Consider the following 144,179-nt stretch of genomic DNA (forward strand, 5'->3'; position numbering starts at 1 on the left):
AAGACATGAACGCTGATGTCTTTCAAGAATGGTTCGAACAAATGATAGATCTTCTTCCTAAGAACTGTGTAATAGTAATGGATAATGCAAGTTATCACTCCAGACTTATAGAAGGACTGTCCACAACCAAGTGGTTAAAAAAAGACTTGCAGAATTGGCTGAGTTCAAAAAATATTACGTACCATCCCGGATCTATAAGAAAGCAACTTTATTCGTTGTGTGCCCTTCATAAAGAAAAATTTAAAAAATACGAAATTGATGAAATTGCCAAAAATCGTGGAATGACAGTACTTAGATCCCCACCATATCATTGTGAATTAAACCCGATTGAACTGGTATGGGCACAGATAAAGAGTGAAGTTTCAAGAAAAAATACCACTTTTAACATTCATGATGTTAAACAGTTGTTTTTGGAGGCCGTAAATAATGTAAAACCTGAAAACTGGGAAAAGGCAGTAAATCACACTATTAAAGAAGAGGAAAAAATTTGGAAGCTGGACAATATTACTGATAAAATGATCGAGCCAGTTATTATAAATCTTGGTTCTGAAAGTTCATCTTCTGAATCTGATTTGGATTTGTAACAAGTAGCTGTAAGTTTTATATTAATATTTTTATTCATCTATTTAACATACCTTAGACGGTTTTAAAAACTCTTTTTCTCTTTTGTAATTTTTAAAAATTAAAAAAAATGTGAATTTTTTAAAACCCTTTTTAATGTAGGCCAGTCAGTTCTAATATAGTGTGTGATAAAAGAGGTCACTTTTGTTTACATACACATAACACTTTATAACACTGAAATAATTCATTTATTTTTTACAATTATTCAAAGTAATTTTTCAATTAATCTTGAGCACGCCCATGAAGTGGTCGGAGGTACCAGTTAAAATTATGCTAATTACTCTCTCGTTCATAAAAATAAACTATAAGAGAAAAATCGAGCCAAAGCAGATTCTAGATATCCGAACTTTAAACTCAGCAGACGCAGGGAGTGAACACAAACTAGTACTAGCAAAAATAAGAATGAAAATAACATCAAAACATTTTCTACAGGAAATCACCGAGGAAAAATTCAATGTAGAATCACTGTGGAGCGACTCTACAAGCGACATGTACCAAAAGAGGCTAGCACAGAAGATACAGCTAAAACAAATAGACGACATCGACGCTATAAACGCGAGCTGGGAGAAAATTAAAAACAACAAGAAGCAGCAACACAAGCTCTAGGAAAACGCAAAGTCATACTGAACAAAAGAAACAACAATACATGATGGTTCAGAAAAAAAAAATAAAAGAGAAACGAGAGGCCTACACAAAGTACAAAACATTAAATACTCCACCTCAGGATTAGAAGATAGAAGAATAAGAAATGAAACAAAGCAGCTGGTAAGAAGAACAAAAAATGAACACTGGGGACAGTTTACAAAAAGGATGGAAAGCGACGTCTACGGTACACAAAAACAAATATGAAGATTCATAAAAACCCAACGGAAAGAAATGGCAGAATTAAAGGAATACAATAACATACCAGTAAACGAATGGGAAAGATACCTAACGGAACTGTTTAAAGGAAAGGAAAATAATAATCAACACAATAACGTGCCTGAATGAAGACACGAAATAGAAATCAGTTTTCAGGAAGTAGAAATATCCATAAATTCACTCAAACGTAGAAAGTCACCAGGACCAGACGGAACAACCAACGAGCTTCTAAAACTGTAGCGTTTTAAATTTGTTAATATTTAATATCTATATAATAATATAAATTCTGTTTTAAGTTTTGTAGTACACCCCTGAGTTGTTTATTTGCGTTTGTCTCTTATAAAGGAATTTTAAAACGATCAATATATTATGGCATTTTAAGTTGAGATTCTAAATATTAAGTTTTGTATTCAGTTGTTTCAAAATATAGATCTGTTTGTCTCAGTTATATTGTCAGGTAAAAAAAATTATTCCGGTTAAAACTAGGAATCGAGGACGTTAAAATAATCCGCGTTTGTTTATCTCGTAGTACAGACGTAATAAGCTGGGAATATTTCAAGGTTGTCGACGAGCAAGTCTCGAGGGTAGATTGCTTGTTTAGGTTCGTAGACCACAAAAACTAGCTGTGAGACGCAAGGGGAATTGATTTTGGTTGAATTTGTAAAATCTAACGCAAGAGGAGTCAAGCAAGAGATTTCAAACTAGAAAGATGTTTGGGTGATTCGGAATCAGGAGTTGATTCAATTTTCTTGGTGTGGATGTCTTAAGACCGGTTAATATGATAATACTCTTTGCATAATGGCAGTTTAGAACAGAGTAATCATCGTAAGATTTGTGCAGTACACCGAAACTGAAGAAATTTTGGAAAATGATTATATAGGATGTCCCACCAGCTTTGTTGTCGTTTGCCTGCTTGATCCAGACCCATTTACGTCAGATCATCGTTCCTGAAGTATAGAAATGGTTTCTTTTGTACCTGTGGAGAATTTGTCCGGTTAGTTTCAATCCCAGAGATGTAGCAAGTTTCTTTTTTTAGTGAAATAAGTGAAAATAAGGTAACATTCAATATATTAATTTTTTCCAAATTAGACAGACATTTTTTTGCTAAAAGTAATAATTGCTTTCATTAAAATTTAAAAGGATTTTGTAATAATTAATAAATTGTAAATTTTACGGTTTAACTTAGCTGTCATTTTAATTGTTTTTTTTTTAATTTAATGTTAACATATGACAGCTAGCTTTATGTTTGTCGATATTTATTTGTTTTGTTTGTTTAAAAAAAGGTTAATCTCTGTGCGGTAACATTTGTAAGTTTTTGTAGTATCTCCAACCCCTGGAATTTGTAAGCGGACACATGTAAGTTTTTTTTTTATTCTGTATTTTGCAACTATTTATATAGTATATTTTTGTGCAATCTGTATTTTTGATAACTGTTTGTTTGAGACAAAAATAAACGTTTGATTTGTTTCTCTGATCCATTGTTTGTATTTATTTTAGAAAATCTCCTAACCCTTTATATATTTTTTATTTTAGGGATATTTTTCCTAAATCCAGCAAGTTTAGGATTCTTCGAAGCGGCGTCCTTTCCTTTAAAATAGCTAGAAGCCCTTTCTTGTTGTCTTTATTTGCCCATTTGTCCAGAAGATTTATGTAAGTATCCCTTTATTTCATTTTTTTGTAGCTGCCCAAATCCGAACCCTTTTCGTTCACTTATCCACGACCCCAGCTCTCCAACAACCCCCTGAGTGCCGTTCGCACAAGTAACGATTGTTTTGCTTGCCCTATCTTCGCCCCCATAGTTTCTGTCCCCAATTTTATACCCTATGTTCTTACCCTGAGGTAGGCAAAATATCTTCGTTACAAAACACGGAGGAGAAAGTATAACCCTAGAGATGACAAAACTTATACAAAAACAACAATTGCACTACAAGATACCAGACGCATGGAGAAACAGCATAATGAGATCAATGTTCAAGAAAGGAGATAAAGAAGAATCCAACAATTAATTTTTGTATTAGACAAAGTAACATTAACTCGTATATTAAAAGTTCAATGAAATAGGAAATTTTTAATAAATTGTGATATATCACCTTTTAAATTTCACTAAATCACCTAAATGTCCAAAAATGGACATTTAGGTCCATTTTTGGACATTGCAGTATATCTAAACTGGATCAAAAATGCCTTTTTTTTTTCTATGTCCAGTTTTATATTGTCGTTGTTCCTTTCGTGCCTGTTTAAAAAACATCCTTTAACTGTTTTACTTTTCTATCGATCAGCAGATCGTTAAATAATTAATAGTAACGTCAGTTGAATACTACAAATATTTTCCGATCATTAACAGATGCAAGTGACAAGTGGCGCTTATCCTTTCAATAAATATCAACTACAATTATAGCGATATAGTCATTAAAGTTCATTTTGTATTCCATTGAAAAGATAATTGCATAAAAATGTGGTAATGTGTGTATTTTCCACAATAAAATGCTTTTGTGAATTTCAATTAGTAACTCTAACTAGTAGAGCCGTTTAATATATTTTTTTAATTGCTGTTTTATATTTATCTTTTGTAGTTTTTCATTTTTACCTACAGAGGCAGATACCTTTTTAAAAAATACACAGCAGGTTTTATTTAAACAGCAATCTAAAATAAACTATACTACGTTTGAAAATGATTGACAGTATACTCGACAGTTATAAACAAAACTTAATTTGACTATTTTTAATTATAATTATGTTTTTATTTATATTTTTTTTTTGATGAGAGGGAGAACCAGTCCCCAATACCTACGGAAACAGGACCATCTATGCTACTGGCAGAAATAAAAACAGCCATAATATCACTAAAAAAAGGGAGAGCTCCAGGACCAGACGAGTACAGTCTGAATGAATCTTTAAAAATACTTTGAAAAATCTTCAATAATATCTATGACACAGGCAATATTTTATAAGATTGGCTAGTTTCAGAAGTTATTACGTTACCAAAGAAACAGGGAGCGAAAAAGTGAGGAGAATATAGGATAGATATATAGGAGAATATAATACTCGTAAATCTAATGAGCCATACACTAAAACTTTTTCTTAAAATTAGAATACAAGACAAACAGTTTGGATTCATTAAAAGGAGAAAGTTAGAATATCTCGGACACATAGTGAGAAACGGCACTAAATTCAGATTACTGAAAATAATCCTTCAATCCTTCGTAGGACATTGTATTTTTTTTATATTCGATTAAAAATGCCAACATTTTTAAATAAAAAAAATGAACTTCCTACATGCTGATGGGTCTGAGTTATTTTAAATATTTTCGTTAAAAGCTTTAATTTGATAATATCTTTGTCTTTTAATATAAAGTCTTTGTCTTCAATTTGGTGCTTTCGAAATAATATAGACCTAATAGTTTACTTAAATTCTGAAGTAATGCCCGAAATAAGCGAAGTAGAAATAGAAAATGCAATTAAAGAATTGAAAAGAAATAAAGCACCGGGTAGTGATGGAATTCTGGCAGAAATGTTGAAAGAAGGAGGAGAAGAAGTCATCAGGTACCTAAAAATACTTTTTAATAAATGCCTATTTGAAGGAAACATACCAAGGGAATGGAATACTGCTAACACAATATTAATACACAAAAAAGGGGACAATACAGATCTGAAAAATTATCGTCCAATATCACTACTATCACAACTTTATAAAACATTCACAAAAATAATTACAAATAGATTGACAACAAAGTTCGATGTATATCAACCAGTAGAGCAAGCCGGATTTAGAATAGGGTTCAGTACATGTGACCATCTTCACACACTAAAGGTCCTAATAGAAAAAGTTAACGAATACAATTTACCAATCTGTTTAGCATTTATAGACTACGAGAAAGCTTTTGACAGCATAGAATTATGGGCTATTGAGGAAGCACTGGTCAACAGCAGAATATATTCTAGATATAGGATATTAATACATAATATATACCAACACGCTGAAATGGTAGTCACGATGGATAACGGAATGAAAACGAGGCCAATAAAAATCAACCGAGGAGTAAGACAGGGAGACACCATATCTCCAAAACTATTTATTGCCGCACTTGAAGACATCTTTAAATCACTAAATTGGGAAACGAAGGGACTGTCGATAAACGGAAAGTATTTAAACCATCTAAGATATGCAGATGACGTAGTACTAATAGCCGACAGCTGGAAAGAACTGAAGACGATGATCGATGAGCTTCATACGGAATCCATAAAAAAGGACTGAAAATAAATTTGAGTAAAACTAAGCTAATGTCGAATAAAGATGATCAACCGACGATAACCATCCAAGGAACAAAAGTGGAACATGTAGAAGAATACATATATCTGGGTCAGAATATCAAGGTAAACAAAGAAAACCAAACTACCGAAATAAGCAGACGAGTAAGAATGGGATGGGCCGCATTTGGAAAACTCTCATACATACTGAAAGACAAAAAATACCCCAAAACCTTCGAACCAAAGTATTCGATTCTTGTATCCTTCCCGTTCTCACTTACGGAGCTCAAACCTGGACATTCACAAAAAAGAACATGGACAAGATTCGAAAAACTCAGCGAGCCATGGAACGACAGATGCTTGGTATCTCACTAATAGATCGGCAAACGAACGAAGCAATCCGGAACAAAACAAAAATAAAGGACGCCGCGAAACAAGCAGCTAAATTAAAATGGAAATGGGCTGGACACAACGAACGTCTCGAAGATGGTAGATGGAACAAAGAAGTCGGAAACTGGCGACCGTACGATGCGAAGAGACCAAGAGGAAGACCTCAAATGCGCTGGAGCGACGATATCAAAAGAGTCGCAGGACCAATGTGGAAACGCCTAGCACACAACAGGGATGAATGGCGAGAAATGGGAGAGGCCTTTATTCGACAATTCGGATAGAAAAAGGGCTAAAAAAAAAAAAAAAATAGTTTACACTAATAACGTTGTAGATAAAAGCTTTTTGGGATAAACAATTTGAATTTTGCAATAACTATTAAGCGGACCTTCTTGAACATTTTACGGCTAAATATTTGTGATATCGTTTCCATTCTCAGGTAAAATTAAAGTATTTTCTGCATTTTTAGAAAAGTTATTAGTAATTTTCAAAAAGTCTACTTTTGAAGCTATTTTTGCAAGAAATTAACAAAAATATTTTACAAACTCTCATTTTAAGTATTTTCTATGCATTTTTAGTAAACTTGTTCCAATTTTCCATAATTTAGGGGTGTTCACCTCTAATATTTAAAATCAAATAGCGATCTTACATTACAAATTTATCAATAGCGGTTGTTAGATACCTATATCAAAGATAGTCACGAAAAGTCTCCTTATTTGCTGATTTCTCTGGTCTATTTTTGTCACTTTTCTTACGATTTGGCTTTCTGAATTTGTGGATTCTTGCTATTTTATCAATTTACGTACTTACCAATATAGAATTTCGGCACTTTTTCTACGAATGTGATGATTCTGTAACAAGAAAACTGAATTAGTGATCATTCTTCCTTATTTGTTATATTAAATATTTTTCATCTTTCCTCATATTATTATTTTTATAAAACTCTCAATCGAAAACTATAAAATATACTCAAAAATGATTAAAATAGTTACAGAACCTTGCAGGTATTTTAGTGTATTTTTGACCTTTGAGTGCCATTCAAAAGGTCTGTGTCACTAGTATACCTAACTATAGTTTATTTTTATGAACGAGAGAGTAATTAGCATAATTTTAACTGGTACCTCCGATCACTCCATGGGCGTGCTCAAGATTAATTGAAAAATTACTTTGAATAATTATTGTAAAAAATAAATGAATTATTTCAGTGTTATAAAGTGTTATGTGTATGTAAACAAAAGTGACCTCTTTTATCACACACTATATTAGAACTGACTGGCCTACATTAAAAAGGGTTTTAAAAAATTCACATTTTTTTTAATTTTTAAAAATTACAAAAGAGAAAAAGAGTTTTTAAAACCGTCTAAGGTATGTTAAATAGATGAATAAAAATATTAATATAAAACTTACAGCTACTTGTTACAAATCCAAATCAGATTCAGAAGATGAACTTTCAGAACCAAGATTTATAATAACTGGCTCGATCATTTTATCCGTAATATTGTCCAGCTTCCACATTTTTTCCTCTTCTTTAATAGTGTGATTTACTGCCTTTTCCCAATTTTCAGGTTTTACAGTATTTACGTCCTCCAAAAACAACTGTTTAACATCATGAATTTTAAAAGTGGTATTTTTTCTTGAAACTTCACTCTTTATCTGTGCCCATACCAGTTCAATCGGGTTTAATTCACAATGATATGGTGGGGATCTAAGTACTGTCATTCCACGATTTTTGGCAATTTCATCAATTTCGTATTTTTTAAATTTTTCTTTATGAAGGGCACACAACGAATAAAGTTCCTTTCTTATAGATCCGGGATGATACGTAATATTTTTTGAACTCAGCCAATTCTGCAAGTCTTTTTTTAACCACTTGGTTGTGGGCAGTCCTTCTATAAGTCTGGAGTGATAACTTGCATTATCCATTACTATTACACAGTTCTTAGGAAGAAGATCTATCATTTGAAACCATTCTTGAAAACCATTCTTGAAAGACATCAGCGTTCATGTCTTCATGGTAGTCACCGGTACGAGTTGATTCAAAAGTTAATAAACCACCTTCAACAAAACCGTCTGAACTGCCAATGTGTACTATTATCAGCCTGCGTCCCTTTCCTGATGGTGGGTTTAAACCAGTAGATAAGTTATTTACAAAAGCGTGTCTGTGACTTGTAACAGTTTCATCCTGCCAAAATTTATTTGGTGTATGACCCTCGTTGATCCATGTTTCATCAAGATAAAATATTTTTCTTTTTTGGTTTCTCATTTCCTTTATGGTTCTTAGAAAATGTCTTCTCCATATGACAATATTGCTTCTTTCTAATAAAATAGACTTTCTGGGATTCTTTTTCCAGCGGAAGCCTATTTCTTTTAAAAGTTTCCATAACGTACTTCGACTCATTTCTGGGTAATCCTTATCATCTCGAACTGAGACAAGAACTTTATCCAATGTTGGAAATTCTTGTCTAAAGAAGAATTCATGCACTTTCCGTCGAAGTCCTTCTTTAAAATGATATTCTATTTGAAATTTTGGTTTCCCTGGAGCATTACGTGGCATTTGAAAACTACCACATTTCTCTTCTTTAATAACTCTGTAAATCGTAGATTTCCCAACACCAAGTGTACTGCTAACTAACTCAACGGTCTCATCAACACTTTCACATAAACGTTTGTCTTTAAATGATTTAAAACAATTAAATATTAATGTTTTTTCATTAACTGTTAGAGGACCAATTTTTCGGCGTTTACACGGCACTTCCAAATTTTCCATAACACTAGTATACACAATAAACTGCACCTTGCAACTGAAGTACCTACTTTTAGTGAACTGTTAAGAATTTTGAATACGCCACTTGGACCTTCCTACAAAATGGAAAAACCCACTATCACATTTTCTGTGGAATAAGTTTAGAAGGTAATTATCTAGTCAATTACTAACTGTCGTAGATTCCTGGAATTAAAGAATTAAATGTTTGATTGTTGAAACCCTTACTTCGTGGAATGCACTCATTTCAGATAAAATAAAACGTTTTATTTTATCTAAAGAATTAAACTTTATTTTGCAAATAGGTAGGTACTATTAAACTTTTATTGGTTATATATAACCAATAAAATAAACATCTTACATTTCTTGCAAATTCATTAGTACCTGTTAACCTCCATCACTCCGACACTGGCAACCTTATTTAGGAATTAGTAACTATTGTATTCTATTCTGCTCCAACCTTTATACCTGGTGGTCATACTCAATTTAAAATTGTTTTCCTATATACTTCTGTAAACTTGTTGACAAATATCTGTTTTTCATTGAGTCACCCCTATCAACAGTTTAGCGATTTGCATACATAATTTATTGTTTTATTACTCTCTCATACATAAAAATACACTATAGACCAATTCTTGTCTAACTGGTAAAATTTTCTAGCAATTACTAGTGCGTACTTTTTATGACAATTGTTTATATTTGTCTATCAGTGTCTAACTATCCAACTAATAATTCAGTATCGGATTGTCAGAATCAGAAAAGAAATCAAAGACGCAATATTGATAGCCCAAGATGAAGATAGTCTGCAAAGACTAGTCCACAGATTTAACATAAAAGCAAAAAAATTTAATATGACAATCTCATTTCAGAAAACTCAATCAATTGTAGTTAGCAAAGAACGAACTAGATGTAAAATAAAAATTGACGGAATCTGTATTGAACAAATAATGGAAATAAAATTCCTGGGAATTACATTGTCTAGCTATGGAGACCTGGAAAAAGAAGTGAGAGATCAAGTATAAAAAGCAAATAGACTGGCACGATGCCTTAATAAAACTATATGGCGAAACAGACACATTGACACTGAGATGAAGTCAAGAATTTATAAAGCCAGTGTAAGACCAATAATGACATATGCCTCAGAAACAAGACCCGACAGAGCCCCAACGCAAAGGCTACTGGAAACGGAAGAGATGAGAGTACTGAGAAGAATTACAGGAAATACGCTGAGAGATCGAAAGAGAAGTGAAGACATTAGAAGTAAATGTAACGTACATTGTATAAATGAATGGACAGAAAATAGAAAAAAAGAATGAAGTAACCACATAAGTAGAATGGAGGAGACCCGTGTCATCAAAATAGCAAGAGATAAGTCACAAATCGACAATAGAAGTATTGCACGACCGCGCAAAAGATGAGGTGACAACCTTCCAATGAACAAGTAGAATTGCTTTTAAAAAGGAAGAAGAAGAAGAAGATTGTGTTGTGTGAAATTATACATTAGCTTAAAAAAATGGATCTCTTGTGTATTGTGCAGTACCATCATTGTTTTCAAGTCCTTTATTGTTAACTCTGTTAAATTCAACAGGTTTGTTAGTGACTCATTTTCTTAGTCCTAAACACTTGGATAAGGAAGTTTAAATATTGATTTACCTGTCACCACACAAATTGGCCTTTTATTTAACATTTTTACCGCTAACATCTGTTATAAACAATGCAGACGTACTTCCACATAAATGAGTTCCATATTTTATTTTTAAAAACTGAAAGTCTACTTGATTTAACACAAAACATTAATAACAACCAATCTACCTGCAACGTGTCGGTCGGACATTGCACTGGCTCTGTGGTTGTGTGCTTAAAAAATCAGCGAACATATAAATACCGTGTCGTTGGCAAACAATACTAAGGAAGTTAAAATTTTACGAGCTGCGGTCAAAGTTACGCAGTTTTTATTATCCTACCACCAAGTCCATGTTTCTGCTAAGCTTCTGCTGCTGCCCATAAAATTTCTGTGTTTATGTTTACATACCTGCGCTTCCTCGTTTTTAATAAATATATTACAAGATTTGTTACTGAAAGGGAGGAACATCATCTCTTTATCCACGGTTGGAGAGAAATATGTCTGTATGAACCAATTTGGGAGAAATTATGCGATAATGTATTATGATTAAATTGACAGCACCTACAGGGTGATCAAGGAAAAAATTCAAATTTGGGGTAAAAGAAATATTTAGAATAGACAAAATTTAGAATATTCAAGTGATTAAGAACGCCGAAAATGAACCTATTTGCGATTATAGCAGTGGTGAATGAAAGATTGTATGGGAACTCAACCCTTACACGATAGCGTATATGACAGCGTAAATGGCACGAATAATTATCTATATATATATATATATATATATATATATATATATATATATATATATATATATATATATATATATATATATTCGGTTTTTTTATAACGTCTTACGACGTTGTCCGACTCCCAAACGCCACTGTATTGTGTCTTGAGTTAGGTCTTCGTCCAGATTTCGAGCGCTAATCGCTTTCCTAACTCCCAGGTTCCAGCTCTGTGGTGGTCTTCCTCGTTTCCTCTTCTCTGGGGGTTGCCACATCATCGTTTTTTTAGGCAATCTTTCGTCCCCCATTCTGCTCACATGCCCATACCATATGAGCTGTTTTCTCTCAATATCCTCAACTATAGTGCCCTCTATACCCATTTGTTGTTTTATCACTTCATTCCGTATTCTGTCGGCTCTTGATATTCTCATCGATCTTCTGATGGCATCCATTTCTGTGGCTTCGACCTTTTTCTTATATTTTTCGGTTATTCTCCATGTCTCAGCTCCATAAAGTAGGCTAGTTTTAACCATTGTCTCATAGATGTTCCATTTTCTTTTCTTTGATATTTCTTTACTCCATAGAACTCCGTTCAAACATGCTATAGCTCTTCGTGCTTGTACAATTCGATGTTCTATTTCTCGTTCGTCTTTTCCACTACGGTCGAAGATGACGCCCAGGTATTTATATTCGTTGCATGGATTTATTTTTTGATTGTCATCGATATCGAGTTGTTCTGCTTCAGCTCCAATTGAGAGGTATTTTGTCTTTTCTAAATTGATATTTAATCCCCATTTCTGGTATTCTTCAATTAGTTTTCTAAGCATGTATTCCATGTCATCTTTGTCATTTGAGATCACCACCTGATCATCTGCAAACTGTAAAGTATATATGTAATCCTGATCGTTCAATTGTATACCCATTCCTTTGACTTTCCGTTTCCATTGTTTCAGAGCTGCAGAGATATAAATCTTAAATAGAGTCGGAGAGATACAACATCGAATATATACATCGATACAACAGATACGAATAATTATCTGAATTTAGAAATAAAGTAAAAAAGAGGTAAAAAAGACAATTATAAGTCAGAAATTATTAAGAACGCAAGGCTGTGTGGAGAAGAATATGAAAATTATAAAGAAAACCAAGAGGAGACTGTCGGTAAGTTTTAAGGTTAAGATAGTTTTAAAACGTAAAATTATTATATATTTTTTGTAGTTGTCGCTTAAAGTGCTTTGAAAAAGTTAATGCAGATGAGAAGGCTGAAATACCTGTCAAATTCAGAAGCATGCTTATCAAGAATGCACAAGATTCATACTTACAAGGGCTTATGGGAAAGTGTTAACTAAAAGCTTTCATGGCAATTCACACTGAATGCTAAGTCTGAAAATTTAATAGAACAGATTAAGATTCATATTGGGAGTTTTCCCACTAAGATTTCACATTACACAGGGAAAGAAAAGCATTACTTAGACAAAAAATTGAATGTATGACCAATTTTGTGCCAAATTTCCTGATAATAATAATTCAGTGAAGTATAAATTTGATTTAAAGATTTTCCGGGAACATTTTTCTCTACCTTTTGGACATCCACAGGTAGACATTTGCTGTGATGTGAACGGTTAGAAATAAAAATTAAGAGTCCATCTTTAAACAAGACAGCGAAGTTCCATAACGTGGCCATTCCTTTTTGTCGAACGATAGAAACTTTGCGACAATAAAAAGAGTCATAAAAAACTTTGGACCATATTTACTCCTAAAAAACTTTACATTTACTCAAAACTATACTCATTCTGAAATGACCGATTCAATTATTGTAGGTGAGCCACATCCAAACCACAGCGACAATACTCTCACTATAATCATCGACAATTTCGATTATATTTTGGTATAAAGGCCCGTTTTCACACTACGTCTTATGGTACGTTTTGTGGGCCATATAAAACGTACGACAAAATGTACGTTTTGTCCAGTGTATACACACACTACGTTTTTCCTTCCGTTTTCTACCTCATTTCTAATTCAGAGTCTTGAGTTGTATGAAGTTTGTTTAGTGTTTTTTTTTATTATGGAGGAAACACGGCTACTGTCTTTTATTTTTTCAACTATAAAGATACTACGACTGAGGAAAAAGGGCATGAAGAGGGAAAAGACAAGATGGTCAAGAGAGTGGGCTTCTAAAAAGAAGCCAGTATTCCCACGTCTCGTTACTAAAAGAGGCGATCCAGATGACTGGTGCGTTTAGTTGCGAATGGACACCTCAGCCTATTGTCAATTGCTAGAGTTGGTAACACCATACATATTGAAATAAGACACCTCATGAGAAAAGCCATTACACCCCAAAAGCAACTCTCAGATATCTTACAACAGGACGCAGCGTCAAGGACTTGGAGTTCACAATCATAATATCCAAACCAGCGTTAAGCTAAATAATTCCTGAAACCTGTAATGCAATCTACTTGGTTTTAAAACATAACTACTTAAAAACTTTTATACAATTCAATAAATTCCCCGAGAAAATCGTGGGTGCATTGCCGCAAATCTGACATTATTAGGCTTTTTTTGGGAAAAATGAAACGAACTGCAGTGGAACTAGTCGTCAAATAAGTCAAGATCGGACGACTTGTCTGAACATGTATTTTCACGTAACGTTTTATCCTATCAGTTCTCGCAAAACTATGCTTCTCCCATCATTTCTACGATCTGACCTTGGATTTCATTTCGATTCGACAAGACGTACGTTTTGCTGTTTACATGCCACGTTTTATTGTATAGGATTTGTCCTATCCAACAAAACGTACAATAAGACGTAGCGTGAAAACTGGCCTTAAGGTTAATATTTGGTATAAGGTTGAAAAAGTGTAGTGAGCAAGCAACACACTATACCGACAAAAATCTTTTAAGTTTTCTTTGTTAAGCGACGTAGTTATCGAACAGTCCTTGTTTAATTTATAAACAAACTCTTTAACAAAACCTCCCCGACTCACGTCGTTACATTCACCGCTCATTATTCAAAGGACAAAAAAGTTATTGTATCACTAACATTAATATTCACAAGCCCGCCCACCTCTTACAATATCATTACTTTTGCTGACATTTCTGTCCGATTCATTATCATTAATTTATCAGCTATTCGAAATCTCGTGGATACTTTTATTCCACAAGGACACAGATACTTAATCCACGGTGGCATATTGCTGTTGGTAATCTTAATAATGCGGATTTTTATCTGTAATTAGATCTCGTAAAATGGTTGTTACAGCAATTGAAACACGGCATTTCGTTCGATAAGTTGAACTTTTTATTAAGAGAAGGTAAATTGTTATTTAAAATTATAGTTTGCACAAGCATTGATTAGGATCTGATCGTTTATAACGAAAGTTATCTATAGTCTCTTTTTATCATCATAATAGTATTAAAATACGGACGAATAGGCTCCAAATATACGATATTAATAAAAAATAATATAAGTACCTACGAAAAGGCTAACATTAAACGTACTCAGATGGACAGAATGACGGTATTAGATTTTTGTTTTGATACAGTGCAGCAACAACCGTTGATACGTATTTCGACCTCCTTAAGTCTCTACAGAACGGTATAGTCACTGCTCTGGTGAAGTGAAGTCACTCTATATACCGTTCTGAAGAGACTTAAGGAGGTCGAAATACGTATCAACGGTTGTTGCTGCACTGTATCAAAACAAAAATCTAATACCGTCATTCTGTTTTGTTATTTACTTCGTTGGAAGTACGAGAAACTGAATTCACTACGAATTTTGACTAGGATGAACGGCTTGTGGAATGCAATTTTAGATTCCCTTGCCGAGTAATTCATCCAGCTGTTTGTTTCGCAAATTTTAGGAAACACAGTGGTTAAGATTTGAATTCGGTTTCGCTAAGTAGAAATCGTTTGATTTCTCTTTTGTACTCAGATGGCTTTGTCCTCCTGAGTTTCTTCTTTCTAATTCCTTGTTATCGAGGAGCGGGAGTGCTGGATTGTTCCCTGTTCGTGACAGCTATTTTTTTGATTGCTTTGTTGACATTTTCCATTTCCTGATATACCAAGTTAGGTCAACAGTGTTCCTTAATACTGTGTTCTAGAAATTCTAGATGATACAAAAATTATTAAATTTGGTACAACCATAGTACTGGCACCCATACATTCTTACTGATCAATTAAATCTGTAATTGTATTACTGTCTGTTGGTAAATAATTTGGTGCAGCCTGTTGATATTGCACCTTGTTGATATTTCTGTTGGCAGCTCTTTTCCTTTGGTTCTCGTCAATCTTGATTCCCATTGGGTATGTTTTACATTAAAATTCCCTCTTCTTCCCCTTCCTTCTTATATGTAGGCTTTGAATCCTGTTTCTTCTTCAATATTAGCCTCCTAAATTATTAAAATTATCGCACTATCTTTTTCTTGGTCTCCCAATACTTCTTCGTCCATTTGGTGACTTATCTCGTGCTATTCGTACTATCTCATCCTCTACCATTCTACTATGTGTTCGTTCCACTCCTGTTTCCGTTTTGTCACCCATCCATTTGCCTTTTATATTGCATGCTTTTCTCATGTTTTCGCTTCTCTCCCTATTCACAAACTTTTCCCTGATATTCGTCGAAGTATTTTCATCTCTGTTATTTCTAATAATCGTCTCGTTCTAATGTGTCAGGTCTTGTCTCCGCCATGTATTTTAATATAGGACTAATTGCTGCTTTATATTTTTGTTTGTGTGTCTTGTCTTAGGCGTTTGTTCTTCCAGATTGTGTCATTAAGAGATCCCGTCGCTTTACTTGCTTTTAAGCTTTGTTGTGCTTCTTCTTCAACATCTCCGTAACTAAGTATATCTATTCCCAGATATCTAAACCTTGCTTCCTGCTTTATTAATTTCCCATCAATTTCGATTTTACATCGTAGTGGGTATTTAGATGTTGTCATACTTGTTTTTTTCTGCTGATATTATCATATTGTATTTCTTGGCTGTTGTATTGAAGATACGTGTTAATCTTTGGAGCTAGTCTTCTGTCCCGGCGATTAATACGGCGTCGTCTGCATAACATAATATTTGAATTTCTTTTTCCCCATTCTGTAACCATGACCTTTACGTATTGCTTGTATTATTTCGTCCATTATTATATTAAAGAGAAGTGGGCTTAACGAGTCACCCTGTCTGACTCCGCTTTGCACTGGTATACACTATGTTAGTTTTCCATTTATCTTTGCCTGTATTCGATTATGGAAGTAGACGTTTGCTATGGTGTGTATAATATTGATTGGTATGTTTATTTTACACAGTAGGGGTAAGACGTCTTAGACTTGGATGCGATCAAAAGCCTTTGCCAGATCTATAAAACAGATATGCTGGTTTATTGTACTCGATGGCCTTTTCTGTGATTTGTCTTAGTACAAATACGGCGTCTACGCAGGATCTTCCGGATCTGAATCCTTGGTTGGTTAGGACTTTTGTGGTAAGTTTAAATGCAGCGTTCAGCAGATTTATAGCTCTATAATAGTTGGGGTCTTCTTTATCCCCTTTCTTGAACATTGGTATCATTAGGCTGTTTCTCCATGCGTCTGGTATCTTCCAGTGCAATATTAGTTATTGTATAAGTTTTGTCATCTCTAGGGTTATACTTTTTCCTCCGTGTTTTAGAAGCTCGTTGGTTATTCCTTCTGGTCTTGGTAACTTTCTATTTTTGAGTGAATTCCCTCTAATGATAATCTCTTTTCTAAGCTTTTCATGTACTACTCATCGACTTTCTAACTCAACACATTTATTGTTGGAAACAATACGAGAGATCAACAATTCCGTTATTGATCATAAGTCATTGAGATAACCAGCGGCGTCATTTACATGCAGGTAATGCAACCTTGTAAAATGTCTTTTTCAAAACTTTAAGGGTTAAAAAACTACCAAACTATTATTAGATTAGCGGGAATAAGAAATTTCTAAATAATTGAAACTATGTCATTTCTCTTACTTAACTTAATAAAAATGCATTTATTGTACCTTTTTTAAGAAGCTTTTCTTAATATGTTGTAGTTAGTGTCTTAGCCCACAGTGGTTTATGCACCACACCTATTTCTTTCAAAATTATGCATTTTCTTGGATTTAGCGACCAGACATCATCGTAGAAAATCCCATTCAGAATGACCGAATAACGACTTTATCGGCAGTGGCTTTTTCTTTCCTTCTTTCGAGCGTAGAGCAACTTCAAAATCCCGTAATATTGAATGTCTTTACTTTCTGATTTACATTACTAACTTTCAATGCTTTAGCAGTGGAAATGCTGAAACAATTCCCTATGCAGAAAACTCAAATATGATTGACAACTGTTCTTAACTGTCATTAATACTGCCTAAACTTTTAGAAATCACACTATTTGAATTTTTTGCTTGTTAATTTGTTAAACTTTATGGAATTTCAGTGTTCAGCGCTCTTTCCTGTTGCATTCATATCACAAATCAATCAAAATTTTTCCTAAGTATATAATTTATTCCCTGTAATAATAACAGAAACCCACAAGCTCTTTTGATTTTTAAACTTTAAACTTTAAACTTTAAACTTTAAACTTTAAACTTTACTTTAAACTTTAAACTGACCGATATCTTTATTCCACTCCAAACAGCAGGTGTTTTTTATCCAATAAAGATTAAAATAAATTCCGAGAGATAGACGATCTCTAAAGCAGCCACGAGCTCCGTGTGTGTTCTATTTAAGAGTTATCAGTCCAATCTCTAAATCGCCTAGTAGCTAGTGGTCTAAAACAATAATAATCTTTCATTTTCTGAATAGAACCGATGTCGAGATAACGAAAAGGCGCGAACGGGGATATTGTAATTGGCTTAAGAATAGAATACGTGCAGTTCGTGTCTAAATGGCTCAATGGGAGTTGATGAAACAATGCGCAATTACAACACGAATCGAAGAATTGTACCATTCAATCGAACTATTTGATTGCTTATCATTTTATATATATATATATATATATATATATATATATATATATATATATATATATATATATATATATATATATATAACTGTTTTGGATGGGTTGGAGTCAATAATGGGGCTATTGGTTAACTATTTTTTTATTCTCGAGCTTTCAATTGTGTTTACAATTATTATCAAGAGCTAAAAAAGACAAAATACTTACAAGGTTGAACTAAAAAGAAAAAACAATTTTTGTTAACTTACCAAATAAAAATTAGTTTGGTAAGTAAAAATCACTGCTTACATCTTCAAAATATTTAATAAAAAAATGTTTTAATCTAATAAATGTTTCTCTGTTTTTATTTTTGACAATTATATTGCCAAAAGTAAAATTTCGTTTAAACATTCTTTTTTGTTTAGTAACAAAAAGAAGAACATTTATTCACCGTTGACAGATGTCTGAAAGAATGTGACAGATATATGGAGAATTAAATATGACATTTTACAAGTTTTATATATAAATCATAAAGAAAGAATATCATTATAAATTTTGCTTAAATTTTGAATTTCAGATCTTTTGTTTAAACTATTATCATTTTTGCTAATACAAACCATTTCCAAAAAAGTCCTTTTAAATTTATTACTTTCACTACATAAAATTTTAATGTTATCAAAATCCATAATATGGTCTTTATCGATTACATGTTCTGCCAAAGCACAAGATGGTTTTTTAATTCTGCAATCACTTTTGTGAGAAATAATGCGATTTGAAAGATTTCTTCCGGTCTCACCAACATATTCAGCCTCACACTGAGTACAACTAATGCTGTATACTAAATTCGTTTTTTCAAATTTGTCTATAGGATATTTAGTTTTAGAATATAAAGATGAAATAGTTTTGATGTTCTTTGTTGCTATTTTTATATTGTCAATAACCTTTAGTGTTTGTATTAATTTAGGTGTTAATGATGGTATAAAAGGTAGTGAATGATAATAGATGTTTTGATTGTTAGATACAATGTTTTGGGATTGAGCAAAAAATGGTGTTAAATTATTTATATTACCAATATTAGAAAAAAGCATCCTATGTAGCATATCTGGAGGATAAGAGTTTTCAATTAGAATATTTTTTAATAATTGAAGATCTTCCTGTAGATAATCTGGATGAGAAAGTTTTAAAACACGTTCTTTTAATCCTGTTATAAGGTTCATTTTCATCTTATTTGGATGGTGAGAGTAATAGCTTATAAATCTATTACTACATATGGGTTTTCTGAACCATCTGGTTTTCAACATATTGTCTGTATTTCTTACAATTCTCATGTCAAGGAATGGTAGAGAATTATCTACCTCTTCCTCAACTGTAAATTGTATATGTTGATTATGACTGTTGAAAATGTTGACTGTTTCATGAATTTTGTGTTTAGGAAGTGCCAAAACTAAATCATCTACATATCTCTTAATAAAAGGAATGAAAAAAGTGCAATTACTGATACAATCACTGATAACATCATCCATGACATAGCTACTTAGAATGGGTGAAAGACTAGATCCCATAGGACTACCAAAAATTTGTTTATAAAATACACCATTAAATATAAAAATATTAGAATCAAAAACAAAGTTGATAAGTGTTTTGAAATGTAATAAGTCAATATTAGTGTGTTGTGAAATCTCATTCCAATGTTTTTCAACACTACTTATGATTAAATCTAAAGGCAAATTAGTAAAAAGAGATGTTACATCAAAACTAACTAAAACATAATTTTGTGGTAATTGGAAATTATTAATGAAAGAACTAAAATCAAATGAATCTTTAATGTAAAAATTGTTGTTAAAATTATAAGCATTAGTTAAGATGTCAGTGAGGAGCTGTGCTATTGGTCCATTAGGAGGGCATAAAGATGAAACAATTGGTCTCATAGATAAAGTTGGTTTATGTATTTTTGGCAGAGCATAAAACCGTGGAGCAATAGAATTATAAATTTTGAGCTCTTTTGCTTTTTTATTATCAATAAATTTCTTTATGTTTAATTTAGATACTAGACAATTTGCTTTTTGTTGCAAAGTACAAACAGGACTCCTTCTAAGTGTAGTGTAATACTTAGTATCATTTAAGAGTTCTCCAGTTTTTTGTAGATAATCCTCTTTGTACATTACAACAGTTACGTTACCTTTATCGCTTTTAACAATATAAATTTCAGGATGGTTTTTAAGAAAAAGTTTAGTTTGCATATAGTATTTATTTAAAAAATGATCTTTGATTTCTTTATGCAAAAAGTTTGTAATAACGTTTGTACATTTAGATCTAACAACATCCTTTTGACTATCATTAAGTGGTCTGATTATTGATTCAATATCAGAAAGTAAATTAGGAACTCTAATATCAGATTTGGAAGGACATAAAGAAAATTTAGGTCCTAATGCTAAAAATTTTTTAATTTCAAAAGGAAAATGAATAGATGTTAGATTTTTAAACCATTTTTCTTGAAATTTTATCTTATCAAAAGCTTCTATTTTTAATTTATTGAACTTATTAATTTGTATTTTTTTGATTTTATGAAATTCTGTGTTGTATTTAATTCTTTGTCTACGATTAAATTCATTAAATGTGTGGAAACTTAAGATATTGTAAGCCTTGGTACGTAACTCATGTAATTTTCTTTCAAAAAAGTTTATATCAGCAAAAGCGATTTTAATTTCTAAATTAATAATATAATAAGAAAGAAATATTATTAATACGAACTATATATATATATATATATATATATATATATATATATATATATATATATATATATATATATATATATATATCGAGAAAAAGAGTACTAATCCAATATAAATCAAGGATCACTCGAAGAATGGTGGATTTTTCGGTGAAAAGGTGGAGAATAAGACAAATAAGGTGGCTACTTCATCTATTTATTCAAACACGTTTCGCTCTCTAATCAGAGAGCATCATCAGTTCATCTCAAAAAGACATGTAGCAGCCAAAGGTATAAAATGTAAAAACATGAGACATTGAAACATTTAATTGTTAAGTTGTAGAAACAAGTTAAGACTAAGTACAGTTTACAATTTAACACAAACTTAGAACAGCAAAAGAGACATGTAGTCATTATACATGTAATTAAAAAAAAAGTATGTAAAAATTTAGTATTCGCCGAGAAACTAACAAGATCACCATATCAACCTTCCGAAGGTTCTTATAAATGAATATATAACAAAAAAAAAATAATTACGCAATTGTTACTTATAAATATTATAGGCCATGTGAGTCCTCGTTGATATCTCAGAAGCACAGGCCGAGTATGCTTTCTAGACCATCTGACCGGGCTCGAAATGTCCCCGTGTATTTTAAATGAGTTCTAGAAGCCGATGTTGAGCTATACAGCATTTCCTGCCGACCTAGCGCGTGAGTCTACGTCGGCATCACGCGGCCCGTAACAGTAGTTGGAAAAAGAGAGATCTTTTAGGTTGGTTAATAAGCAAAGAACTATAGGTAGAAGCAGGAATATTGAATAAATAGTTTTTACAGTTACGTAAATTAAAGTCACCAAAACTTAAGCAGTATGCTGTAGAAGAAGAAGAAAACGATCGTGGAGTTACGATTACCACTTTATCATTTCAAACTTAACACCATTGAACTAATCTGGGCTCAAATGAAGAGTTATATCTCGGGAAATGGTCCCCATATCATCATCATCATCAATGGCGCTACAACTCTTCGTGAGTCTTTGCCGCGTTTACTATTGCCTTCCATGTTTGTCGGTCCTGTGCCAGTAATTCCCATTGTCGCACTCCCATTTTCTCTAGATCTTCTTTGACTGCATCTTTCCACCTTTTTCTAGGACGCCCTACAGGCCTTTCCCAGAACACATTGTTTATAAGGCGATTGTCGTTACTGCGTATCACATGCCCTGCCCATCTGAGTCTATTGGCCTTTATGTATCTGACTAGATTTTCTGTTCCGAATAGAGACTCTAGCTCGTTATTGTATCTGCCCCTCCATTCGTTTTTCACACTGTCTCTGCAAGGGCCATATATCATTTGAAGAATTTTACGCTCCCACACCAACAATTTATTTATTTCTCTGTTTGTTAGCGTCCATGTTTCGCCTCCATACGCGACTGCTGGTCGTATTATGGTCTTATATATCCGGATTTTTGTACCTCGTGAAAGAAGTTTTGACTTCATTAGATGTTGTATTGCAAAGAAAGATCTGTTTCCTACCATTATTCTCGTTTCAACTTCTCGCCCTAATTTGTTGTCATTTGTGATTGTTGCTCCTAGATATTTAAATTCTTTAACCACTTCGAAGTTGTGATTATTTATAGTAATGTTTTGCCTTATTCGCCGTCGTTCTTGTTTTGAGACGACCGTGTATTTTGTTTTGTCTTCATTTATTTTTAGAGCGATGTTTAATGGAGCTTCTTCAAAGTTCGAGCAAATTACCTTAATTTCTAATATTGATTGTGCTACTGCGTCTACGTCATCGGCAAAGGCGAGTATGATTTTTGCTCCCCGAGCAGTTATGTCTGGTTTGAGTTTTGGAGATATTTTTCCCATATGAATGATCTTATTATTTTTATAAATTGTACAAAACTGATACAAGAGAGTATCGATATCTATAACTTTTCTACTTTGAACAGGCTTGTTTAAATACCGTTGTAATCTTCTGTCACAATAAAATTGTCCTGTCATACATTTCCAAATCAAGTATAATAAATCTAGTCATAAAAACGGATGTTTTCATATTTCCGTATACTAAAAATTCTTTTGTTATATATTTTGCCAAATTGTATATTTTATTTGACATATATATAACACGGATCATTGCTGGTATATCAATACACTCCATCATCACTCTTAAAATAAATATTCACTATCATATCATTTCAAACAATCGATATAAATGTTTTCATAAAGAATGATTGACAAGTTACTCTCTAATCCGTAACTCTGTACTTGAGCTAATCCAATATGCCGGTCGGGAACAACAGCCTGTGAGTTAATAAAGATTAGATGGAATAATAAGTATTCAATTCTAAGTAAAGCAGTGTAAACAAATTACCAGGAAATTGATTACCTTGGTTCACCTTTAAATCTACAAAATTATGTGTCAAAGAAAAACATTCATTGAAAAATTTAGTCCACTGGCGATAAAAAAAAACATAAAAGACTGCTAATGTTCAAAATTTAAAGTATTCTAGCTGAAACAGTAATAGCTATAACAAAAAATAAGACCTCCATAATTTTATGGCTTTTTTTTCGATAAAACTAACACACCAACAGACACATAAAAGATTTTATAGCTAATAATATCTGAAAAAGTTTTGTTGATGATTAGATTTATGCCCGCTCTGAATATTTCTATAGCTAATAGATGTTTACACACGCAACAGCAAGACACCAATCATTTTTAACTTCATAACAATGACAGCTTTGTTTCTTGTTTGTTATTTCAGCAGGACATTCATTAATCATTTGTAATTATTAGTCAACTGAAATACTGTATTGTTAAATGGTTTGTAAGGTAGCAAGGAATCAATCACCCAAACTTACTAGCAGCTTTTAACCTTGAATAAGCTTTACGACAATTTCTAATTTTCAATTTGTTCACATTTTTTTATCTTTCTTCCCTCTATATATTCGTTTTCCCTTGATTCGTTATTTCTCCGATTGATCTGTATTTTATTTTTCCTACTAACCTTTTACAACAGGTTACCTAGTAACCTGTGAACCTGAAATTCGAAGAATTCAACCAGTAAAAGCATCAATGACTCAACTAAACGGGATCTGGCGTGATCGTCACATTACTATCACAAACAAGAAGATGCTCGTTTCAACTCTGGTCGAATCTCATGGACTGCTCGCCGTACGAATATCTCGGTTCTAGATTAAAATAAACCCAATCAGCGCCTCTCTAGTGCTGTTAACTCTAAAATTCGAAAGTTCTTTGGTCATATCCATCGAAGTGATCACCAAATGGGGCGGTTGTTGGTCAAAGGAAGGCCTCAGAGTCAACGCCAACGAAGCAGATCTCCACAGCGATGGGCAGACATCACGAAGAGTTGCTAAATCTCAATGATAAATCAAAACACATCTGCCAATATTTTAACGACTATGATAATACCTCTTGATCCTCATCTTCTTGATACTCGCCATTTCACCAAAAACGAACTTATCTGCCATTAAGCAGATAAAACTTAAAAGGATCGTGGTTTTGATGATGTCCAACTGAAAAACTGAAATTTCTCACTCACTGTGGAAAATGTACTAGTATCGTGAGAATGATTTTGGACACGCATAACCATGCCAAAATCGTTGCAATCCTAAAACTGGGTAAGCCCAGCGACAGTCCTCAAGGTTATCACTTCACGGTTCTATAGAGTATGCTCGGAAAGCTGATCGAGACGAGCAGATACTGTCGCCAAATAGCTCAATTCCGGCTTTACGATTGGTCAAATTGTAACTATAATTATAATTACAATTGTAGCCAGAACCAGGCTTCTTGGCATTAGAGACCTTCTGGTAGATTTAGTTCCCAGAAACTCTGCTCTCTGCAGCGACAATATCAAATAAAATGCCGGAAAAGACCAGATTTGACCCATAAAAGCTGTACAGACCAAGTGTTACCACTAATAACCTTTTTCGACCGCAGGATGTAAAAAAAATTAAAACTTAGAACAAAAAAAGCAATTTTTTTCTTTTGAGATATTTACTTTTAATTAACTCTTTCTCTGCACAAGCCTGATAACGGTAGGGCATAACATTGTTTCTATGCTAAAGTAAACTTTTTGCGCTTTCGAGTGATACTCAGAAAACGAGTATCCTCGAGTGATACTGACAAACAACATACTGATACCAATGTTCCAGAAAGGAGATAAAGAAGACCCCAATAATTACAGAGGTATAAATCTACTAAACACCGCACTTAAGCTTACCCCAAAAGTCCTAACCAACAAAATCAATAAACTAACAACTTTATTAGATGAACAAAAGGATTCAAATACGGAAGATCCAGCGTAGACGCCGTATTTGTACTAAGATAAATCTCAGAAAAGCCATCGAGTACAATAAACGACGCCAAAAGTCGCGGCTGAAGGAGCCGAGCAGATTGTTTGACAGCCCATCCGCAAAAATCTTTCGTTCAGCAGGCTTCAATGCTTGAATTGTCTTAAAAGCTCAAAGTCATTTGGATCGCCAAACTTCGAAAGGGGGCGGAGCAATAAGAAGAAGAATTTCTATTATTGTTATTAAATTTTCACAGTCTCTCTATTGCTTTCCTTTTTACTCTATCAACAATTTTGCCTGAAATCCACAGAGAGAGCTACTTGACTAACAAACTAAACTAAACAAACTAAATCACAACTAATAAATCAAATTAGTTACAAACAGGTTCTATGTACCGTAGACAAAAAAAATTGCCAAGATCCTTGAATTATTCAAATGCAGACATGTATGTTCACATTATTACTCACACGGTGATGAAACCAAATCAATTATGTGCAAAATTAACAACTTTCAAGACACATCAGGACGCATTCGCGTGTTAGATAAACTAATTAATAATTACATCATCAAGATTGCGTGATTAGCATTAAAGAGATTAGATTGAATGTACATCATATGAAGATAAAATGGGATTTTTCAAACAGTACCACGATTATTGAATACAAATAGAAGCAATCGCCGTTTGTGCACCAGAAAAAAGATCACGCATTTCACAAAACAATAAAAAAATTATATATTTTGTTCATATTTATCAAAAATGTTAAATATTAGGTATAAATATATGATAGTTAGCAAACAAATTACAGACAAGATGGCGGTATTAAAGTAGGAGTAGCAGTAGAGCAATTTTGATGGTAATAATACGCAAGAACCTGAAATTTAATATCCAAGTAGTAATTTTTCGTATGAACATTTACTCTATTGTTGAACAATGATTGTTGACTTCTTTGTTTTTAAAGAAATAATTTTTCGTGTGGGAAATAACGTTCCCGATGGATTAATTTAACCGATTTTGTTGCAATTTTGATCAGCTTATCCATCGCTTCGGTTAAATCATAACTTACATCATTATTTTCCTACAACTATATACCTTGGAACACTGGGAATGCTTTTCTAATGAAATGGGACATGATTTTTATGGTCTGCAAAAGGAAATATGGCGCTTTATAAGAGGTCAAAGAACAGAGGTAAAGGAACTAATAGAACCAAAACACAAAGAAATGGATACGTGGATTGACTACCTAAAAAAACTCTATGCAGAAGAACATACGACGCTAGAACCGAAAACATCAGAAATTACCACAAAAATGAAGAACTTAATATAAATATAAAGGAAGTTCGTAAACTACTTGAAAGCTGAAGAACAGAAAAGCAGCAGGTAAAGACGGGATACCAAACGAATTACTGAAATATTGTGGAGCAGCAGTGACAGAACAATTAACAACATTAATTAATAAAATTATAAAACAATTAAATACCGGAAGAATGGAGAACGAGCGAACTAATTCTACTATTCAAAAAAGGAGATAAAAACAGCCAGAAAACTACAGAGGTATAAACTTGTTAAATACTACGCTAAAACTTAGTAGCCCTTACCAAAAAATCTGCTAAAAAATTAGAAACAACGCAAAGAGCAATGGAACGAATCATGCTTGGAATATCACTAAGAGACAAGATTAGAAACACCGAGATAAGAAGTAGAACGAAGATTAGGGATATTGTGGAAGAAATTGCAAAAATGAAATGGCGCTGGGCAGGTCACGTAGCCCGATATAATGACAACAGGTGGACACGGAGAATTCTAGAATGGAGAGCAAGGACGACAACAAGAAGCACGGGAAGACCTCAAAAAAGATGGGTAGATGACATAAGAACAGTGGCAGGCAAACAGTGGATTAGATGGGCGCAAGATAGAGAAAGATGGAAGCAGTTGGGAGAGACCTACATTCAGGAGTGGATGGAAAATGGTTGAGAAAGAAGAGAGAGAAGACGCTAAAACTTACAACTAGAATTTTACTAGTGCTTACTTACAAGTGCTAATAAATCAGAGGATAAGTTTAGCAGATGAACAACAGGGTTTTCGTAATGGAAGATCGTCTACAGATGCAATATTCGTTATAAAGCAAATTACTGAGAAATCACTAGAGTATCATAGACCAGCATTTCTGTGTCTTATTGACTCAAAGAAAGCATTTGACAGAGTAAGACTCAAAGATGTAATTCATTTTCTGTATAATAGAGAAGTTGCCCTAAATATTATAAAAACTATCGAAAACATCTACTAAAACAACAAAATGGAAGTCAGAATAGATGGACTTATAAAACTTACAAAACGCTTTACCACAAAAGGGAGGGGGTATTAAAAAGTCCATTTTTTTACGACGTACCTAGTTTATGAATGTTCCCATTTCAGGGTACAATGCAAGACTCGGCACATTAACCGATCTGCCCTGTGTTGAAGAAACCCTGCACAGAGTTAGACCTTTTGTATGCAAAAGGCACCGCCTGCGTTGCAGTCCATTTCAAAGACTACTTTGTAGACTACACTTTGTAAACTACAAACAAATCTAAAGTTAAAACAACATCATTTTTAAATTTACTACACCAAACGACCTAAAGTTATCTATATCCATATCTATATCCATTACGGAGGTTTCATTAAATGAAATTGAGGTTAATCGAACAATTTTACCAGATGCACTCTACAGAAAATAACCCTTTATGTTAAAATCGCCGTTGAACATCCATTATTAAGTACTGCCAGTAATTCACCTGCCGGTTTTCGGCCAGAACGAAATCTAAAACGCTACTTAATCGGAAGGTATTTTCTACAGTTTATATCAGAGGTTCCCAAAATGTTTGTTTCATAAAATTAAAGGGCGGATTGGTATTTATTAGTCTTTGACTAAATGGATTGTGTTATTGATGGAGTTATTTACATGTTGTATTTATAGTTTTGTATCACATATTTTGATGTCGATGGTCTATCTTTACAATTTTATCTTATATAACCGGTATTTTAGGCGGTACGCCCTTCCGGTAGGGATCTATGGAGGAGTATCACCGAGCCGCTAGCTCTTATCTCTTGCCGTACTGCTCCACCATAGGCCGATCAGACACCAGCATATTCTAGTCTAAGCCGCAGATTCATTTAGAATTTTAAACTGCTGTGTTAGCCTTTTTGTTTTCTGTACACCGAGCTGGGGATAGAACTCACATCCACTGAAACACTCGCAGTGAAGCGAATGAGAACCGGCCGCCCAGCCCGCTTGGCTATCTGACCGACTTTTATCTTAACAGTGATTATATTTACTGTATTATTAAAATACCTTTCACTGAGAAATCAATTTATCGGGGGGTAAAGGACAGTGGGTGAAATGACCCTCCGAAAAGAGGGCAGTTTGGCATTGGGTTAACTACTCAACCCTGTAAAAACCTTTTGTTATGAGAGCTACAAAGAAAGAAACCCGACTGTCTAACTTACGACGAACTCGCAAACGAAATAAGAAATGAATAAAGCCAAAGCAGATATCATTGCTTTACAGAAACTGAGGTGAACTAGCTCAGGCATCCTGGAAAAAAATAACTGCAATATTTACTACAGTGGACATCCTACTCGACACGAATTTGATACCGGATTTATTGTAAGCAGCAAGATCAAACATAGTGTAATCGATTTCAAAGCTATTGATAATAGGATATGTCAAATAAGACTTTTAGGAAGTTCGCTAATATTAGCATTATTAGCATCCATGCTTCAACGCAAGAATTAGAGGATGATGAAAAAGACATGATCTACGAGGCACTAGACCGAGAGTACGATGAGTGCCAAAAAAATGGCATCAAAATAATAGCAGGAGACTTTAATGCCAAAGTTGGAAGAGAGAATTTATTTTCTCCCACCATCGATAAAGAGAGCCTACAAGTAGACTCTAATGATAACGGTCTCAGAATCGATAACGATCTCAGAATCATAAACTTTGCAATGTCTAACAACATGGTAATAGGTGGGACACGATTTCCCCATAAAGATATATATAAGGGAACTTGAAAATCTCCTGATAATGAAACGATTAACCAAATATATCATATAATCATCGATGCAAGACACTGCTCTAACTTATTAGATGCTAGGTCTTTTAGATGAGCAAACATAGATAATGATCACTATTTAATTAAAGCACGATTTAAAGAGAGAATATCCAATTTAAAAAAGGAGATAGGGAGAAGGAGAGAAAAAATCGACATTAATAAACTAAAAGATCCCGAGATTGCAAATGTATACAGACAGCAAATAAAAGATCAAATAACGACAAATAACTTAGAAAAAGAAGAAGACATTAACCAACTATGGACAAATATACGAGACACTGTGTTACAGAAATCGGTTGAAATATTGGGCAAAACCAAGTCAGAAAAAAGAAATCATTGGTTTGATCATGAGTCCGAAATGGACACAAGTAGAAAGAAGGAAGCATATCAAAAAACCATCGACGCAGGTTGTACACGGAGAAAAAAAGAAGAGTATATACGTCTTAGAAGAGAGGAAAAACGTATCCATCTACGTAAGAAGATGGAATACGAACAGAACACTCTCAATGAGATACAATGTTTATTCGATAAAAATGAAAGGAGGAAATACTACAAATCCTTAAATAATAGCCGTCGAGAATTTAAACCACGATTAAAAATTTGTAAAGACACTAGCGGTGAAATTCTATATGATAAAAACTCAGTTCTTAACAGATGGGCACAGCATTTGAATATAACATGAACATCTAAATATAAACATAGGAGGGGTATTGAAGGAAAGTACAACATAGAAAATCAACAAAATCTACAACGTCAACTACACAGTGAACAAGAGAAGAAGTTTTAAATGCTATCCTAAAACTTAAAGACAATAAAGCCCCAGGAATCGATGAAATCTGTTCGGAAATGTATAAAAAAAAGGTGGTGATCAAGTTTTTGCAGCAATCCATAAACTAAAAGTACTTATATGGCAGAATGAATTGGTACCAGAAGAGTAGCTAAAGGGAATAATATGTCCGTTGCATAAAAAGGGTGATCAACTGTCTGAAAGAAAGCTTTCGAGAAAGTTAAACACAACATTCTCATGGAATGTCTAAAACAAAAAGGACTCGAGAAAAATGATATTAACATAGTGAAAAATCTCTATTGGAACTAGATAAAAAAAGAACTTTTATTAAGTTATTATACATAACACCCAACACCATTCAACCACCGTTTTTAGAACCGTCTTTTATATCTAAAACCCGAGTGAAAGTTCCTACCCACATTTTGAGAATCCCTGGCCGACATCAAAAATTAAAAGGCCATTTATTCGGAAGGCAGTACTTATAATATAAACACAATCCTAATTACACATCGCACTCAATCCGTATTATTTAATGATACGGTAATTTGAACCGGTAAATCGTTTTCAGTTTCTAACTGTTTGAAAACAACAATACGCATGTACACAGCGTGAAAAAAGCTAACGATCTCGATGTCCACAAATCGGAGGCACGTACTCGGTACTAATAGTACGCCGCGTCGGTACCGGTATCGGTCAGGTGAAGAATTGAGAGTGGCAAGTGTGGAATTTCTTTGAATGCTACAAGGAAGCGTGCAAAAGCTCACGTACAAGATAAAATATATAAATCGTGATAGTACCAAGGATAGTAGTCATATTTATTTTAAATGTAAAGCCTAATATAGGTAGTATATGATTTACAGAGCATTCTCACTCATTTAATGTTTTCTTCTTTATTTCAGGTTAAACATTTATTTTGTATTTGTTTATTTGTCACTGATGTAACAAATATTAAGTTCTTGCCTTTACATCTACATCTCGTAAGTCTTGCAATGTCTTTCACTCTTCCGAGAAATTTCATTTTGCTATCTTGGATTCTGAAGTTATCTCTTTGCGCCATTTCCCAACTTTCACACTCATATACCAGAGAAGGTGTATGTAGACATTATTTTATAAAGTTTTATCATTGTCTCATATATCAATGTTGTTATAATATTTTAGAAATTGTGTCGATTTTATCACAAGGAAATCTATCCAAATTCTTTTATAAACAAGTAAAAATACTTGGCTTCTAAACGAGGACAGAAAAACGAAGAAAATACATTAATAACTTACAGCAAAAATGTTGTGAACAAGCTTACCGTTATAAGACTGCTGGAAGGTTTTGATACATCCATGTAAGAGATCTAGAACAAAAAAGAAAAAAGTAAGAATTGTAGATAAGCAAAATTAAGTCAGATAATTCCATGATACAGTACACAGAATAAAGTATGTCATAAGTACCGCCCCCTAAATGCGCACAAACTTAGTACCGTTTAAAGCCCTTATTACTTTGGGAAGTAAGGACTCTACTGAATTTAACCATCGCATCGTGCAGCAGGTAGAACCTGAAATCTTTTTTGTCTCGTTAACAAACTTTACACATTGGTTCGATATAAATACGTTTATTAATAACTTTTTATAATATGCTAATAAATAGGTATGGTAGGACCGATGATGTACCCAAGTTGCAATATTTATTGACCTTATTTAATTCGCGCATTCCGGTTTTATAATCTATTATGTAGGTCATTGTTATATAAACATTTTCTGTGTAATCAATAGTATTTGAGGCTCTAATAAACAGCGTGTGTAGAAAAGTAAAATATATCCCTTACAATAATTACTATTTTAATGGGAATAAGCCACAATTGAAATAAGTTTATTGACGTTTCAGTTTCCAAACAAAAACAAAATTAGTTTAATTTATTAATGTTTGTATTTTCAGAACGATTTCCGAAGTGGAAATTGAAACGTCAATAAACTTATTTTAAACTTCAATTGTGGCTTATTCCCATTAAAACAGTAATTACTTTAAGATGCCACAAGAAAATAGCTTCAGAACAATATTAAAAAATCCCTTACAACTTGTGCTCAAGTGAGAACTATATTAGATGAGTGCCATAGGTAGTGATGGAGTAAAACTCTTGAGGTAATCGATAATGTATTTCAATACAGGGACGAAGAAAAAACTTCAGGGCAACTTTAAATTCCTATTAATAAGATCCCGAATCCAGATATATTCATAATGACCTTCATGGAACAATGATGACCAAACAGAAAAGATCAAATAACAGAACGAGAAAACACTGGGAAAAATGGGCGAGTTATACTAACTTCCTTTTCTTTCAGAACACAGACGCAGTGATAAAACAGAAGACGAGGACTACCCAAACGTATACCACAAATAAAAGATCCTCACACAAAATGTATCGGTACACAAGAAGATAATTAAACAAACCCCCAATCCATGGGATTGGGAAACCAAAAAACAATCAAAAAGACAGCAAGATATGGGCCAACTCAGAGGAAAATTGACGAGGAAATATCGGCGTAATTCCCATGGTTGGTTTTAAAGATTCCATAGGGAAGTTTCCATGCATAGTAAAAAAAAGTGAGGTCTCTCAATATTATATGTTTTTGTGCTGAACCATGTTAGTGACAGCATACAGACTTTTATATTTAATTTATATGACACATAATTTTTATCTGATACTTTATGCAAGTGATCATTCAAAAATGGTATGACCTATGAAAAGACGTCTTTATTACATTTGTAGACGATCAAAAAGATTCTGACAGTATAAAACATGGCATATTTAAGAAAATAGGACCTCATACAAAGGATCTGCAGATTAAAAAAAAGACTGTTAGGATTTGATTTCACATGATTTCAGTATAGTGCCTCTGTATATTCGGTTATATGTATTTAATCCTAACAGGACTCATCAGAGCGACTGTTACAGAAGCTCTGAACGGGAAAACAATATTTCCCGTCGGAAAGAAGCAACAATAAAATGGCTTCAGTATGGACGCTATAGCGGCATCTGATAATAAATCTAGAACGTAGAAATCCGAAGACGAAACCAATATCCAGATTTTTTAAATCTGTGCCTTCTAAGAATTGCAAGGCAAAACAGACTTTACTAATCTTACGTTAAAAAAAAAAGATATTGTCACTTTTAACAGTAATTTGCAGTAATTGAGTAGAAAATATTGCCTAATTTTGATGTTACAAATACAATGGCAACTTTTTTTTATTCATATTTAAAATATCTGCAACATCTTCGTACAAACGTCGATACTGGAACCATCCAAGTATAACTAGAAATTTATCTTATGAAGTTCTCCCGGTATAATGCTATAAAAACCCACACACATTCTTCCAAAATCTCCAGCTTTTAATTTAAGTAAATTCAGCCATTAAAATTCAGTATTTAGTAACTGAACATATCACACATCGTATTCAAAACTGTTTCTTTTTATGTTAACGTTCTCACAAATAAATCAAAAGCCGATTCGTATGGTGAAACCTACCGAAATTTTATAGACTAGAATAGAAAGCAGATTTTAGTACGTAACAGGTGTTTTAATGTGCTAGGTAGTTGCAGCTTTGAAGGGAAATCTCAATTATTGCCAAAAATATATTAGAAACCGAAGTAATGACAAAGTCGAAGATCCTCAAGTAAATGTAAAGACCACTAGAGTCGATGAAAGATGACAAAGAATTTAGAAAATAAGAGAGAAAAACAAATAAATATACAGCGAAGTTCTGAACACATCAAAGAAAAAGTTTGTTAATCATGGAAATGATTGTCATGTAACACTTTTGCGTACAAAATGGTAAAACAAATGAATAGAATAGAAAACAGATACAAAACAAAGCAAAGTTCATATGGAATGGACCTTGGAGAGGCGATAACAAGATCAGAGAATATAGAAATAATTACTAATAACGCAATTAAAGTTAAGTGTTTCTCGTGCAGAGCAGGATTCCTACTTTAACTCTTTAAGGCGTTGTACTAATGGTTTCTTTTTAAGAAGAATATTTTTAAAAATTGTGAAATGAAATAGAGAAATTAATAAGTTACCTGATAGAAGAAAACGGAAATTTTATTCAAGTTTATTTTTTTACGGGGTGGTAAATATTGCTACCAGTAGTCGTTTGAGCATTTACCACTGGTAAATATTTCTACCGTTACATCTACACACTAAAAGAAAAGTTGTAACAGATATATAGAAAAACATTTTTTGCATAATGCTACTTTTTTGGCTGTTTCTTATTTGAACTGCAGTTAGCACATCTACGGTAAGGCCCTTTGATTTTGTCCTTTGGGACCTTTAGAATTCCGACAGTTTGTTAAAAAAAATCGTTGTATTGATGGAAAATAATTATAAAGTTTGTAAAAAATTAGGTAAGATGTGTTGGCAACTTTGATAGATTGAAATATCTTTCAGAAATCAATAATAGTTACTGTTTATTATGGAAAAACGTTTTCACGCTGTATTTTACACCACTACACCTTTTATTATCCAATATTTCAAGGAATAAACTAAAAAAAATTAAAAAACTAGAATAAATTATTATAACAATACCAGTGGTAAAGTACCGTACACAAATGCTTACTGGTACCTGTCTATACCGCTTAACGACCTTTGAATTGATGCAGGCCTACGTGAGTCGTATGGTTTATGCTAGTATGTAGTACTTACAAGCTATACATTAGAAAAATAACCGTCAACAACAGTGGTAAATATAGCTACCACTGATACTTACAGGATTAAAGACTACACTTTCAGCCAGTGTGTTATTGCCGATCTACTAGTAGAAACGTAGTCACAAAATGTAATGTCACGAATTATTGTACTAAAAAAAAAAGTAAAAAAGAAAATGGTTGTTTTGTTTCTACATTATTTGACATAAAACTACAGACAAATAAAAGATTAATTTAACCAAATGTTTGGTACATTACTATTGAATTTCCGACGAAATTATTTTCATTTATCCAGTCTAGTTCCTGTCAAAAATTGATCTGATTGACGGACGTTGACTCTAGTAATAGAACATAATAAATATGAACATCCAGCTGGTATTTCGTGTAATTAAATTCATAATATTTCAATCTATTTATCTGAAGGAACGAGATAAGGCTTGTTTAAATATCAGTAGCTAAAGATGACAGATACGATTCAAAACCAGTGTTGAGCAAACATAAATATTAAATTGAATTTGACGTTGATTTATATCTTTAAGAAATATTGAACTGAAATAGAATGGAGAACGTACACATTGTAAGAGGTTTTGACTATCAATGTTTGTTTTTATTAAGAGTTAAATTTTTTTCTATAAAATTGTAAACTATTACATTTGTACATTAGATGTGCAAAACATAGATAGAATGAGAATATGCAATAAAAAATAAGGAATACAATGTAAGAGCAAGAGGTTAACAAAAAGAGGGAAGAAATATTTAAAAAGAATAAAAAACTATTCTGAACTTTAACAAGAACCAAGGGAGGAGACAAATTAGACCAAATAATTCTATTGATACAGAATCTAACGACAAGAATAACTAACATCAAATCATATAATTATTAAAACAGATAAAAGAAACTGACTATAATTGGTTTCAAATGAGTGTAGAGTAATAAATCATGAAGTGTCATAAAATTTGCCTGAATTTCGGTGTCGTCATGGGCGTAGGCAAATGGACGGATGTCAACTTCGTCGTCAAAAATTGATGTACCTCAAAATATCATATTTTGGATATTTTGTGATAACCAATTTTATTTAATTTTTCGATTAACTTATTCTTCAAACTCGTATTCCATTATATGGTCATTAAAGCTAATTACATTTTTATTTATAAAAACAAATTCACTTCCTTACTGAACGAATAAAAGCATTAGAAGAAACTGATAAGGGTATGACGCACCTCCTAATATTACTAAGAACTAAAATAAATCAACATGAAGACTAATAACGCGTAATGAGGTTTTACTTACACTTTCATTATAATCCCTCTTTTATTTTATTATTATCATTCGACATTCGACATTCGAGTTAGTAATTGTTACTACACCAATTAAACGTACAGTAATATTGTGATATAGAAATAGTGAAAAAGTTATAAAATGGCGACATTTACTCCAAAGAAAAGAGGTGTAAAAAATTCTCCGCTATCTGTTAGTGAAAAAGTTATAATTTTAAATGTATATGATTGCATAAAACACGATCACCCTAGTTTGTCTGTGCAAGAAAGTGTTGAGCGATGTGCCCGAATGACTGGAATTGGACAGTCCACGATTTTTAAATTATTGCGAGAAAGAAAGATATCAGGCCAGTTAAGTCCATGCAAGAGAAAATCAGGAAGACCAATAAAAATCTTAGGTGAAGACACCAAACGTGACATTCGAAGAAAAGTTCATTCGTTTTATTTTAAAAAGGAAATACCCACCCTTGACAAAATACTAATGGAGATAAGCCAAGATAACGATATTCCTTTGATATCCAGAAAACTTTTATGGAAAACTTTAAAAAGTATGAATTTTTCCTGGGAAAAGCACAATCGAAAGGCACTATTACTGGAAAGTGATGAAATCATTTGCTGGAGACGAAAATATTTGAGAACTATAAAACAGTACCGCAGAGAGCACAAGAAAATTTTTTATCTTGATGAGACGTGGATAAACGAAGGTTATATAGTCCAAAAAATGTGGCAAGATAAAAATGTAACAAGTGCTCGCCAAGCTTTCATAGAAGGCCATTCGACGGGTATTAAAGTGCCTTCGGGAAAAGGGAAGAGGCTTATAATTGCTCACATTGGAAGCGAAGAAGGATTTTTAAAAGAAGGTTTGTTAAGCTTTGAGTCGTGTCGTACGGGAGATTATCATGAGGACATGAATTCGGATGTCTTCGAAGACTACTTCGGGGAAATGTTAAAATTTCTTCCAGCTGATTCGGTCGTGGTTATGGATAATGCAAGCTACCATTCAAGGCGCATAGAGAAGGTACCAACTTCAGCTTGGAGAAAGCAAGAAATTATTAACTGGCTGTCAAATAAAGGTATTCAGTTTAAGACGAATTCAATAAAGAAGGAACTACTAGCCGTAGTAAAACAACATAAATCTCGCTTCATAAAATATGCCGTAGAAGATGTAGCAGAAAAGTATAAAGTAACTGTGCTACGCCTACCGCCATATCATTGCGAATTAAATCCCATAGAACTTATATGGGCACAAGTTAAAGGATATGTTGCAAGGCACAATACCACATTTAAAATGAAAGATGTCAAGGTATTGTTTGATCAAGCCATTATGGAAATCACATCAGAAAACTGGCAAAAAGCAATCCAGCATGTTTTAAAAGAGGAAGATAAAATGTGGGAACTGGACAACTTGGTCGATCAGGTGGTTGACCCTATAATTATAACACCAGGGGATGATGACAGTTCTTCGGATGAAGACTATAGTGATGTAGAATTGTAATAACGTATCCAGTAAAGTTTTTGTAGTTTTTGTGAATAAATTGATTTAAACTCCCCACAAGTGTTTCAATATGTAAAGTTCATTCGTGTGTGTTTGTGAGTATTTCCCGATTTCGGTTCGTATATATTTTATTGTTACATTTTATATTTTTTTAATAACACTGTTCTGTGTTATCAGATAGAAATAGTTTATTTATTAGGCAAATAATGTAAAGTACATTTCACGAGTGTGCAAATGTTTTAAATTAGGGATGAAAGCTGTGAGTTAAATATGGGAAAATGAAGATATACCGGGCGATTGGAAAGTGTCACTAATAGTACAAATATACAAAAAAGGAGATAGGAGAGAATGTAATAACTAGAAGATTGACGTTGCTATGTACTGTACATGTATAAAACTCTTGGAAAAAATAATAAACAAACATAGAAAAAGTCTTTGATGAAGTATCAAGACAGAAACTATGGAAAATTCTAAGAGAAAAAGAAATGGGCAACAAGGTACTAAGAATGATACAAAAAATATACAATGAGAATAACAATGCCGTAATTAGTAATAATATAACATCAGATACGTTTACAATAAATAAATCAATAATGAAGAGAAAATTAGGAAGAAAAAAAAGTTATATATATGCAAAATTATGGAAGTAAAAGACTCACAAAATGTACATGAAGAAACAACCACAAGATCCATAAAACACAGAAATAAATCACAAGCAAACTGACCTAGAAAGATAAAGAAACGCGAAAATGGTAAATAAGATATGTAACTACAAATGGGAACAGAATAAATAGGTATTTCCGGGAACTTATGCCTCACCAGAAATAAAAATAAATAAGGCAGATAAAACAAACATGTTACAGTAGGCTAATTGTTAATTTCCATTCTTCTTCTTCAAATGCCATCTCCGCGACGGAGGTCGGCAATCATCATAGCTATTCGGACTTTTGAGACGGCTGCTCTGAAAAGTTCATTTGATGTACATCCGTACCACTCTCAGGTTGCGCAGCCATGACATTCTACGCTTCTCTTTCCTTGGATCTTTCCCTGCATAATCAGTTGAAGCAAGGTGTATTTCTCTTCACGTGTAATATGTCCGAGATATTCCAATTTTCGTGTTTTAATTGTATGTATTTAACATTTCTATTTCTTTATTCATCCTTCTCAGAACTTCTTTATTTGTGACGTGTTCTGTCGACGATATTTACAGAATTCTTATATACACCCACAGCTAGAATGATTCCAGTTTTTTCATTGATGTCGCATTAAAGGTCCAAGATTCCATTCCATAAAACAAAGTTGAAAAAACATAGCACCTCCCAACCTAACTCTTAGTTCCAATTTTAAATCCCTTGTACATAGCACTCTTCTCATTTTGTTGAAATTTGCTCTAAGCCTTTTCTATTCTGATTTTGATCTCCTGAATGTAATCGTTTGTCGAGTTAATCATTGTTCCCAGATATGCATATTTGTCCACTTGTTCGACGTTGGTTCAGTTTATTAGAAGATTCTCGTTATTTCTTTGAGTTTTCGATATTCTCATAAATTTCATCTTCTTGAAGTTCATTGTTAGACCGTACTCTTTTCCATACTCCGCTATTCTGGTCACCAGTCTCTGAAGATCTTCAATATTTTCGGCTAAGATCACAGTGTCGTCCGCATATCTAATGTTGTTAATAGGAACTCATTTACCTTTATTCCAGCTGTTTCACCCTCAAGAGCTTTTTTCAGGATCTCTTCGGAGTAGGCATTAAAAAGAATTGGCGACAATACGCATCCCTGTCTCACTCCAGGTCTAATTTCAATTTCTTCTGACAGCTGTTCGCTAACACGTACTTTTGCTCGCTGTTTATAGTATAAATTTGATATGATCCTGAGGACGTTGTAGTCAATCTTCTTTGATTTCAGGACATTCATTAATTGTTCATGTCGTGCTTTATCGAATGCTTTATTATAGTCAATAAAACATGCGTATATATCTTGATTGACGTTCAGGCATCTTTGTATCGGTTGAAAACCAAATTGTGTATCATAAACGTCTATGTCGAGTTTGTGATATATTCGGTTATGGATGACTTTTAGTAGTAACTTTAGCACATAAAACATCAAGCAAATGGTGCGGTAATCGCTGCATTCTCTTGCGTTTTTCTTTTTGGGGAGACAAATAAAAATCGACGTTAACCACTCTTTGGGTAATACGCCTGAGCTATAAATTTGGTTCAAGAGTGTCACTAAAGCATCAATGTGCTTATCATCTAGAATGTTTAAGATTTCTATAAGAAACATGTCAGGTCAAGGGCTTTTCCCACTCTTCATTGTTTTTAATGTTTCTTGGGAGGGACAACGCTTAAAACATACTGATAAGCCCAAATATCTTGGAGTAGTACTAGACCGGTCACTAACGTATAAATTCCACTGTCAGAACACAAGACAAAAGGTTTCTACGAGAAACAACCTTCTCCGGAAACTTGTAGGGAGCAAGTGGGGTGCAAACCCCCAGGTCTTGAAGACAACAGCTGAGGCCTTATGTTTCTCAACAGGGGAATATGCTTGTCCCGTCTGGGGTAGATCTAGACACGCCCAACAAGTCACCACGGCGTTAAATGAAACATGCAGAATAATTACCGGTTGTATGAAGCCTACCCCCCTACCCCTACTGTACCGGGTAGCTGGATTCTCATCACCAGATGACCGTAGATGCGCCTCACAATATGTGGAGAAGTTCAGGCAAACTTTCGATGAAAGGCACCAATTATACGGGTTTGACGAACCACCAGGAATCAGCCGACTTAAATCAAGGAAAAGGTTTATGAGAAATGTCAGCGTCGAACCACCCGAACTGTTCCCCCTACATCCAGAACGACCTAATGGAATGAACCTGGACTGGAGAACCTGGCGGACACTGAATCGCATACGCACAGGTGTTGCCCCTGTAAAACAGAACCTGATTAAATGGGGCATCAAGACAGACAGCGACGCACTTTGTGAATGTGGGGAAATACAGAACGTGGAGCACCTGAGAGTATGCAGACTTTGCCCATCACAGTGCACCCTCGATGATTTATGGCTCGCAAATACAAAGGGTGTAGACGTAGCCCGATATTGGGCAGAAAAACTGTAGTCGGATCCAGACACGAAAAAGTAAAGTATTGTTTTTAATGAGTGTAATATATTTTTTTGTAATATATGGACCTATTTCTTCTACGTAAGTTATATGTGCTCCAGATCTCCTCTTTCATCATTGAACAGTTCGTCGATATATTCTGCTCATCTTTGTACTTTCTCGTCCGTCTGTGTTATAGTAGTCCCGTGTCTATCCAGAAGTGCACCAGTGGGATTTTGTTTTCTTAGTCCTGCCAGTTCTTTAACTTTCTTGTGTAGGTTAAACAGATCATATTTATTTTGAAAATCTTCGATCTCTTTGCATTTCTCTTCATTGTATTAATTTCCATAGATTCTAACAAGGATAGCTTAAGGCCTTTATTTTGAATGCGAAGAATTTGAAATTCGCCATTAAAAGAATGCTTATGATCTAGAAGGTGAAGTGCCTATGAAGAATCTGCTTTTCTATTATTAAAAGCTCTTTTATGTTCTATTATACGATTCCTCAAAGTTCTACCAGTTTGACCGATGTAAGTTTTTGGGCAGTCGCCACATTTAAGTTTGTATACACCACTGTGTAAGTGCTTTTTAAGCATATTTATCGTATTATTTGACCCCTAGTTCAAATATCCATTCTGTTTATAAAACAATACCCATTCTTCACGAACCAACCTTTATATTTTTTTAATTAATTGTGCAATTGCCCCTTTTCTTATTCAAACTTTCGTTCCGTGATAATAATAATAATTGCTTTATTTTTAGAACGGAGTTATTAAAAATGCTTCTATTCTAATGTAAATACTCGCGGAGTTCGTATATATGGGCGACGACGACATTCCTACATACATTTACATACGTTTTAACTACTGCAAAAGGCTTAGTTATTTGTCCAAGTGGGACAGGAGAGCGACGGTTGATTTGCGCGATAAGGAAATAGCTACCTGGATAAGTCAATATTTGGTAGTGGTAAGTTAAGAGAATTCCGATTCATAGAAGAATTCTTACTAAAAACAAGTTGTTTTGTTTATTATTAAATTGTTATGTTTAACAGTACAGTAAACATTTATGGCAGTTAGACATTGGCAATTACTTGATGGAAATCACTATTCAATATAGTCAGATTATTGTAAAACAAACATTCAAACTACATTCTTTTTATTTTCAAAAATAATAGTGATGAAACTTTGCCAAATATAAAAACAGATAGATTGTACAAAACCAGAATATGATGAATCGACCCCACATAGGGATAAAGAGAAAGATAACGACGATGTAGTGGAAGAGACCATACCATAAATATCAAAATAATAGGATCACTTTATTTTAAACATTTTTGCAGTCAAAATTATAACCACAAAATGAAATATTATCCTTATACTCTTTGACCAACACTACAATTTCTTCTAAAATGTTCCGTAAAAAAATATATTTCACCTTTTCACAGTTATCCCCTGCTGTACTTTATGGCACTTTGCGAGACACATAAGGCCACATTCTGTTACAAAAATTGCCTGCATTGTCATAAAAGTATACACCTCATTGTTGAGGGACTTTTGTGCCAGTTGGTTTAACAAAAGACCGAAACCTGTCCGATTACAAATAGAAAAATCAAGTCAAGTTTGCAGACTATTTGGCAGTAACAATATTTTCGTATGTCAGATGTTAGCAGAGGAGAAGTAAATCATTATATTTATTAATACTCAGAGGATGCAGTTACGAATTCCTTGAATTTAAAATTAGTTGTGATTTTGTTTATATTATATTCAATGTGACCGGTTCCAGTTTAAAATTTGCATCTGCTGATTGTAATGCTCAAGGTCGTAGATGTAGAAAAAGTACATAAAGAAATATAAATATGTAATTTCTTATGGTAGGTATATTCACACTCTAACTCTTGGGTCTATTTACAGTATGATTCGCTCTCGCACCCGTAAATATTCTTAACCCTTATCCGGACACTTATTTTTTTCTGACGTAGTAGGACAGAGTGTTTCCATCTGTTATGGAATACTATGCGTTTATTTCTTCTCCGGACTAACTCTTTGTTTTGGAATTAAACAGAATATATTGACATGTATAAATTTATTATACTAGAGGATGAAAACTACACTCTGCTTGTTATTTCTTAAAACTATGAATATATAAGTTCTGTTATCTACAATTATTTAACGATGTTTCTGGATGGATTTGAGTACAAGAGATTGGACTCAAATATTAATATTAAAATAGCAAATACGGATAGCTTATCGAACAAAGAAATAAGAGAAATAAATTATTATTATTCCATAGATACGAAGTATTAGGTGAATAAACTAGCGAAACTTATTTATTCTAAATAGGAAAATATTTATGAAGAGTATTGATTCTGATTTCTAACAGCAAATAATTATTAGTGATTATACATGAGAACTTTTCATAATTGTAAATAACATATACCAGGTGACTAAAAACTATATAGAAATACATAGATACTTTAATTATCTTACATGTGAGTAGGTAGGTACATTACACCTCCTTTTGTAAGAATGAAAATAATTGTAAAATGAATTTTCATTTAAATGGTATAAAACATTTGTATACATTATTATTTTATTTTAACACATTTAAATAGTTTCTTTTAGTCTCGATAGTCTTTCACTTCGTCTTATCGGTGTAGTCTCTGTGAAACTAGTCTCTTCACACTTTTTGGATTCACTATAATTATTGTCTTTATTATGTTTACAATCTATACTTAAATCTGTCTCATGTACATGTTTTCGTTTACTTTGACATATATTTAGTGTTAAACAATTTGTAATTTGTTGACAACTATGTGACGGATTTCTACGAAATCGTCGGTAAAAATATTTAATTATCCTGTATAAAATATAAAGTAACATACATTTTATCAAAAATAAGATTGCATAAGTGAAATAAGAACTATTTTTTATTGTGTCTGAAAAATTAATATTTGTTTCTGAGGTCATTTTCTCTAAATTATCTAGTTTATGGCTTGCTAAATTTAATGCATCTCGATCGAGATTATTTAATTGTAAGGGAACAAGGTGTAATTTGGATTCATTATTTATCTTAATATCATCACAACAGACTTCTGGAAGGGATAAATCTGGAATGATAGACTGAAAATTACTTTCTTTTGGATTTGAGACAGATATCAAAATAGTTGATCCGGTGTAAGTTTTGCAATTATTCGAAGTAGAAAAAATACCTGTGTTTGAAAGAACAATAGATATTGGCGTACTAGTCTGACAGCTTAAAGTTAAATCTGTTGGTTTGGGTAAAACATATATCCAAGAATTTGGTTTGTTTAATTTATGCCAAATTTCATATTCTGTTTGAATTATACGAGTATCGCAACTAGATGGTATGTTTGTTATTGAAGTTAACAATTCAGTTTCACAAATTGGATTAGTGTGTGTAAATCGGAAAGTATCAGGATTTTTGCAAATAAGTTTTTCTTCATCTAATGAATAACAGTCTTCTAATGTATCAATAGTAACATAAATGTTTCTATTTTCTGAAAGAACAAGATATTTGACAGATGGAAGAATAAAGGTAAGTCTCTTTAATGTTGGATGAATTATAGGAAGAGATATTAGTTTAAAAAGAGAATAAGGAGTATTACTAACCAAAGGTATACTAACCGTAATTAAAATCTTGTTATCAAAATATATATATTTAAGTAAAATGATATCGAAATATTTATGAGCATAATCGATAGTCAATGGAAATGGATAAGTCGATGTACTAGGTAAATGCGTTACCGTTTTAGATAATTCTTGAATTAGTTGCTCAGGTGTTATAACAGAAGGATGAAGGTTATTATTTCTTGCAAATAGAATAACGTTTATTAAAGTAGAATATTCTTGTTGTAATTCTGTTATAAAGAAAGTTAGTAAGGTAAAATGTTCTTCAATTTTTTGTTTTAAATCTAAATTAAAATATTTATTATTCATTTTATCTGTGTAATTGGTAATTGATTCAAAATTTTTATCAAAAATCACTTTGTTTCGGTCTAGATTTGTAATAGAGTTATTAAAATTTGCAATCGTGGCTTTTACTACATGAATTTGTTGTTTTAGTAAATCAAGAAGATGATTTTCGTTACTTTCAGCTTTGTTAATAGCATTATTGAAATTTTCAGCATCATCACTGTCTAAGGTACCGAATAAGGTCCTGAAAACAGATCCAATTGCATTAAATAGAGCGCGTTTTGGTCTAAAATGTTCATGCAGAATTATGTTTTTTAAAGTTTGTTCATCTTGAAAGAGTCTAGGTATGATTTGTCCTAAGAGTTTTAGTGAAGTATCGCATAATCGTAATTCAATAAGAACTGGTTTGTTTTGACACAGTCTTAATGTTTTTTGATAGGTGAGATCTACAAAATTTAATTTGTCTGTAAAAGGTTGTAAAGGAATATGACTTAATATGTTCCAATGAGTTTCAATAAATTGAACATTTTTTATGTGTTCGTAATAGATTCCAGGTGATTTGTTGATAGGAGTATTGGTATATTTCTTGTGAATTTGTTCACTATTTGTCAGCCATATTATTGCATACCTGAAACAAAAGCATGTTTCAATCTATTCATGTGAACTTTTATTGGTTTTTTATTTACTAAAATTGTGCAATTGACAGGAGAATTTATCTCTAGAATTTTATAAGGTCCATTATAATTTTGTGTAAGTTTTTTGGTTTGACCCTTCTTTGTTTGCTCATTTTGGAGATATACTAATTGTCCTTCTAAGAAAACGGTGTCATTAATCTTTTGGTCATAATATTTTTTACTGACTACTTTAGATTCTAATAGATTCGTTTTTGCTAACTCATGAGATTTTCTAAGCTTAAGTGTTAAATTATCTAAATAATCTTCATATGTATATTTGAGTTCTACTGGTCGTATTATACTGCTAGGTAGATTAGGTGTATATCCAAATATTAGTTCATATGGTGTGAATTTGGTTGAAGTATGATTAGTTGTATTATATGAAAACATAGCAAAATCTAGCCATTCGTCCCAATCGGATTGATCAGCTTTAATATAATGTTTAAGGTAGTCTGCTAAAGTAGCGTGACTCCTTTCTAATGCAGCATTTGATTCTGGATGATAAGCAGTACAATTTATATGTCTGATTTTAAAAAGCTTGGCGATTTGAGAAAATAATTTGGAAGTAAAATCTCGGCCTTGATCAGTAACTATTATATCGGGTTTTCCAAACTTGCAAATAAATCCACGAACCAGATTTTCAGCGATAGTCTTGGTTTCATGATTCGGAATTGCATAAGCTTGAGAAAATTTTGTTAAGTCATCTTGTAATGTTAATATGAACTTATTACCTGACTCGGTTAAAGGTAAAGGACCTACTATATCTAAAAATATTTTTTCTAATGGATTTGAGCTTGTTGTTGTTATCTCCATGGGCTTTACGAATTTTTTTCTAACGAGTTTATTTTTCTGACAAGATTCACAGGTTTTTATAAAGTTTTTAATATCATTTTTCATATTATTCCATTTGAAATGTTTTTTTATACGATTGTATGTCCGATGAAAACCAGAGTGTCCAGCCGTAGGACTAGTGTGATTCTCTTGTAATATTGTAGTTATTTCCTCAGGTTCAGGATTTGTTAGTATATCATGATAAATGATAATAGATATATCAGTTTTTCTAAAAATAAATCTAATCATAGATCTAATTTTTCCCCAACTTAATTTATCGTAGCTAAAAGTTATTCTGGGTAGGCAAATTTTTAATATTTTATCGTTTAATAACCAGTCTCTTAATTTTATTAGGGAATTAAATATATCTTCATAAGAGGTATTGTCCCAATAATTATTTTTTATAAATATGTAATAAAAGTTTTTATTTTGATCAGAAATATATATAATGTCATTTAGTCTTGGATTTTTGGCTTTCAATTTTTTTATATGACTGAATTGTTTATTTATTTGTTTCTGAACGATCTCATTAAAATTTAAATCTACGGAAACAAACAATGCTAAATTTTGTGAAAATGATGTAATCTTTTCATTTGTTTCTTTTATATTATCATTTGTTATTAATATAGTTTCGGATTTAGATAAGAACTGTGAATAAGTGTCATTATTTTCTTTACTCATTTTGTTTATTTGTAAGGTGATTGTTGCCGGGTTTTTGTTTTCTTCGCAAATATTTGTTTCAGATATGGTTAAAGGAGGACGACTTAAACAATCAGCATTTTGATTTAATTTACCTGGTTTATAAATAATTTCATAGCTATATTCTTCTAATGCTAATCTCCACCTAACGAGTCTTGATCCGGGATCTTTTACATTAAATAGCCATGTGAGTGGTTTATGATCCGTATAAATGAAAAATTTATTTCCGTACAAATATGGTCTAAAGTGTTTAACACTCCATACAATTGCAAGTAATTCTTTTTCTGTTGTGCTATAGTTTGATTCCGCTTTGTTCAAGGTACGACTAGCATAAGCAATAGGTAAATCATCTGGTACTTTACCTTGAGAAAGTATGGACCCTATTGCATAATTACTAGCATCCGTTGTTAAGACAAAGGGTTTGGTAAAATCTGGATACTGAAGTATTGGTTCTGAACAAAGTATTGATTTCAGGTTCTCAAATGACTGTTGTTGAATGCTTGTCCAATTAAATTCAACATTTTTCCTCAGCAGTTTTGTTAAAGGTTGTGTTAAAGCACTGAAATTTTTTATAAAGCGTCTATAATAACCAGTGAGACCCAAAAAGCTCTTAATATCTTTTTGTGTTCTGGGTATAGGAAAATCTGTAACAGCACATACCTTTTTTTCGTCCGGTTTGACACCAAATTCAGTTATTAAATGTCCTAAATACATTACTTCGCGACGAAAAAATTCGCACTTATCTGGTTGTATTTTTAAGTTGAATGTAGACAATTTTTCGAATACTTCTTTTAATCTTTTATTATGATTTTCTAATGTATCGGCATGAATGACTATATCGTCGAGATAGACAAAACATCTGTAATTTTGTATTCCTGAGAGGACAGTATTCATTAGCCTTTGAAAAATACTGGGAGCATTTTTTAATCCAAATGGCATTCGTGAATATTGATAATGTCCAGACGGAGTTGAGAAAGCAGTCTTTGGAGAATCCTCAGGATCCATTTTGATCTGGTGAAATCCTGATGTTAAATCTATTGTTGAAAAATATTTTGAATGACCCAATTGGTCTAATATATCGACTATATTCGGAAGTGGAAATGAATCTCCTATAGTAATATCATTTAGTCGTCGATAGTCTATAACAATTCGCCATTTCTTCTTTGCTGAAGCATCGGCCTTTTTTGGCACAACCCAAAGGGGCGAATTCCATGGCGAAGTTGATTCTTCGATAATACCTTGATCTAGCATACCTTTTATTTGAGTTTCGACTTCATGTTTGTGTACTTCAGGATACCTGTATGATTTAGTGCTAATAGGTACATTAGAATTTAAAGGAATTTTGCAAGTTATGGCATTTGTACTGGTAAGTTGATCTCCTTCCAGATAAAAGATATGATTGTACTCCTTGCAAATAGAAATTAAAGATGATTTTTCTTCACTATTTAAATGATCTGTTCTCAAGGCATTTTTTAATTTAGCAATTCTGTTAGAATTCGTATTATCTTTATAAGAAGACATTTTTCGTATATTTGCATTGTTTTGTAAATTTGGAATTTTTTCTATTGCTACTTGAATATCGTTTAATTCAACATCCGTTTCAGTAGTGTTTACGATTGAGGTTAAAAAGAAATCATTTTTTACTTTAACAACACTAGGACATAAAAATACACCTTTAAAGATTTCGCGTTCGGGACATAATCCTTCGCTTAATTCATTATTTATTACTTTAATTTGAACAATTGTTTCAGTTCTTGCGGATAGAATAGTTTTATTACTTCTTGAGTTAGAATTAGAGTTTTGATTTAGTATAAGATCGTCTGAACAGGATTTTTCTTCTGAACAGGATTTTGATTTATGATTTCGTGAAGAGTTACAAGTTTTACTTGTGCATATCTCAGTGGATTTTACACATTTTGGACTTGAATTTTCTTTGGATTTAGAGTTAGATTTAGATTGAATTGGATTGGATAGTAGTTCTTCACTACTTAAGGTTATTTGGATATCATTGGTTTCTAAATAAGAATGATCCTCTATGGATTTAGCATCATAAGGAAATATTTCATCGATATTAGAACTTGTCTCGATATTTTGATCTCTCAGAAATTCGTCATTGTCATTGTTTAATGGAGATTTTATATATTCGATTGAAATAGAACAATTTTTAAAGTTTAATTTATTTTCTTTATAATCAATTTGGCATTTATTTATTTCAAAAAAATCGCTACCTAATATACCGTCGAAATGAAGAGGAAAATCGTCTTCTACGACATAGAAAACATGAGTTTGGACAAAATCTTTTATCTTGAAATTTACGTTACAACTACATATAGTTTTATTTGGATTTAAGACATTTTTATCAATGCCTCGTAGAGTAATAGACTTAGAATAAATTTTTGGAATGTTTAGTATTTTTGAATATTTAATTAAAGAAATATCTGCGCCTGTATCGATTAGAAACTTGCAAGAGGATGGATTAGAATTATTTACTAAGGGTAAATCTACATAGGAAGTGACTGAGAAGTTGATGGTTGTGATACGGCCTGAACTGAACGAACTCCTCGAGAATCGACCGTTGGTTGTCGAGGATTCTGGAAGTTTAAAGAATTTGTTGGATTTTTGTTTTTATTGTTAAATTCGCGTTTTCTACATTCTTCTATAACGTGACCTGGTTTTTTGCAGTATCTGCAAAAACGTTGGGAAGTGTTGGTATTTTCTTTTCTTAAGTTTGGAGGAAAATCAGAATTGGAATTTGAATTTGAAGGTTTATAATTTTGATTTTGAGAATTTGACCTTTGAAGATTTGAATTAGGATATTTTGGGTTTTGAAAACTAGAATTTTGAAGATGTCTAACATTTCTATCTGAATTGTTTTTATATCGACAGTTATTTGAGGAATGGTTATTTCGTTTGCAAATATTACAGAATGGTCTGAAAATTTCTTGTCTTGATAACTGTTCTTGTTCTTCGGCAATTGCTATAGCAACAGCTCTTTCTAAGGAATCTGGATTTCGGGCTTTGATTAAAATAGAGAGGTCTTTGTTTAATCCTCTAATAAAGACATTTAGTGCTTGAGTTTTTAAGAGTTTAGTACATGCATTTCTTGCATCTGGAGATAAGTCTGGATCAAGTGTATTTATTAATTTTATATAGCAATTTTCAACTTTATTTGCAAATGACATTACATTTTCACTGGGCATCTGACGTAAGGAATGTAATTCCAATTGCCACTGACCTTCAGTTCGGCGTTCAGAATAAGCATCTAATAAGAAGTCTTTTAAATCTTTCCATTCGTCAAATGTTCTGTTTCTAGTTATGGCCCTAGCTTTATCGGTTAATTTAGTTTCTATAATGGCTAATAAGATGGGTTTGGATTGCGGATTTACTAAATTGTATGCTTTATCACAATTGTCTATGAATTCGTATAATTTTGATTTTGTACCATCAAATCGAATGAGAAGTTTTTCAGCTATTTCAATTGATACTGACATTTTATTTGAATTAGAAGTAGAAGAATTTGAAAGAGAATTTGAGTCGGGAGAAGGTATTTGTTCGTCAAATAAGTTACTTATATCAGGATATAAAGTAGACATACGTTTACAAGATTTTTAAAATATGAGACAGAATTTAAGATAGAATGTACTTACAAGTAGAATATTGTTGTTGGTCGCATAGTCTATTATTCCACGGGTTCACCTCTACTTCCGATGGAACTACAATTGGGTTATGACTGGAACTGGATTTCGAACTGGATGTACTGGACCCCAATGTAATTAGTTGTAGTGGCGATTTTTCCACACTGACAGTTTTTTTTGAATGATTCCTCGAAGGAAACAAGTCAATTCAAAAATTCCTCAGCTCTCCTTCTATCAGCAATCAGAGGAACTCTGCTACTAATATCCCACGTTCTGACACCAAATTTTGTTATGGAATACTATGCGTTTATTTCTTCTCCGGACTAACTCTTTGTTTTGGAATTAAACAGAATATATTGACATGTATAAATTTATTATACTAGAGGATGAAAACTACACTCTGCTTGTTATTTCTTAAAACTATGAATATATAAGTTCTGTTATCTACAATTATTTAACGATGTTTCTGGATGGATTTGAGTACAAGAGATTGGACTCAAATATTAATATTAAAATAGCAAATACGGATAGCTTATCGAACAAAGAAATAAGAGAAATAAATTATTATTATTCCATAGATACGAAGTATTAGGTGAATAAACTAGCGAAACTTATTTATTCTAAATAGGAAAATATTTATGAAGAGTATTGATTCTGATTTCTAACAGCAAATAATTATTAGTGATTATACATGAGAACTTTTCATAATTGTAAATAACATATACCAGGTGACTAAAAACTATATAGAAATACATAGATACTTTAATTATCTTACATGTGAGTAGGTAGGTACATTACACATCGGACACGCGGTAAACAATATTATGGTATTTCATGTTATAATTAATGAGCAGATACACTTTCGTCCGGAATATCCTAATGAGTTCAGTTTTACCTGAAGAAATAACACTTTCGTCCAAGTCAAATATTTTTGCATATACACTTTCGTCCAGGGGTCGAGCTCCTCGGGGATCAATCCCATAATTAAAAAAAAAATTGTCTGTAAAATTTATTATCTTAGATTAGTGAATTTCATTTACAACTTACAATATAAATAGCAAATAATAATAAACTTACTTAAAAACTAAAATAATGGGATGTATATTTAACATATTCCAGCCTGGTAATAGTTTTTTCATTAAAATTTTCTATTTTACTTTTCAAAAATTTCTCACGAGCTACAGTTGTGTTATTAGGTCTGTTACATTTATGACTCCTTTGAATTCTAATGTAGATCTCATTTTGATATTGATTGATAGCCTCTAAAAACACGAATATATTCGGATGGTATGTATTGTTACGTAAAAATATGAGTCATATTAAAAACCTGTAAACATGTTTATTCACTAATATGTTGTAGAGTCTACGAGACCCTTCGATCAGCTGGCAGAAATCTACCTGAAACGGAAGCTTCCAGAAACCGGTCGAAACGATGACCCGGATTTACTTCTAGTATAATCAGAGGGATTCACCTGAATTCTCGACTGGTTGTATTTTTATATACAATAATAACGGAGCTTTCATTGAAGGGAACAGTTAATTTTGAAGATTTGCGTTCGCGATTTAATTGTAACGTTCGTCAAATAAATTGTTGTACAGTGGTTTAATAAATTGATATAAATTATCGTGTGTTTTAATAAATTAAAATAAGAATAATAAATTATAATTAATAAAGTCGTAACAGTATTAAAGGATTTATGTAAATGTGAATGGAAAGATTAACATACATTGGTTGTTCTCGTAGTTTCTGATGATTTTGCAGCCCAGAGTATCGGTGGAAATGTTGAGTTTTCATCAACATATGTCTCAACTAAATAATCAACAAAAGCATTTAGTTCGACACTCTCGGGCATAATTTCGATCAGATCAAAAACTAAACAATCACCGACTTCTTAGCGATCTAGAAAAAGAAGACCAAAGCAATGACCAGTACTTCTAATGTTTTTCGTGAAACTGGGAGTAATTTTCTTCTTACATTATAAATACTTCGTTTCACTGATTCCAAATTCATAATAGTTAAATTGGTATTTTCTTCTTCACTTAAAACGAAAATGTAAAATTTTCCTGGGTTGAGTACTTATATCTTCTGCAGCTTTACACTGCTACTCTTACAAACTGTTATTGAATGAAGTTGGCCTCCAGACTTTGATGGGAATGATATAAGTTTTGTCTAGAAATTACTACATATCCCCAAGTGTGTAGAAGGCAGCGTTACAACCTTTGGTACATCTCTAGCGTGACTCCCCACTTTTTAACTTTTCGGCAAAATTGAATTTATAGTTATTCACGAATAAAAGAGAAGCCTCTCTTTTCGTTGCACTTTTTTTCACCACCATACGTTTGTCGAAATTCTCCATAACGTTTCAAGAATAAATGATTTTCATAACACAATTCAAGACTATAGAAATATAAACACTTTGAGAATATTTTCACAAATGAATAAACTCGAAGATTCGTACATATTTATATATTTAATATTAATTGCTTCTTCGAAAAGCATTACGAAAATTTACCTGACCCTTTAGACGAACTTGTATACCTAAAATTTTGGGGGCTTGGACGAAAATGCATACCTTCTTTTATGACACTCATTATTTTGGACGAAAGTGTAATCGCCGATAATTAATAAAATAGGTATCAATTCTTTTAAATTTTTATTTTTAGCTAATAAAGTAATAATTAGTGAGTGTTCGGTCTATAAAAAATTTAAAAAATGCAAATCTACAATAGATATGACAGACATTTTATTACTTTCTTAGGCAACTCATAAACTCACGTTTTACACTGATATGCTACGGCCAACGCTACAAATCTACTCTACTGGTTACAAATTAATATACCAATATCTCAGAGGTAAGTTTCTTTTCTTTGTACAGATAACAGTAATGAGTTAAAGCCAGCTAATTATTGCAAAATATTGCATTTTTTCAATAAGAGATTTCAATAAGACAATAAGAGATTTCAATTTAATATAGACTAAACAAGTTTTAAAGCTGAAATTTAGTTTTATTGCTATATCTCTATGTGTAAATCTCGTGTTCGTGATTGTCCAATCATCCTCGGTATCTGAGTGTCTCAATTACTTTTCCGATTACTTCCAGATATTCGTTTTTTCATGTAAATATTCTTAGTCTCCTAAGGTTTCTTAAACAATGGACAGGTACATTCTCTAATGTGTACCATGGTTTCTATAGTAAATTATTTAACTCAGAGTTGCATAATATAATTTTCAAAATAAATCGTTAACCGGAGCAGATCTTAGTTTTTTATTAAAATTCGATCATAACCACTATAAACTTTACTAACCTTCGTCTTCTTTTTTTGTTGCATTATTTCCTCTTCACGTTGGTTTCCGTTGTTAACTTGAAATTTGTGTTTATATTATTTATGCCATATTTTATTTCAAATTAAAGCTTAAAAAACAAAACAACCTTTTCAACGATATTATATAGCCAAAAGTTCGTTAAATACACTAGACAACACTTGGCTAGTTAATGTAGCAATTTGTGGGAAGGAATCTGAATAATGATCAATTTGAAAGCAACCTTACTTTTACTTGTGAGCGTTACGTCACTGACTGACGTGACATCATCCTTGTATTCACTACCTACTGTTCGGTTGGACTATGTAGTTGTTGCAATCGAAGGTGCCTTTTCATTTAAATTATTGTGTAATTAAAAGAGGTGTTCGAGTTTTCAATGTTAGTTTTTTATAGATGTATTAACTATGTCGTGATGAGTTAGAGGTAACATAATATTGTCTTGGATTGTTTATTTGCTATTAGCAGAATGTGGATGTGTAGAATGACTTTCTGAAACTGTTTCCTTGTACATTTAAGCTTTTTATAAATCTATCTTTGGAAATTAACTAAAAAGTAATCGTAAAGTTGAAAAAACTTTAGACTGTAAGAAATACCATCTTATCTAATGCACTAGGATACATATTACTATGACAATACAGTCTCAGTTTTAAACTAGAGTAAAATACATAGCTTATAGGACTTCTGGACCAGCTTGGGTCATTTTCGCATGTAAATTTGAATAAGAAAATTTAAGGATTATCCAGAAAATGATGATTTGAATCATGTCAATTATGTATTAGTGTTATGGTGAAGAATAAATTTGTACAAAAACTTTATGATCTTTTTACATTTTTTACCTATGCGTTGCATTTAATAATAATAATAATAATAAATTGCCTTTATTTAGTCTGTAAAAATTTACAAACAAGAGATACATGAGGCGAAGTCTAGCTAGAGCTACTCCACTTAACCTCAAGTTTACAAAATCAGTTTGAAATAAGTAGAACATGAAAAAAAAAATTATTTATAAATTGACATAAATAATAATATAATATTGAAATGGTAAAAATAGTCATGTGGTTACTAGAAAAATAAGATAAAGAAAATAATTTGTGATGTTATGTGATAAATGATATTAATGATAAATAAAAACAAACAAAAAATTCTAAAAATTCTAATGGTAACAATTACGACAACAATATACTATATAATAATAATAACGTTACTGCGATTGTAGTAAAAATTTCCTATAATGCCGCTTCATGAAATCAAGAGATTTACCTCTTAAATTTTTTGTTAAACTATTAAACACTAAAACAGCATTGTAAGTAAACGATCGCTGGAAAATAGCTAGTCTATATCTTGGCAGCATAAGACTATGAGGATATCTCAGATCCAGATTATGAGCGTCTTCACGAAATACTAATTTGTTCCTTAAATAAATAGGATTTGACGACGAAATAATTCGATATATCAATGAGACGAGGTGATATTTGTATAAATTATCTATTGTTAGCCATTGAAGTTCTTTAATTTTGCATGATACATGATCATATTTTCTTATGCCAAAAACAAATCTGCAACAATTATTTTGAATTTTTTGCAACCTCAATTTCGTAACTTGATCTAAGCAAGGGTAAAATACCAAGAGCCCATAATTAAGAATTGACATAACCATAGTTTCACAAAGTAACTTACGCAATTTAAAGTTTAAAATGCCTTTGCTTCTATACAGTTGACGCATAACTAAATAGCACTTTTTTACTAAAAGGGTGACATGCTCTTGAAAACGTAGCGTACAGTCATATATGACTCCTAAGTTTCTGCAACTATTAACATTTTTTAGAGGTTCATTTTTTATAATTAGTTTTAAGTTATCCTGAACAGTGGCTTTATAATTTTTTGAACAATATAACAAAGAATTACATTTTTTAGCATTCAGTTTAAGATTATGTCTAGTGGAGTAAGTACAAATAGATTCCAAATCCTGATTTATTTTTTGTGACGCTTGATTTACAGAGTTAGGTTCAAAAGAGAAATACAGTTGTGTGTCATCTGCAAAAGAGTGCAATTTCAGATTATTTAAAGATTTATACAGGTCGGATATATATATTGAAAAAAGGAGAGGACCAAGAACCGAACCTTGAGGCACCCCTGAATTGACAGATGCAAATTCTGATGAACTATTATCGATTATGACCTTCTGATAACGATTTACCAAATAAAATTTGAAAAACTGTAAGGAGGTATCATCAAATCCAAAATATTTCAATTTAGCACACAGAAGAGCGTGATCAATAGTGTCGAAGGCTTTAGAAAAATCAAGCAAGATGACTGAGGTTGCTTTTCCTTCATCAAATGATCGAAGTATATTATCGGTTAAGTCAAGAAGCAGGGTCGTTGTACTAAACTCTTTTCTAAAGCCTGATTGTATACACGTAACTACATTATTTCTGAAAATATAATCGTATATCTGTTTATAGATAACCTTTTCTAAAATTTTTGACAGTCCCGGTAGGATGCTTATTGGGCGAAGATCATTAAGTGATTCAGGTTTATTTGATTTGGGCAGTGGTTTTACCAAAGCGTATTTCCAAGTGTCCGGAAAATAACCTACCTCCAGACAACAATTTATAATGTGCGTAATATAAGGAGCAGTAATAGAAAGGGAGAGTTGTAGCATCTTTGCAGAAATATTATCACATCCAACAGCTTCCGATTTTAACCCCAATATAAGTGATTTAATTTCATCAATAGTGGCCATTTTAAACGAGAAAATAATATCTGGGTTGAAAATATTTGACTGATACCATTGGGTTGTCTCAGGACAACAATTTACAGGGCTAAAGACAGATGTAAAATAATTATTTATAGATATAGGATCTTTAAGCTCCTGAGGGATCTCTATAACTGGTTTATTTACAATTTTGAATAACCTCACAGCTTTCCAATTTTTTTTTTTTTTCTTCTTTCTTAGGTAAAAAAATTTCTTAGGTAAAAGGGTACAAGTGCTACTTAGCAACCTAAAAATAGCTCCAAAATGAGTAAAATTAATACAATTATGATTTTTTGTTACAAATAAAAATAATAATAATAATTCCTACAGATACTAAATTGGAGAAGAAAAACTAGCATTAAAAAATTACGGCAAGTACAGTGAAGGCTCAACTTTAAACGGCGTTTACTCAAAATTTTCGTCACTTATACTTCTTTACTTCTAAGATCCGCATTTAAAATTGAATAAAAAACTAAACATACCTTTATAAATATTTCAAACCATCGTTGTATAATGCCTTCCTGCACTGATATATCCACCGAACACCTGCAACAAAATAAAATATTCATAAGTAACTCATTTTTATGTAATTTCGAAATATTTGAGCATCTAAACTTTCTTTATAAACAATTATACGTTTTAGTGTTGATTAAAATGTACGTATAAGGAAAAGAAATGTTTCTTTCTCTCTGAAAACCGTTTAGCAACTTTATGCTAAAATGTCTTAACGTTTCAACAAGTCATAAAGCTTTAAAACTTTATTCAGAGGCTGTGTGTTCGACAAGATAAGCATTCACTTGAATATATATTTCCTTTTTGCGAATAATTCACTCAATGCAAGAGTAAAAGCAACATGTATCCGATAAATCGCTACGCACTCCTGAACAGTCAACTGCAGGAGATATTTTATTGGGCTGGTAGGAATATTTATATGATAAATAATATCGATTTATAACAAATACAACAATTGTTTTTAGTCGGTTAGTTATTTAGTCGATTAAAATACACAAATAGTTTATTTTTATGTTGGTTAAAGTTGGAAACAGAATGGTATTCGTCAAAATAGATATAATTTCGATTTTTATTAGATAAATAATTCCATTTTAATTACTACGTTTGATAAATATACTTGCGGTGGATGTTAAAGATGACAAAAAAAAATAATTATAATAAACAGCTGAGAATAATTAGCTATGCTCCGTTTGAAAATTATTGATACCACAGATTTTAATAGAACAGCTGAGAATCCCAACGTAATATACCAGTGACAAATAATGTCAAAATTATTTCAGACTCAATATATCCAATCTCTGTGACAAAGAACCGGACAAAAATAGAAATATGAAAGGACTTAGCAGTATACTGTAGAGAGACCGTGGTAAAATCCTGAAGAGAAAGAAATTTTCTGACGATTTTTGCTTCAGTTTTTTTATCATCACCATTGTCGTTCAATCCTTTCGGACTATGGCATAGTCTGAAGTGGAACAGTCCTCGTTTTCCCTGTGTTGGTTATAATTATTTATTATCCGGGAAGATTTCATTATCCGTATTATACAGATTGGAATTGATTAGATTTGAATTCCTTCCTAAATCCGTATTTTTCTTTCCATTGTTTTATTTTCATAACGTTTATGGCGTTTTCCATGTTATCCCACCATCTTGTTGTTGGTCTACTTTGGCTTCTTCGTTGGTTTTGCGTCCCTCTCGTCGCTTTTTTGACCACATTGTTGCTGGTCTTTTGATGATGAGAGATTTTAGAGAAGGATGTGTGTTGTCTCCTGACTTATTCAACATTAATGGTGAACATGTCAGAGTAACAGTGGTTGGTAGGAAAATCTCCAATCTAGGGTTTGCTGATGACACTACACTTATAGCAGCAAATGAGCAAGAAATGTTTAATCTCCTGAGAAGAGTTGAGTACGAAAGCAATAAAGTTGGTCTGAAAATAAATAAAACTAAGACAAAAATAATGACGGTCGACAGATTCCACACTATTCAACTGACTAACATGTTACAGAAATACCAGATAGTGGACAGTTTTGTCTATTTCGGGTCTAGTATAACTAACGGTAGTAACTGTGAAGCAGAAGTTCGGAGACAGATTCTATCTATATAAGGATTTTTACAGCTGTCGCTGCCTTCCTTCTATCAGCCAACGTCTCCAGTCCTTTCTGTTCTGCCATTCTCCATCTCTAAGGTCTCGTCTTTCCATGGCCTCGTCCACTTCATCCCTCCATGATCTTCGGGGTCTACCTCTTTTCCTCCTTCCTATTGGGCTCCAATCCGAAATCTTTGCTATCCACCTTGTATGATCTGTTCTTCTCACATGTCCATACCAAATTAAACGTTTTTCTTCGATGTAGCTGAGTATATCTTGTTCTACTGCCATTCTTCGTTTTTTCTCCTCATTTCTGATATGATCCATTTTTGTCACTCTGCAGCTTCTTCTCATGAACTCCATTTCAATTGCTTTTTTCCATTTTGGACCTGTTTCGTTTATTTATTACCCAATTCTCGCGCTCCATATGTCATTATACTGCGTACCAAGGTGTTATAAATTATCTTCTTTGTATTTCTGGTAATCTGTCTATCCCACAGTACCCCGTTCATTTGGTTAATACATGTTCTAGTCTGTGTTAATGTGCTGGTTATCTCTTGCTCGGTGGTTCCATTTTTTGAGAGTATTGGTATGGCAAAAAATAAATGCGATGAGTTACCTAAATAAAATTTGGAAAGACAGATCTATCAAAATATCAAGATGAGACTGGTGAATGCCCTTGTATTCTTAATATTTCTATACGAGGCAGAGACTTGGACTCTTCGCGGACACGAGCGTCAAAAAATTGATGCCTTTGAGATGTGCTGCTGGAGAAGAATGCTGGACACCTGGACAGCTCATAGGTCAAACGTTTTCATTCTTAACCAACTCGAGATTAAAAAAAGGCTGTCCACAATATGTCTGCAATTTTTCGGTCACGTGGTTCGCAGAGGTGACGATAGTTTGGAGAGATTAATTGTTTCTCCCTTAATTTTCTCTCCCTTATTTGCTTTCTTTCTCATTTTTTAGGTTTTTTTATTCATATTTAAAATTGAGTAGAAGTATTACTTCTTCTGTCACAGTATACATTTTTTTGCTGTCCCAGTTCAAATTCTGTTATTTAGTTATTGTTCTTCATTCTTCCCGATCTACCTATTAACGTGTTATACACGGTTCATATTTTTTATAGACGTTTTATTTAATTGTTATCAAATCTTGACCTGTTTATTTCTTCTGCTTCCTCCTCTATTCATATATTTCTCTTTCTTTAGTATATCGCTCTCGCTATGTTTCTTGCTATTTTTGTAATTTGTTCCAATTTTTTATAATACTATTTCTAAAAAACACCAAACTAATTACCCAAAATCGACCAAACCTTCCTATAACATTCTCGTGACCGCATAAAAAATCAGTCGTCTATATGGTTGTAAATAGCATTCATTATGATAAATTCTAATGCAGAAATGATGTTCTAGCTTGTTAATAAAAAACCTTAGCATGGCTCAGGATTGGTATTTATCTACGAGGTAATGTAACTTGTACATAAATATTATGAGATAACAGGTGAACATCGGCTTGAACGTAAAGGACAAGTGGAAAGTGTTGTTTGGGCTGTGATTGTGCGAGTGTGAGGACATAATGTGGGAAATACATGGGTAAAGGCAACGATACTTAAGAAGATAGGATCTTGTTTTAATTGTTGATACACGTTTTGAGAAAAGTAGGTTTCTTTCTTGGCTCGAACATTTTATTCATCAAGAAATTTCTTGAGTTTGTTATCGTTGTTGTAATTAAGAACCCCTTCCCATATTAGTTGGCCCACTTATGGAATTTGCGGTTTAAATCGATTACCATAAATCAATTTATACTCTGCATGTTTTTATAAGTCCCCATATTAATTAATATGGCATTTTTATTAATATTTATTAAAAACATTAAACTTATGGAAAATCCAATTCGGAAATCGCGAATATGTTGGAATTGTCTCGCTATAGTGTAAGAAATATAGTCAGAAGATACAAAACTACTGGTTCGGTCGTCACAAAACCTAGAAATGTACGAAAAAGTAAAATAACCGAAGCAGATCGACGGGCATTAAGACACATTATAGTGAAAATCGACGAGCAAATTATATGGAGTTGTTTTATGGAGTGAAGTTATTGGAAGACACGTTTCTAGATCAACATGTCACCGATAGGCCCAAAAATTAGGATTTGGTACTTACCAAGTAAGTATTATAGTTGAAAAAATTAGTACAAATTGTTTTTAATAAATTTCATTTTATTTTAGGCTAAGGAAAAGCCGCTTTTAACATTACAACAAAATAAAAATAGACTAAGATGGTCCAAAGAGCACAAAGATTGAACTCAATCGCAATGTGATTCAGTACAATGGAGTGATGAGTCCAGATTTGAAGTGTGTGTTGGAGACAGTAGGAGTCGCGTCATTAGCAGAAAAAATTGAAGCGGAAGATTTCGTCTTCCAACAGGACGGCGCAGGTTGTAACACCTCAAAAAAAGAGTTTAAAACGGATTGAAGACTATAGCATACCACTTCTGGAATGGGTTTTTAACAATCCCCGATAGAGACTTAGTGGCGCGAAATAAAAAAAGGTTTGAGAAAACATCCTGCCAGGTCCGTCAACGAATTGATGGAAAAAAATGCAAGAAATATGGGATTTGTTTACATTATAGTGTATTTTTATGTATGAGAGAGTAATAAAACAATAAATTATGTATGCAAATCCCTAAACTGTTGATACGGGTGACTCAATGAAAAACAGATATTTGTCAACAAGTTTACAGAAGTATATAGGAAAACAATTTTAAATTGAGTATGACCACCAGGTATAAAGGTTGGAGCAGAATAGAATACAACAGTTGTGAGGGTTACTAATCCCTAAATAAGGTTGCCAGTGTCGGAGTGATGGAGGTTAACAGGTACTAATGAATTTGCAAGAAATGTAAGATGTTTATTTTATTGGTTATATATAACCAATAAAAGTTTAATAAGTACCTACCTATTTGCAAAATAAAGTTTAATTCTTTAGATAAAATAAAACGTTTTATTTTATCTGAAATGAGTGCATTCCACGAAGTAAGGGTTTCAACAATCAAACATTTAATTCTTTAATTCCAGGAATCTACGACAGTAATTGACTAGATAATTACCTTCTAAACTTATTCCACAGAAAATGTGATAGTGGGTTTTTCCATTTTGTATATAGGAGGGTCCAAGTGGCGTATTCAAAATTCTTAACAGTTCACTAAAAGTAGGTACTTCAGTTGCAAGGTGCAGTTTATTGTGTATACTAGTGTTATGGAAAATTTGAAAGTGCCGTGTAAACGCCGAAAAATTGGTCCTCTAACAGTTAATGAAAAAACATTAATATTTAATTGTTTTAAATCATTTACAGACAAACGTTTATGTGAAAGTGTTGATGAGACCGTTGAGTTAGTTAGCAGTACACTTGGTGTTGGGAAATCTACGATTTACAAAGTTATTAAAGAAGAGAAATGTGGTAGTTTTCAAATGCCACGTAATGCTCCAGGGAAACCAAAATTTCAAATAGAATATCATTTTAAAGAAGGACTTCGACGGAAAGTGCATGAATTCTTCTTTAGACAAGAATTTCCAACATTGGATAAAGTTCTTGTCTCAGTTCGAGATGATAAGGATTACCCAGAAATGAGTCGAAGTACGTTATGGAAACTTTTAAAAGAAATAGGCTTCCGCTGGAAAAAGAATCCCAGAAAGTCTATTTTATTAGAAAGAAGCGATATTGTCATATGGAGAAGACATTTTCTAAGAACCATAAAGGAAATGAGAAACCAAAAAAGAAAAATATTTTATCTTGATGAAATATGGATCAACGAGGGTCATACACCAAATAAATTTTGGCAGGATGAAACTGTTACAAGTCAAAGGCACGCTTTTGTAAATAACTTATCTACTGGTTTAAATCCACCATCAGGAAAGGGACGCAGGCTGATAATAGTACACATTGGCAGTTCAGACGGTTTTGTTGAAGGTGGTTTATTAACTTTTGAATCAACTCGTACCGGTGACTACCATGAAGACATGAACGCTGATGTCTTTCAAGAATGGTTCGAACAAATGATAGATCTTCTTCCTAAGAACTGTGTAATAGTAATGGATAATGCAAGTTATCACTCCAGACTTATAGAAGGACTGCCCACAACCAAGTGGTTAAAAAAAGACTTGCAGAATTGGCTGAGTTCAAAAAATATTACGTACCATCCCGGATCTATAAGAAAGGAACTTTATTCGTTGTGTGCCCTTCATAAAGAAAAATTTAAAAAATACGAAATTGATGAAATTGCCAAAAATCGTGGAATGACAGTACTTAGATCCCCACCATATCATTGTGAATTAAACCCGATTGAACTGGTATGGGCACAGATAAAGAGTGAAGTTTCAAGAAAAAATACCACTTTTAAAATTCATGATGTTAAACAGTTGTTTTTGGAGGCCGTAAATAATGTAAAACCTGAAAACTGGGAAAAGGCAGTAAATCACACTATTAAAGAAGAGGAAAAAATGTGGAAGCTGGACAATATTACTGATAAAATGATCGAGCCAGTTATTATAAATCTTGGTTCTGAAAGTTCATCTTCTGAATCTGATTTGGATTTGTAACAAGTAGCTGTAAGTTTTATATCAATATTTTTATTCATCTATTTAACATACCTTAGACGGTTTTAAAAACTCTTTTTCTCTTTTGTAATTTTTAAAAATTAAAAAAAATTTGAATTTTTTAAAACCCTTTTTAATGTAGGCCAGTCAGTTCTAATATAGTGTGTGATAAAAGAGGTCACTTTTGTTTACATACACATAACACTTTATAACACTGAAATAATTCATTTATTTTTTACAATTATTCAAAGAAATTTTTCAATTAATCTTGAGCACGCCCATGGAGTGGTCGGAGCTACCAGTTAAAATTATGCTAATTACTCTCTCGTTCATAAAAATAAACTATAGAATTTTGCCAGAACTTGGTAAAAACTATGCCTCGAAGAATTGTGGATTTCATTAAAAATAAAGATGATGGAACTCAGTGGTAAACTTTTACATTTTTTTTGGTAATATTACATATTCTATGCGTTTTTTTAATTTATGATTATTCTGTTAATCAATAGTTTTCATTACGTTATAAAATATTTTCTATAATTAGGAAATTAAAAAATGTTATTCGACGCATAAAAACTTCTAAAATTTACGCTGCGTTTTTATTTTTGTTCTTTAAAATTTAATTTTCTTATCAATGTAACGCTGGGCCAACTGATATGGGAAGGGGCTCGTATATACAATCAATCATACTTATACTTATGAATAAGCACATTTACAGTAAAATCACAAAGATAATCCGAGCATTAAATTGGAACAAAGTGCCATAGTTCAAATTGATGGGCAACAATCTGAAGGAATGAAGATCTGTAGAGGAGTTAGACAAGGATACGTTTTTAAGACAACGGAAAATTAATTAACAACTTACTATATGCAGATGACACTGTGATCATTATAATGAGGATAAAAGACTTACATCTAATCGAAAGCTTAAGTATGAATAGCGCTGAGATGGGAATTACTATAAATGCTCAAAATGCGAAATATATTTTTTATTTACAAAGCTCAACAGGACTTGAAGGCCTAGGGCTAAATTACAATTAATATAATACTTATATATTACAAAACTTGTATCAACTGGGGTGGCTTCTTGTCCAATGATGCTCCTTGCCTACTAAATTGGCTAACTATTCTCCTACATTCATCCCTGTTTTTTGCTCTTTCTTTCCAACCATTAATTAACTCTTTTCTGAAATCTTCCTTTCCATTCTCATCTCGTGCCCCATCCATCTAACTATCTGTGTTTTTATAAAGTGACTGATGCTTAATTCGTTATACAGTTCCTCCAGTTCCCTGTTTGTTCGTCACACCCAACCTTCCACTGTGTTTTTGCCTCCAAGGATATTCGACGTTTTATGAGACATTTTAAATGACATTCGACGTTTTATGAGACATTTAAAATGACATTTGACGTTTTATGAGACATTTTACATCGAATGTCATTTTTTAAGGGATGCAATTTAGGGTTTGCGCCATTAAAAGGTAGACTATCTATTGCTTGTCAAATTTAACGTGATACTTGGCCGATTTGAAATTAGGCTCCACCCACGATGCGCATTCGACAACAACACAATTCGTCCTTATTATTTGTTGGCCCTTCGAATTGCAAGGTACTTGTATAGTCTGCGACAAAGTTTTTTTATTTTACTTATGTTTAAAGTTACTGTGTGTTGAAGAAATATCGTATTACAATAGATTTGACTTTTTAAATACTTATTGTTAAGTATTTTAAATTATAAACATGGATTTTCATTCAAAATTAGAAGGCAAAGTCTTGTCGCGACAAACGAGAGAGGTAATAGCAAATGTAATTATTTTTATGCAGAGAGAAGCGATGCAAAATCCGCATGCTAAAGATTTTAAAAAAGTTCAAGAGCGTGCTTCCTTAGCAACGGGAGTAAGTATAGCCCCTATAAAACGGATCTCTCCTGAAATGAAAAATATAGAAGAAGGTGCTTCTACATCATTTTCGACGCCTAACAAAAGAATGAGATCTGCCCCAAAATCGAACTTGGGCGATTTTGACAAAGGTTTACTTCGGCGTATAATAAACTTTGAGAAAAGTGATGAGAGATATGGGATTTCGATGGAAGAAAGCGAAGAATAACAGGAAAATCCTAATGGAAAAACCCGATATACAAGTGCTCCGGAGGAAGTTTCTCAGAAATATTAAACAATATAGGGAAGAAAATCGGCCCATAATTTACATGGATGAAACTTATATTCATTCCTCTCATACCCATGACAGATACTTGGGAGACAATACCACCGAAGGTTTGCACAAGCCAGTGTCCAAAGGACAAAGCTGATTATTGTTCACGCCGGCGGCCAAATGAGGTTCACAAAAAACGCATGTTTGACATTTAAATCTGGTACGAAGTCTGGAGATTATCATAGCGAAATGAACTATAATAATTATAAAATATGGATTCATGAAAAACTTATTCCTAATATACCAGCCCGTAGTGTATTGGTTATAGACAATGCATCATACCACAATGACCAAGTGCAAGAATGTCCCACTATGGGGTGTAGAAAAGACGAAATGAAGGAATGGTTAAGACAAAAGAACATTTCTCAGACGAAATGATAACAGCAGAATTACATAATCTAATAAAAATTCACAAACCCAGAAATAAAACTTATGAAATAGATCAAATTATGAACAATGCAGGTCACTCTCTCTTAAGACTACCTCTCTACCCGGACTTAAATCCAATTGAGTTAGTGTGGGCTGCTTTAAAACAATATTTGGCAAATAAAAATGTAGATTTTAAATTTAAAAATGTTGAAACATATTGTGATTAGTTTTTCTGCAAATTTTCCCAAGATGAGTGGAAATATTGCGAGCATGCTATTTCTTATGAGAAATTAAGTAATAAATGTTTCGTCGGTATGTTCCAGGCATAAGATTAACTACTGTTCTTTTATTCTTATACAGTTTACTGTAACGTAAATGTAAAGTTTTTATCTCTGCCAATATTCCTCTTATAAAATTACAGAACGAGAGATTTTATAGAAGTGTTCGAAAAAACTGCTGCTTCAACATGACTGAATGGTCAATATTAACACTCTCGCCGCCAATGATATTTGCAATTTTTTCGTCGTGCGCCAAAACTATATTATTTTGTTAACGTGAACCGCTGTAAGTGTACATTAATGTTACACGTGTGTCAATACAGAGTGCACATTAATGTTACACTTGGCGGCGAGAGTGTTATTGAGTCAAATAAAATATAATTATTAGAAGAATTTTTTACCAAGTAACAAAAACAAAATATTTTGTATTTTGAGGAAAAATGTCCGAAGGAAAAATTGAAACGTCAAAATAACATACAATATAGACATATCATAGAAGTTCCATTAATAAATAAGGTCACTCTCTGTAAACTTGTAGTATGGAGTGTACCAACGAGGGGAAGAGACCGAGCGCATTATATATCTCTTTTCCTCCGAATGCGTTCTCACTTAATTTTCTACGCAAGTGGACAAATTTGTCAAGTATCACCTTAAATTTGACAAGCTGTACTAACTTGCAACTTGTCATTTTCACTGTTAGTAATAATTTTCCTGTGATATTGACTAACAACCATTACTTCATAAAAAAATCGTAAAACACCAGTCATTATAACGATACCAGCTTATTACAGAATCTCTGCTACTATTAAGTAACACCTAAAGGCAACAACAGGTTAATATTTTTCTACCGAAAGCCATGAACGCGTTTTATAATATATTGGTATTAGTTTTGTGACATCGGCCAATGTAGCAATGCAGCCACTAGTCTAAATATGGTCTTTCACGGAAAAAAGTAAACGCTACGTGATTGTGCAGCGTAAGTATGCCACACTGAGATAAATTAGTAAAGCGTGCTAAGGTACTTGTGCGAGAATACAGGCAGTTTTAATGTGTTGCAATGATAGTCTTTGTAATACACAGGTGTTTTCACTCAAGCTTATATATTGCAGAGAAGAAGAAAATTGACAAAGACTGTTTGTTATTTCTAGATATACGCATGTGATAACAGTGAATATTAAAAGGACCTTTACAATGAAAATGTGTGTCTAAAAATTGTAATAGACAATAGATTTAAGATATTAGGTAGATATTATGTATTAATAGAACATACTATATAGTTTCGTTTTAAAGATTCAAAGAAAACGATTAGGGTTTTACAAATAATTGGAATATCTTTGCTTTTTCGTGTCTGGATCCGACTACAGTTTTTCTGTCCAATATCGGGCTATGTCTACACCCTTTGTATTTGCGAGCCATAAATCATCGAGGGTGCACTGTGATGGGCAAAGTCTGCATACTCTCAGGTGCTCCACGTTCTGTATTTCCCCACATTCACAAAGTGCGTCGCTGTCTGTCTTGATGTCCCATTTAATGAGGTTCTGTTGTACAGGGGCAACACCTTGTGCGTATGCGATTGAGTGTCCGCCAGGTTCTCCAGTCCAGGTTCATTCCATCAGGTCGTTCTGGATGTAGGGAGAACAGTTCGGGTGGTTCGACGCTGAGATTTTTCATAAAGATTTTTCCTAGATTTAAGGTAGCTGATTCCTGGCGGTTCGTCAAACCCGTATAATTGGTGCCTTTCATCGAAAGTTTGTCTGAACTTCTCCATATATTGTGAGGCGCATCTACGGTCGTCTGGTAATGCGAATCCAACTACCCGGTACAGTAGGGAAAGAGGGGTAGGCTTCATACAACCGGTAATTATTCTACATGTTTCATTTAACGCCGTGGTGACTTGTTGGGCGTGTCTAGATCTACCCCAGACGGAACAAGCATATTCCTCTGTTATGAAACATAAGGCCTCAGCTGTTGTCTTCAAGACCTGGGGGTTTGCAACCCACTTGCTCCCTACAAGTTGCCGGAGAAGGTTGTTTCTCGTAGAAACCTTTTGTCTTGTGCTCTGACAGTGGAATTTATACGTTAGTGACCGGTTTAGTATTACTCCAAGATATTTGGGCCTATTAGTATGTTTCAAGCGTTGTCCCTCCCAAGAAACATTCAGTTTTACATGCGCAAGTTGGTTGTTGAGATGAAATGCACATACTTGGGTTTTAGTAGGGTTTGGCTTTAATGAGTTTTGTTTGTAGTAAGTTGACATCATGTTTAAAGCCTCTTCCATTGTCGACTCTACTTGTGTGAGTATTTTCCCCTTTACGGCTATACCAAGGTCGTCAGCGTAGACAAAACTCTTAGTCTGAGGGTGCATTGGTTGGTCGTTGGTGTAGATGTTAAATAAGGACGGCGCCAGAACGCTTCCTTGAGGTAGGCCATTTTTTTGGGTTCTCCATCTGCTCTTATTTCCATTTAGCAAAACGTAGAAACGTCTATTACACAACAGTGATCAAATGATATTTACCAGGTCATAGTCAAGCACAGTGTTATAGATCTTAGTTAGCAAGGTTCTGTGGTTTATGGTATCATAGGCCGCTGTGAGGTCTATCAAGGCTACTCCCGCTATCTCTTTCTGCTCAAATCCCTCTTCTATGTATTCTGTTAGGTTCAGCACTTGGCCTGTGCATGATTTACCTGGTCTGAAGCCTGCTCGTTGTGGGATTAGTTTTGCATCAATTTTTCCTGGATGCGGTTTAAAAAGAGGCGTTAATACAATTTATACAAATGGCATAGCAGAGATATCGGGCGGTAGCTACTCGGTAGTTCAGGGTCTTTCCCAGGTTTCAGAAGGGCTACTACTTTTGATTTACGCCACAGTTTTGGAATCTGGTAGGTAGAGCGACAGATGTTAAATAGATCGAGCACCCATTGTCTCGCTTTTTACCCGAGGTGTTTTATCTGCTCTGTTAGGATTTCGTCCACCCCAGGTGATTTTCCATTTTTCATACAGTCTTTCCAGTTTTTCAGTTTGGATCTATTGTTTCGAGAGGCGGTGGACAGAAAAATTTATATACAAATATGCAAAGTCTGTTTGTTTAAGTATTATCGGAAAAAACCAAGAGGTATAAACGTGAAGCATTTCATAGAAATTGAAAAATTGATTTGTGTGTTTGAATATTCTACGATATGATTGGTTTAGAAAGAGATAGTAGAAAGGGAAGTGGTATGTTTGGTGTGTTTTTGAAAGTAGAGTGAAGGGTTATCTGTTCCTGGCCGTCGTAAGATTAACATCGAAAGTCGAAAGAGTTTTGCATGCCGGAATATTTTTTCAACAGTGAACAAGAATAAGTTGTGTTTAAAAAGAAATTAATTTTGTTTTTCGAAAGTGTTTGTTTTTAAAGAAAGTGGAAGCAGTGGTAATTCTCCTGTGTGCTGATCGAGAGAAATGGAGTATTTGTTGGCAACAGTATTTGTAAGTACAGTCAAATTTATCATTGCACGAGAGAGAGAGAGAGAGAGAGAGAGAGAGAGAGAGAGAGAGAGAGAGAGAGAGAGAGAGAGAGAGAGAGTGAAAGAGAGAGTGGTTTTTGAAACAGAACTGTAAATAAGTAACATTTATACAGTTTGTTTTGTTTTTGATAAGTTCATATAAAGAGTATAGGTCATTTAGAAAAGCGGATTGAAGTTGGTCTGCGCAGTTTATCATTTGTTAGAATATGGACGAAGCGATATGTATATTTGGTTTTGTTTTCATATGTGTAATAAACATTTTTCAAGCTGTTTTATCAATATATTTGATTTTTTTTTTAACAATATACATTTCTTTTATTTCCTTCTGCTCCTGTAGTTTGTTTTTCGCACTCTTATAAAGCGAAGCTATTTCAAAGCTTAAACAGGAACCCTGGGATTAAATTTAAACATTTGATTTAAAGTTGGCCTCTGCGATTCAGGTCATTGAGATATATTTTGAATGGAATACTGATTAAATTAATTCATTGTTGGCTGTGTCAAATTATCAAATTTCAATATTATCAAAATATATTAGATAAAAAAAACTCTCACAAACAACAAGACAATGATGTTAATGAAATCTAATATAATTTAAAGCATTCCCTGTGCAAACTGGTATAAAACATACTTAGGCCATACTTCGCAAACCTTCGAACACAGTATTACACAACATATGAGTTAATGTAACAAGAAAAAATATTTTGTACATTAACTCAACACGTACATTACAGGATAGAACATAAGGCATGCTCTTTAGACTTTTAAAATAATTTATCGCGAGGAAAATAAACCTACAACAATGTTTCTTTGTTATACAATTGATCTCAAATTGATAAATATTTCAAATCATAATCGTTTAAAACTATACTAAAGACTATAGCCTGTGGAAAATCAAAGAAATGAGTGTCATGTTATATAATTGAAAAATATACAATTTACAAAAAAAAAATATTGTCTTACATCATTAAATTGTCACGACCTACTTGTGATTCCCACAGGCTTGTGAGTCAATTTCTTAAACGGTAATCAATAACTAGCCCCAACTACCAGCATACTATCATTATTAGTAGGGGCTTCTTTAATACCCTCCATATAAAAGTAATACAATCAATTTGAGGCAATAAAGTGTTTGTATAGATCTGTGGATTGTATAAATAGATTAGGGGCTAGAATAATTTGGAATGAAAAGATCTATACAGGATGAGTTTTAGAGAATTATTACTATTAATTTACACAGGTACATAGGACAAAAAAAATAAATATATGAACTATAATAAAGACTTTGTTAAATAATTTTGTTAAAAAATAAAATAAGAACATCATCAGAGAACATGATTACAGGAAAAAGAAAAGAGATGAACGAACTAATAAAAAAACATTCAGAAGTACAAGAGTAATCATTAGAAGACAACAAACCGGCATATTTATATTCCGTAGACCTTAAGAAGGCATTTGACATGGTCAAATTAAAAAACGTTATCCAGTTATTGTTCGCAAGAGAGATACCTCTAGGAATAATTAAAAGGATCAAAAATATCTACCAGAACATACAATAAAAGTAAAAGTAAAAGAAGAAATAACTACCCAATCGAAACTGGCAATGGGATAAGGCAGCGGGATTCCCTGAGTCATCTATTGTTTAACATTATCGATAAAATAATAAAAGAAGTAAGAACGAAAAAAGGATACCAAACAGGAGAAAAACAATTTAAATAATCTGGTATGGAGACGATGCAATACTAATCTCTCTAAAGTGAATAGAATAAACATTGCCGCAGTTTGTCTGAATGAATTAATATGGAGAAATAAAAACATCGGGAAAGAAATGAAAGAGAATTTACAAAACAGTCATCAGACCAATAATGACATACATGGCAGAAATACGACCTAATACAGAGAGGACAAGCAGAATGTTAGAAACAGCAGAGATTTTACTATGGGGCAGAGCTAGAAGTACAGATATACGACGGAGATGCAAGGTGGACAAGATCAAGAACTTTGTAAGAAATAGAAGAGTAGAATGGAAAGATCATATCAGCAGAATTACAACAAATAGAGCAGTAAAGACAGCAAGAGCCGGTTCCCCAATAGAAAGACGATCAGTAAGAAGACCATGAAAGCTACAACTTACTGGAGGCACACTGAAAACACTCAGGGTCATGTCTACATGTCTACAAAAAAAAAGAAGAAGATGAAGAAAACAGGAAAGTCGCCAAGTACAGAGATCTTGAGATACAAATACGAAGGCAATGGAGAATGGAAGGTACCCGGACAATACCTATTAGTCTCTCTACTACTGGAGTCATTCCGAAGAACCTCCTAGAGAACATAAAATAGCTGGGTCTTAATGAAAATCTCTATAAAACCTTACCAAGAACGGTACTTCTCACAATGTCCTAGAAGATCCTGGAATGGGCGCCAAAAATGCTTAAAGTGACCTATGAAAATAAATTATTAATTTTAAGAAGATTACTGAAAAAGGGTCATCAATTAAACAGGAGAAAATGCCAACTAGTAGGATAATAGAAGAAATAGGCATTAAAATGCGTTTAAAGCTAGGTTGTGTACTATCCCCTATCCTATTTAATATGTAGTAAAAAGAAATATTTCAGAAAACATTGAAAGAATCAGTGGCGGGTAAGAAAGCAAAAGAAACCTATCAAAAACATACGAATTGCAAATGACAAGGTATTAATCGCTTAGTGACTTAATGACCTACAAAAAATGTTTGACAAAGAAGTAAATGCCAGCAAAGAAAACGGCTTGTTTTATTACATAACCAAGACAGTTTATAATAGATATCGCAAAAACACAGCAACGTTAATAAAACTTAAGAATACATAGAATTTGTTATTTTTGTCGTCTCCTTAAATCAGATCCATTGTTTCTTCATTATTTCTGCGCATATGTACCAATACTTTGTTTAAGTTTATTGACAGGGCAGATAAAACTCAAGAAACAGCATAATTGTTGAATTTCAACACTTTCTAACATATATTTCTTGTTTATTCTACAAACAAGACCACATTTTTTACTTTATTGGCTTGTTATCATCATTAGTGGTTGTGTTTAACCACACCATTACACTCCAAACACAGCAAGCAGCTATTTTTGACCAAAGTAACAGCGAAAACCGTGGCGTTACTGGTGTTGAACTAATCAATGCGGTTTTATTATCGGAAATCGTGTTCTGGTGTGTTTGTGTAAATGCAGCGTGACAAATTCAAATCCAAATCGTGCCACTACCTATGTTTATTGCTAGGTTGAAAACAGCTCAATTAGGACGATGTTAATTACCGCCGTATTCCACTTTCATAGCAAAGCCTTAAACGTTTAATAAATCAAAAGAAAAATTGTTAATTGCGCAAAAGACACGATGAAGAAAAATAGTGGGCTAGTATAAAAAAAAGATTAAATTAATTTAAACTGATCATTGATTACACATTTTATAATTTTCAAAAGCAGATTTACGAAAGAAAGCAGCAACCATAAGGGTTTTGCGAGTTGGTTCTGTTCAATTTTGCATTTTGCCAATAATTAAGATTACACTCAAGAAATCATCTTTGTCTTCTCTCAGAATGCAGTCTATATTTTAGGATACAGCTATTTCAGGAAGAATATGTTACTTAAACTATGAAAAAAAATACAAAAAAAAACCAAATATATTGGCACCTTAACAACCCAACCTTAACTAATAAGCTCACAGACTGGGAAAGTTTTAAAGTAACTCTTGAAGAAAAGATCATTTTAGCCGTGCCACTAAAGACAATTGAACAGATAGATCAAGAATTAGATTTATTTGCCAAAGATATTCAAGATTCAGCATGGGATTGCACTCCCATACTGAAAACAAAAGTTAAAGGGAATAACTACCCTAAAGAAATTCGTGAATTAATAAAAGAAAAAAGAAAACTAAGAAGAAAATGGCAGCAAACGAGAGCCCCTCGAGACAAAACTAACCTAAACAATGCCAGCCAGCAACTTAAAAGAGAAATCCAGAAAATTAAGAATGAATCTATTAAATCTTATCTGGAAGAGTTAACAAACGACAGCAGCACGGAGTATTCGCTTTGGAAAGCTACAAAAAGAATTAAAAGGCCAATATTACATTCTCCTCCAATAAAACTGGAAGACGGTAGTTGGGCCAGAAATAATCAGCAGAAGGCAGAGAGATTTGCCACTCATCTAGAACACATTTAAGTTGCAAGATGACCAGGATTGGCCTGAACCAAAGCAAATAGATGAGAATATCAAGCCAACTTCCCCAAAATAAGTAGCTGAGTTAATTAAAGAACAAATCGACCCAAATAAAGCACCAGGTTATGACCTCATTACCGGAAGACTGCTAAAAAATCTACCAAGAAAAGCTATCGTAAAATTAACAAATTTAATAAATGCTGCCTTTAGACTACAATATGTTCCAGATTTATGGAAGATAGCTGAGGTGATCATGATACCAAAGCCTGGGAAACCCCCCAATGAGGTGACATCATATAGACCAATATCACTCCTACCTGTGATGTCCAAGGTGTTTGAAAAACTCCTCCTGCGAAGAATCCTACCAATAATTGAAGAAAAAATAATAATTCCACATCATCAATTTGGATTTAGAAATAAGCATTCGACAATTGACCAGGTGCATAGAATAACTGCTATAATTGAAAGATCATTAGAGAAAACAAAGTCTGTTCTGCAACCTTCCTAGATGTGGCACAGGCGTTTGATAAAGTCTGGCATAAGGGTTTGATACATAAACTTAAATCATTCATGCCTAAACAATATTCAAATATATTACAATCATATCTAACGAACAGACATTTTAGAGTTAAACAAGAAGATGCATACACTGATCTCAAGGATATTGAAGCAGGTGTTCCACAAGGGAGTGTATTGGGTCCAGTCCTATATCTAATATACACGTGTGATATACCTGAACTAGAAGACGACACCATAGCTACCTTTGCAGATGACACTGCTGTCTTAGCGGTAAGTGACACCGTCGAAGAAGCTACAGAAAAACTACAAAATTCAATAAATAAAATCCATGAATGGACCAAAAAATGGAAAATTAAACTGAATGAGAATAAATCAGTCCATATCAATTTTACCAATAAGAGAATTAATAATATTCCTATTAGAATAAATGATGTCCAAGTGCCTATTGCAACATCAGCAAAGTACTTGGGGATCACTCTTGATGCGAAACTTCGCTGGAAAGCTCACGTGAAGAAGAAAAGAAAAGAACTAGGCATCCGCTACAAGAAAATGTATTGGTTAATGGGAAGACATTCCTCTCTATCCATAAATAATAAACTCCTAATCTATAAACAAATACTGAGACCAGTATGGACCTATGGCTGCCAACTCTGGGGCTGTGCCAAGCCTAGTAACATCAAAGTAATCCAGATATTCCAGAATAAGGAGGAACTGAGTACAAGTACTGAGGAACATCGTAGATGCGCCTTGGTACGTTAGGAACAACAACCTTCACCGGGACCTCAAGATGGAAGACGTCAATCAGATAATCAAGAAATTTGCAGGGAGCCATGAACAACGACTCCATCATCATGTAAACGTCGAGGCTATCCAGCTCCTCGACAATACGAACCTAGAAAGAAGGCTGAAAGAACAAAGCCTTTTGAACTGGTATAATGAGTGAGTGAAAAGCAGAGTAAAGTGTTCTTAAAAAAAAAAAAAAAAAAAAAAAAAAAAAAAAAAAAAAAAAAAAAAAAAAAAAAAAAAAAAAAAAAAAAAAAATGCAACAGAAAAGCGTAAGGCAAAACGAAGAATTTTATAATTCATTATTTATAAAGATTCCATTTATTTTGATACCTTTTTCATTTCATGCAAGCTGAAAAACCTTTCTACATACGTATTAAACAAAAGTGGGGAGAGAATAAAGCCCTGTCCCGCACCTTGACTTATTTCTACTTATTCTCTATACAGACATGTTTGGTAATGCTTAATTCTGACTTTTGGTTTCATATATTTATTGGATTATTCTCCACTATTCTACAACATGTGATTATGTCTAAAAGTGTGAAAGAATCTTTCGTTTTAATAATATGTAGCTTTTCTCTGGTTATTTCTTTTCTGTACTAGTAATTGTATATTCCCAAGAAAGTTTTTGGGACGTACACGTACAGATACGAGTTCGAACTTCCTCCGGTTAAATATTAGTTAAAATGTATTGATATCGAAACACACTAGACCGAAAGCGTTAGTGTGAATAGACCTTAAACGTTTAATATTCAAATTTAAATTAACCTTATACAACGGTCAGAATTATTTAAATTAGAAAGTCATGGGCGCTTCCGCCCTCTTTAAACAAATATAAATTGGAGTGTCATGACGTAATTACCACAATGGGACATTATATCAACACATTTGGGAGCACCGCAATGGCCGAAGTAATTACTTAATGAACATGAAGCTTTATGAGTTTTTGTTAATTATCCAAAGTAAATTCTTTTGTTATTCGTAAGGGTGTAGCGTTCACGAAGATATATCGTTTCGGATTTCAAGTTAAATAATAAAGTGGAAATTGAGCAGGGAATGTTTGTACATGTCACGTAAAGTGATGTTATTCATACCGAGTTTGAATAAGACGGTTTGATTGTATCTCGGCGATTTGATAAATGATTTGTTTGGTTGGTTTTCGTATAAAAATATCCAGTAATATTAACAGCAAATAAAAATTCTGTTATTTATTTTATATACAACATATAAGGACGATACAAGCCGGATAGAGCAAGCCGGATTTAGAAAAGGGTTCAGTACATGTGACCATCTTCACACACTAAAGGTCCTAATAGAAAAAGTTAACGAATACAATTTACCAATCTGTTTAGCATTTATAGACTACGAGAAAGCTTTTGACAGCATAGAATTATGGGCTATTGAGGAAGCACTGGTCAACAGCAGAATAGATTCTAGATATAGGATATTAATATATAATATATTAACACGCTGAAATGGTAGTCACGATGGATAACGGAATGAAAACGAGGCCAATAAAAATCAACCGAGGAGTAAGACAGGGAGACACCATATCTCCAAAACTATTTACTGCCGCACTTGAAGACATCTTTAAATCACTAAATTGGGAAACGAAGGGACTGTCGATAAACGGAAAGTATTTAAACCATCTAAGATATGCAGATGACGTAGTACTAATAGCCGACAGCTGGAAAGAACTGAAGACGATGATCGATGAGCTTCATACGGAATCCATAAAAAAAGGACTGAAAATGAATCTGAGTAAAACTAAGCTAATGTCGAATAAAGATGATCAACCGACGATAACCATCCAAGGAACAAAAGTGGAACATGTAGAAGAATACATATATCTGGGTCAGAATATCAAGGTAAACAAAGAAAACCAAACTACCGAAATAAGCAGACGAGTAAGAATGGGATGGGTCGCATTTGGAAAACTCTCATACATACTGAAAGACAAAAAGATACCCCAAAACCTTCGAACCAAAGTGTTCGATTCTTGTATCCTTCCCGTTCTCACTTACGGAGCTCAAACCTGGACATTCACAAAAAAGAACATGGACAAGATTCGAAAAACTCAGCGAGCCATGGAACGACAGATGCTTGGTATCTCACTAATAGATCGGCAAACGAACGAAGCAATCCGGAACAAAACAAAAGTAAAGGACGCCGCGAAACAAGAAGCTAAATTAAAATGGAAATGGGCTGGACACAACGAACGTCTCGAAGATGGTAAGTCGGAAACTGGCGACCGTACGATGCGAAGAGACCAAGAGGAAGACCTCAAATGCGCTGGAGCGACGATATCAAAAGAGTCGCAGGACCAATGAGGAAACGCCTAGCACACAACAGGGATGAATGGCGAGAAATGGGAGAGGCCTTTATTCGACAATTCGGATAGAAAAGGGGCTAAAAAAAAAAAAGGAAAATGAATAGGAACACCAACCAGCTGGGGTACCTTCCTAGAGGGGGTTCAAGAAACTAGCAAGGAATGAGAGGATACATTATTCGTTGACAGACGAGGCAAAGAATCAGGAAATGACTGCAGATAAACTCGGGTACAAAAAAAAGGGAAATAAAGAAAGACGGGCAAGAAAACAAACATAAAAGACGAAGACAACAGGACAAAAAAAATAAAGAGTGAACATAAGAACTATGCTAGCTCCAGGAAAAATGCTAGAAATAGGAAAATAACTCAAAAAGTATAAAATAGATATTGCAGCACTGCAAGAATTACGTTGGTAGGGACAATCACAGATCGATAAACAAGACTACAATGTTATATTCAGGAAGAAATAAGCAAGGGCAAAAAGGGGATTCATGATACTAAGGCACCTAAGAGAGACAATTATAAATTTCAAGCCAATATGCGAAACGGTGGCCTATGTAAGAGTCAACAACAAACCATTTAATACATCAGTGTTGAACTTATACGCCCCTACACAAACAAGCAATGCAGACTAAAAAGAAATCTTTTATGATAAGGTCGAAGAGTAGATAGAAAAAATACCCAAAGATGTCATATTTGCACTAGGAGACCTCAATGCCCAGATTGGAAAAGAGGACTTTTTAGAAAAAATTGCAGGAAAGCATAATACACGAAAACACGAATGACAGTGGACAAACAATGTAACCTAGCAACAAGAACAAATTTGTTAATAAGCTCAAAAAAATTTGAACACCCTAAAATACATAAGGTGACATGGAGGTCACCAGATCAGAAAACATACAGTCAAATTGATCACATTATGATTAATAAACGAAAACAATCGTCAATAAAAGATGTAAGAACATTTAGAGGTGCGTATGCAGATTCAGACCACTACATGGTCACAGCCACTATAATACTAAGATAAGTTAAAATTGAAACAAAACAAAAAAACCAACATAAAAAGTAGAATGTTTAAGAAATTAGTAATAAAGAAGTAAGAAAAAAATATGATGAGGCAGTAAAAGAGAAATATAAAGCAGAAGATATAAACACAGAATGGGAGACGATCAAAAAATCAATAGAAGAAGGTGCAAATATACAGGTACGTAAAAGTCAGGATAAAACAAAAAACGGATGGTATAACTTAGAATGTAAAGAAATAACAGGAAAAAAGTGCAAGCCAGAATTAAATGGCTAAAAACAGATAAAGAGGAAGACAGAGAAGAATATCAACAATTAAGAAAGAATGCTAAAAAGTGATAAGGCAAAATAGAAGAAGATGGGTAGACGAAAAAATGTAGCAGGAAAGAACAATTAGAAATACGAAAAATTATTACAAAAAGATTAAAGAACAAAACAAAAAATACAAAGGCAAAATAAACGAAATAAAAATTAAAGAGGGAACAGTGATAATAGAGGATCATGAATACAAGCAAGTATGGAGAGCTTACTACAGAGAGCTCTTGACGGAAGAAACAACAGGAGAAGAAATGAATAACTAGGAGGAAACGGTCCACGAAGAAGAAGCAGAAGAAGTAGATGAAGTAGACATCGAAATTTCAAAAGAACCAACAATAGGGGAATTGGTGAAAGTAATAAAGAGAAGCAAAAATGGAAAAGCCCCTGGTAAAGATGAAATTAATATGGAACTAATAAAATATGGAGGAAGGGAGTTGAGAGGAAAAATACTGGCACTATTGAAAAGCATATGGAAAGAAGAGAAAATGACAGGGGCCTGGGAGGTAGGGCAGATCATAACAATACATCAAAAGGGAGACCAACAAATTTGTGAAAATTATAGAGGAATAACGTTACTAAATACAAAGGTTATAAAAGATTATCAAGGATCGCAAAGAAGACAGTGGGACAGTACCAATGTGGATTCACAAAAGGAAGATCCACAATAGATGAAATACACACAATAAAATAAATAATGGACAAAGCAACAAAGCAAACGAATATAAATTAGAATTGGAAATGTTATTCATAGACTTCAAACAGACATTTGATTTAATTAAAAGGAAAGGATTAATGATAGCACTTAAAAAATTAAAAATTCCACATAAACTCAGAAAATTAATAGAAATTACAATGAGAACTATAAAAAGTAGCATAAAGACACAAAGATGGAAGAGAGAGGAATTCATATAAATAAAGGGATGACACAAGGAAATGCCTTATCAACAACACTATTTAATCTAGCCTTACAATATGTATTACGAAATATAAATAAAGGAAATCTAAGAACAAGAGGTGGTCAAATAATCGCATATGCAGACGATATTGCTATTATTGCAAAGAATAGAAAAATAATGAAAGAAACGCTAGAAGAAATAAAAGAGAAAGGGGAGGTTATAAGACTAAGATTAAACCAAAAAAAGACAAAAATATTAAGATTAGGGAAAAAGCCAATGAAAGAAAAAATCAAAATACTAAATTCTGAGATTGAAGAAGTAGAATACTTCAAATATCTAGGAATTACAATAAGTAAAACCGGAGAAAGGAAGTCCGAAATGAAAGAAAAAATATTAGCAGCGAATAAAGCAAAACACTGATTAAGAAAACTAAGATGAACATTTATAACACCATAATTAGGCCAATATTATTATATGCAGGAGAAAAAATGACGATGGTAAAAAAAGATGAAGACGTAAGAATAGACGATAGAAAGATTATGAGAATCATACTGGGACCAATCAGAACAGAGCAAAGTCTGTACTTGGTCAGTTATTTTTCATAGAATAGATATATTATGATGACTAGAAACGAATTGATCGAACCGCTATTTTCGTGTATAATAGCACCACGAAAAGGCGTGACGCTTCCCGTGACGCCTTTTCGTGGTGCTAATTCCGTGACGCTTGCCTCAGCATTTTACTATAGAGAAAAAAGTAAAAACATCCGAGAAAAGGTAATAAATCAAGCAACAAAATCCTTGGATCTGTCAGATTGATGCGGCGATATGAGTTTAGAATAAAATTAAGAAAAGAAGCCATTCTATTCTATAAATTTGAGCATATTTGTATCTGTATAATAATAATTTTTCTCCACATAACACACCATTAATCAGTAGCTGATAAAGAACGACACAAGCCAAACGGTCTAGACTTCATTTTTATTATTTGAAAAGCTACGACAAACTTCAAACGACCACTACCTAGCTGTTTCAAATGCGACACGAAAATGAAACACTGGATTCAATTGAGTGCTTAAATAAATTATATATTATATACGAAAAAAAATTATAGGGTGGTAGTCTAAAATACCACAACAAATTATACTTTACCTAATAACATACAATTTAATTCCTTCATAGATACTAAAAATAAAAAACTGAATTGGTTCGGTATTTACGTTACTAACTGGCCCAGATTCGATAAAGTATAGAAAGCTAAAAAATACTCTATTGTAATGGTGTGGGAGTTAAAATCATGTCATTATGAAATTCTCAGAAACGAATATATAAAACTAATGTTTGGTCTTATTTTTAGCCGTATTGTTTGTCCAATTATACGTAAAAGCTGCATTCAAAAACAGACAATTTTAAGAATCTCATATATAAAAACATGCCTTAAGCGTTTAATGTACCATAGTCCAGGAAATGAAGCATTTCACCTCACAATTTTTTCGTCCTTCGTGGATTGACTTGAAATTTTAACAGAAGGTATGTAATAGCCTAAGGATCAAAATCTATATCGAACCAAAGTGCGCCAAAGACTTGGGGGTGGTTGCCACCCCATCTCGGGGGTGAAAATTTTTTTTACGTTTTAACCACAGGTTTCGATTAAAAAAGTGATTCTAAATAAAAAATGTTCTATATATTTCTTTTGTAAAACTGATATTTTTCAAGTTATTCGCGATTAAAAGTAACAACTTTTAGACGAACAAATCGACGTTTTTAATCGATTTTTCGCGAATAACTCGAAAATGGTGCATTTTATCAAAAAAATTGTAGAGAACGAATTTTTAGCTTTTAAAAAGACAAATACAATTCATTTTTTAAAATGTTTTTGCGATATAATAGGAACCGAAATACGGCCTATCAATGTTCAGCGGTTTTCTTCAAATGCCAAATTTGAAAGATTCAAAGTCAAATATCGGGAAAATGATGCATTTTTGGAAGAAAACTCATAGAACCTTTTTTAAAGAGCATAAATAGACCCATCATAAAAAAAATAAGACTCTAGCTCAAAAATTGAGTGAGAGATTAAAATAAGGTCAATACCTCATTTTTTTTACGAAAAAATCGATGAAAAAAACCCCCTAACTATCCCCATAATTAAAATCGATCTTCACCCTTGTGCAATTCTCTTTGTACATGTATTGTTAATACGTCCAAGAAGTTTGACCCATTTAAAATGCTTAGTTTTAGAAAAAGTGCAGCTTAAAGCGAGAAACGATTTACAATTTCATATTTTTTACCCTTCTTTTTTTAAATATCCCCGAAAATACTGAATATATGAAAAAAATAAAAATGTACTAAATTGTAGCTTTTTTAATGACTAAAATTTTCCTTTATTTAGATTTGTTGTACAATGAATATTTGGCGAGATATAGCCGTTTAAAGCATCGATTTACGATCAAGCACCATCTTTTTCAAGCCCTTTAAACTCACCCCATTTAAAAACCAAGGGTTCCAAAAAGATTTAATTCACAGATCCTTGTAGCTCTTAAAAACCTCTACAAAATTGTTTTTGAAGAAACACTCTATCGTTAAAAATGAAGGAAATACGTTAAAAAAAACCAATTAATTTTTTTTTCCGGAAAATTCCATTAGTATAGTACAGTACATTTCGGAGAATAATAATCTACAAAACCGGTATATTAGGTAGTGGGGGTAGTGGTTTATACTGTAACTCTACTTGTTCTGGGTGCTCAGGTGAAGGGTGCAATAATAGTCCACCAATAATTGAAGAAGATGAGGATGACATAGATCACGATGAAGATGTAATTGATAACGAATAAAATTAATATTATAATTATTGTTTTACCTATAAATGTAAATATTTTCAACTATTTATGTAAATGTATAAGAATATATGGTGCCTTTTTATGTTGATAAATTTTTTTGTATTTAATTCTACTTTTTTCAATTTATATCTATTAAATTAGTTTATAAAAACTGCAATGCTGTAAAGGGTGATTTTCAAAAGTTGAAAAGTTGCAAAATTTTGGCAAAAAATTGTTTTCACCTATAGCAGTCATAACAATTGATTTTTAAGGGTTAAAAATTTATGAAATTGTATTTTAAAGTATAAAAAAATCACTATTTAACTAATCCAAACCAAATTTCACTCATCTTAAGATTTGTAATGTTATTTTACAATTTTTGAAAGTTAGGGGTAGTTTTCACCCCTAAGAACAATCAGGGTTCATCGGCATGACATAAACTATAAAGCAGAGGGTGAGTTGAGCTTAAATCCAAATTTTTATCCAAATCGATCCAAGGCGAAATCATTTTTTTAGAATTAGTAATTTTTTTACATTAATCTCTAACAAGGGTTGCTTTTTAAGGGTTGAAATATGATGGAACTCTATTCAAAAGTATAAAATAATCATTATTTAACTAATTCAAACCAAATCTTACCCATATTCAGGTTTAATATGTTATTTTATAATTTTTGACAATTAGGGGTAGTTTTCACCCCTAAAACCCTTCAGCGCACTTCGGTTCGATATAGATTTTGATCCATGGGCTAGCACCTACCTTCTGTTAAAATTTCAACTCAATCCAAGCAGGACGAAAAAATTGCGAGGTTTTAACATTTTTCGAGCTTCATTTCCTGAGCTACCAGTGCAATGAAAAGATTCATTAGTGTCTTTCAAAAAGCATATTTTGACATATCTCTCTGATTACGGCGATCGTATCAAAAAGACGCTTTTCTCTCCGCTCTTCATGTGTCTGTCAAAAACGCATCTTTTGACATGTCTCTCTGTTTCGCGAATTTTTCTCTGCTGTTAAATTGCATAGACAAAAGATATCTGTCATTCTTTACGAGGATTTCCTGCATTTATACATCATAAATAGCTTTTTTTGACCAATATATAAGACACCTTTTTCTTCAGGCTTCATACAAAGGTTGGCAATCATCATGGTCTTTTTAACAGTCGAAAAAAACTGTCATATCACTCTATAGTCCCGAGGTCTGCAAACCTAAGGAGGAACGAGAGGCATTCTACGAATAATTGCAAACCATCCGGGATGAAATACCTCATGAAGAACCCTTAATTCTTATGGGTGACTTTAATGCACGAACCGGAAATGAAATAGTTCCAGGACTAAAACAAAGATTAAATAAGTATAAATATACATTTAAAAAATTAAAGGGAGCACAAATAATGTAAAAAACATCAAATACTCAAGAATCCCGAGACACCTATAAAAGAATACGAAATGAAACAAAACAGTAGGTAAGAAGAACAAAAAATTAACACTAGAAACAGTTTACAAAAAGGATGAAAAGCGACTTCTACGGTACACAAAAACAAATATGTAGATTCATAAGAAACCACCGGAAAAAAATAGCAGAATTTAAGGAATACAATAACATACCAGCAAACGAATGGGAAAGACACCTGACGGAACTGTTCTAAAACACGGAGGAGAAAGTATAACCCTAGAGATGACAAAACTTATACAAGAACTAATATTGCACTACAAGATACCAGACGCATGGAGAAACAGCATTATAATACTGTTACGATAGATGGTGACGTGTCGTATGACTCAGAACGGTAAACATGTTTATTACTAATATGCTTATTCATTCGAGTATTTTCTAGGTAATGCCTACCTGACACACGATGGGTCCCCCCTTTGTTATAAAAACAACAATTCGAACCTTCTGGAGACGAGCCGATGTGAAAATACCAGTTTGCCGTTACCATTTCGCCGCTCTGTCTAGTCGAGAGGGCCGTCGACTTTTCGAGATAACGGCAGTTTGTGTATATAAATGAAACATTTTATATGGAAGAACAGTTAATTTTGAAGACTCGCGCTCGCGATTTAATTGTAACGTTCGTCAAATAAATTGTTGTACAGTAGTTTAATAAATTGATATAAATTACCGTGTGTTTTAATAAATTAAAATAAGAACAATAAATTAGAATTAAATAAAGACATAACAATACCAATATTCAAGAAAGGAGATAAATAACACCCCAACAATTATAGGGTATAAATTTACTGAACACCATACTTAAGCTCACCACCAAAGTCCTAACCAACAAAATCAATAAACTAACAACTTTATCAGATGAACAACAAGGATTCAGATCCGGAAGATCCTGTGTAGACGCCGTATTTGTACTAAGACAAATCACAGAAAAGGCCATAGAGTACAATAAACCAGCTTATCTATGTTTTATAGACCTGACAAATACTTTCGATGGCACCCCAGTCGAAGACCTGTAACTATCACCATATGGGATGTAAGGGCTTGTCAAAATATGGCCACTTATACACTCCCACGGTGCCTTACAGAGGGCCTTCGACAATTCTATTCGAAGTACCCTCTGCGTATCTTCCATCTTAGGTATTTCTTACACAGGAAATAAATGAAACTCGGTTTAGGAGGTGGGCAAGGCCCAGCCACAGAGTCTAAAGTTTTCGTAGAACTGGAGCAGCGCCCCGACATCGGACTCCCAGGGTGCAGAGACCCTATTTGGGAGCCGAGACTCGACTGATTCCGAGAGCTGAAAAATGTCCCATATTTATAAGTATATTAATATTTATATGGCATTTTCAGATCTCTCGGCCAATAGAAAAATATAAAGATGTTCAAAGGCGGGGCGATGCGCATCAGGGTGCGTATTAGTCCACGACTAAGGCACCAGGATGACATCCCCCTCCCTTCGAAGACTCTATGGCTGGGAAGAAATTTATTTAAAAACAACATATTTATACAAATACAATACAAAATACAATAAAATTACATTAGTATAGTACCAGAAATGTAACCCTAGACAAATATTTATGAAAATGTTGAAAAAAATTTATAACAATTTAAAAAAAAGTTTATAAAAAGTTATGAAACAAAAGTTTAAAAAAGATTTATGAAGGTTTATGAAAAAAAAGTTTAAAAGTTTATGAAAATATTGAAAATAAAGTCTGTACCTCATTCACAACACTGCACAGCAGCTTCCGGTGGTCATCTTCTTCTTCTGCAGGTACCGTCTTCCATCACAGCACCTTCGACTTCAACGACTTCGTCCTCCTCTAGCTCATCAGTAACCCATAGTCATTTGCCAGCCGGTTTCTTAGTAGGGGGTATGCCTGTGCCTACGTGGTGTATGTACCACATGTAGTAGGGCAGGCAGTGACTCCGCGGCTACTCCGGGGGCCTCAGTAGCTTCTGGGACTGGTGGCCTCGGTGACTTCTCGATTGCTGAAACCTCCAACACTGGACAGTGTCAGGAACTGCAAAATTGGTCGATGATACCATTAGCTGCTGCTGTGAGAGCTTTAGCTGAGCTCGGTGGGAGCCTGGGTCGTAGGCTCGTGTGTTTTGTTGGGCGCCATATCACCATATGGGATGTAAGGGCTTGTCAAAATATGGCCACTTATACACTCCCACGGTGCCTTACAGAGGGCCTTCGACAATTCTATTCGAAGTACCCTCTGCGTATCTTCCATCTTAGGTATTTCTTACACAGGAAATAAATGAAACTCGGTTTAGGAGGTGGGCAAGGCCCAGCCACAGAGTCTAAAATGTTCGTAGAACTGGAGCAGCGCCCCGACATCGGACTCCCAGGGTGCAGAGACCCTATTTGGGAGCCGAGACTCGACTGATTCCGAGAGCTGAAAAATGTCGCATATTTATAAGTATATTAATATTTATATGGCATTTTCAGATCTCTCGGCCAATAGAAAAATATAAAGATGTTCAAAGGCGGGGCGATGCGCATCAGGGTGCGTATTAGTCCACGACTAAGGCACCAGGATGACATAACACCTACTGTATAAAAGAAACATACCAATCAATATTATACAAACCATCGAAAACATCTACTTCCATAATCGAATACAGGCAAAGATAAATGGAAAACTAACACAGTGTATACCAGTACAAAGCGGAGTCAGACAGGGTGACTCGTTAAGCCCACTTCTCTTTAATATAATAATGGACGAACTAATACAAGCAGTACGTAAAGGTTATGGTTACAGAACGGGGAACAAATAAATCCAAATATTATGTTATGCACACGACGCCGCATTAATCGCCGAGACAGAAGACGAGCTCCAAAGCTATCAAAGATATGATAATGTCAGCAGAAAAAACCAAATGTATGACAACATCTAAATACCCACTACGATGTAAAATTGAAATTGATGGGAAAATAATAAAGCAGGAACCAAGGTTTAGATATCTGGGAATAGATATAACTAGTTACGGAGATATTGAAGATGAAGTACGACAACAAAGCTTAAAAGCAAGTAAAGCGGCGGAATCTCTTAATGACACAATCTGGAAAAACAAACACCTAAGACAAGACACAAAAACAAGAATCTATAAAGCAGCAATTAGACATATATTAGCATACACGGCGGGGACAAGACCTGACACACCTAAAACGAGACGACTACTAAAAACAACAGAAATGAAAATACTCCGACGAATATCAGCGAAAAGTCTGTTGGATAGGAGAAGCGAAAACATAAGAAGAGCATGCAATATAGAAGACATAAATGGATGGGTGACAAAATGGAAACAGGAGTGGAACGAAGACATTAGTAGAATGGCAGAGGATAGAATAGTACGAATAGCACGAGATAAGTCACCAAATGGACGAATAAGTATTGGCAGACCAAGAAAAAGATGGCGCGATAATTTAAACAATTTGGGAGGCTAATATTGAAGAAGAAACAGGCTTTAAAGCCTACATAAAAGAAGAGAAAGAAGAAAAAAACTGTTTTTTGACTGCAATCTATCCACTCTTTTAGCTCCTTTAGCTAAGCTATTAATCTTCTTCCCATTTTATCCCTTCTTTTTGAATTTTACTTCTTTGGATCATGTAAATGTCGATTTTAATATTTTTTCGGGGATGATTTCTGTTATGTGCATTTTATTCAATAATCCCACCATAATAACCACATTTTTGTCATTGATTATCTTTAAAAACTCGCTTGGTATTTTGTTTGGAGAAGAATTATATTGGTTTTTATCGATCTTATTGCCTGAATAACTTCTGGTTCTACGTCTCCTCTTAGACTATTTGTATCAGGTCTTAAAATAATTCTTCTATGTGCTCCTTAGCTAGGACACAATTTATTGTTCTATTTCGTCGATGTCTAGCAGTACGTTTGAGATACCTCTTTTTGTTTCTCCAGCTAATTCTTTGACTTGTTTGTGCACATTGAAGTCATATTTGTTTTGAAAGTCCTCTATTTTATTACTCTATTACAAAACACCTAAAGAATCGAGACAATCGATATTTAAAGTACATCTTCACGCGTTACTTTGTAAATATTCTAAATGAACCATTGAGCAGTGTTTCAGTCATTCGTGGAATTTCAATAATGGTTAAATGCTGGCAATCGGCTAAATCTATTTCTGACAGTTACCAGCTTCATCATCATTCTCGTGCAAGGCGGCCGAACATGAATAGGTCCACTGAACAGATCATTTAGCTAAGTAACAGAGCGTGCAAGAGATGTCCGACTTAAATAATACGTTGACATTTGCCGAGATCGAGGAATTTGACTTGGGGACATTTATTGGTAGTGTTTATGGTTATAGTTAAGTGGGCAGGATGACGGATAGGAAGGCATGCATGGGAGAGACTTGCGAAATTACTTGAGACGTTTATTTAAGGAAAACATTTAGTCGGGTGTCTAAGAAGAGTCTAAGAGTCCCAAAAATAGTAACTCATAAAATGTTAAAAAATAATTTTTAAAATAAAAAAAGACGCAAAGATACAGCTTTTTGACAATCAATAAAAATAATATAGATAATGCACCAATATAAATAAAGATTAGGATTGTGTTTGATTGACCTAAAGAAAGCGTTTGACAGAGTAAGACTCAAAGATGTAATCCATGGGATGTATAATAGAGAAGTTCCCTTAAATATTATAAAAACTATGGAAAACATCTACCAAAACAACAAAATCTAAGTCAGAATAGATGGACAACCTATAGAAATAGGCAGCGGAATAAGTCAAGACGATTTATTGAGCCCCATGCTCTTCAATTTGATCATGAATGAAATCATTAAAAGCGTTAACAAAGGAAGAGGATACAGAATCGGAAACAAAGAAATAAAAATACTCTGTTACGTAGACGACGCAATATTGATAGCCCAAGATGAAGATAGTCTGCAAATACTGGTCCACAGATTTAACATAAGAGCAAAAGAATTTAATATCACAAGAATGGAGGAGACCCGTCTCGTCAAAATAACAATAATAACAAGAATAACAATATCTTTATTTTTAGAAAATAATATACATTCCGTGAACATAAAATTATTTAAAAAAAAACAGTGTCACAAACGAAAATATTATTTACTTATTCCTAACCGTTACATATACAAATAGTCCTCTACAGAATATGGCTCAAGAGCTACCAGTAATTTAAATATTTGATGTTTATACAAACTTAATCTTTCCTCCCTTTTAATAGGTTCAGGCAGTTTATTAAACAATTTGATGCAGCAATAAAGAGCGTTTTTTTCTGTTATACTTAACCTGTGTATTGGAATTTTATAATTATATAACCTGGTATTTACTATACTATTGGGCTCAAAGTTCCTAAAGAATATTTTATTCTTATATAGAAACAGTAAGCATTCTTGAATAAATACAGCGTAAACTGTTAAAATATTATTACTCCTAAAATGCCCTCTACATGATTCCCTACTTTTTAAGTCAAACATAACTCTGATTATTTTTTTCTGAACCAGAAATACATTATTTATGTCCCTACTGTGGCCAAAATTTATTAGACGATATCTAAATTTTGCTTCAAAATTAGCATGATACACTGTTTTTAATGAGTTACTATTCATATATTTTTTTAGAACTCTAAAGCTGTAAATCACTTTACTCAAAGACATACCTAACTGGTCAACATGTTTATCCCAACATAAAAAACTGTCAATATATAATCCTAAAAATTTGGTACTGCTGCTAATATTTAAAGTGTCATTATTTACAATAATACTGTTTGGCATATCTGAATGTGCATAATTTGTCTTAAACAAAAGAAGATCTGTTTTATTTTGATTTAAAACCAACCTATTCATAGAAAACCAGTCTTTAGCTTTCTGGAACTCTAAACTAGCATTAACGCTTAGAACAGACATGTCTTTACCACTGACTAAAATGTTTGTATCATCTGCATAATTTGTTATGCTGGAAGTAGTATTAGCCACTAGACCATGAAGATCATTGATATAGATCACAAACAGTAAAGGACCAATCACACTTCCTTGTGGTACTCCAATATTGATAGTGCTTTCAGAGTGCCTATTTCAGTGTTTTTATGTATTTTTACTAAATGTCTCCTATTTGCCAAGTAGGACTTAAACCAGTTCAATGCTGGTCCACGTATACCATATTTCTCCAATTTATCAAATAATAGGTCATGCACTAAACAGTCATATGCCTTTGATAGGTCCAAAAAGAGACCCAAAGCCATATGACCAATCTCAGTACATTTCAAAATATCCCAGACAAATTGAAAAATCGCAGTCTGAGTTGATTTTCCCTGTTGATAACCATGCTGATTTGCACTAATAATATGACATTTTGTTAAAAATTCTGTTATCCGCCTATACATAGTCATTTCTAAGATTTTTGAAAAGGAACATAGAAGGCTAATTGGTCTATAGTTATTAATTAATTTAGGATCACCCTTTTTGTAAACAGGTGTTACTATGGCAGTTTTCAGGCATTCAGGAAATACACCAGATTTTAGTGAATTATTTATGATTGTAGTGAGAGGATTCACTATCTCCTTTATACAAAGTTTAAGGATTTTAGTGGGTATTTCATCAATTCCACAACTCATTTTGTTTTTTAAATTTTTAGTTATATCCATAATTTCAGTTTCTGTCACAGGTGCGACAAACACTGAATTTATGTTACTTGCAATGTTGTCTTTATATTCAGTGTATTGTAATTGAGATAAAGTGTTATTTAAAGTAGTATTTAAGTGGATCATGTATTTATCAGCAATCTCTTGAGGACTACCCTCTACTTTTATTGAATTTACACTTTTTAATTGACCATTAATTTCACTAACAATTTGCCACACGCATTTATTTTTGTTGGCACCTTCAGACATCCTGTTTTCATATAGGTTTGATCGTTTTGTTATTAGTTTCTTATTATATTCTTTTTTTACCTGTCTATAGGAATCATAGAATTTATGGTTAACTCTGCTCATTGTAAACAAGATGTCTAAACTAAAATAGCAAGAGATAAGTCACCAATCGGCAGAAGAAGTATCAGACGACCGCACAAAAGATAGAGTAACAACCTTCCATAGAGGTATTAATCCGCCAATAAACAAGCAGAATTGCTTATAAAGAGGAAGAAGAAGAAGGATTAGGAAGCAATAGGACGTCCTTTAAAACCAACGACAGTGATTATGGGTATGGATCTAATTCTTGATTACACTCTAAGGTACCTACTTAATATGTTTACACTTTTTCATTAAGAAAAATTTAGAATTTCATTCTAAACCCAATTTAGAAACAGTAGAATTTGTATTTTCTTTCAGTTAAAACCATATTTTTGCTTGTCTTGGACAGTGTTTCAATTATTGGGACAATTCGCTATTAACTTTCCCAGCACAGCGGACCGTTTACGTCAAAACTTTCATCCCTTATCCAAAATAGAGATGACAAAGTCAGTTCCATCAAGGGATCAGGTGCAATGACTCCGATTCCGACTGCAGACTCGGTTCATTTTTGCAGGTGCAGGTGCACCTGGTAACCTTGACAGGTTTCGACAACAAATTGTAACTAGAAATCACGTTCTACTTTTCTCAGATCAATCTCAATTTTTCGCGCTTTACGCTATGAAAAATATAATATCTTTCTACGATTTAAAGTATACAGAAAAGTAAAGAATGTCTCTTAAATATATACTATTTACGGAAGAAAGGTCAAAAAGACGTATACACTTTGCAGTCAGTGTTTACTGTTGTAATATGGACTTACAAAAACTATTATGTTTGTAGCCATTAGTATTACTTTAATTTTATGTTAATAGTATATTAAAAATATGAACCCAAACTATTTTTATTCTCTACGGAATGTTACAGTTGCTTGTTTAAGGTATTAAATAAATACCATATATGTACACTAATAGATGGCAGAGGGCTGTCACACGACCGGTAATTCCTAGGAAATAATTTTTCTAACAGATATGAAAGCTACCCGATAATAGTGGGGTTTTTTTTTAAAGTGGTAAGTTTTGGGTCCAAAAAAGTATAATGTGAGAGCGAATTGTTTGTATGCCTGAGAATATCTTCTGGCCTTTGAAACTTTTTTCTGCAACAGTGCCTGAGTTTTTACAATTTCGGCAAATGATTTATTAAGAAATTTGTTTGTTTGTGACGTTTTGTTTTTTACATATTTTTCTATCTAAAAGTTTCTATTTCAAAAAGAAAAAAATTCCAATAAGCCAAATCAATTTACCACTCCGATATAAGCGCATGTACTGTCTGAATTACAGTGTGGTTATTCAAGAACTGATAAGAAGCTTGAGCCTACGTACTAACTCAAATCTTTTTTGGGTAACTGAGAGTGGGCGGAGTCTACCAAAACTCGGTACCCAGTGTTGACGCGACTGTTTCGCATCTGTGACATCTGTGTGTTCTGTTAATCTGTGGTTGTAGTAACAAGTTAATTTAAGGGTATTATATACTTGTGTATTTGTGTGCAATACAAAGTAAAATGAGTCTAAATAGAAAAACAAGTGCATTATGGAACTTTTTTACTGTAGAAGATAATAATTCCGATCATGCAAAGTGCAATATGTGTGGCCAAAAAATGTTTTACAAATCTTCAACGTCTAATATGAAAAGACATGTAACACGAAAACACCCGACAGTATCTCTTGATTCTCTTAGTCGCTTCCGCGAGCCTGAAAATATTACAAAAATCAATGATACAGATTCAACATGTTCACAACCAAGTACTTCTAAGGAGGTAAGAAAACTATATAATATGTTAAATTTAAAATAAAACATTATTTTTGAAATTTTCAGTCCGAAAATGAGCCTGCAACAGAGGTAAATGAAGAAAAGAAAAGAAAATTAAGCAGCCATTGTCAAAAACAAAGCTCATTATCATCTTTTTGTAGACCAAAGCAAATAACTTTAGCAACAAGGAAGAAAATTGACGACCACCTGTTAAAGTTGTTCACTTTAGATTTTCAGCCTTTTAGTGTTATTGCAGACAAAGGTTTTAAATCATTTGTTCAGGCACTTAATCCTGGTTATGAATTGCCTTCCAGGCAAACTATTTCACAAACTATGATACCAGCTATGTATGAACAATGTTTAAATAAATGCAAAAAATTTGTTCAAGAAGAGGAAATATCCAGTGTTTGTTTGACAACGGACTGTTGGACTTCTATAAATGGTGAAAGCTTTTTGGCAGTAACAATGCATTTTGTAGATAAATTGTTTAACGTCCGACAAATGTTACTAAAATGCCACCAACTTAATGAACGACATACTAGCATTAATTTAGCAAGAGCATTGCAAACTATTATAGAAGAATGGTCACTAACAAATAAGGTATCTCTCATAGTTTCTGACAATGCGGCGAATATTAAAAAAGCAATAGAAGATTTAGGTATGAAGCATCTAGGCTGTTTTGCACATAGTTTAAATTTAATTGTACAAGATGCTTTAAAACTAGTTGAGCCGACCATCACCAAAGTAAAATCAATAGTGACCCACTTCAAAAAAAGTTCAGCAGCTAATGCTAAATTAATGCAGTATCAAAAAAATTTAGGAACAAGTTGCCCAAAAAAAATTTTGCAAGACGTTTCTACAAGGTGGAATTCCACCTTTGTCATGTTACAGCGATTTGTGGAATTAGAGGAATCAATACGATCGACAATTGCTCTCTTGAACATTTCGTTACCTATAATAACGTTAGAAGAATGGGACTTGATTAAAAATTTGGTAGACATTTTACGCCCTTTTGAAACTGTAACTTCATCAGTTAGTGGAGAAAAATACATATCGGCGTCATTAGTAATTGTATTTACTGCATGTCTATTAAATGTAATGGAGGAAATGATTACTTCTGGCGAACTGAAATCGGATTTATCAAACCAAGTTATTGCTAAACTAAAAAATGGACTCCAAACACGATTCACTAATATTGAATTTAATGTTACGCTGGCTGCCAATACGTTTTTAGATCCACGTTTCAAGCTTCTACCATTTCAAAGCGCTGTAGCTGCAGATCAGATAAAGAAAAAAGTGACAAATATGGCTGCAGATCTCGTACAAATTAGGGCTCCACCGCAGCCAGAAATGGAAAAAGAAAAAGAACCTACTACTGGCAGTGAATCAACGAGAAGCAAATATTCGCTTTGGTCTTCTTTAGATAACAAAATATCTAAAAAACAACCGATAGGGACAGGTATCAGTAAAGCTATCATTGAAGTGCAGCGTTATATTGAAGATGATATCTTAAATAAAGACGAAGATTCCCTTCTTTGGTGGAAAAACAATCGACATAATTATCCCACTTTAAGTTCACTAGTCAGAAACAAATTTGCTTTAGCCACGTCTGTTCCATGTGAACGTCTATTTTCGAAAGCTGGACAAATTTTAAATGAAAGACGTACGCGATTAAGTGCTCAGAATTATTATTTTTGCATATAAACAATGACTTTTTAAATTTTAGATATTCTAGCCTATAAATATCATTTTGCGTATTTGTTTTTTATACTTAATATTGTAATATAAAAATATTTTAATAAAGAATTTATTTTTTAATAGCTATTTATTTTTTTGACACCACATACATTAATTATCATAAAAAAAACAAACTTGCTCAAATAGCATCCTTGCCCATGCCCTAACAGCTATAAGTAACCCAATACCAACCGGATTTTACTATCTCGAATCAGAGCATACAACGGACCAACTCAGCAGCAGGGCCAGGCTATAATCGATTCACTATTCAGTTATTAATCCCAGTCGAGTTCCAAATTCCGTTCCGATTCCGACTATCCGATCGGCCGTTGCCGAACGAATCCAAATATTCCAAGTTCCAAAACATGATTCGAAGGAATTGGTTGCTCTGCACCTGCACCTGCCTATGGACAAAAGACGAACTAGGTCCACGGAGTCACGGCGGCGAACTCGGTTCAAAAGAATAGGTGCACCTTTTGACAGTCATCTCTAATCCAAAATAGTCGAAAATCCATGAAATGTACTACTTACCTATATCTTTCTGGTTTGTATTTCAGGTAAGAATTCTGTAAAACCACAGCTGTCTCGGAGTGCTGTACTCAACATAAAGGAAATATTTATGAAAAGCACCCTCAAGGATTTATTTATAATCACTACCCCTAAAACCAAAGCTATAATATAACAAAGGAAAGTACCTGCAAGGGTTCTTGTAGCAGGTGTACCATGAGCCACGTGTAGGACCACAATATTCTAAATACAAACCATTTGCTACCATAAGATTGAACAGAATCAGCAGGCGAATCAAATTTAAACATTTATTGGAAATAAAACTCAGATTTATGGTCTATAAATGTTCGTTATTGGTATCATACAAGTTTATTTTCATAGCCATGTTTAATGTTGTTATTAGGTGAGCCGGCGTTTACACAGGACAGTATACTGTCACTGGCGCAGACGAGTCGATTGTCATGATAAAATTAAAAGAATTGTGTTCTGTTAAGAGCCTCCACAAAGATTTATAAAAATGGAGTTAACAGAAAACCAAGTGAAAGCTTTTCATGTCTCAATATTCCTAAATCTAAAGGCAGAATAAATTTTAGGTTTTAGATGCCTTCAGATAAAACAGTCATTTGGAGCTAGATTTCCCGGTCTCAGAGGCCACTTAATGTCACAGTCCAAGCAAACATTTATTAAAATTGTTTTAAGCAATTTCTTAACCTCTGGGCTATTGTGCGCAGGACACCATTCCATTTGAAATTTCTTCTTCATCCGAAGTTACTTTTGCAAGTCTCGATAAAATTTCTTCTTAAAGCATTTTCAAAAATTTTTCTGAATTCAAATTTTCGTCTTAGAAAAATGGTTCAATAATATTGTATATAAATATTCTAAACCAGACATTTATTTTTCAACGATATTGAGTATCGTTTTCAATATTATTCTCAGGCTTTTTTGTCGACCAAATACTATAATAATGCTAAATGAGCTGCTGCTGCCCACGAAATTGTTTAGTTTCCACCATCTTAAGTCGATTTAAACTGTCTCGAAAGCTGTTGTGATAATTGTCACGACTACCAATGAAACGACTGTCGTGATAGCTATTGTTGAAGGAAAGTAGAGGTTTACACATGACTATTTTTCTGATAAAACGTTATAGCAACGCCACGTTTCCTAATGACAAAACTCCTTCCTGTCCGTGATTTCTCAGCGACAAAATTATGACAGATCCGTGACGAAGGTGTCTGGTATTCTATTGTTGACAGGTTGACAAACGTCATTGAGGCGTAATCAATTTGGGATAGATATAATGAATCCAGATACGTGAAGAAATCAAAAAATTGGTTTCGGGAAATGTCCCATTGAGCACGCAGAGATCCAAGCTCTATTTTGACCCAAGTTTCGGAGTTCCTACGGGTGAGAAATTTTACGCTTGAAAGATGTACTACCCCATAACGGAACTAGCAAAAATTCTCGAGGATTATGCCTTTAACATGAAAAAAGGTAATGGCGAAGACTATAAAGGGTCATCTGTAAAGTCAATGTGGAATACTACAGCAAAATTGGTACAAGAAAAATATTTTACGGAGTACGGCATAAAAATCGACCCTTTCACAGATATATCTTTCAAATGTGCAAGATTGGCCAGAGATACCAAGCGGAGAGAGCTTTAAATTGTTCAAGAAAAAAGAACACTCAGTTCAAAAGCATTATCCACCGAAGAACTATTAAAAATCATCCAAAGCTACGACGAGGAAACCCCTGATGGAGCACAAAAAAAGTTTTTTCACCTTTGCTCTTTTGAACTTGCTTGGAGAGGCAATGAGACCATAAACTGCAATATTCACTTTTTCCAGAAGGAATTTGATGTTATGGAAGAATTTACGGACCGAATTGAATACAACAGCATTTTTTTCAAAACAAGTCAAGGCGGTTCGAAAAGTTTGGCAAGCAGCAAATGGCTGGTAAGAAATTCATCGAACGAAAATTTATGCCCAGTTAGATTATTTTTGAAATTAATGGAAAAAGGGGACCAAATATTTTATCAGACAGACTCTTTCTTACCGTTCACCCCAACTGGAAGAATGGATCTTGGTTTAAAAACTGTCCACTTGGAATCAACACCAAAAAACATAAAATAACAAACCATTCTCATTGATCTTCAGCTGTTGGCTTTGTTCAAGCAAGGTGTTTCTAAACAGGAGTTAATTAAATTAACGGGTCACTTAAATGCAAGCTCTCTAAAACCATATCTGCAGCTGGATTCCAGTCACCACCAGTTGATCAAAAATCTCAGAACAAATGAAGCTGGATCTTCGAGTTCCCAAATTCTACAGGTCAATAATACACAACATCATGCTTTGGTAGAAAAGAATGGGCAAACTACTATAGTTTATAATAATTGTACATTTAATATTGTTAACAAATAAATAAAGATTATGTTTCGTTGATATGGTGCATTAATTGTCTCGTGAAAGAGTCTTGTCGAATACCATTCGAGAGAAAATTATTTACCGGCATAATTATTATTACCGGTTTTATTCAAGTTTGTCAAAATTTCGCTTATAAAATTTTGACAAAATCACCTTACGGCTTATAATTGTAAATAAAAAAGAATGGGTGGGTGAATTCAGCACAAAACAACATGAATTCCATAATGAACTAAAATTGGGTTAAATATGATTGAAAAATTGCATCATATATGGAATAAGAGTGCGTGAGATAGCAGATACGAGTAGGTATACTCATAGGTTTTTGATGATCTTCGTGGACGTCTTTTTCCCAATATCTGCGCCTGCCTTACTAGACGCAATAAACTGTATTTTTTAGCAATTATCACTCATTTTTTAATAACGTAAAAGACCCTAAGGAACCATAACATCGTTTTGTAAGTAATTGCGAACAAAAACTAAAAAGTAATGTCAGTAGGACTGAATGATGTCGAGTGAATGACCTAAATTGAAGAGTCCGGAAGTGCAACTATACGATTTCCGGTCTACGACGACGAAGAAGACGCCCACACAATTATTATTAAGAATATTACTTTTGTTTTTAAGTACATCGTTCATGAGTTCTTTCTATATAATTTCAAGGCAATATACAGTGATTGTTGTTGTGGATTACTTGGAACATTAAAGGAAACATAGAAAGAAATAATTCAGTTCAGGTATATCGCAATATCAGTGTTTTCTGATGAAATTTAGGCACTCTCAATGAATAACACTCTCAACAGTTTATGACATTGATAAATACTATAAAGAAAACCCAAATAGACAGATTTTTGTCATCTAGTGGAAAGTTAGGTTACGTTTGGTTAGGTAAGCGAATCGGAGCTAGCGAAATGAGATTTTCAGAAGAGTGCGTTTAATAAACACATTAAACCAAAGGTTGTATTTTTAGTTGAAAAACACTCTTTAAAGCAGATTCTCACTCAATTCTCTCTACATAAAATGGCTGGTAAATTGCGTTATTTATCTTCACGAAGATCCAAATATTTTCTTTTAAGGAATTTTAGCAATAATTTGTACATTTTTCCTGTCATTCACCTCAGAGATAATGCGTTTTGCTTTTTCAGGATACTACATTTTGTATTTGAAAGATACTGCAAAGGCAAATTTGATTAGGCGGAAAAGAAAGCCCCGGGTAAAGGTGTGTTTATTGGCCAAAGAATCTTCGTCAATGGTATGTAATTAGTAAAATGATACTTTTTAGAAGTGTTTTTTCATAAAAGTAGAAAGACAGTAGTTGTACAGCACACCTAGCATAACACACTGAAAATTACTTGCTTTATCTCCACGAACATCCAAATATTTTCTCTTAAGAAGCAATAGTTTTAGCAATAATTTGTACATTTTTCCTGATATTCCACCGTTAGTTCACCTCTGAGATAATGCTTTTTGCATTATTGCATTGTAAATAACCGAAACAGATCGAAGGGCATTAAGACGCATTATAGTGAAAAATCGACGAGCAAATTATATGGAGTTAAGCGTTTTATGGGGTGACGTTATTGGAAGACACGTTTCTAGATCAAAATGTCATGGAGAGACCCACAAATTATGATTTGGTACTTACAAAGTAAGTTTTATAGTTGAAAAAATTAGTACGAATTGTTTTTAATAAATTTTATTTAATTTTAGGCGAAGGAAAAGCCACTTTTAACATAATGACAAAAGAAAAATAAACTAAGATGGTAATGTCATCGAGAGACCCACAAATTATAATTTGGTACTTACAAAGTAAGTTTTATAGTTGAAAAAATTAGTACGAATTGTTTTTAATAAATTTTATTTAATTGTAGGCTAAGGAAAAGCCACTTTTAACACCACGACAAAAGAAAAATAAACTAAGATGGTCAAAAGAGCATAAAGATTGGACTCAGTCGCAATGGGATTCAATACAATGGAGTCATGAGTCTAGATTTGAATTGAAGTGTGTGTTGGAGACAGTAGAAGTCGCGTCATTCTCAGGAAAAATCTTTCCTGCTTTCAAATTTCCCTGCATCTGTCATGATCTGAGGCAGCATGTCGTCTCAAGGTGTGAGAAAGTTACATTTTATCGATGGGATTGTAAACACGGACAAATATTTGAATATTTTAGAAGAATCTCTTTTACTGATTATGCAACACCGTTTAACACCAGCGGAAGATTTTGTCTTCTAACAGGATGTCGCAGATTGTCTGTCTGCCATACCTCAAAAAAAAGTTTAGATGGATTGAAGACCATGGCATAACACTTCTGGAATGGGTTTCTAACAGTCAACTTGCCCCCGATAGAGATTTTGTGGCGCGAAATGAAAAAAGCTTTGAGAAAACATCCTGCCAGGTCCGTCAACGAATTGAAGGAAAATTGCAAGAAATATGGGATTCGTTTACATTAAAATTTTGTCAGAACTTGGTAAAAACTATGCCTCGAAGAATTGTGGATATTGTATGCGTTTTTTTTTAAATTAATTTATAATTATTCTGTTTAATCAATAGTTTTCATTACGTTATAAAATATTTTCCATAATTAGGAAAGTCAAAAATGTTCGATGCATTAAAACTTCTAAAATTTACGCTGCGCTTTTATTTTTGTTCTCTAAAATTTAATTTTCTTATCAATCTAACGTTGGGCCAACTTATATGGGGCTCGTACGTCTCTTTCGTATATTGCAATCAAGAATATAGTTGTAACTATAGACTCTACCGTCATTTGTACAAAATGAGCAAATAAACAGAATACTAGAGGATTATAGCGTGAAAGATTACAAAGTGAAAGCAAATTCATATTTTACGTTCAGAAAATTTGTTATTTTGGGACGAGAAAGGCTTCCACTAGACAAAGCCGGTTCATTTGCCGACGGCAAGCAAGAAAGGATGATGTCTAATCAAAGTTTTCCAAAGAAAATAGTATCTAATACACAAATGCTAATTTAGAACTATGTTCTAAAGTGTACAAAATTTAAAAATACTGTAACAATATGATCTAAAATCTAAAAATCTAACAGGAAATAGGAGTACCGGCAAAAATGCCATTTTCATGATCATATCCACGTTTTTATGCCTTGTAATCATGATACAGCATATAATATACACATTTACCTAATTTATACAAAAATAATTTAAACATCGCTTCTTTTGCATCTCAAGACATAATGCAGTTATCTAAGGCGGTATGTAAAACATTCTACATATTTGTATTTTGTACATCGATTTAAGAGTCTAAATTGAATTAATTAATTAATAATCAATCACCGGTATTAGATATGTAGCTCAAGTATATGATTGAGCAAGACTAATAAAAAAATGTAAATTTTGTGTTTAATCGTACGACTCAGATGTCGAAAACTCCCATAATTACCAAAAAAGGTTACAAAATTACAGTTTCTACAACTGAACACCATCAAATATGCTAATTAGATGAAGTAATTAACCAACTCACCATCAATTAATGAGGTAATTGAATTAAGTCATCCCACTCTGTAGATGCCGGAATAAAACACAAAATTAAGTGAGTCCAACACCGAGCATGTCCAAAGAGTCAAACACAGGGGGAGATTAAGAGTTGATTTGAGCCACCAGAAAGAGCAAAACCGGCCAAAGAGGACACATTAGCACGCTACACTCGACTGTTGATGGCGAACTGAAAATGTGGTCGGTTGCAACGCCACCACGAACGCTTGGGAATCGACGGAGTGGCAATGAGTAGGGGGGAGGAAGAAAATGACGGCCAACGTCCAAGCGATAAGCGCTTTCTGAAATTCGGAATAATAGGCTGGTGAAATGACACGAAAATTGGATATGACGACCAACCACAAGAGGCGGATAAACGACCTGGACGTTTTTTCTGCTATAAGAAAGTATGTCATATTCATAAAATTCTGCCAACAAAATCAAAATCACTCTCAAATAAAGAGATTATTTTATGACAAGAAAATAAGATGTAGGTACTAAGGGCAATCACGGAGAGATGATTATTAATGATGTCAAACGTAGTGAAAATATTCAAGGAAAACGAGCAATATATAGTCGATTTGAAAATACATGACACAGTTTTTATGGCAGAAAATTACTACAGTGCTTATAAAGAATTGTTCAAATCAGAAAAATTAAAAATATCCACTGGCGTAACCAGAGGGTTTGGGGGTTCAAATCCCCCCGAAAAGTTAAGATATTAACATTTATAAAATTAAAATGAGGACAGGTATGCGGTATATCCTATTCACCATCATCATCACGGTGCTACAGCCCTTGGGTACACGTAAACTCATCACTAGACTTCGGCAAATATGCATATTGTATATTTTGCATATTGTGCATATTTTATGCAAATATTTCATATTTTGGCATATTTGTATAAAAGTTTGCATAAAGTGCATAAAAGTTCAGATTTTTATACTGTATTTGAAAATTTTTAAACATACCAATTTATTTCAATTCTTGTATAAAATTTTGTAGTCATTTTAATCAAGAAATGATCTAAGTACGTAATCTCTACAGGTACAAAACATTTACAATTTCAAAGAAGATCAATTTAAGTAGCCCTCAACATTCTTAGAAAGTCTCGGTCACTGAGGCATTCAGTTATTGGATAATCGCTAAGGGTTCGCTCATTTGCATTTTATGATCTAATCCCCAAATCTATCTACAATTTATTGTATCTTAACAGCAGGTAAACGGCTAATAGTTTTGTTCCTAATTTAGGGATTTTCCAAAATCTCCCAGTTTATTGAATTAGGTACCTAAACATTTCTAATTTGATGCTCAGATTTGTAAATCATTTTTGTTTTGATATTCAAAGCGTAAACACTCGTTGTGCGTAACAAAAAGGAAGATTGTGATTTTATAATGCCTAAAACAACCAGTGCTTCAACTTGGATTAAACCTTATAAAGAGCTGTCTATGGATATGGGAAAAATCTACTGTTCAGTCTGTGGCAAAATTGTAAGTATCTAATATTTTCTATTAAATATCTAATATTTCATACATACAGGGTGTTTCCAAATGACACTTACAACGTTTGACTGTAGATACTTCTCGAAAAATTGAACAAAACGATATAGTTAATGAGGGGTCAAACTTATTTACTTTTCGAGATACAGGGTGTTAAAATTAAAAATAATTAAATTATTTTAGTTAATAACAACAATAACTTTAAAACCAATAAACGTATTTACTTGAAATTTAGTACTCGTAGGTTGTTTTTAAATGAAAAATAGCTTCCTTTAGTGAGAAAAAATTGTCCATGGTACAATACAATGGTGTGTATTTAGAAAAATTTTTCACCTTTACTTTTTTTTATGAAGTCAGCTATTCTAAAACACAATTATTTTTATTGTAATTGAATTAACAAAAAAAAAACTTTTGTTGAATTTTAAAATAAGTTATATGATGTACTAATGGTTAGTAACAAAAACTAATTTGTGGATTAATACTGCATTTAAAACACTTAGCGAGTGTTTTTTTTTCAAACCAGTTATGGCTAAATGTTTCCAATCTACTTCAAAAAAATTAGATGAGCAAGAAACTTTTAATGAAGACTTGTGTCGCGCATTAGTGTCTGCAAACATACCGCTTTCAAAATTAGCAAATGTAAATTTTAGTTCGTTTCTAAAAAAATATTGCAAACTTAATGTTCCAAGTGATCGGTCTCTAAGAAGAAATAATGTGAACGGGCTATACTCGTCGGTGTTAATTAATATTAAGGAAGAAATTGCAGATAATTATTTTTACATATCTGTAGACGAAACCACTGATTCCTCAGGAAAGTATATTGCTCATTTATTGATTGGTGTTCTTAAAGAAGATACCTTACCAAAATCTCATCTTATTTTATGCCAGCAACTTGAGAAAACAAATGCTTTAACAATTTCGCGTTTTATACAAGAAACATTAGCAACTTTTTTTCTTCCGACAACTATTCCTTCTAATAAATTACTGCTTATTTTATCGGATGCTGCTCCTTATATGGTGAAAGCAGGACAAAATTTAAAAATATTTTTCCCAGATTTAATACATGTTACTTGTGTAGCGCATGGATTAAACAGAGTTGCAGAGGAAATACGAAAAAAGTTTCCTCTTGTAAAGACCATGATATCCAGTGTCAAAAAAGTATTTCTTAAATCTCCTATAAGAATTCAACTTTATAAAGAAATGCTACCTAACATTCCTCTTCCACCACAACCTATTTTAACGCGATGGGGAACATGGTAAGAAGCAGCTAATTTTTATGCAGATCATTTTGTTAAAACAAAGAACGTAATTGATACGTTAACAGACGAAAGTTCCCAATCTCTTTTGGATTCTAAACAAACTTTTCAGAGTAACTTGCTTCAACAAGAACTTTCATTTATAAAATCAAATTTTAGTTTTGTTCAAAAAACAATTACTCAGTTAGAATCACCAAAACTGTCATTGTTCGAAAGTACAGCATTAATAAAAGAATTTGCGTCATGTTGTCGGAACGTTAGAGGTAATATTGGAAAAGATATTTTAAAAAAATTTGAAGCTACTATGGAAAAAAATAAAGGTTACCATATTCTTTCTGAAGTAGTCAGTGTTCTAGCTGGAAATATTTCGGAAACAATTAATTTAGAACCAAATGTTTTGGTTAGTTTGAAAAATGCTCCCGTTACATCAGTTGATGTTGAACGAAGTTTTTCCATATATAAATATATGTACTCAGACAGAAGCCACAAGTTTTTATTAGAAAATTTTGAACACCACTTGGTCATTTATTGTTACCATAATTCTAAATAAGTTTATTCATACTTAAAAATGATGTAGTTACTTAAAATAAATGTAAATCTTAATGAATAGTAGGAAATATTTAGTTATGTACACTTTTTTTTAAATAAAATTGTTACTATTTTACGATTTTTTTATTTATTTGTATGCATATTTTGTAAAATATTTGCATATTTTCGGGTAAACACGTGCATATTTATGCGCATATTTTCTACATTTTTATTTGCATATTTGCCGAAGTTTACTCATCACCAATTAACATAAATACCCTCGTACATAGTACAAACTCATCACTGCCATAAAAGTAGAGATTTTAAAATAGACCCCAAGAGATTGGTAAACTCATCACTGGTCTACCTGCACCCCATGGTAGGTATAGACTATAACCCCCTTGAAAACCGATAAGATTTGGTAATTTGACAAAATAAATCTAAAATAGATGTATTAAATGAAAATATAATTAATTGGTTTCTATTTGAGAATTCCACAAAATTCTGTTGATAACTACCTAAAACTATGCGAAAAGAAAAATTTCTCTTTATTTGCCCTTGTTCCTTTAACATGGATAGTGAACTGCTCTTTGATTACGTTTGGAGCCAATGCGGAGGAAAAATGATAGATATCAATAATTTCAAATTTCAATAGCGAAAGACTCTAAAATCGAATTGGACTTGTGCCACGAAAGGGTACACCTAAATATAGCCTAAATGTCATACAGCCTAAATGTCAACATGTGAGTATGTCATATGTCAACATGACAACTGGTGAGTAGATTTTATACTGTTTTTTTCTAGTTTCGCACTGGTAGCTGATCATTTTAACGAAACAGAAAAAAATCTGCTTAATTAAGTTCTTTAAGTCAACTGTACAAGATGTTTCTTGTAGATAATATTACTTTGTTGCTTTAAAAGTAGATTACCCTTTCTGATATTACATTTTTAGATTTCTGATTAAATTGTTAAAGTCACATTGAGACATCTCCATGTAGAAGGAAATTGAAAAAATGCCAAATTGTCTCAATTAAAGAAATGACAATATACGATTACCTTCGACTTGAAGACCTCTCATAAAGAAAATACCGTTCCCTCTACCTGTCAATCAAAATTCTACTGTAGGAGATGTTTGCACTAACCCCCGCCCCAATCTCTGCGCTAACCACCACCATCAACGTTATAAATGAACCGTCCTCTGTTCCCAGTACCAGTAATGCATTGGTTAGTAAATTTCTTTTGCCTACCCGCATAGATCTAATAATGTTTCTAATTTTCATAGTTTTCTTCATTTCCATATTGGCAAACAATTTTAAATTCAGTTCCATGTTTCATGGTTTTAAAACATTATAATTGTTACATTTTTTTGCTGTTTTCACCGGATAATCTTTCATCAAGTAGGCTTTGATCGTCTATATAAGCCAGGAAACTGTACTTTTATAAAGCATTTTGATTTATTCTGTCATAATAAATAGATTTCTAATTAGATAATAGGTTGGGGGCGATTTTCGATATAAACGAAAACAGCACATGCTCATATATGTTTATATTATAAAGTTCACTAACGAAAACCTATGCAAGTGACTTTTCAGATCTCAAACCCGTGTAGATTGGCAGATACGTCTAATAGACCACACCGTAAGAAACCCGATATTAATTTCTATTTTAAAGCAATTTGCTTAAAACAATTTCTAAATTTAATAAATTACCACATAAACGAGAAATGTAACAGGTAACAGACAATCTTGCGCATTAGAAACCAAAGCCTCGGGGCAAAAATGCTGGTGATGAGTTTACCTATCTGCGGTGATAAGTTTACCTATCTTCACAGTTCGTACACGTCCACAGCCCTTAAAGGATCTCGAGTTTTCTGTGCCAGTCTGCTGTGTCCCTTGCTTAAATTTTCCAGTTGGCAACACCGATCTTCTCAGCATCCTGTGTTTCCTCGTCTATCCACCTCAGTTTTGGTCTGCCTCGTCTTCTTATTCCCACCGGCTGCGCTGTTAAAATCTTGTTTATCATGTTCAATTCCGAAGCTAAGTGTCCTGCCCACTGTAGACGGTTTCGTTTAATTATTGTGGTTATATCTTTTCCACCAATAGCTTGTTATATATTTATGCTCCGAATATTTTGATTTTTTTCAAAAATCTATAAAAAGGATTCGTCTGGTTTGGATAGGGCCCATGCCTTTGATCCATACGTTAGAACGAGAACTATCGGTGTCCTTGTTCAATCACAAATTAGTCGATTAATTTGTAATCTCACATTAACCTTAATTTCCATAATTTGTGTAGTTTCACCGTGTATAATTGTGAAAGATATCGATTAGTAGCTTAATTAAAGTTTGTTTAACTTCCTGCAAACTACAGATTGCCTCATATGTATTGAGAAAATGCCTACAATCATTTACTCGGTTCAAATTATATTTGCAAACTTTCAAAAGTCAACCAAATACCTTCATCACTTATTTGATGAATCGTAGCATTTTAGTGAGAGTATACCCGGAACATAACGTTACTCGATTAATTGATTGGAAACAGCAATTGGAGTTACTTAAAGACTCCCGTCAGCTAAATTGAAGAGCTTATGCAGAGGCCAATAATAAAACAGATCAACATTCCCAGACATAATATAGACATTCGGGGAGGTGAGTTGTCAAATATAGTACTTGAGGCAGATAAGTTGGACCAAGACATATCCGAACACACGAGGAAAACCATTGCCAAACATCAGTGGATTCGTCATTTAATCACAGGACTATTGACTATATTCATTGTTATGTTGCTTGTCATTATGTGTAAGGTAGTCAGATAAACCTCAACATCTACATATAATGCTCGGTCACTCTCTACCAAAGAAAGATTCGAAAAAATGGAGGAAGAACTCTCAAAAGTGAACTGGGATATTGTAGGTATCAGCGAAGTTAGAAAAAATGGAGAGAGTCTTACCTCACTCCCATCAGGTCATTTATTTTATTACAAAGGAGAAGAGGAATCGACAGTCGCAGGCGTCGGCTTCTTTATTCACAAAAGAATTGCTAACAGAATTGTATCAATAAACCAAATCTCAACAAGAGTGTTCTACTTAAACATCAAAATAAACGCCAGATATATCCTAAAGTTGATTCAAGTGTACGCCCCTACTACAGGACATCCAGACGAAGAAGTCCAAATATTCTACGACCAAATATCCTGTGCAATCAAGGAAAATCCTGGCCACTTCTTAATAATAGGTGGTGATTTCAACGAAAAAATAGGCACTAAGGAAGACCCCTCTTAAATAATATTTGGAAATTTTGGAAGCGAAGGCAGAAATGATAGAGGCAAACAACTACTGACTTTCCTTTTGGAAAACAATCTCTATCAAATGAACAGCTTCTTTAAAAAGAAAAAACACAGAAGATGGACATAGGAAAGTCCTGATGGAAAAACAAGGAACGAAATCGACTATTTCTTAACAAACAAAAGGAATTATTTAAAGACGTAAATGTGCTAAACCAGTTCAGTACAAGCAGTGATCATAGGTTAGTAAGAGCTAAAATAACGATATCAACCGAAAAAGAAAGACTCAAAATGATAAATAAGAAACAACCAAAGAAATGGACAAAACCAACTAACATTCAGGAGTTCGAAAAATATATTGGTAATTCATTGAAAGATACAACAACAGCAGACATCAATATATTGAACAAACAAATAGTCAACACAATGCACCTGGCTCAAACTAAATATTGTTCGACAAGCAAAAAGATGAAAAACTGAGTCAACCCACGAAAACCCTTATAGAACTAAGGCGACAAATGAAAGGAGATAACACTACAAGCAAAGAAGCGATAAATCAAATAAATAAGACGATCACAAAGGCAATAAGAAAAGACAAGAAACTACAATGTAGAAAAAACAAAACAGGCAATAGAGCAAAATAAGAACATGAACGTTTTGAAAAGGAGCGTACAAAAGGGAAAAATAGAAATTAACAAACTGAGAAACAGAACTGGAGAAGCAACAACGAACAGAGATGAAATATTAAGAATAGTTGAAGAGTTCTACACAGAGTTATATAGATCAAGAAAAAATGATAACAATACGGAACCTCCAATTACACTAAAAACTGGGATTATTAAACCAAAGATCAGATTTAATGCCCGATATAACAAAATCAGAAATCAAAGAAGCCCTGAAGAAAATGAAAAATAATCGAACCCCGGGTGAAGATGGAATAGTATCAGAAGCACTAAAAATTGGAGGGGATGTATTACTTGAAAAAATTAAACAACTTTTCAATATCTGCCTTCACAACGCCAATATTCCAACAGACTGGAACAACGCTACTATGATTCTATTACACAAAGCAGGAGACAAAGCAAATTTAGAGAATTACAGACCGATTAGCCTCCTCAGCCATATATATATATATATATATATATATATGTTGTTTTCGCGAATACTAGTTAAGAGAATGGAAAGAAAATTAGAGACTTATCAACCAAGGGAACAGGCAGGATTCCGAAAAATTTACGGAACAAATGACCATCTACAAAGTATAAAAACTCTAATAGAGAAAGCAGTGGAATACAATAAACCTCTATTTCTAATATTTATCGATTTTCACAAAGCCTTTGACACAGTTGAGCTAAGCAAAATATTACAGGCGCTTAAAGAATGCAGGCTAGACTATAGATATACTAAATTATTATACAAAATATACCTGCAGGCAACAACCACTGTCAGATTGCATACTAACAGTAATCGCATAAAAATAGAACGGGGGGTTAGACAAGGAGACCCAATGTCACCTAAACTTTTTAATACAGTGCTAGAACATGCTTTTAAGAATTTGGATTGGATGACAAAGGGAATAAAAATAGATGGAGAATATCTAAACAACTTACGTTTCGCCGATGATATACTTATAATAGCTGAAGATCTAGGTATGGCAAGACAGATGGTACAGGAACTCGTTGTGGCTACAGAAAATGTAGGTTTAAATATAAATATCTCGAAAACAAAAATCATGACCAATTTGGTACCCAACCAGAACATCTGTATTGGTGGTAAAGAAATAGAACTCGTAGATAGATATAAATACCTGGGACATGAAATTATGATTGGCAGGGATAACCAGACTCATGAACTGAAGAGAAGAATCGGCTTTGGGTGGGCAGCATTTGAAAAACTGAGAGAAACTTTTAAAAGTGAGCTGCCCACATGCCTAAAGAGAAAGGTATTTGATCAGTGCGTCCTCTCAGTCTTGACGTACGGAGCAGAAACACTTACCTAAACAAAAGCAGCAGCTACCAAACTTAGAGTCACGCAGAGAAGAATGGAGCGGTCCATGTTAGGAATAACTCTGCGAGACAGAATAACCAACGAAGACATCAGGAGAAGAACCGGAGTGACTGACATCATCGAGAAGATAGCCAGACTAAAATGGAGATGGGCAGGACACATAGCCAGAATGACAGATGGGCGATGGACAAAGAGGTTATTGGAATGGAGGCCAAGGGAAGACAAGAAAAGCGTCGGTCGACCACCTACAAGATGGACTGACGATTTAAGAAGATTCAATAAAAACTGGATAAGAGCGGCGCAAGATAGACGGGGTTGGAAGGGCCTATGTTTAGCAGTGGACTCTTGAGGCTGGATGATGATGATAGTCAGATATCTTCGTAATGCCAAGAGAGCCAAAAAACAAAAACATCAAGGTTCCTGCATCCAACCTCATCCAGCGCCTCGAAGACATACGATATCACAACCAAATTTACGTAGAAGTTTCGGGACACTCCCACCTAGATCAATTTCACTTAAAGAACTTAGATTTGAATTATATTGTATAGGTAATTAATCTATAAATTATAAATATTCAATTTATAGGTAGCACTAGTCGGGTGAGATAATAATTCAAAAACCGAGTAAATTAGTATTATGATGTTATGAAGTGTTGTTATTATTTTAAATTATTAATACTATTTTATATTTTATATATTTAGATATTTTTTATTGGTCGTCAGAAGTCGTCTGGTTCTTATAGAGTGGCCAATATGTTCAATCACAAATTAGTCCATTAATTAGTTTCACCGTGTATAATTGTGAAACATATCCATTAATAGCTTAATTATCGTTTGTTCAACTTCTTCCAAACTATAGATTGCCTAATATATATTGAGGAAATGGCTGCAATCATTTCCTCGGTTCAAATTATATTTGCCAGCTTTCAAAATTCAAATGTTTTTGTTCTATGCAAGTGTATCTGCAGCCGTTCTGAAAAGTTCTATTGACGTTTTCCCACTCCATTGTCTCAGATTCTTCAGCCAGGACGTGCGTCTTCTCCCCGATCCTCTTTTGCCTTCCATCTTCCCTTGTATGACCAGCCGCATCAATTCGTATTTCTCGTTTCTTAGTATGTGACCAAAGTAGCTCATTTTTCTTTTCTTTATAGTGTTGAGTATTTCTTTATCTTTTTCGATTCTTCGTAGCGTTTCCGCATTTTTTATGTGTTGTGTCCAAGATATTTTCCACATTCTTCGTTAACACCACATTTCAAAGTTAATGAGTTGTTTCTCTGTCGCCTCTGTAATTGTCCAGGCCTCAACTCCATACAACAGGACAGAGAACACGTAGCATCTCAATACTCTAGTTCTAATTTCGATGTTGAGTTTTCCATTGCATAATATTGCTTTCATCTTATTAAAAGCACTTCTAGCTATCTCAATACGCCGTTTTATTTCCGTACTTCTATCCCATTCTTCATTTAGTTCGCAATCTAAGTACTGATATCTGTGCACCCTGCCTATAAGTTTTCCTTTAGGATAAATACTGTCTCCCTCAATCTTGTTCTTGCTTACCACCATGATTTTTGTTTTATTTGTATTCAGTGCCATTCCATACCTTTCGCAGTATTGGGTAATGCGATCAACCAAGATCTGTAGTCCTTCTCTGCTGTCCGCAAGGAGTATTGTGTCATCTGCGTATCTATGATTAGTCAGAAGTGCTCCGTTAATAAATATGCCTTCATTTACTATGCCTTCATTGTACGTCTTCTAATGCCTCTTTAAACAATTCTTCTGAATACATATTAAAAAGTAAAGGAGAAAGCACACATCCTGGTCTTACTCCACGATTTATAGGTATTTCTTTCGATTTTTGTTGGTCTATTCGTATTATGGCTTTCTGATATCGGTATAGATTGGCAATGATTCTCACGTCTTCGTCATCTAAGTCTGTGTTCTGCAGTACTTTTGCCATTCTTCGGTGTTGTACTTTGTCGAAAGCTTTTTCAAAGCCGACTAGACTTATGAATACGTCGCAATTGACATCTCGATATCGTTCGATTAGTGTTTGTACAGTAAATAATGCTTCTCTGGCGCCAAAGCCTTTTCTGAATCCCAATTGGTTTTCAGCTATTCTATTATCTAGTTTTTTATAGATACGTTGGTGTGTCACTCGTAAGAACACTTTTAGAATATGGTTCATCAAGCTAATTGTCCTGTGCTCTTCACACTTCATTGCCTTTGATTTTTTGGGTATTGGACTAAATATTGATATTAACCATTCTTTCGGAATCTCTCCCGTATAATAAATATCATTAAATAATTCTATTAGTGTGCCCATATGATTTTTGAAGGTATTTCATCTGGTCGCATGGCCTTCTCATTTTTTATACGCTTTAGCGCTTTCTCAATTTCGTCTTTGGTGATTGGTGGCTCATTTCTTCCTCTTGGTTCAATGACCTCAATTTTCTCGTTGTCTTCGAATAGCTCTTTTATGTATTCTTCCCATCTGTTTATTTTATCTGTACATTTCGTTATTATCTTGTTATTTTTATCCATGATATTTCTGATACCCTTCTTCTTGTATATGCCAGCTGTCTCTTTGATTTTCCGGTGTATGTTAAAACTGTCATGTTGTTTATCTAACCATTCTATTTCTTCACACTTTCCTGATAGCCACAGTTCCTTAGCTTCTTTGATTTTTTGTTTGATTATTTTATTAATTTTTTTGTACTGTTGTTCGTTTTTATTCTTGTGTGCCCCTCTTTCCGTCATCAGTTCTTTTATCTCTTGTGTGATCCATTGTTTATTTTTAGATGATGTGTCTTCTTGAAGTTTTTGTTTTGTGATATTTCTCAAGATCTCCTCTACTTTCCTCCATTTATCTGTTGTTGTCAATTGCTTTTACCTTTCTACTTCCTGAACTTCTTTGTGGACTTATTCTTTGATTTGTTGGTGTATATTAGTTTCTTTTAGTTTTCTCAGATTGATTCTCGGTGTTTTGGCTGTTGTTTTTAACTTGAGTTTCATGTTTGCTAGAACTAGATTGTGGTCACTTGTTATATCTGCTCCTGGGTACGCTTTAGCCGATATTATGGCATTAAGAAACATAACAAAGAAACAATAGTCACAACAAAATTTTAATTTTAACTAAATTAGATTAGTTTTTAAACATTCCGATATAATTCTGTAATACAACCACATCCATTCCTATATTTTATTATCATAAAAAATAGATTATTCCATTTTGGTGCTACTGAACTATCAGTAATCATATACTAAGTAAAAACGGCTGTCTTCACAAAAGGGTAAATAAAATCCGTATTGTTTGTAGGTTATCGGCCATGGAATATTCATAGGGCCAACGTCAACAATTTGTTTAACAAAAAAGTGTAATCATGAATTTCATCTACATATATATCCATACACAAGCCTGTATACATGGCACTATGTCGATTATACATTCGTAGACTGATACAAAGTGGACACTGTAAGTGCAGTTGTATACATTTATCTTCAATTTTATTTTCGCTACACATAGATGCCTGTGATGATATATTAAAGCTTTAGTCTGCGTTTTGGGTGACAAATATGCCACTGAACCTTTAAAAATTATATGAACAAACTGAATTTTATGAGAATGTCAATTTTAAGACACTAAAAAATATTCAAAAAAGTTAACTACTCCTACCTCTGCGCTATAACCATAAATATATTAATAAGCACGAAAATCAGAGAAGCGAAAGAAAAAGAAGCAATAGAAAGATGCGAAGAAATTGAGACTCTGCAGTTAAAGTACGATAGTCGCAATGTACATAGGAATGTTAAAGAACTCACAGGGGAACTAAGACGAAGGCAGAAAGGAAATATAACTGATTCTGACGGAAATATCATCTTGGATAAACAGAGTAAAATAAGAACGTGGAAAGAATATCTAGAAAAACTATTTAAAGACCAAAGAGATAACACCTTTGAGCTAGAAGAAGAGGTAAATGATGGACCAAGAATATTACAGCAGGAGGTTTATTCCGCAATAACATAGTTAAAGGATAGCAAAGCGGCAGGCCCTGATAATATACAAGCAGAACTATTCAAACTAATGGACAACGAATCAATCGCAAAGATATTCAACAACATATATACAACTCTGGAGAAATACCAACAGAATGGCTAAAATCTGAGTTTATTGCACTTCCAAAAAAAAAGGAACCAAAAAAATGCGAAGATTACCGTACTATAAGCCTCATGAGTCATCTCCTAAAATTGTTCCTAAAGATAATTCATAAGAGAATCTACAGTGTGAAAGTCAAATTTCCTCCAACCAGTTCCGGTTCACAAATGCTGTTGCTATTAGAGAGGCTTTGTTCTCAGTACAAGTCTTATTCCAGAGAAGCAGAGACATCAACTGCGACGTATATACATGTCTGGTTGATTACGAGAAAGTGTTTGATCGAGTACACCACGCCAAGATGATGCAAATACTAAAAGAAACTGGAATTAACAACCAAGATCAGAAAATAATTAGAAATCTTTACTGAAATCAGACAGCAAATCTCCTAGTTAAAGGTGAACACACTGACTATGCGAAAATCATGCGTGGAGTGAGGCAAGGCTGTATTTTGTCTCCTCTAATCTTCAATCTGTACTCTGAAAGAATATTTATCGAAGCTTTGCACGAAACTGAAAAAGGTATTCTACTAAATGGTTACCGGCTAAACAACATCAGATATGCAGATAACACCATAGTATTTGCGGACAACTTAGAAGACCTACAAGTTCTTATGAACAAAATCACGAATTACAGTCAACAATATGGACTCAATATAAACGTTAAGAAGACAAAGCTTATGATAATTAGCAAGAAAAGGATATCAGAAGGTAAACTCTACATCAACCAATACGTTAGCCAACGTAGCAAGACTGGCGCACTACAACTCTATAACTACCTCGGCACCATAATAAATGAAGAATGGACCAACCAGGAGATTAGAGCACGCATCGGAAAAGCTAGATCTATCTTTATTCGGATGGGGGCCTTCTTCAAGAGTCACAACCTTTCTTTTGATACAAAAGTAAGAATGCTGCGATGCTACGTCTTCTCTGTCCTTTTTTATGGTGTTGAATTGTGGACCTTGAACGAAGATATGTGCAGAAAACTGGAAGAATTTGAGACGTGGCTATATCGGAAAATGCTTAAAATCCCGTGGACTGACCGAGTCACAAATGAGGAGGTCCTCAGAAGAATAAGTAAGGACCAAGAGGTACTGACCACCATCAAATCTCGAAAGTTACAGTTCTTCAGACATATTATGTGAAATGAATCCAGATATGCTCTCCTTCATGCCATCCTGCAAGGAAAAATATTTGGAAAACGAGGTCCAGGAAGAAGAAGAACATCTTGGTTAAAGAACCTGAGAATCTGGTTCAATACAACATCTTTCCAGCTTTTCCGCGCTGCTGCAGATAAGATAAAGATTGCCATGATGATCGCCAACATTCGTAACGGATAGGCACATCAAGAAGAAGAAGACCTCTGTGCTTCTCCCTAAAACTCCCTCTCTCAGAGGGGTTTGAAACTTATAGTATAAAATTTCGATTTTAAGTTTTGGCAACAAATGTGAGGCATTTGAAATATGTCTAAAAACGCTGAATTTAAACTTTTATATTACAAATAACACAGGCCAACCAAAAAAGGATTTATAAAACTTTTCTTACAAATTTATGTGAATTTTATGTATTTTTTGGCGCCAAAAAAGAATCTAAAATTATATTTTACATATCACCACCACAGTTTTCCCACAATATGACACTGGTTTATTGTACATCAGAATAATTTGAATAATACAAAATCAGTGGCGGATCCAAGGGGGGGGGGGGGCACGGGGATCATGACCACCCGCAAAACAAAATTAAATATCAATCAAATAATCCTAAAAAATAATTTAAAACCCATCAACCCTATAAGCAGGAAGTCAAGAGTTGAAATGATTCAAACTCATTTATTGTAGGGTAAGTGTAGAATTATACGGAAGCCTTTTTAAATTGCTCTTTAAAAAAATCAACAATTCTGAATACAGTAATACCTCGATTAACAACCTGACTTCCGCGAATTCAGAGTTACGCGATTTTCAAATTTTTACAATTTGTCATTTGAGTGCCAGAGAATCGATCGATTATCGATGAGATAGAATTACCTCCCACACATTATTGCTCATTCAATGTACATGACATGACTTTTCGCACGAAATCAGCACATTTTTATTTTGTATTTAGGTATTTCTTATCTTCAGTTTTGTCTACGAATTGGTTGTTTGTAATTTGAATATATTATAATTGTTGAGACTGTGTGCTACATTTTATAATTTATCTATAATAAATATCAAAGTGAATATTGTTGTTGCATTAGCTCTCTCTGATACGTTAGTGAATACAAATAAAGGAACCGGGGGCTGCTGTCCAAGGTATTTGTGAAACTGTGAAACAGTAGTTTGTTTTAGTGATGTTTTAGGTACAACTGTATCACTTAGTCGTCTTCTTCAGTCACCAAAATTAGATTTAAAGTAGGCTACTGAGGCCATAGAGGACACTAAATGCATTCTTCAAAATAAAAGATCAAATGCTGAATCTGTTTTTAGCAAACTTTACTATGAAGTAAACAAATAGCTGAACAACTAAACATTGAATTGAACATGCCTCGTATAGTTTCTCGTCAAACCTGTCGTCAAAACCAATCTGCTAACCCTTGCGAAATATTTCCGAAGATCTATTTATTTACCCCTTTTAGACAATATCTTAACTTCCACCTTCCAGGATATTATTGGACCAACTACTTACTGCATATTCCATAGTAGAACAAGAGTTTTCACTGTGGATTCAAAAGTGGAAAAGGAGTCGTGCAAAATAATGGAAAATTTCCTGATTGTATTTTAGAAGTATTAGAAAACTGCGATATTCATACCTATGTATCCAAATATCAGAATATTTCTGCAAATATATATTACACTGCCAGTCAGTGTCGCAGCAACAGAGCGTTCTACGCTTATGCGTCCAAAGTCTTGGCTTAGAAATAGAACTTCTGTTAACTGGTTTAGCACTCATCAATCCTGAAATTTCTCTAGATGTTGATGCAATCATAGAGCGATTTGCTAAATCGGAAAGGCGAAAAGAATACATTTTTATAAAATTATATAATATTTATTTTTCTTATAATATTTTTAATCACTGAACTTTTATTTACCACTCGTTGCCGGCTGTTGCTGACGATTCGTGCACTTATAGCCTAATATGCCTAATTATAGAAATAACTATTCCTTAATTATATTATGTTTTTTGTTGAATAACTTAATTTGAATAAAATGCTGTTTACAGTTATTCTTAAGATTTCTTCTTCATTACGGAATGGTGGCTATAACTACGGCAAATTGCTCTCTATCTTGAGCTGTTCTTAGTATCGAATGTGTGTCCCTGTCCATGCCTGTCCAGTCCCTTACATTCTTCAGCCAGGAGCATTTTTTTCTTCCTGGACCTCTTTTTCCTTCTACTTTGCCTTCCATTATGAGTCGTAGAAAGTTATATTTTTTTTGACGTGACAACGTCTTAAATTAGGTTGTGGCTCGGAGTCATTCATGAAAAAGTGTAACGCCCGCTCACGTCTGTTACAGTGAGTCACCGAACGAGTGAGAGGCCCGCCGGACCGGCGAATGCCTTGCGTCTCTCTCCCACTCAAACATGATCGGTCCGCTGCGCGCGCAGCACTAGAGAATTAGGCGCGTTGAATCGGTGCGTGCTTCCGTGCTTGTGTCTCTGTCAGTGTTGTTCCGTCTACCGATTTTTCGGTAGATCTACCGAATTTGATTCCTATCTACCGATCTACCGAACTGCCCCTTGAATCTACCTAATTTTAAAACAAATATCACAATGACTTGAAAATAAATTCGGATAATACAATTTATCTTTTTATTTCTGTTACCATCAAAAAACTTTTCAGTGTAACCTAATACTTGGTATTTTTAATACGTTTGTATTAAAATTCATTTGATACTTCCCTATAGTGTTTAAAAATATATTTGCTATATAAAGATGCAAAGAAAGCGAAATACCCCGAGATTCAAGTTCGTAATTTTATACCTAATAATATCATATTGTATAAACATCATTCCGTAATCATAATCATTCACACACGTCTCTTCAATTCTCAAAGAATCTCAAGTATCAAGTGATAAATTATTAGCTAAATGACGGTGTGGGTGCTGTCGGTTTTCTTTGACTGCCGACTTAATCCATTAGCAGATAATGGATGTTACATCTATTTGAACCAGAACGTTTTAACTTTCTGTAAATATTATGACCTATAACTATTTCTCAAAATATTATTAAACCTTATTTGTATCATAATAGCTGATGTGAGCATTTGGTCCCAATAATTTGATTCTTTATTTATTAAACAAAATTCAATGAATTATAGTTATTTCTAATAATAAGTTCAGCATAATTATTTAAGGTCTTTAACTTTTGAACCATTAAGTCGCCACCATAATGGGGAACTTTTCTATTTTTAGTTTTATGGAAAAAAGTTATTCTTTCTAAAAAGTTCAGAATGATCTAAAACTTTAAAAATTTAATTGATGATTGATTTTAGGTTTTAGGTCATAAAATTAAAAAAAAATTCCATTATGGTGTTCACTTAATTGGACGCACTGTATTATAATATATATATATATATATATATATATATATATATATATATATATATATATATATATATATATATATAATTTACGCCATTGCATATGATCTACCGAAATCTACCGAATTTTGCCGAAGGCATCTCCCGATATTGGATAAGCTCCACGGAACATCACTGGTCTCTGTCTTTCTCGAGCGTTCTTGGCGTTCAAGACACATTACAGCAGAAACACTTCCTTTCATTTCATATTTCTCCTATCATCGTCCTATCCTCAACAAAATCACTCAAATAGAAATTAGTTAAGTTTAAGTTTACATGTACAATGTTTTAGTAAACAAAATATATTTCTATAGTTAAAATTTGTGCAATTCTTATTTTCATTCAATTCCTTATCCCTATTGTGCAATTTAATAATATTCATATCAATAAATATTCTACCGAGAAAAAGACGTTGTCACGTAAAATCTTCGCCCGTAAAACCGACTTTACAGGCAACCGATTTTTTTTTCTCTGTGAATATGTACTAGATAACTCGTTTTTCTGTTGTTTACAATATTTAGGAGTTCTCTCTCAGTCCTCATTCTTCTCAGCACCTAGTTATTGGTCACGTGCTCTGTCCACGAAATCTTCAGCATTCTTCGAAAAACACACATTTCACAGTCTTATATACGTCTCATACTTGTAATTCCGAGAGTCCATGTTTCCACTCAGTATAGCAATAAGGAATAAATGAATGTTGTTACAAATTGATATCGGATATCCAACGATAAGATAGAGTTTATTAGAAATGTTAAATACATTCATTAATGTTTACACTTACATTGAGTTATTGCATTTAAATTATTTAACTTTGGTTTATACTTATATATCCTTGGTTTGTTCTTGATTTTGTAGCTATAGGATAGGTGGGTTTAAATGAATTGTCTTTAAAATATCTCGTTTAAATTGACAGTCCTTGATTTTTCAGTATTTATATTTTAAAAACTTTCCTTTGGTTTAATAGTCTTGTACACTTGATTTTACTAAGTGTGTGGGTTTAAATTATTTTTTTTTGTTTAAGTTTAAGACCCCTTAATGTTATACCCTTCTTTGCACCCGTAAGGTATTTGGGTTTTAATAACTTCTCATTGGTTTAATATATCGCTTAATATAATTATTGAGAAAATGGTTCCGTTACATGAGGCACAAATCATATCAATCGTAAAGGTGCAAACATCTAAATCCTGTATCAAAATCACCCTCAAGAACCATGACCCCCCTGACAAAAATTTCTAGATCCGCCACTGTACAAAATAACGAAATACATTAGAATAATACATTAAAAGAGGGTTTAAGTACACCATTAAACGTAAATCTTCTATTAAGTGAATACAATATAAAAAATTTTATAATCATGATATTTCTAGTAAAAATTAAATTAAAGGTATGAGTGTAAAATTGATCGTATGCATGAACATTTCCTTTGTATGTTTACCATATATTATGTTGCCCACCTACCTAACCGTGGTTTATGTCTTGTTTGTTAAAATAAAGCCGCTCTTATGAATCCCTGAGCGTGAAAAGTGTCCTCCTTATACAATCCTGTATGAATGAATACTAATATTTAAATGTAATTACGTGGCTAAAGGTTCCAAGCCAAAGCCAATAAGCAAAAAAAAGAATGATACATTATAAAAATAATACCTTTTATCTAATTCTTATCTTGTAATAGTATATAGTCCATTTCCATCATATTGATAGCACATTATGTATGCAAATCCCTAAACTGTTGATACGGGTGACACAATGAAAAATAGATATTTGTCAACAAGTTTACAGAAGTATATAGGAAAACAATTTTAAATTGAGTATGACCACCAGGTATAAAGGTTGAAGCAGAATAGAATACAATAATTTTGAGGGTTACTAATCCCTAAATAAAGTTGCCAGTGTCGGAGTGATGGAGATTAACAGGTACTAATGAATTTGCAAGAAATGTAAGATGTTTATTTTATTGGTTATATATAAAATAAGTTGTGGCCGTAACAGGGGCCGATTTGTAAAAAAATGAATATTATTTTAATCAAATTCCATTTCAGATTCACTGCTTTCTTCAGAATCTAAGGAATCTTCAACTCCAATGTTAATTATTACCGGTTCCAGCATTGCATCAGTCATATTATCCAAATTCCACATTTTATTTTCTTCCTTGTGAGCATGACTAACAGCATTTTTCCAATTTTCTGGAGTTACTTTTGATAAGGAATGTTCTAATAATTCTTGTAAGTCTTCTAATTTAAAAGTTTTGTTGTTGCGCCCGACTTCACCCTTTACTTGAGACCATATATTTTCTATCGGATTCAGATCACAGTGGTATGGGGGTAAACGTAAAATAATTACATCACGGTTTAATGCCATTTCATCAATTATATATTTTTTATGTGCTGCTTTATGTTGCCTTACAATAGGTAATAATTCCTTTTTTGTCGAATTCTCGTTGTACTCAATTGCGTGTTTATCCAACCATTCGATTATCACTCCTTTTTTCCATGCTTTTGTTGGCAATTTTTCTGCTAGTCTTGAATGGTAACTAGCGTTATCCATGACTATGACAGAATTTTTTGGAATTAAATCCAACATTTGCTCAAAATATTCTTCAAAAACGTCAGCAGTCATTTCCTCGTGGTAATCTTTGGTTGATTTTGAGGCAAAACTTAATAATCCACCATTGACAAAACCGTATTCGTTTCCAATATGGGTTATTATGAGTCTGCGTCCTTTTCCAACGGGAATATTGTTTATTCCAGTAGATACACTTTCGATGAATGCCTGACGGGAACTTTTCACATTTGTATCAACCCATAGATATGGTACAGTATGACCTTCATTTAGCCAAGTCTCGTCCAAATAAAAAATTGTTTTCCCTTCTTCTCGGTACTTTTTAATAGTTCTTAGATAATCTCGTCTCTAACATACAATGTAATCTTTTTCAATTAAAACGGATTTTCTTCTATTCTTTTGCCAACGAAATCCCATCTCTCTCAATAGTCCCCATAATTTCTTGTTGCTTATGATTGGTAACTCTTCGTTTTCTCTAATTAATGGTTAAATTTTGTCCAATGTTGGAAATTTTTTGTTAAAAAAAATGAGTGCACGCTGCGTCTTATCATGTTTTTATGTATTTCTTCAATTTCCAAGGGTTTACTCCCTCCACTCTATTTGGGAGATGAAACAGTTCCTCCTTTTCTTTCTTTTAGGAATCTATAAATTGTTGCTTCTCCAACCCCTGTCATATTTGAACACATGTTAACGATTTCACGAACATTACTTAAAGGGCGTTGATGTACAAGTGCATCGTGTACATTTAATATTATATTTTTCTCTCTTAGACTGAAGGCATCTTTAAAACTACACTTAACCGGGACAAAATCTGTTGTCGACGTCATTTTTAAATGCAAATAACAAAATATCGACACCAAAAACGTAGGTAGGTAAGACATGAACAATGTACATCTACAAACTAAATGGAAGATGCAAACAATTTCTAATTTATATTATTGGCATAAGCTGTAATGTGGCATAAAAACTACTTAAACTATCATTAGTGAAGCCTTATCAGTAATTCCAGGTAATCGTTCAAAGAAGGTATTCTTTTTGTGTCAGGCGATAACTTGTATAGAAAACAATAATCACCTTTAAATTACTGTTTACATTAATTTATTTCGTGAAACATTGAATTCTCTCGTTAATCACCCGTGTATAATTAACAATAATCGTGTGGCATATATACCGACGTTTTTTACGTACAAAAAAGGTATAGTGAGATTAGTGGACACTTATTTTACAGAAGATTTTATAAAAAGATAATGAATTGTTGACGGCATCTTAAAATATTAATTTTTTTAATTTATTTCAAAACAAGTATAGGGTGACGCCTATGGCTTTTTGACCTGTTGAGGATTTGCATACATAATGTGCTATCAATATGATGGAAAAGGACTTGTCTGTACAATCATTTCAGGAGTCAATGCTTTTGAATTTTCTTTCCAGTCCTAATAAAACTCAAGCAAATTCATAATTTATATCTCATTTTGTAGGATGTTATCCTAGATATTGATTTAAAACGTTGATAACTTTTATATCACTTTCTCCTACTAGCAAAAATAAGTTTACACATTTCTTCTAGTCTGAAGTGATATTAAATTTTTTGTCTGCTTCCATCGACTCAGTATTCGAATTGCTTCGATTACCGCAGAAAAATTTTAATATGTTGAAGGGCATTCCTTTCTTTTTCACAACTTTATTTAACAAATATGCTTTGTAGACTACCATTATTTTCTAACAATACCGTAATAACAATCTAATTATCTATAAATACCTACATGTATCAAGAATACAACCGTTTCCGTCACCTTTATTTTGTACCAAACGTGTAACGTGTTGTGATATATCACTCGTCCAAACGGCGTTTACAAGATAGAGCTTTTTTATATGTCACATTTCCATTCTATAAATTAAACGCCAAATAGAGCATGACCAATTACATAAACAACGATATTATTGAATAAAATGCTTTACTGCTTACGCCTTTAATCTACCGGATTATTTTTTCAAAGAATTCCGAGACAAAAACTCAGTACTTCAACTTAGCGGAATGTAGAGAGAAATAGCTGCCAAGAAAATATCTATTAATTGCAGAATTTATTAATGTTCTTGACTACACAAAACAAAAATGGTATTCGATAGTTAAATATTTCTGTACGATATATAATAACATTTCCTTAACAGTTCTTTGAAGATCTTTACTTTCCATCCGGTTTATCAGGTGTCTTTTTTTGTCTCGTTGTTCTACACTAAAAGTGTGTACCTGTCTACCTTTATGGGCAGTCATAGACCATATTATAGTTATTTGAAGTAGTAGTTAAGGAAAGTTTGGAGATTCAATTTAAAGTGTTGTTGACAAGGTTCGATATTAGGACACACTTTCTTATTTATCTGAACGATTTATTTCACTTTTTTCCTATAACAAGTGTATGCTTCGTAGACAATACAACTCTCATTATTACTGATATTAATCAACATAATTCAAAAACTCTAATATATATATATATATATATATATATATATATATATATATATATATATATATATTGAGATGATTGGTGTTTAAAGAAAATAATTTATAAGTTATATACTAGAGAATTTTATAAAAATTATTTATGTGAGGGCATTTTTAAGAAATTAGCATATAATAATTGTAAAAAGTTGTATTTTAATAATTATAATATTGTAGATATATTTAAGTGAGCCATGTGACTAGGCAACCAAAAATACTCTTGAAAGTGACAGATATAAATTCATAATTAGGAATATAAAGTGGGGTTATAATAATATGTTAGTTTAAAATGTTTAATTTATATATAGTTACTGATTTAAGTGTATATTCTGATCTGAAAAGCCTAAATGTCAACAAAATTATCAATAGAAAAGTAAGGAATTCTCTAGATCACCGGAGATGGCTTTGTTTGCGAAATGGACTGTTCCAGAACATCCATATAGAAGAGATGGAACAAAATCGAACATGATTTCTTGCTAGATGATTCTGGAACATGAAAAAAGATATAAATACCCGGTGATTTGGATTCAAGATGTCCATTCAGTTAGTCAATCAGTTATGAGTTACAGTTACTATGATGGCCAGTTTTTTAGTATGAAAGTTAGTTAGAGTCAGTCAATCAGTTATAATTGTTCAATATAGTGAGTTAAATCAAGATTAAGAAACAGTATAAAGAAAATATTATTGAAGATTAAAAATTATATTATGTATAAATGGTGATTGGATAATGGAAGAAGTATTAATTGAATATTAAAATTAAATAATATATTTGGTGATTGGATATTGGTATATAGAAAAGAAGAATAAATATAAATGCTGTTTGCTGGTTTGCTTGGTGGTTTATAAATGCTGGTGAAGAAAAAAATCTTAAATTGGTGGAAGCTGATAATTGGAAAAAGTAATTTCACAAAAACAAGGATAACCGAAGCTGCGAAGAAGACATTGAGTGGTGATTATAATCTATATAGTGGAAAACAGTTCATTTAGTCATTCAGTGACAGAAAGGTACAAAAATTTGTTAATATAATTTAGTTAGTGTCATAATAATTTCAATTTTGAAGATAGTTTGTTTAAATTTTACATTGTCTATAGAATTTAATTAGTTTCATAAGAATTTCAATTTAAAGATAATTTATTTTAAATTTACATTGGCTAGGTTAGATATATATGTGTGTTTCATAATAGATAAAATAAAGATAATTTAAAAAAGTACTTACAAACTAATTCTTTGAGAACCGCGATAAAAACCCTATATTATTAAAAAATACTCATTGCTCATCATTCACAAACAATACATCATAACAATATATATATATATATATATATATATATATATATATATATATATATATATATATATATATATATAGTGTTACTCAAAAAGCAAAAAATTGGTTTTTACATAATGGGCTGAAGCTAAATGAAGACAAAGATCAGAATTTGATTTTTAATTCCGATTAGATATCAAGAAATAGTGTTAATTTGTTAGGAATCTTTCTAGATGATAATTTGGATTGGAGTGCTTATACAGATTACTTAAGTTGCTATTAAGATTAAGATTACTTGCTATAAGTATATTTTTAATACCCAACTTCGACTTCCATGATCACCATACAAGATCTACAGATGCTGTTTGAGCACAATGTACGTTTTTATACTCTTGACAAAGAATATAAAAAATTCAATATTCAGTTCAATAAAATCAGTTTTCTCTGTGGCACTGGAGGATCGCCAATGTAATGCAGCAGTCAGTCTATCTCGTATTATATGTCTCTGAATGTAATTAATTAGATCTTAAAGAAGAATACGGTAAAGCCGTGGCATTAAACGATTGCCGGAATTAATTTCTTAATAAGTTCTTAAAAAAATTTGTATCATTAGAAATGTTGGTTTTTTAGGTCACTTAACCCTCTATTCCCCGACTTTTTTGTAAACTCAAGAGAAAATGTTTTAATTTGTATATATGCTCAAATATGTATTTACAACAACTAGTAATTTTTTTAGATTTTTTAAATTTTGTTTGGGAAGAGTTTTGGTAGTGTTGCCCTCAGGCAACTGTGGGTAGCAAAAACTAACGAATTAAGTTATATACTTATTTATTATGCCAATCAAAAAAACAATTATTTGTAGTTGTAAAACATAAAGCAACTTTACATTTATCGCACATTACTTTAGGAGTATTAAAGCATCCTGGTTTTTTGCATCTTCTCTTTTTTCAGAAAATACTGGCCAGTGGGAGGTTTGGTCAAGAATAACTTTTTTTGGTGGTACAATAGCAGTAGGTCCTCTCTTCTGTTTTTTTACAATTTTGTTCTCAATTTCACTGAGCCTGGGACGTCCTTTGTTTTTGATCTGGTCAGTCCTTGCTAACAGTAAGCTACACCAGTGAGACTTAAACTATAACAAAGGCAACTGGTTTTTCTTTTCAATTTCAAAGTAATCGCAATAACGACGATACAACAACCAGCTGTTAACAACAGCTAAATCCAAAAGGTGAAAAAATATTTTAGGATACCACTTTTTAGATCTTATGTCTATTCGGTAAAGAGCAATTAGTGAATCCATAAGATCGACACCTCCCATAAATTTATTATAAAATTGCACTGCATTTAGACAGCATACATCAATTCTCGATTTTTGTTTCTTATCCCACCTCTTGACTAACGAAGTAGGCTCAGAACCAACAAATGTACTAAGCAAATGAACCGGTTTATTATCGTACTACCACTTTAACGCTGTTAGTCTTATGCCATCTCCTGTAGCGTACTTTTCTTCTACAGTACCTCTGCCCTGTTTCTTCATATTCTTGTTATCAGAAAAATGGCAATTAGGCAATCTGTTTGGACGAACAGTTCCCAAACATTGCAGTCCACGTTTTTTCATTTCAATCTGCAACTGAATGCTATTGAACCAGTTGTCAAAATATACTTTATAGTATTTGTTTGATTCGACTATCTCACACAATCTTTTTACTACATTACCGCTGGTCCCTGCAGTAGGTAAATGAAGAGGATGTTCAATAGTTCCTGTATATAATTCCCAGTTATAAACAATACCATTGCTATCACACAAAACAAATGCCTTGTATCCCCATTTTTTGGGTTTATTCTTCATATATTGTTTTAAAGAATGTGCCCCTTTGAATGATATCATTTGTTCATCAATACAAAATTTTTCACTCATTGGAATACTCTGAAAATTTTGAACTAGACCGTTGATGAATGGTCTAATTGTGTATAACTTATCATTATTGTTGACCGTATTTTCGTTATTATTGAAATGAATTTTAGTTTTTATTTCTTCCCAGCGATTCCTAGATATAGTGTCAACTATTTGAGCAACACGTGTTTCCTTCTGCCAAAATGATCTTGTCCTTGGCAAGCCATATATTGACATCAGTAGAACAGATCCAATACTACTACTACTACTACTTGTCGGTTTATAACGTTCTCCGCCGTTTTCCGACTTCCAATCGCCACTTAGACCGGTTGTTCCATAGATCTTCTTCTATGGCCCTCTCTCTCAGTTCTTTATTTATTCCTTCGCTCCAACTTTTTCTCGGTCTACCTCGTTTTCTCTTTCCTTCTGGTTGCCACTTTAGTATTTCTTTTGGCATTCGTTGTTTTTGTAAGTGTCCGAACCAGATAAGTTGTTTTGTTGTTAGGTCATCTGTGATTGTTCGTTTGATTCCCATTATTTCTCTAATGCGTTCGTTGGTAATCCTTTCTCTTCTAGATCTTCCTGCGGCTCTTCTCCAAAAATCCATTTCCGTCGCTTTCAGCGTTGACAGTGTTCTTTCTTTCAGTGGCCATACCTCACAGCTGTATAAAGTGATACTTTTTACTATAGTCTCATATATCCTCTTTTTATTTTCTTTGCTGATGGATTGGTCCAATAAAATGGTGTTTAACATTGTGATGGCTTTTCTCCCTGACGTATTTCTCTCTCTTATGGCTTTGTCTAATGTTCCATCTTGTGAAATAGTGATACCTAGGTATTTGTAGTCACAGCAGTGCTTTATCGTAGTGTTATCGTCTAATATGAGATCTGCTCCAATGCACAGGTATTCGGTTTTCTTTTTATTTACTTCTAGACCCCATATATCATACTCTTCAATTAATTTTCGTGCCATATAGTTTAAATCGTCATAATCTTGAGCCATTATTACTTGATCGTCTGCAAAGTTAAGCGTATATACCATAGTATTGGTGAGCGGTATCCCCATTGTCCTGCATTTTTGTTTCCATCTTTTTAAAGCACTTTCGAGGTATATTTTAAATAAAGTGGGAGACAAGCAACATCCTTGCTTTAATCCTTTTGATGTTATAAATCCTGTTGTTATTTGTGTCCCCGCTTTTATCTTTATTATTGGTTGGTTGTATAGCACTTTGACGGCTTTTATTAATTCTATATTAATATTCGTGCTTTCCATTGATTGCCACAGCTTCTTCAGTGGAACGCTGTAGTAGGCTTTCCGTAGGTCGACGAACAACATATGAATCTCTTGATTCCTTGCCATCTTTTTTTCTATTATCTGGGTTAAGGAGAAAATGTGGTCAATAGTGGATCGACCCGTACGAAATCCTGCTTGTTCTTCTGCTTCATAATACAAGTATTCTCTCTCGATTCGGTTCTTTAACACCTTTCCATATATTCGACTCATAGATCCGGTTACAGCTATTCCTCGGTAATTTTCACAATTATTTTTATCACCCTTTTTATGTATAGTGCTAAGGTGTGATATCTTCCATTCCGTAGGGATTTCGCTTGTGTTTATGCATTCTTGAAAAAGTTGTCGAAGACATTCGTACAATTTGTTCGTTCCGTACTTAAACAATTCTCCGGGTATATCTCCTGGTCCGGGTGCTTTGTTCCTCTTCAGCTGTTTACATACATTTTTAATTTCCTCTGTTGTTAATCTTATTGGCGAGCCAACTATTGAAATTCTATCTTGGTTTTGATTTCTACGTTCCTGAAATTCGACTCTATTCTCTACCAAAAGTCCTTTGAAATACTCTTCCCAGTCTTCAGGTTTTATGCTCTGTATTACTTCTTTATTCTTTTCTTTTCTCAATTTTTTTATCAGTTTCCAGCTTTCTGTGCTTCTGGTTCCTCCTAGATAAGTATTTATTCGTTGGCAGATCCAATAAATTGGTTTAATTCTGCTAGTGTCATATTCAATGGTTTATTTATATTCTTTTGCAGTGCATACAAATTACTTTGTTCTACTATGTTTTCCAGCATATTGGTAGATATCATCTTTTTAAAATAATGTAGAGGGGATTCCGGTTCTAATAATTTGCATGTCGGTAAATTACCTTTCCATTCTGGAATTGGAAATACTGTTCGGGGACCACTCTTCCACTGAATGTTTTTTTCGATCATTTTTGACCTTTTGAACAAATTTTGTTCAGTGTGTTTTTCTGTTTTATCGGTATCATCCTCATCTTTATCTTGGTCTAAATCTAAATTGGTATCCTGGTCTAAATATGCTTCGTACAAATCGTCTTCATTTTTCATTTCATTTGATCCTGGATCGATTGATATCTGAGTACCTATGGAAAATTCATTATTCGTGTTTTTGCATCCGGACCATAACCCAACTTTTAATGTATTTTTTTAATGACCTTTTAAAAACGTTTTTAAATTTTGATGAAAACATTTGCTCCTCAGTTTAAACGATGGGATCCCTCTTTTGTAGTGGTATTTTTTTAAATTTGATCGTAAGTTAAACATTGTTACATCTAAATAGAAACTTCAAAGTATGCGCATAAATATGTACTAAGTCATCCAAAAATATGTATTAAATATGCATTTTTTAGAAAATATGCATACCTACTGTCAATGAAAACATGTTTTAATATTGGTATATTAATTAATGTTTATTTTAATAATTAGAAAACAATATAAATAAATTTATGTTGTTTTGCTAATTAATTGTAATTACTAATGTTGTACTGTATTGTTGTACTAATTATTAATTGTAATGAAAGTAGTAAAAAAGTAAAATACTATTCCTTATGGAGAATTATGGAAATCATAAATGACCAAATGATTTTCAAAATTTTTCAATAAAAACTTATGGCTTCTTGTAAATTGAGAAACTTCTTTGCACATCAACGGATGTAATCGGAGCATATTTTAAATTTACAAAAATATTTGCTTCTAAATATATTTCTTCGCAAAAATTATCAACAAGAACGTCAGCTACCTCAGTAAGTTTCTGAAAACCATTTTTTTTAATAATTGTTTCAAATTTGTGAAAAATATCTTTTCTAGTGTTAGCTTTAACATTTTGAAAAGCTAATCTATTTTCTTTTATTAAATGTATTATGTACAAAAATGTTTTTATTTTGAGAACTATTTCCGAAGTGGCACAAGAATTCGGGCTAGAATCTCAAATGCGAAGAAGGAGAGCAGTACCAAAACAAGGCGCCTTAATATTGAACTCCTCAAAAACCCGCAAACGGTAGAAAGGTTTCAAAACTATATCGAAACTAAATACATAACTAAAGAGAATCTAACAATTAGTGAACAATGGGAAATGTGTAAAAATTACATTAAAGACGCAGCAAATAACATTCTAGGGCCGCAAAGACCACCACCACGCAATGAGTGGTTCGATGCTGAGTGCGAGGACATTACAAGAAGAAAGAAAAAGGCATATAAACTGATGCAGCAAAGAAGAACCCGAGAAAAAGAACAAAAATATAAAGATCTCAGAAGAGAAGAGAAGTACATCCATCGGAGAAAAAAGCGAACTTATGAAAATAGAATATTGGAAGAACTTGAGGCATTAAAAAAGGAAAATCAAACAAGAAAATTCTATAAAAATCTAAATAAAGCAAGAAAAGAATTAAAACCAAGGATCGGACTATGTAAGGATAAGGAGGGGCATATACTCAATACAAAAGAAGAAGTATTGAAAAGGTGGGTGGAACACTATAAAGAACTGCTTACTATCGAAGTAGAAGATCCAAATCAACCACCCCCAGGAGCAAACAACAATACACCATTGGAGCCTCCATCAATTCAGGAAGTACGGGATGCAATAAAACACCTAAAAAATAATAAATCTCCTGGAAGTGATGGTATACCCGCGGAACTTATTAAATGTGGAGGTGCTACTCTGACTAATCATATATATAAAATCATACTGAGAGCCTGGAATGAGGAACAAATCCCAGAAGAGTGGTGTATTGGGATCGTTTGCCCGCTACACAAAAAGGGCGATGAATTAGAATGTAGAAACTATAGGGGAATAAACCTCCTTAATACAGCATACAAAATATTTTCGAGTATTTTATATGGTCGCCTGAGTGAATATTCAGAGGAGCTTCTTGGCGAATATCAAAGTGGTTTTAGGCCTGGTCGATCAACAACAGACCAGATCTTTGTGCTAAGGCAAATACTGAAAAAAACCAATGAATTTAATATCGACACATACCATCTTTTCGTAGATTTTAAATCGGCCTATGATAGTGTCCTAAGAAATAAATTGTATGAAGCCATGGATTAATTCCACATCCCCGATAAACTGATAATATTGGTTAAGGCTACAATGCGTAAAGTTGTTTGCAAAGTCCAAATACAGGGCGAACAATCACAGGCATTTGAAACGCATGTTGGGCTGCGACAGGGAGATGCGCTGGCGTGTCTCCTTTTCAACATAGCTTTGGAAAAGGCGGTCAGGGATGCCCAAATAGACAGCAAAGGAAACATTTTTAATAAATCATCCCAAATTTTGGCATATGCAGATGATGTTGATCTAGTTGCCCGCACAACACGCAAGCTAGAAGAAATGTATACCACCTTGTCACACGCCTCAAAAAATATGGGCCTGCAAGTAAATGGAAATAAAACTAAGATAATGGCATCAACACCCAACAATAGAGCCAGAAACATCGGCCACCAATTCACGGTTGATAATTCTACCTTTGAAGTGGTGGACAAATACACATACTTAGGCTCCCTGATCACCAAGGAGAACGTCATGACCGAAGAAATCAAGCGAAGAATAATCCTAGCAAACAAATGCTATTTTGGACTGAGTAGACATATGAAAAGCAGAAACTTAAGCCAAAAAACAAAAATAACCATATACAAAACCCTTATACAACCAGTGTTGACATATGGGTCGGAGGCATGGACCATTTCCAAGGCAGATGAAAATCTCCTGCTTATATTTGAACGAAGGATCCTGAGAAGAATATTTGGTGGCATCTGTGAAAATGGTGTTTGGAGAAGGAGGTACAACTACGAGATATATCACAGATATAAACATATATTTGGTGGTAAAGACGTAGTATCCTTTATAAAAATAGGAAGACTAAGATGGGCAGGACATCTGGCAAGATCACAGCAGAACAACCTTCCTAGAAGAATCCTTATGTCACAACCTGTGGGAAGTAGAAAAAGGGGTAGACCAAAACTCAGATGGAGGGATGGTGTAGATGAGGATGGTAGACAAATAGGCGCAGCAAACTGGCAACAGTTGGCAATGAATAGAACTTACTGGCGTAATAGACTTGGGAAGGTCGAGGCTCTTTTATAGGGCTGTAGCACCAATGATGATGATGATGATTTCCGAAGTGGAAATTGAAACCTCAATAAACTTACTTAACCTTTAATTGTGGCTTATTCCCATTAAAATAGTAGATACTACTAGACATGAAAAAAAAAAGAGAGAAAAATTAAAAGAACTTAGAATTGTTTTACCTATTGGAGAAAAGACTTTTTTTATAGATTTGTGACGTAATGTATATTAAAATTAAATGGAATACTGATGACACTGCTCACATTAAAATTAAATATAAATCATTTTACGATCGACATTTAATGTTGTGTAATTAGTGACAGTGTAAAAATTCGCTATTATTTAAAAACGGAAAATCTTCATTTATAAAGGTCATAAGTTGAAAGTGGTAATGTATTCATTAAAACGAAAAGAATTTTAATGAAGTTTTGTTCATTGTACTGGCGTGGTTTTCATTAATTCAACATAATCCTGTGCATTGTATATAACGACATGGGAGGTTCGCGACTCGATAAAATTACATAAAACATGTCAGTAGGTATATGTAGATACTCATTTACTTCTTTTTCTTCTGCTTCATATATTAGGCTTTAGAGCTGTTCTTGATTTTAAGGCTGTAATCGTATTAACTACTAGCCATGGCGCCACCTTTTTAAAGTTTTTCTTGTTAGCCTGGTGTTTTTAGGTCTTAAATCCTTTGCTATTGGGACTATTTTCCCATCATCCATTCGTGTGACGTGCTCGTTCCGTTCAAGCATTATCTGTCTTTCGTATCATATATTCATCTCTATTTTACAAAGACCTCTTATTTGGTTATTTGGTATTCTGTCTCTTAATAATTTTCCAGCCATGAAACTGTCACCTCGGGGAGGTAAATAAGGGTCTAAACACCTTCTGAAATCCCCGGATGCTCTGTAGAGGGCTTCGAATATACTGTCGAGAGCTCCTCTACCCAAGTCCATTTACTGGGTATGGACTTAAAAATATTTCTGTCTTCGGTGTCTTGCCTTGAAAAAGGCGATAATAAAACATCAGGTTGTAGTCTTCCGATGGCTTGTCTTAAGAAAGATAAGATATTTTCTTACATGACAAAGGTTTGTCGAAATAATAACACCAAATTTGTAGTTGAATAATAACTCTCAGCCACAGAGTATGGAAAATAGAACAGAAAATGGCGGATAAGAAGAAGATTTTAAATCTCAATGATCCCACTGATATAGAAGCTGTTACAAATTTGATGTTTGCTGAGTCGAATGACGATATACGTATGGATGATAGCGATACAGACGAAGAGGAAGATGTGAAGTCCGAATTGAGTGATGAAAGTAATGCCGAAGACGAAGCTGACAGTTCCAACGAGGCTTATATAGCTCATCTAAAGAAAAATGGAAAAATTTTCAACTCATGGATTTGGCAAAAATGAATGCCCTCCCTGGGGTCATTCGACCAGCTAAGAATCTCACAGACATCATTGATATTTGGAAGTGCCTCATAACTGATCCTATGATTGAGAGCATCGTGAACTTCACAAATATGTACATTAGTTCTCCAAGATCTAATTATTGTCGTCCAAGAGATACAGACAAACTAGAAATAACAGCCTTTTTGGGCTTGCTTTATTTGGCGGGCATTTACCATGGGAATCGAGTTAACCTTGAAGAACTATGGAGAATGGATGAGTTAGAGAAGATTTCTATTTTCAATGAGAGCATTACATTTTGATGACATAGCTACGAGGGTAGAACGTAAAAGAATATATCGCTTGGCCCCAATAAGGAATATTTTCGAGGAGTTTGGGTCTAATTGCCAAAAATGCTACTCGCTTGGGAAAAATGTTACAATTGACGAGAAACTAGAGGTATTCCGTGGAAGATGCTCCTTTATTCAATACATCCCCAAAAAACCCAATAAATATGGGATCAAAATTTATGCCATGGTTGACGCTTGCATCTTTTACACTTATACATGGAAATTTATGCAGGGACTCAACCAGGTGGCCCATTCTCGATAAGTAACAAACCACGAGACGTGGTAAAAAGGTTGGCAACACCTATATTTAATAGGGGGAGAACACTGACAACTGGTTTTCTGATTTTGATTTGATAAAAGATCTTGATGAGAAAAAAATTGCCTTTGTAGGAACGATGAAAAAAAATAAGGCCCAAATTCCCAATGAATTTAAAGTTACAAAAAAGCGTAAGCCCAATACCAGTATTTTTGGGTTTCGGAAGGACATGACTCTTGTTTCCTTCTTGTTTTTTATTTTGCTGCCTAAGTGCTATAAAAACGTAATATTAGTTTCAAGCCTACATGATAACGCAGCAATCGATGCAGAAACAGATGACCAAAAGAAACCCGAGAATATAACATTCTGTAACAAGGCAAAGGGAGGTTTAGATACAGTAGACAAACTTTGTGCTTCTTACAATGTTGCCAGGAACACCAGAAGATGGCCGATGGTAGTATTTTTTTCCATGTTAAATGTAGCCGTGATCAATAGTTATATAATCTATTCCACCAATAATAACGAAAAAATACTTAGAAGAAAATACCTTCGATTACTTTCAAATGCTTTTGTGAAAGGACACGTCGAACGAAGAACACAATACTCCCTTCAAAATGAGCTCAAAGAAAAAATTTTAAAAATGAAAAACAGAATTAGGTATCGAGACAGTAGAGGAGGCCACAGCAAGTAAAAGAAGATGCAAGCCTTGTCAAAATGATAAACGAACAAGGATCACGCGCTTCAGCTGTGAAATTTGTTATTCAATAAAAAATTTTAAGAAATACAATCTTCCACCGAATATATTTTGTATTAATATTATAATATTTTATTACCTACATCTTAAAATAACTAACTAGCATTTAGCGTATCTAGGAAATACGCGCGACCATTCTTGTTGGTACAAAGGCCGCGACCGCTGGAAGGTTAGTATCAATATGTTAACATAAAATGTAAAATATAGTACATATCAAGAACGCTGAACTATACTTTGATGATATAAGGATTTTTACAACCGGACAATCAAAGAATCTAAAACAAAAAACCATTTTTTTAGCTGTTATCTGAGCAGTCTTGCTACATTAGAGTTAATTAGGCAGTTCTATTCGATGTGACTCAACAGTACTTAGTTAATGTCTTCATTAGACGTGATATTTTATTGCGATGATACCTCATTAAAACTTATCTTCATCACATGACTATTAAGATACAAAGTATTGAATGTTAGATGCTTAAGAAGCGTTGATAACGGAATACAGTTTGATTATTTTTAAAATATCAGTTTATCCTTAGGTCACATTCATTATCGTTATAATGCTCATATGATACAATAATCAGTTTTGTCTATATAGATTGTAATTTAAAGTACTTTTATTAAGAAAATAAAAGAAGACATAGTACGATTTATAAAAAATGACCCGTAATTTACATGATTTCTGTATCTTGTCGATCTCTATCTAGGTACAGCAAATATTCCTCTCAAGAAAACTTGTAATGTGAATATTGTTATTTTTGTTTCGTTGAATCAAATCTTGTCTACGTAGAAACTACCCTATTTTAGATCAATACTTGTAAATTATGCTTCTTCTTATCGTTAGGTGTAAATTTCCTTTTTCTTTCAGAGCTATCAGTCTGTTAAATCATCATCATCAAGTCATTAAGGCCTTTTATTCCTGATGGAATGTTTGGCGCTCATACTTAGAGATATTTGATTCGATTATTGCTATGAATCGTTCCGCATTCTCCTTGTGTATTTTCAAAGGTTGTTGTATGACTCGGCTTTCGTTACAATTTTCTTCCACTTATTTCGATCTGTGCACAGGTCACTCCAGTTTCTCACTTCCAGAAGTTTGATGTCTCTCATGCCCTGGTTCTTTCATCTCTCTCTAGGTCTGGCTTACATCTGGTGACGTTCTTAATCAGTATATCGTTTTTTCTTCTCTCTATATGTCCCAGCCATCTCATCTTTGCGCTTTAATAAATCTAACTGTATCTTCTCCCTTCATTATGTCTCTTAGTTCATGCTTCATTCTTCCTCTCATTTTTCCGTTTCCATTCTTATGGGGTCCATAATTCTTCTGATACTTTTGTTTTCAAATAATTGTTCCAGAAATGTACATACACGCATTTTCCGACGCTAGTGAAAAGGCATACGCCAGCTGCATATATATTAGAGTTACTTATAGCTCAAGAAATGTCTCTTTCACACTCATCACCTCTAAAAGTAGGGTAGCTCCAATAACAACATTAACTTTACCTAAGTTAGAACTTATGGGTGCTGTTTTATGCAGCAAACTCACTAAAAGAATAGTTGAAATTCTAAATAATAAATTAACTCAAATAGACTCAATAAACTGCTGGACGGACTCAGAAATCGTACTTGCTTGGTTAGGCTCACATAGCTCAAGATCGTCACAGTTTGTTGCAAATAGAGTTTCTGAAATACAAGGAAACCCACAATTTAAGTGGCGATATATAAAGTCAAAACAAAACTCCGCAGATATTGCGTCAAGAGGCATGTCTGCTCCTGAACTTCTAAACTCAAAATTTTGATTTCAAGGTCCCTTATTTCTACTTAATTATGACTTAGATTTAACTTCTTATGATTCAAAACCAAATGTAAGTAAAATACCCTAGGAAAAGAAAATAGTTCATCTAGCACAAGAAAGCCCAATAAGTTTCATTGAAAATTTATCTCTCAAATTTTCAAACTTCTCAAAACTACAACGCAGTATCGCACTTATTCTCAGGTACATTCACATGTGAATCACAAATGATTCGTGTAGGTGGACGTCTAAGGTACTCAGACGTCCCATATGAACAGAAGTACCCATTACTTCTACCCTCTCATAATCACATAGTAAAATTAATGCTGCATAGAGAACATATAAGATTATGTCATGCAGGCCCTCAAAATACTCTTTCCAATTTTCGTTTAAGATATTGGTGTCTAAATGGTCTCAAAGAAACTAAAAGAATAATTAATAAATGTCACGATTGTTTTAAATTTAAAGCAAAGACAGCCACACAGTTAATGGCTGATTAACCACGGGAATGTTCATGTTTCTCCCCTCCATTTACCAATGTTGGTCTAGACTTTGGTGGTCCATTTCTTATAAAAAGCTCCAATTTAAGAAAGGCTCCAAAAATAAAATCCTACATAGCGTTGTTCGTATGTATGGTTACTCGTGTAGTGCACATCGAATTAGTCACAGGTCTCTCTACCGAAAGTTTCTTACTTGCTTTAAAAAGATTCATCAGTAGGAGAGGCTGTCCACAAATTATCTACTCAGATAACGCCACTAATTTTCTAGGAGCTAGAAATCAGTTGAGGGAAGTTGCACTATTTCTTAAACAAAAGGAAACCTCTGAGTCCATATTTAATTTTGGCACAAAAAGTGCCAAATATCACATTTTAAGGCTTTTAGGCAATACCACTTTAACTTTTGAAGCCTTTAGCACAGTTCTCGCACAAATAGAAGCAGTACTAAACTCACGCCCTCTTTGTGCTATGTCAAATGATCCAAATGACTTTAACACATTGTCTCCAGGACATTTCCTAATAGGAAAACCAATTACGTCATTTCCTGAAGAGATAGTGACGGAAATACCTAACTATAAATTAACAATTTGGCAAAACTACATGAAGATTCAGCAATCATTTGCCAAACGCTGGAAAATTGATTACCTTAATCAACTTCAGAATCGCCCCAAGTGGTTAACACCACAGAAGAACCTTGAAGTTAACGACTTAGTTCTATTAAAGGAAGATAAGGTTCCACCCCTACACTGGCCATTGGCAAGAATTGTTGAATTATTTACTGGTAAGGACGATAAGGTCCGTAGTGTTAAAATAAAGACTTGAGATGGATATTTTAACAGACCCATTACAAAACTCTGTCCTCTTCCTGTGGACAAAGAAGAAAATTAAAATTTTAAATTTTGTTACATTTATTATGTATTATTCTAGTTTAGGAATAGTTATTACTTAAATTACATTTAAGTTAAGTTTGCTTACTTTCTCAAATCACTCTTTCTTTCGTTTTTAAAGTAAATACTTCAACGCGGGCAGTCTATGTTCCAGAAATGAACATATTGTTTTTAAAATATAAAATAAAAATGTAATTTTTTAGACTTTTCTTAGTGTAGAATAAGTAAAATAGTCACTTTATCTAGTTTGCTCGGGACACCCGACTCATTGGCGCCTCAACCTCTTAAATAGTTTTCACACCTAAATAAAAGAGGAGTAATCTTAACTTTTACGCATCAAGTAGTATTATCAGTTCAGTTCATTCTCACACATCGCCCTTGAGGCATGTGCATTTTTAAAACACTCTCAATTCATGTATAAAATATTTCTCTACGCCGAAATCGGTTTTTTATACATACGGTTTTCTCTTTCACGTGTTATAAAGAAAGAATTTTTTGACATTGTATAGTACACTACGGCCGTGTTGGGCCTCTCTACTTTAAAAATATTTAATTATAAGTCGATAAACTTAAAGTGATTTTATTTCTCTGGAGCTATATTTGCTCACATTAACAATCCTTATCCTTCAACGGTCACTGAAGAACCAAACCTATGGAGATACATCCATACAAAAGCCCTTTGAAGTAAGGCTTGGAATCAAAAGATTTCCAACCCTCGAGTGTGGGTAGCCAGTTATAAGGCTCCCTCAATAATCTTAATCTCTCTTCATCTTTATCTGTGATGCGCACTGTCTCAGCTGCATATATGTTACTACAGGTCTGATTACAACTCTATATTTTTAGTTTTGTACTTCTGGATAAGTTCCTGTCCTTCATTAATTTATGGTATCTCCAGTATGTTTTATCGCCTGATAGTATTCGCTCCGACTTCCAAGGATTTAAATTGTGGAACTCTTTCAAAAGTTTAGTTTTCTGTCTTAATTTCTCTCGCCTATCTTCTCTTCTCTAGAGACGATTAGATATTTTGTTTTCTTTCGTTAATTTCTAGACCTTTTTTCCTGCTTCATTTGTCAGGATTGTTAATGCTTCTTTTAATCTTTCCTTGTCGCTTCCCATAAGAAATATGTTATCTGTATATGCTACTATTTATATTGAGGAGTTGGCTATAGTTCCTTTAATTCCACTGGTATTGACTGTTCCTTCTACTGCTATGTTGAATAATGTGGTTGACTTGGAATCACCCTTGTCGCACTCCTCTTTCATTTTATTTGTGCTACCTTCTTCTACTGATATTTTAGCTCGGGATCCATCCATAATCATATTAGCTTTGCCGGTATATCTTGATTTTTAATTTCATTATATAATTCATTTTTAAATTCATTACATTTCTAACTATTAGGTTGTAGATGTTTGTTAATAATTTCCCCCTCGGTTTTTAATTAGTCCGTTAGAAATTTCCTTTGGGCTATATGTTTTTTTCATTGTTTTATACACGGTTCACAATTTGTTGATAGCTCACTACAATTTTAACCCTAATTAGAAAACTGAAATACAGAGAGGATAAGTAATACGATATAATAGTAAAAACCAATCTAAAACTGACGGTTTAAGACGTTTTCGACTAACCCACCTTATATCTGAAGGAATGCAATACCTTATAATCCTATTACGGGGGTATTTTGAATGGTTAGAAATGAACGACCAGTGTCGTAGAGTATATGATTGAAACATTTATTTGAACTAAATAAATAGATTTTTTAAATTGTACTTATGTAAATTGTATTTTTTAATCAAACTTATTTATTTTATTCAAAAATAAAAAGTTTCTTGCCATTTGTAAAAGATACATTTATTTAATTAAAAAAAAAGGCGCCAAATGTCGCCTGGCAAAATTTCCAATGTGTTTTAAATGTATCCATTATTTTCTAATCCGGAGAAAACTAATAAATATTTTTGAAAAATTTAAACGCAGAATGAAAGATTACATTATTACTCAGGGCTCTATTTTAATATGTTATGTAACAGGGGTGAAAATAAAAGAGAAAATATAGTATAATTTTTAATTGAAAATATTGCATGCAAAAGAAACTTTTTATTTATTCTAAAAAATATTTCATTCTGCCTTTACATTTTTCAAAAATGCTTTTTAGTCTTCTCAAAATTTGAAAAAAAAATGGATACATTTAAAACACATTGAAGATTTTGACAGGCGACTTTTGCGCCTTTCCCCTTTAATACCTTACGATTACAACTACTATTACTTACCTTATGTAATTACGATTAGAAAACTATTCAAATTCAAAATAAATAGGATCAACTTTGGAATCTGAGTCTTGAGGGTTAATAATTAGGTTAATAATCTCTACGGTCGCATCAATTATGTTATCAAGATCCCACATTTTTTGTTCTTCTTCTATTACATGTCTTACTGCATCTTTCCAGTTTTGTTTTGTAATATGTTATAAAGACTCGTATAACAATTCACGTACAGCTTGTATTTTATATGACGTATTTTTTCTAGCCACATAACTTTTCATTTGTGCCCAAATGAGTTCAATTGGATTTATTTCGCAGTGGTAGGGTGTAAGTCTAAAGACTGTGATGTTTCGCCTTTCCGCCATTTTGTCAACTACGTATTTCTTGAACTTAGATTTGTGTTGCCGGGCAATTTTTAAAAGTTCTGCTTTTACCATTCACCTTCGTAAGGCAGATACTTATTCCGCAGCAAGAATATCCTGTTTCTTCCACGCATTCGTTAGAAGTCTTTTTACTAGTCGTGAATGATAAGGTGCATTATCTAATACTATAATTGAATTTGGTGGTATGTGTTCAATCATTTGCTCAAAATACTCTTCGAAAACATCAGCTGTCATCTCCTCGTGATAGTCTTTAATGCTTTTGGAATGAAATTCCAACAAACCATGCTTAACAAATCCTTTTTCACTGCCAATGTGAGAAATTATTAATCTACTGCCTTTACCAGAAGGTGGGGAGATACCAGTAGACCAACCTTCCATAAAGGCTTGCCTGAAGCTTAATATATTTTTATCTGACCAAATTTTTTTTTAGAGTATGACCTGAGTTTACCCACGTTTCATCCTGGTAGAAGATGGGCCTTTCTTCAGCCCGGAATTTTCGTATGAATCTTAGATAATTTCTTCTCCAACATCATCTTCTCCTCCCGGTCAATCAAAAGTGATTTTCGGTCTGATTTCTCCCACCGGAAATTTAATTCTTTTAAAACTTGCCACAATGTAGTTCGTCCGATTTGAGGCAAATCCGGGTCGTCTCTAACTTTTTGTAAAATTTTGTTTAGGTTTGGTATTTCTTTTTTGAAAAAAAATCCATGAATTTTCCTTTAAATACCATTTTTGGCAAATTCATCAATTTCAATAGGCTTTTTCCCTCTATTTAAGTTTTCGTTTGTGTTTGGGTTAGCTATACCGTGTTTTTTTCTTTCTGATAGAAACCTATATAAAGTTGACTCTCCTACGCCAGTCATGTTGGCACAACTTTCGACTATGTTGCGAACAGTGTTTGTGGGATTCTGAGAAACCAGAGCATCGTGAACATTCAGGACAATAGTCTTCTCTCTTGGTGAATAGACAGACTTACTGACTGTACGCAACAGTACCGGTGTAAAACTTGATGATGAAGCCATCACAAACAATTCAACAAAACGAGCACGAGCGAAAGGTACGTATATGTTTGTAGGTATATGGAATAAAAAATCACTCACGCACTGCATATAATTCGCAAAAGAAATATTCGAGACGCTAATTACTGCCGTAGACGCGGAAACACCGACGAGCCGTAAATTACATGCAATCAAAAACGTACTAAACAAAAAAATTGTTTTCGTTCGTAATAACTTCACCCTTTCAAGTTAAGTTTCGAATATAATTATATTATTAAAAATCTGGGGAATTCCATCTTAATTATCTTGCAACGAATAGTACATTTGGATATGAATTCCAGGTTTTCTAGTAAAGTGATTAAACGCGAAGATTAGTATTGAAATATCCAAAGAGATAAGGTATTCTTATTTACAAAATTGTTAAAGGTTAAATTCTTATTTTTATTAATATAATATAATAACCAACATTACTCGTGAAAGTTTTAATTGTTTTTTTGCTAAATATATTAATATTAAAATATTATCAATATTATATATAACAGTATTAAAACATTATATTATTATTTAATGAATAAACACCTTAGGAACGCCTATACGACCGTTTTATGAGTTTGAGGCAAATTTCGTGCTCTCAACAGTTTGTGAACAGAGAATAATTTTTTTTTCAACATCCCATTTACTTACAATCAGTAATAATGATTACAATAAGTAAATTGTTTAATTAAATTACAACAGAATTGCAGGAGACTGCCCAGTGAAAATAAATCATAATTTCAGTAACAAAATTATTTGTGACCCTCTAATCAATGTGTATAATAAATTAAAATTTATTAAAAGTGGTAATATATAGTGGTAGTATTTTTCCTAAAAAAAATTGTTTAATTTACTAATGTTTGTATTTTGAGAACGATTTCCGAAGTGGAAATTGAAACGTCAATAAACGTACTTTAACCTTTAATTGTGGCTTATTCCCATGTAAATAGTAATTACTTTAACATGCCACAAGAAAATAGCTTCAGAACACTATGTTTTAATTATCTTCGTTTTTATTACTAGCAAATGACATGTGTCCGCGTCTGTTCCTCTATATGCTCTGATGTCATGTACTATTGTTTTCCATTTTTTGGATTTTAGTTTGTGCTCTATCTGATTTCCATCTGTTGTGCCTGGTATCCATGTTACAAAGTAATAAAAAAAATCATGGCTGTCAATCTACAATCTACCGAACGCAAACAGCAAATAAAAAATGTATATTTTATTTCACAAAATCATGTTCTCTAGATTTACTAAGGTACTAATGGCGTATGTCCACTGCAATTTGATTTTATTTAAGCTTATTGCCAAAATTTCCCACATTAAAATCCAAAATTGTTATGTAGGCATAACGAGAACCTTTTTTGACCTTAAACAATTATTTGGTCAAAATTTCTATATTATATTAAATGATATTAACTTTGGTAATGCCATAAATAGTGATAAGAAAGTTCAGAAGTCAGTCAAACTTTTATAAAATGTTCAAAAATAAATTCCTTATCGCTTCTTTGGGTGGAAAACATATTATTAATAATTGATAACGTTATTACTAATTACATTTTCTAATGAACGGTCCAATTCCGTTTTATAGTTCGAGATTATGAAATGTGATGACATAAATAACGTTAATATGTGCGTTTTGATCACAAGCTTTTCAAAAAATGGTTATTCTTCATAATTTTGTCATACTATGTTGGAGTTGGACAACTTCGTCTTCAAACTTTTTATCTCGAAAAGACAACAACGCAGGTACTTTGGGTGTTTGGGGTAGTATTTTTGGTAATTTCCATTTGTTAATAAAATATAAGTTGACTTCTTCTTCTTCCTATGCCGTCCCCATTAACGGAGGTTGGCGACCACATTTTTAAAAGCTTCTCTGTCGTTTGCAACGTGGAATAATTCGTCTACAGACATGTTTCAGACATATTTCGCAGCCATGACTTCCTCTTTCTACCTATTCCCTTTTTGCCATCGACTCTACCCTGCATGATGACCTGCAGAAGACTATATTTATTATTTCTCAGTATGTGTCCAAGGTATGCAGTCTTGCGTACTTTTATCGTTCTCAACAATTTTTTGTCTCGACCCATCCTTCTCAGCACTTCCTCATTGGTGACCCTGGCAGTCCATGGAATTCTCAACATTCTCCGGTATATCCAAAGTTCAAAGGCTTCAATCTTCTTAACTATTTGCGCTTTTAGTGTCCATGTTTCTACCCCATACAATAGTTGCGACCAGACGTAACATTCAACGTAACATTAAGTTGACTTAACAAGTTTAAATGCATAAAGAATGTACTATGAAAACTTCCTCTTCCGTCCACTTCAATGGTTTATGTTTATGTTTTGCGGCTATTCAAAAAATGATTTGCTCCCAGATTACTCCAGTAAATTCCATGCTTCTTTGATAGCTACTGCTTTTGTTCAGTCATGGAGGCCCAAAAAGCCGTGTAATTAACTGCTAGAAGCAAAAAAATAAAAGGATTCTTAAGATGGACTGGACATGTAATAAAAAAATAGTGGTATAGTAGGCGGTACTGTAGACTAGCTCGAAGCTTCATACTATATTCATTTATTTTTAAATTTTTAAAAAATTATGAAACATTTCAATTTATGGTCAGTTTTGACATTTTGTATACCTAGCGGTCACCCACTCGTTAGGTACACAAATGGACTCTTCCACTGTGACTGTATAATTGGTAGGTATAAGTATGAAAATGTTGTACTTATAATTCTTTTGATCGCACTTTAATACAATAGTCAAACTGATAATGGCAAAAATCCAACATTGTATTTATATGAAATTATATTTATATGAAAAAGGTTATATGAAAAATTTAAAGGTTATATTAAAAACAAGTGGAACAGTAAGGGGTGCTGTATACTAGCGCAGAGCTTGTGTATGTGTGTGTGTGTGTGTGAGAGAGAGAGA

General features: G+C 33.2%; 1 long non-coding RNA gene across 1 annotated transcript; it reads right to left on the reverse strand.

Annotated features, from left to right (window-relative positions):
- Positions 1-6,880: 6,880 nt before the first annotated feature.
- LOC140440505 (uncharacterized) lies at positions 6,881-100,955 on the reverse strand. Its single transcript, XR_011950854.1, has 4 exons — positions 100,766-100,955; positions 56,962-57,025; positions 31,364-31,408; positions 6,881-6,968 (listed from the first exon to the last, which is right to left on the reverse strand). It is a non-coding gene; the product is annotated as an uncharacterized lncRNA (long non-coding RNA).
- Between the last annotated feature and the right edge of the window lie 43,224 nt (positions 100,956-144,179).

The sequence above is a fragment of the Diabrotica undecimpunctata genome, chromosome 5 (assembly GCF_040954645.1).
Source record: "Diabrotica undecimpunctata isolate CICGRU chromosome 5, icDiaUnde3, whole genome shotgun sequence".
In the NCBI taxonomy this organism is placed as follows: Eukaryota; Metazoa; Arthropoda; class Insecta; order Coleoptera; family Chrysomelidae; genus Diabrotica; species Diabrotica undecimpunctata.